The sequence below is a fragment of the Dermochelys coriacea genome, chromosome 5 (assembly GCF_009764565.3).
Source record: "Dermochelys coriacea isolate rDerCor1 chromosome 5, rDerCor1.pri.v4, whole genome shotgun sequence".
Classification (NCBI taxonomy): domain Eukaryota; kingdom Metazoa; phylum Chordata; order Testudines; family Dermochelyidae; genus Dermochelys; species Dermochelys coriacea.
Window position 1 is genome coordinate 82815221 of NC_050072.1, and position 133927 is coordinate 82949147.

General features: G+C 40.7%; 1 protein-coding gene and 2 long non-coding RNA genes across 4 annotated transcripts; 2 read left to right on the forward strand and 1 right to left on the reverse strand.

Moving 5' to 3' along the window:
• The first annotated feature begins 3200 nt into the window (after nucleotides 1–3200).
• On the forward strand, nucleotides 3201–6382 carry LOC119856045. The gene is made up of 3 exons (XR_006281678.1): nucleotides 3201–3340; nucleotides 5596–5807; nucleotides 6130–6382. It is a non-coding gene; the product is annotated as an uncharacterized LOC119856045 (long non-coding RNA).
• A 30456-nt stretch (nucleotides 6383–36838) lies between these two features.
• On the reverse strand, nucleotides 36839–50250 carry LOC122460321. The gene is made up of 3 exons (XR_006281566.1): nucleotides 50113–50250; nucleotides 45056–45125; nucleotides 36839–37537 (listed from the first exon to the last, which is right to left on the reverse strand). It is a non-coding gene; the product is annotated as an uncharacterized LOC122460321 (long non-coding RNA).
• On the forward strand, nucleotides 49903–109387 carry SLC27A6 (solute carrier family 27 member 6). Of its 2 annotated transcripts, XM_038403705.2 has the most exons (10): nucleotides 49903–51145; nucleotides 56900–57106; nucleotides 61391–61549; nucleotides 64054–64178; nucleotides 87126–87320; nucleotides 99272–99362; nucleotides 102445–102643; nucleotides 103446–103543; nucleotides 105389–105519; nucleotides 107452–109387. In XM_038403705.2, the coding sequence occupies exons 1-10, from the start codon at nucleotides 50665–50667 to the stop codon at nucleotides 107626–107628; spliced, it is 1863 nt and encodes a 620-aa protein (XP_038259633.1). In that variant the 5' UTR covers nucleotides 49903–50664; the 3' UTR covers nucleotides 107629–109387. The 2 variants fall into 2 exon arrangements, with proteins under 2 accessions (XP_038259633.1, XP_038259634.1); XM_038403706.2 differs by lacking the exon at nucleotides 87126–87320 and having other exon boundaries at nucleotides 107452–109010.
• Nucleotides 109388–133927: the final 24540 nt, after the last annotated feature.

A 133927-nucleotide genomic window follows, 5' to 3' on the forward strand; every position in this document is an offset into this window, starting at 1 on the left:
TACACTAGGCAGAGCAGACTTTTGGTCGGTGCACAAGTTTGGAAATCTGGAGTTCTAGGTCTAGAGCTACCTTATACACTGATTTGTTGTTTGACTTTTGATAAAATCACTTAATTATTTTGTGCCTTATTTCCCCCTGCTCCAAAGAAAATAACAACCACCACCAGACCCAGAAGGTTCTCAAACTCTTTGAGAAAAAAGAGAAAAATGTAAATCTCAAAATATTTTCCATATAGATCTCAAATACTAGGGTGCTGGTTGTCTTTTTCAAAGCAGTGCAGGGGATATAGCCACACATCTTCCATTAACAATAATGCATTGAAAAATCTCAACCACTATTCTTACTGGCATAAAGACTGATATGAAACATAAAACTAAAGTGTAATCAAATATTTCAAAAAATGTGATAGTAAAGAATCAGCTCCATTGATACCAAAACTAGATTAATGATTTCCAGGATGATGTGCTCTGTTTTTAATTTGGGATGCCATAAAAGCCTTCCCACCATCAGAATAATAGAATATATAATAGTTTGGCTCTTTAAGCAATTTTAACTTTGTGGGACCAAGGATGAAGACAGGAAAGCCTAAACCAGACAACTATGCCCAACTGATTTGCACTACTTTAGGGATATATGGTAATTTGAACTTATTCTGAGAATCTTAAATATTCAAGATTTGTGTTCCAGTAATGAATAGCACACCATTTAGAAATGGACAGCAAGTCTCTGTTTTCTTTTTGAAGCAGAATCAATATTCTTCCTCTAATCATAGCTTTAACAAATATTGTGAGTCAGAATACTCACAAACTCTGGATTTCTTTTCTTTGTTGTCTAGCTTTATCTTGAATGTTGTTTGCCAAGAATTGAAGACTTTCTTCATTATCTGACAGCAGTGAGGCTTTCCCTCACTAATATAATGATAATACATTGGGGTCCTGGTCAAATAACAATCTCAATAGGAGACTGTCCATTAACTTAAACAGGGTTTGGATGAGGCCTTTTGTTAAATTCCCTGAAATTGAACAGGTTTTTCTTGAAGTGATTTTTTAAAAATTAGTTTTTGCATTCTTTTGAATTGCTGAAATATGATGTCTGGAAACAGGAACCTGCGAAGGATGAACTTGGATGGTGTTTAAAAGTGCACACAGGTGAGGAGCAATAATTGTTTCCATCTCTGAATATATTCATTTCTATATTGCCTTATGAAAAGAAAACCCAGACACAGGAACAGTTCTGACACTATTTTGTGGGCAGATTTTGAGCATCTTTCTTCACACTTTGTAACACCTCATGTACAAATGCCTAGAGCTGTGTGAATAACTGCTATTTCAGGTCAGTGACAGAAACTTGGGGTCTCCTTATTGCTCTAGGTTTTTAGGAAAGAGGGAAGTAATGCTATGTTCCCCCCTTCCATTCACTTGCTTTAGTTGGAGGCTGAAGGTGATGGCTAGTGGCGTTCTGTTCTGAACCAACAAAGAAAATAACAGAACGCCACTAGCCGTCACCTTCAGCCCCCAACTAAAACCTCTCCAACGCATCATCAAGGATCTACAACCTATCCTGAAGGACGACCCATCACTCTCACAGATCTTGGGAGACAGGCCAGTCCTTGCTTACAAACAGCCCCCCAATCTGAAGCAAATACTCACCAGCAACCACACACCTCACAACAGAACCACTAACCCAGGAACCTATCCTTGCAACAAATCCCGTTGCCAACTCTGTCCACATATCTATTCAGGGGACACCATCATAGGGCCTAATCACATCAGCCACACTATCAGAGGCTCGTTCACCTGCGCATCTACCAATGTGATATATGCCATCATGTGCTAGCAATGCCCCTCTGCCATGTACATGGTCAAACTGGACAGTCTCTACATAAAAGAATAAATGGACACAAATCAGACGTCAAGAGTTATAACATTCAAAAACCAGTTGGAGAACACTTCAATCTCTCCGGTCACTCGATTACAGACCTGAGGGTAGCTATCCTTCAACAAAAAAAACTTCAAAAACAGACTCCAACGAGAGACTGCTGAATTGGAATTAATTTGCAAACTGGATACAATTAACTTAGGCTTGAATAGAGACTGGGAATGGATGAGTCATTACACAAAGTAAAACTATTTCCCCATGTTATTTCTCCCCCCTGCCCCACTCCCCACTGTTCCTCAGATGTTCTTGTTAACTGCTGGAAATAGCTTACCTTGCTTGTCACCATGAAAGGTTTTCCTCCTTCCCTCCCCCCCCCCCCCCGCTGGTGATGGCTTATCTTAAGTGATCACTTTCCTTACAGTGTGTATGATAAAACCCATTGTTTCATGTTCTCTGTGTGTGTATATCAATCTCCCCTCTGTATTTTCCACCAAATGCATCCGATGAAGTGAGCTGTAGCTCACGAAAGCTTATGCTCAAATAAATTTGTTAGTCTCTAAGGTGCCACAAGTACTCCTTTTCTTTTTGCGAATACAGACTAACACGGCTGCTACTCTGAAACATAACATATATAGTGGCCAGAAGATGTTTATATTTCCATGCAATGTGGTTTGTTTTTTTAGGCTGGGATATGACTGTTTTATTACAGTGGATTGGGCTTAGTGCTCAATCATGAGGTCATAATTAGCTCTAAGTTTTCCCCTATATTAAGTAATATTTGGGCATTCCCCTCCCACATCTGCCTCAGAAGGACTTCATCCACCTCTCCACATCTTCTCCTCAGGCAGCATTCTACTGTTTTTGAGCCACTCTGACCCTACCCCAAGGTTATATCATGTGAATTTCAAATAGACCCAGTTAACCAATGTATATATGTGATTTTCAGAGGTAGAAGAGAATTAAATAGGACCAGGAGAGGCCAAAACCTGATCATCTGTTGCATGGGCCCTGAGTCTTTTGAGGTGCAGTAAAATAGCAGCCTTAGGACAAAATTACAATCCCTAAACTTTTGAAGTGCAGGGGTAGCTCCCTGCCAGTGCTTCCCAAAGCACAAGTTCCCCCAAAGGAGCAAAAAGGCATGGATTAGGATGGGCATGGAAAGGAGTGTGTATGACAGGTCACTGTTAGTAGTACCCTGATCACTGATGTCACTGCAACATGAAGAAGCTATAAGCTTAGATATGATGAACAATTAAACACTTTCTGTTGGGGGATTATGAGCACCTGGGTGGTAATCACTGTGTTAATAATGTAAGGGGGGATATAAATGGAAGGAACAGGAAGCAAGAGGAACCTCAGAAGGAGAGAGTAGGCTGAGGACTGAAGGCTGTAGGGAAACTGCCTTTTGCTGTATGCTGTTATACCTTTTAAGAAAGGACTAAATACACATGTGGTGAAAAGGTAACAACCTGGTGTGTATTTGTAACTGTGAGGCCACATACACTGGCCAGGCAGTGCAGCACACTGAGTAGTGATGGGCAGAGCCATTTCTAGAGTATGGCAAATTGGGGCATCCGCGTTGGGCCCTGTGCTTTGGGCAGCCCTGTGGGACGGTGAGCGTGGTGAGGTGGCGACTGGGGGAGGAGGGCTGGAGAAGAGGAGCCCCCTCCCCCCAGCAGGCCCCACCGATCAACGCCTCCCTCTCAGTGCCTACTTCGGATCAGATGTTTCACCCACAGCATCAGGAGGTATTGGGGAGGGGAGAGGAGCGTGGGTGCAGCACGATTGTGGGAGGGGATGGAACTGGACAGGGAAGAGATTGGGTGGGACCTTGGGGGAAGGGGTGGAGTAGGGGCAGGGTCTGGGCAGAGCCAGGGGGTATTTAGAAACTCAGCATCTATGTCCCAGGGCCCGCACCCTTTCCCTGCTGAGATGGCCCTGGTGACAGGGGCCCTGTGCCAGCAAGTACACCATAGCCCATCAAGGGATGTAAGAGTCAGAATTCTGTCCCATGTGACATTGAGCTCTGCAAGGCTTTCTACAGTTCTGCACTGCCCCTAACAGGAATTGGGTTTTAAAGGCAGAAAGGATCCCCAAATTAAGATAGAGCAGGATGAGACCACAATACAGGGAGGGACTGGAGAAGGGAAAGATAGGGAGAAGACAAGCTGATCAGTTACAGGGGGAGGGGTAACATACTAAAAGGGAAGTAAAGAAGTTAGTGAAGGACTTAAGAATTGAGGAAAGCTTTTTCACTCACTGAAGGGAAGCATACCAGGTAAATCATCTTTTAAAAGCTGTTAGAGTAGCCTTGTGCTTAGAGTGATCAGATAGCGAGTGTGAAAAATCAGGATGGGAGTGGAGAGGATAAGAGGTGCCTATATAAGACAGCCCCTCAATAGTGGGACTTTTCCTATAAAATCAGGACAGCTGGTCACCCTACTTGTGCTACTTTGTAACATGAGTAGATGCGCTGGTCCAGTGAATCCTTTAGAACAGCAGTGCCCTCTACCGGGAGAAGTCTTTTAAACAGATATTTCTTTGAGGAAAAAGATGAGGTGCTCACATACTGAAGTATAAAAACCTAGATAAGACTAGATGAATAGTGTCTGTCTGCCATTGTAAAGTGAACTGATCTCATTTTTAAAAGTTTTGGAAATTAACATTTTAAAGGAAGGCAATTTAGTGCATGAGCATGAATTGAGTTTATTCTATATTTATTAAAGGGAATTCAGACTAGAGGGATAGTGAGAAGATTCATAACCACTAAATGTTTTAGAAATAAGGGTATTCCTTTAATTTTCTATCTTAAGTACCTCTGGCTTTTGAACAATGTTGAAGCTAGACCACAAATTACTTTGGGTAATCAGTTAGAATCAACCCCAGCTTGGTCGTGATTGAAAGCTGTTGTCTGGCAGCTTGTCAGTTGCCTGTGTGAAGTGATGTGGTTAGTCTCTGTGGTTCCTATAATAAAAACTGCGAGTGAACTAATTGGCAAACTTATTAACAGTCTCGGCAAAGAAGTCAAAGACTTAATGGGCATGGAGAAATAGGGGAGGGGAAGGAAAGGAGATGGAGTTAATCATTACAGATTAAAAGAGTTCAAGTTTTTCCTGAAAGTCTGTCTGAGAATGAAGACTAACAGAAAGCCTTGACTACATTTTAAAAAGCCACAAATCAAAGGCTTTCAAACTTTTCCCTTAGCGTAGACCACATCTTAGATTATTCCACCTCTCCCCTTCATTTGCTACTGTATACAGTCCTTCTCCAGGAATTTGTGATTACAACTGCCCTGCAGAATCTACCACAATTGTTTACATAGAAAAGTAACATTAGGAAAGTGTTTACTGTATTTGTAATGGTTTTTAATGAAACTTAGCAGATAGAAATAGGACTGCCAGTGCCATACACTCAGTCAGCTCTCTGCAGACTACCAGCAAGTACTCTATAACCCACAATTTGAACTTCTACATTGGAAACATATCAACTTGTCTGGATTTTTAAATAGAGAAGAAAGAAAGTTTACTTCTAAATATCTAATTCTTATACTCATTGCATTATTATTGTAATCATGCACACCAAGCAGGTAATCAGCTCTCCCCTTCAAATTGAAGCCATTTTATAACAGACATTCATTTTATTCAGTAATTACTCTTATTTACTTGTCTGTAATCTGAGTTGAATAATACGCCATATCTGAATTATGTTTTTTTTAGGAAGGCACGTAAAGTACTACAACTTTCAAGTACCAGAAAGGACATCTAGTGAATGAAGGATTCAATCCAGAAGTTAGATTTTTTTTTTTTAAATTTCTTTGATGGGATTGCAAAACTCTATATTGCTTTGAGAAAAGATCTGCAAAAAGGTGGCTTCTTGTCAAATATGACTGTAAGTGGTACATCCATGACATTCTGAATGTTGCAGAAAAGTATTGTATACTCTCTCATTCTTTACATAAAAAGAATATAAATTGTTTTTGAAGAGTCTCAAATCAAAGCCAGTATGGGCATAAAAACTAAATTACCCTCTTGCTGGTAGAGTTGGTCCCTGAAGAATAAGAATAAAAAATGGTTTGTGTGGAAGCTGCACTACTGCTATACATTGTAACTTTTAACTGTCCATATATGTTTTATATGGCATGAGAACTTTTTACCCATTTGAATACCTATTTTTGTATTATATTTGTATTTTGTATTAGTAATAGTGGATTTGGCCTTACTGAGCTGAGTCTTTTATTTCTTCCTTAGAAGGGCAGCTTCATGTTACTTCTAGAATTCAAGAGGGATAATTTCATATTGCCAGTGTTAAAACTCTACACAGCTAACATCAGAAAAGTATAAAAAGAATGATCTAAACATACTGAACTGGTGTTAAATAACGCAATTCTGGCTGAAGCCAGATATTATGCAAATGTAACTGGTATTTTATGTGATGACCAAGTTACTGTGCTTTCTATTAGAAACATTCTTTCAATGAAAAGAATCTTCATATTGCAAATCTGAGAGCACCTGAAATTGCAAGCCCATTAGCAAGAATTTTTAATGAATCTGTAAACTCAGGAGTAGTACCGAATGATTGGAGAATTGCTAATATAGTTCCTATTTTTAAGAAAGGAAAAACAAGTGATCCGGGTAACTACAGACCAGTTAGTTTGACATCTGTAGTATGCAAGGTCCTGGAAAAAATTTTGAAGGAGAAATTAGTTAAGGACATTGAAGTCAATGGTAAATGGGACAAAATACAACATGGTTTTACAAAAGGTAGATCATGCCAAACCAACCTAATCTCCTTTTTTGAAAAAGTAACAGATTTTTTAGATAAAGGAAATGCAGTGGATCTAATTTACCTAGATTTCAGTAAGGCATTTGATACCGTGCCACATGGGGAATTATTAGTTAAATTGGAGAAGATGGGGATCAATATGAACATCAAAAGGTGGATAAGGAATTGGTTAAAGGGGAGACTGCAATGGGTCCTACTGAAAGGCTAACTGTCAGGCTGGAGGGATGTTTCCAGTGGAGTTCCTCAGGGATCGGTTTTGGGACCAATCTTATTTAATCTTTTTATTACTGACCTTGGCACAAAAAGTGGGAGTGTGCTAATGAAGTTTGCAGATGATACAAAGCTGGGAGGTATTGCCAATTCAGAGAAGGATCGGGATATTATACAGGAGGATCTGGATGACCTTGTAAACTGGAGTAATAGTAATAGGATGAAATTGAATAGTGAGAAGTGTAAGGTTATGCATTTAGGGATTAATGACAAGAATTTTAGTTATAAGTTGGGGACGCATCAATTGGAAGTAACGGAGGAGGAGAAGGACCTTGGAGTATTGGTTGATCATAGGATGACTATGAGCTGCCAATGTGATATGGCTGTGAAAAAAGCTAATGCGGTTTTGGGATGCATCAGGAGAGGCATTTCCAGTAGGGATAAGGAGGTTTTAGTACCATTATACAAGGCACTGGTGAGACCTCACCTAGAATACTGTGTGCAGTTCTGGTCTCCCATGTTTAAAAAGGATGAATTCAAACTGGAGCAGGTACAGAGAAGGGCTACTAGGATGATCCGAGGAATGGAAAACTTGTCTTATGAAAAGAGGCTAAACAAGCCAAGCTCCTTAAGTCTAACTAGAAGAAGGTTGAGGGGAGATATGATTGCCCTCTATAAATATATCAGAGGGATAAACACCAGAGAGGGAGAGGAATTATTTCAGCTCAGCACCAACGTGGACACAAGAACAAATGGATATAAACTGGCCACCAGGAAGTTTAGACTTGAAATTAGATGAAGGTTTCTAACCATCAGAGGAGTGAAGTTTTGGAATAGCCTTCCAAGGGAAGCAGTGGGGGCAAAAGATCTATCTGGTTTTAAGATTCTACTTGATAAGTTTATGGAGGAGATGGTATGATGGGATAATGGGATTTTGGTAAGTAATTGATCTTTAAATATTCAGGGTAAATAGGACTAATCCCCTGAGATGGGATATTAGATGGATGGGATCTGAGTTACCCAGGAAAGAATTTTCTGTAGAATTATCTGGCTGGTGAATCTTGCCCATATGCTCAGGGTTTAGCTGATCGCCATATCCGGGGTCGGGAAGGAATTTTCCTCCAGGGCAGATTGGAGAGGCCCTGGAGGTTTTTCGCCTTCCTCTGTAGCATGGGGCATGGTTGACTTGAGGGAGGCTTCTCTGCTCCTTGAAGTCTTTAAACCATGATTTAAGGACTTCAATAGCTCAGACATAGGTGAGGTTTTTCATAGGAGTGGGTGGGTGAGATTCTGTGGCCTGCACTGTGCAGGAGGTCGGACTAGATGATCAGAATGGTCCCTTCTGACCTTAATATCTATGAATCTATGAAAAGTATGACTGGAAGACCTTGGTCAGGGAACAGAAGACAGATAATTAGAAAAGATGAACGAGAATGTGTTTCTTTAGGAATTGTCCCTATAAACATCAAATCAGTGATTAAATCTGATGTATTTCTCTGGCTGCTCGAGCTTTTGAGGTTAACTGACCCAGTTTAGTTGCCTTGGATTTTTCTTTAAAGGGGCACTGACATCTTAAAAGAATCTTGGCTGAATCTTTTTTTTAAACCTACTGTTATGACTAACAATTATAACTGAAAAATTAAAGTCTTTTCCAGTTGGTTTACTCTGTACAGTCAAAGTACCATAAAATGCACAAAGTCATGGCTTTCCCCAATTAGTCATTTTTCCCTGTTTGTCTCATAGAGCAGCAAGTTAAAGTGAAACCATGTACAGAAAACAAAAGACCCACAACAAAATTTACAAAAAGTGCATTTTCTTTTTCATGACTAGATTTTAGGTTCACATGTGGCTGGCAAGATGCTTGGGAGTTAATGGAACTGGGAAGACGTGCTGTCCTAGCCCTCTACCTACTCCCCAGGACCATGATGGGAATCAGAGTCCTTCACTCTTCTTGGCCTGTGTAGGAGCTCCTTGTTCTGCTCAACTTGGCTTCTCCTCTGTCTTCAGTCTTAAAAGACTTGTCACCTCTGACTCAGTGCGTACCCATCACCTTAAGAGGCAACTACTAAGCTTCCACAAGCCTTTAGCTTGTTGGAGGCACACAACCAGCTGTGGGTCTTGGGCTTTGCATTAGCGTGCCCAACCCCAAGTTGGTCACCGCATGTTCCTCTGAGATCGTCCCACAGATTTAGAAGTCTGTGTTGGCTCCCTTAGGACTCAGTCTCAAAAGTTCCACAGTGTGCTGGAGTAGACCTGTTGGGGACTAAAGACTATTAGGGATCACCCTTGAATCCCTACAATCCTGATGAGTCTTATGGGAGGAGGAGGTGGCTCTCAGCACTCAAAAGTGAAGGGAAGAGATGTGTGGAGGTAACGCCCAGTAAAACTAAGGATGGAGGCAATGAGCTTAAGGCTTGTAGGGGATTCTCACTTTCCATATACTTTATGGTGTCTTTGAAAAGTGGAGGAATGGTCCACTGATCTTCCTAACTCTTCCTTGTGTACCCTATTCCTGAGTCCTATAAAATTTGCAGCTGCAGGGCTATCTTTCTACAAATTTCAGGGGTAGACAGTATTCTTTTACAAAATCCTTGAGTTTCCAGGTCATGACATGGGGTTAGCAGAGCACTGAACTGGTTACACTATGTAAAATATTTGGCACTTTCCTGTAGTAAGTATCAAACCCCTAAATATACACAATGTTCACAAGTTTTATATACATGCCACACAAGTATAAGTCAGCACCACTAGGCACAGAAGTCAGTATTGACTAGATAGTTTGGGAGCTCCCCAAAGGCAAATGGTGAAAGCCTATGCCAAAATCTGATAAATTTACGTAATCTTCATTCACTAAATTATGAGGGTGAGGGTTGTATACAGGTTATCAGCAATGCGTGTCTATCTTCCTTCCCTCATTGGTTTTCTTTTCATCTTCTCTGCCTCTGTTAGACAAAGAAAAAAATAATCAAGACAATTCAATCCTGTATCAACCCAGCCCTGGACAGAAGCCAGATGGAATGGCTGTGGAAGACCATATTCCATCTACAAAAGCTATTCATTTATTCACTGTTCTGTTTATCATCCAGAAACAAATAGGTTTAAACTCACATATGTTTATTTTAATAAGTCACTGTGAACACTATTACAAGACAGAATGAACGTTACAAGACAAGAAGAGAATGTTTGAAAAGAAGTTACAGATTGTTTCATTACAATCAACTTTCAGGAGGAACAGTAAGATTTGGTACATTTCTAGTGTTGCCACCATGGTTTTCCAATTTCATGCAGATATATTTCAAGGCCTATGGACAAAAACCTCCACGTTTATAAGTTAGGCTACTGTAGTGTAATTTTTATATTTTGTAAGTGTGGCAAAAGCATCTGATGAAATGTTTGCAGGTACCATTTCAAATGTTGTTGTACTAGATGTTTTTATGCAGAATATTACATATTAAAACATGCAGAAGGAACTGGTAACAGAATTACAAGGCAATTAGCGAATTCAATAGAAGGACATCTTTTCTTATTTTACATAACTTTTAAACTTGGCGGTTTAAAATGTAAGTTACCCAAGGTTTAAAACAATTTACCATACAAAGAGTAAGCTTCCAATTTATGCTTTGGAGGTGTTTGATCATTTCAGACATAGTGCATGATCCTGCAACCACAAATGGGTATAGTGCTCAATGTCAGACATAGTCTCATTAAAGATTAAGAGCTATGGTGTGACAACAAGAAGAGCCAATGCCAAAGTCAATGGGAACAGAGACAGTAATAAGCGCTATGCCTAGTAACACCTGTTATCAAGTCCCTATTTTGGATCATCAAAAGCAGAATTTAGATGGTAAGCTCTTTGAGGTCCCTCTTTTTGTTCTGTTGTACAGTGCCTAATGCAGTAGAGTCCTGACTGATGCTAGGGTGCCTAGGCACTACAGTAATACAAAGAAATACTTACTACTGTAGAACCTCAGAATTATAAACACCAAAGTTACAAACTGACTGGTCAACCACACACCTCATTTGGAACCAGCAGCATGCAATCAGGCAATAGAGACCCAGAAAAGCCAATACTGTGCAATGCAGTGTTAAATGTAAACTACTAAAAAACTAAAGGGAAAGTTTTAAAAAATTTGACAAAGTAAGGAAACTGTTTCTGTGCTTATTGCATTTAAGATTAAGATGGTTAAAAGCAGCAGGTTTTTTTTTTGGCATAGTAAAGTTTCAAAGCTGCATGAAGTCAATATTCAGTTGTAAACTTAAAAAAAACACCATAATGTTTTGTTCAGAGTTATGAACATTCCAGAGTAAAACAACCTCCTTTCCTGGGATGTTCATAACTCCGAGGTTCTACTGTACTATTAATTATTAACTTATTGGAAAGAATTCACTGAATGGGAATTCAGAAAAAGAGTGACAAGGATATATAAGAGCTGCTTTGAAAAAATTTTTAAATATGCACACAAAATAAATTAGGCTAAGAAATTGTCCTTTAACAATGCTATCAATAGTTTAGATAACCTCAGTTAACATAAGGTGACCTAATGCAGAACGTTACTGTTATTCCTTTAACTAGCTAGTAAGCTTTAATACATGGAGTTTCACAAATGACATTCATATTTTAACTATTTTTATGTATTTATTATTTCTATTTAAAAATATATTTTAAAGGCTGAAGCACTAGGAGCATCACTCAGTATCATAATAAAAGTTAACATATCAGATAAGTACCAGCAGCAACGTATATCCCATCCTACTCCATCCAAAACTTTATTTCCTGAGGCCTCCCAAAAGGCCCTAGAAAGATAGAGCTCTTGCAGCATGCAAAAATCTAAGCTACTCCAGACCCAAGAGAAATGCCAATTCCAGAGGGCATGAGCCTCTTCACTTTCAGAGGGCAAGCAAGTATATTAATAGCTTGAGGTGAAAAACTACATGAGTACTTTTTAAATGAAAAGAAATTACTTCCTTTCAATTATCCACAGTCTCTAACATTTACTTACAAAAACCTTAATTTGTTTCAAGTTTTTGGGACTATCTTGGGCTCTAATCCCAACGGCAGGTGCCTAAATTTGGACACCTAAAACATGTGGAGGCACATTTTCAGAAAGGCTGAATACTTATATGTCCATTTAGCTTCCATATGGATTTGAATGCCTAATTTTAGGCATACACATTTGAAAATGTTAAATTAAGTGCTTTTAAAAATCATAATGCACACAACCCATAAAATACAATAAAAAAAACAAATGTTTGCCAGTAACTATCAAAATTATATTTATACACAAAACTATGTGAAATGACAGTTAAGATTGCACCCCCTCTACCCTGATACGAAGGTATTCAGCGAAGTATAAATGCTTAACATAAGAATGTCCATACTGGGTCAGACCAACGGTCCATCTTGCCCAATAGCCTGTCTGACATTGGCCGGTGCCAGATTGCCCTGTTCTGTTCATCCAAGGGAATTTCCTGAGATACAGCATGAATCTCTACATGATATTTTTTATTTGTGACTCAAAATGTGATTTTTTTTTTAAAAAAAATACATGCAAGTAAAAGATGCAGCCTCCTTTAGAAAGAGATGTGTTTCCACCTTGTGGACTTAGTTTTGTTTAACTCCACTTATGAAATCAAACTGGCTAAACAGTTTCATAAACTTGTTTATCTGCTCTTGATTAATCAGCATAATGCTGAATGGTCATCCATAACTTTAAATAAGCTATGTCCTACATAAATAAGTCTGGGGATCTCCAATAAATTCCAGCTTTCTTTTCATGCTCTGTGAAAAGGTAAGACATTTCCTTCCCAACCCCCAAACAAACCTCTGCCATAATGTGAAATGATGTTTTAATGCTTTTAGCTGTTTCTGCAACAGCTGATAGAAGTAAAACTTCACCCCTCTAAGTAAAAAGGCAATACATGTGGTGAGTTTCCCTGGGACTGAATACTTTAGTTTTTGTAAATTAGGTATGTTCTCTAACAGAATCCTCCTCCCCAACCCCCATGCTAGATTTACTGTTTGAGCATCTTAACCACTATCTTTTGGCCAAGACTGAGAAGAAGGGTTTAAAATAAGAAAACTCTTGGCATCTTGACTCTTCCCCAACAGTCCTTGAAACTTCCACCTCTAACACCAGCTAAAACTCAGTCTTCAGACCAATGGTAATAATTGGGCTACAAGTTTACCCTAATTATGAATTCCACTGTTAAAAGTGAGTGAAAGTTCATAAAATATCACAACCTATAACAAATGTTGATGGGAAAATGTACAATTTTGGATTGGTACAGACAAAGAAGCCTACTTATATAACTTAAGGATTGTGCTAAAATAATGTCTGGTGAACAAGATAAATGAGGGACCAGAAATCAATGGACCAAAATTGGTGTGTCAAAAATTAGGTCTAATTGGTGAACAAAATAATGAAGGGATGGGCTATTCAGCCCATCACTCCCCTTAACTTAGCTTGTCAGGACTGTATATTTTGCAAAATTGTTGTGAGCCTATGACCAGAAAGGCAGATAATAGTAGTGTCCAAAACAGCCCAGTGCGGGTACAAGTTTGCCAGGTCTTTGATTGGCTGATAAGAACATGTGCCATGCCTATGTTTCTTTAGCAGTGAGGCTGCAAATCAATAAAGACAGAAGTTGCTTTTCACCCCCCTTTTGTGCATGTTTGTCTTATTTTGTCTTTTAGGAAACAGGATCAGACTTTAACAGCAGCAGCAATTACAACAGCTCCAGCTCAGTTCAACTAACAACTTCCTTTTCCCCAAAAGGACAGTTACTACCAACTTTTATACCATCTGAAAGACTGTCAAATGGGGGTTCCTGCTAAAAGATCTCCAGCTAAAGGGGAAAGGGAACAAGGGATGTCATTAAAATAAAAGCCTTATTTAATATTTCACATTTCAAATGCTTTACCTCTTTTTCCTTCTTTTCTCTGTCTTTAATAAAAAGTTAAAAGGATTTGTAATGATGAGTTTGCCATGGTACTAAACAGGCTGATGTCTCTTTGTACCAAACCCTAACCTAAACCTTGTTTAACACTATTGAATGTTGGTCAGCAACAGGGTCATGTTAACATCTTTGACTCCCTGGGCCCATTTATTCCATCTAAATTAATAGAACAGCTTTCCCACCCCTTGCCCCAATAAAACCTGTTCCAAAGTAGGATTAAAGAAGCTTTTTTCAGAGATATTCAGCCAGGCATTTTGCCCCTCTTTAAATGAGATGCACATTATCAGAAGCAAAATAAAAAGTCACATATGGAACTATTTAAAAGAGGAGCCACTATCTGCCTGATGGCAAACTTGAGTTATTTGCCTACTCTAAACCACTTCAAATAATTTTCATCCATAAATTGGAAGCATGCAAGGTTTTACTTTCTTTCAGTAGATCTTGTCTATGAGAAGACTGCTTCCATATCTTTGCTTTAGGGTATGGTAAAAGAAGAACTTGGTTGAAAGAGACTAAGCATGTTGTGAAATGCCTTACAAGACGTGCCCTATCATGCTTATTGAGAATCATTGTAAAAAAGTTAGATGAAAACAATCATATTTACCTTTCAGTAATAAAAGGTGCTGTACTACGTATGCATGCAATAGTTTTTTCTGGTCTGTGAAGCACAGGCAAATTTTATAATTATAGTTTGTAGCATGCTAATGCTCTGCATAGATAGCTATTGAGTAAAATTTCCCAAAGTGCCTTAACTTATTTAGGTGCTTTTGAAATATTTACCCATTGTCTCAGGCAAATTTTTCCTTTAGAAATCTTGAAGCCATACAGAAATGAAGTGATAACATATGAAGTGGGCATATGGGCATTGGTATATGCTTAAAAGGATGGTCTTGATCCACAAAATTTGGATCCAGATTTTGAAAGTCCAAGAGTGCAAACCCAGGGATTTGGTTCATCCTATTATAGAGACAGAGACTAGCTGTGAAATTTGGATCCAGCTCCTGGTTTCATTTCTGATCTCTCCAAAGTTTGGGGCATTCACAGCTGACATGTTGGCCTGGGCTTATTTCTAACACTCAGTCATATTAAATGAGATCAAATGCAGGGTACTGTTATAATACAAGCCCAAACACTGTGTAATCTAACTGTTATTATATAATGCAGCTTTTTAAAATTTAAATTTTGAAAAAAAATGTGTTTTACTGCACTTTTTAAAGAAAGAGTTCAGAGTAGAAAGTGAATGAGAAACCAAAATTCCCTTTACCAACAATTTATAGGAATTTTCTTTAAGTACTTAGGGATGTTATATGATGTAGCCTGAAAGCCAATGCTGGATCTTAAAGCAATTGTTATGTTAGGTCTCTATTTACTTCTATCTTCACTGGCCCTTGTGATCATCCTATCCAGCATGTCACTTTCCAATAAGGTGCTGGTCATCAGTGACCATTTAAAAAGAAATATATTTTTGAGATATGATCCAAGAAAACCAATTATTCCTCTCCTGCCTGTTTATAAATCCTGCTTAAACCCACTATTCTGCCTGGAGGTGGATACAGCCTGTCAGAGACTGGGACTGGCTGGACAAGGAGATTGGGGGCACATCTACACTACAGCAACACTGCTATAGCTCTGTAGTATAGACACTACAGTGATTAAGGGGTTTTTCTATCACTGTAGTAACTCTAACTCTCAAAGAGGCAGTAGTTAGGTTGATAGAAGATTTATCCCATCGACATAGCTGTGTCCAGAGCGGGGATTAAGTTGACTTAACTACCTCACACAGAGTGTGACATTTTTCACAGCTGTGAGCAATGTAGCTAGAGGGAATGGGGCAGAAGAAATCAAGCTTGAGGAGAACAGGCAGACTCCTCTCAAGAGCCTAGAATGGAACACAAGATTTATGAATCTCAGTTTCTCTGCCATCAACAAGTATCTGTGAAACCCACTGCCAAAACATGTGGATCACCTTCCCCTTATTGCTGGTCAACATACAGGGTGACAATCTACTATTACTATCAGTTACTCAGCGAGCTCAAGCGCCAGAAGTGTGTGCAGTGGATATAAAGGTTCCAACACTGCTGATGACCCATGGGGATTCAATATAATACAACATGATGGAATTTGGGGTTTTTGTTTCCAGTTTGCTTTTTTAAAAACCTAGGAAGTTACACAGGAAAGCTATATTAAAAGAACATTAAGGTTTCAAAGTCAAGCACTCAAAAGTTAGGAAATGCTAGAATTAAGGTTGCCTGTGCAACTTTTATTCAAGCCTCTAATGTATATGCATGCATTATGATAACAGACTTTATTTCCATTATCACATACTATTTATTCTAGAAGATTCCTGCCTTATTCAGTGCACTGGCCTATTTGGTCTCCATATACCAGACAAATCCCCCAAAAGGGCACTGTCTACAAAAGCAAAAGGGCCACCCCTTCTACAGAGGGGGAGGGCCAGAAAAGAACATTGAAATCAACTGATTCTGGGGGACAACAAATTAAAAAAAATAGGAAGGAAGTGCACATCAAGAATTCAAAGACAGGATTCCAGAAGGGGATGCAGAGCAGAGAACCCCAGACAATGCCCACTACTCCTCAAAGGACTCCAAGGAGCCAGCAGATGCTGCCCAGAGGAGTTCTGTCTAGAGATGTGATGAAGGAATGGAAACAGGCTTCACAGTTACAGAGCACCTCCCTCACTGAGCTTCCTCCTCCTGGTCTGGTGGATAACCAGGTTGGGCGGTGCCAGGAGGAGATCTTGCAATTTTGTGGGGCCATGGATGGAGTGTGTGAGACTAAGCAAGTGAGGTGGTAGCGCAACCAGAACCTGAATAAGAGGCTGCAGCCTGGCGCACTCTGCATAGATATGCTCCAGGATCTCCATCTTGCCACAGAAGTGACAGGTGTCATGGGACTCCACAAATCACACTAGCCACACATGCATCAAAGAGCCACCAACTAATATCCCCAGTGTTCGATGGAATCAGAGTGGATTAGAGGTGATCCACCAAGGCTCCCCACCCTCCACGAGTGGCAGCAGGTCCTCCACTTAATATTGAGACAGGACATGAGGGCAAGGAAATGGATAGTACAGAGCAGGAGCATGTAGAGATGTTTTCTGGGTGCAGTTCAGCATTGGATGGCACTCAGCCGTCTGGGTTGTTTATGGGACTGATGGGGCAGGGGCCCAATGACAAGCACAAGAGGGTCTGGTGTGTGTGGTGGGCAGGGAGCACTCTTCTGCATGAAATGCTCAAGGAAAGCAAGAGAAACAGGGGGCAAGATTACCCTCACCTCCAGAAGCACACAACAGGAGACACACAGGGTGGGCAGCCTCATGCACTGGGTGAGCACCATGGGATCCACCCAGTCACTTGGATTGTAGTCCAGGTGGTATCAGAGTCTGGTCATACCAGACAGGATCATCCTCCAATGCACAAAAGGGGACTCCACCAGTGGACACATGAAGATGGCATTTGTGTAGCAGGGTTTCAAAGGGGAGATCTTCTTCCTCTGTGACTGATACAAATTTGGTCACTGAGACTAGCTTCCAGGTCCTCAGGAGGTCCTGGTAAAAGACTGGCAGCTGAGAGAGGTCTCTGTGAAGACGTCTCAGGTGGAGATAAAATAGCTGCTAGCTGTCTCAGAGAGAGGGGAGGAAGATGTTCACCATCACACTCCCTGCTGGGCTACCTGCACTGTAAAGCAGTCTCTACAGGGTCTGAAGCGGAAGGTGTGGACCCCTGGCTGCAGATGCAGACCAGGCTCTGTCCACCTTCCCACAATGGGAGGCTCAGGACACCCACAGAGATTGAGTGCAGCCTCCATTAGGAAAACCTCTGAGTTCTTTAACTAGAGATTGGCAAGGGGTCCAACTCAGGGTGTTGAACTGGTGCCAAGCCATAGACATGACCAGATGATTGAGCATCAATGCCCTCCCTCAGAGGGGAAGGCACCAGAGCAGCCCCATCCACCTCTGCAAGCAGTCAGCTACTCTGGCTTCTAAATCTCTCCAATTCTCCAGCAGGAAGGGAATCTGCTGCAGAAATGTATATGCACAGGTTGAACAGTGGACCTGCACCCTGCCACATGGCATGGAGGATAGGTGGTCAGGAACCCCCACCACCCATCCCTGACCATCATGCAAGAGCTCTTGGTCCAGTTGACCACAAGTGGAGGAGGATGCTTAATAGATGGCTTGGCAAGCCTCCATCTGTGTCTGTCTTGTCCTGGACCATGAGGAGCATGTCATAAGCATTACTGGCACAGGCAGGTCTAGGCCTACCCATATCTAAAGGCCCGCCCCACAGCTAAGGGAAAGTGTCCACTAAGTCCAGGCTACAATGGAGTTCTTGGGACAACAAATGGGGGGACAATAAACGAACAAAATACCTTAGGAATGGGAGTGAGGTCAAAGATGAGGGATTGGAGCAGGGGAGAGAAAGAGAGGAGGGAAAGAAAGAGAGAAAGACATCTAGCAGAGAACCCCAGACAACACCCACTGCTCCTCAAAAGGTGTCTAAGGAGTCAGTGAACACCACTCAAAGGAACCCTGCTCAAAGATGTAATAAAATGTGGGACCAGAAATAAGTCCCAGAGTCGCAGAGCATGTCCCTGTCTAGCTTCCTCTTTCAGGTATGACAGATGGACCTCGCCTCGCGAACCAGCTGAGCGGCAGCGAACCAGCGGAGCAGCGGGGACAGCAGAGCAGCTCACAGCAGGAGTTTGCCTGGGACTGGTAAGTATCCGAGTGTGTGTGTTTGCTTGCTGAGGAAGTATCCGAGCGTGTGTTTGCTGGGAGGGAGCCTGAGTGAGTGTCTGATTGGCTGCTAGCCTGCAGGGGGCGGGCATTAGGGTGTCTGTGTGTTTGCGTCAGGGAAGCCTGGCTGTTTAAAAATAGCCAGAGCCTCGCGAACCAGCTGAGCAGCGGGGACAGCAGAGCAGCTCACAGCAGGAGTTTGCCTGGGAGTTCGCCTGGAGTGAGCCCAGTGAGGCTTACATCTTGCCAACGTCTCTGAGGAAGCTCCGTAGTAGGTAGGTGATATGGAAGGGGGGGATTCAGCTGTTGTGACCTGCACTGGATGTGCCATGTTTGTCTTTCTTCCACAGGACAGAAGCGACTTTGTCTGTACAAAGTGCAAGTTGGTCTCCATATTGGAAGAGAAGATTGAAGGTCTGGAGCAACAGGTAACGACCCTGCGTTGTATACGAGAGACTGAGGATTTTCTGGACCAAAAACTCAGGATAGCCTTCTAGGGGCACAAAGCTCTAAAGATGTAGAGCAGGTTGCACAGAGGAGCCAAGAGGCCAGTGAAGAAGCTTGGCAACATGTGACCTCCAGAAGAGGTAAGCGGAATGTCCGGGTTCCAGTAACACAGACACAGGTAACTAACCGCTTTCATGTTCTCTCCACAGGTACCAATGCGGAGAGTGGACCAGATGATATGTCTGGGGGGAGAAAGCGGAAGGAGACTCCGCTGGTTGGGAGGCATGAGATGCGATGTCCTGAGGTTGGGGGTTCCACGACCACCACTCCCAAGAGGAGAAGGCGGGTGGTGGTGGTCGGGGACTCTCTCCTCCGGGGGACTGAGTCATCTATCTGCCGCCCTGACCGGGAAAACCGAGAAGTCTGCTGCTTGCCAGGGGCTAAGATTCGTGATGTGACGGAGAGACTGCCGAGACTCATCAAGCCCTCGGATCGCTACCCCTTCCTGCTTCTCCACGTGGGCACCAATGATACTGCCAAGAATGACCTTGAGCGGATCACTGCGGACTACGTGGCTCTGGGAAGAAGGATAAAGGAGTTGGAGGCGCAAGTGGTGTTCTCGTCCATCCTCCCCGTGGAAGGAAAAGGCCTGGGTAGGGACCGTCGAATCGTGGAGGTCAACGAATGGCTACGCAGGTGGTGTCGGAGAGAAGGCTTTGGATTCTTTGACCATGGGATGGTGTTCCATGAAGGAGGAGTGCTGGGCAGAGACGGGCTCCATCTTACGAAGAGAGGGAAGAACATCTTTGCCAGCAGGCTGGCTAACCTAGTGAGGAGGGCTTTAAACTAGGTTCACCGGGGGAAGGAGACCAAAGCCCTGAGGTAAGTGGGAAAGCGGGATACCGGGAGGAAGCACAGGCAGGAAGGTCTGTGAGGGGAGGGCTCCTGCCTCATACTGGGAATGAGGGGCGATCAACAGGTTATCTCAAGTGCTTATATACAAATGCACAAAGCCTTGGAAACAAGCAGGGAGAACTGGAGGTCCTGGTGATGTCAAGGAATTATGACGTGATTGGAATAACAGAGACTTGGTGGGATAACTCACATGACTGGAGTACAGTCATGGATGGTTATAAACTGTTCAGGAAGGACAGGCAGGGCAGAAAAGGTGGGGGAGTAGCACTGTATGTAAGGGAGCAGTATGACTGCTCAGAGCTCCAGTACGAAACTGTGGAAAAACCTGAGTGTCTCTGGATTAAGTTTAGAAGTGTGTGCAACAAGAGTGATGTCATGGTGGGAGTCTGCTATAGACCACCGGACCAGGGGGATGAGGTGGATGAGGCTTTCTTCCGGCAACTCACGGAAGCTACTAGATCGCATGCCCTGATTCTCATGGGTGACTTTAATTTTCCTGATATCTGCTGGGAGAGCAATACAGCGGTGCATAGACAATCCAGGAAGTTTTTGGAAAGCGTAGGGGACAATTTCCTGGTGCAAGTGCTAGGGGAGCCAACTAGGGGGAGCGCTTTTCTCGACCTGCTGCTCACAAACCGGGTAGAATTAGTGGGGGAAGCAAAAGTGGATGGGAATCTGGGAGGCAGTGACCATGAGTTGGTTGAGTTCAGGATCCTGACGCAGGGAAGAAAGGTAAGCAGCAGGATACGGACCCTGGACTTCAGGAAAGCAGACTTTGACTCCCTCAGGGAACAGATGGCCAGGATCCCCTGGGGGACTAACATGAAAGGGAAGGGAGTCCAGGAGAGCTGGCTGTATTTCAAGGAATCCCTGTTGAGGTTACAGGGACAAACCATCCCGATGAGTCGAAAGAATAGTAAATATGGCAGGCGACCAGCTTGGCTTAATGGTGAAATCCTAGCGGATCTTAAACATAAAAAAGAAGCTTACAAGAAGTGGAAGGTTGGACATATGACCAGGGAAGAGTATAAAAATATTGCTCGGGCATGTAGGAAAGATATCAGGAGGGCCAAATCGCACCTGGAGCTGCAGCTAGCAAGAGATGTCAAGAGTAACAAGAAGGGTTTCTTCAGGTATGTTGGCAACAAGAAGAAAGCCAAGGAAAGTGTGGGCCCCTTACTGAATGAGGGAGGCAAGCTAGTGACAGAGGATGTGGAAAAAGCTAATGTACTCAATGCTTTTTTTGCCTCTGTTTTCACTAACAAGGTCAGCTCCCAGACTGCTGTGCTGGGCAACACAAAACGGGGAAGAGATGGCCAGCCCTCTGTAGAGATAGAGGTGGTTAGGGACTATTTAGAAAAGCTGGACGTGCACAAGTCCATGGGGCCGGACGAATTGCATCCGAGAGTGCTGAAGGAATTGGCGGCTGTGATTGCAGAGCCCTTGGCCATTATCTTTGAAAACTCGTGGCGAACGGGGGAAGTCCCGGATGACTGGAAAAAGGCTAATGTAGTGCCCATCTTTAAAAAAGGGAAGAAGGAGGATCCTGGGAACTACAGGCCGGTCAGCCTCACCTCAGTCCCTGGAAAAATCATGGAGCAGGTCCTCAAAGAATCAATCCTGAAGCACTTAGAGGAGAGGAAAGTGATCAGGAACAGTCAGCATGGATTCACCAAGGGAAGGTCATGCCTGACTAATCTAATCGCCTTTTATGATGAGATTACTGGTTCTGTGGATGAAGGGAAAGCAGTGGATGTATTGTTTCTTGACTTTAGCAAAGCTTTTGACACGGTCTCCCACAGCATTCTTGTCAGCAAGTTAAGGAAGTATGGGCTGGATGAATGCACTATAAGGTGGGTAGAAAGCTGGCTAGATTGTCGGGCTCAACGGGTAGTGATCAATGGCTCCATGTCTAGTTGGCAGCCGGTGTCAAGTGGAGTGCCCCAGGGGTCGGTCCTGGGGCCCGTTTTGTTCAATATCTTCATAAATGATCTGGAGGATGGTGTGGATTGCACTCTCAGCAAATTTGCGGATGATACTAAACTGGGAGGAGTGGTAGATACGCTGGAGGGGAGGGATAGGATACAGAAGGACCTAGACAAATTGGAGGATTGGGCCAAAAGAAATCTAATGAGGTTCAATAAGGATAAATGCAGGGTCCTGCACTTAGGATGGAAGAATCCAATGCACCGCTACAGACTAGGGACCGAATGGCTTGGCAGCAGTTCTGCGGAAAAGGACCTAGGGGTGACAGTGGACGAGAAGCTGGATATGAGTCAGCAGTGTGCCCTTGTTGCCAAGAAGGCCAATGGCATTTTGGGATGTATAAGTAGGGGCATAGCGAGCAGATCGAGGGACGTGATCGTTCCCCTCTATTCGACACTGGTGAGGCCTCATCTGGAGTACTGTGTCCAGTTTTGGGCCCCACACTACAGGAAGGATGTGGATAAATTGGAAAGAGTACAACGAAGGGCAACAAAAATGATTAGGGGTCTAGAGCACATGACTTATGAGGAGAGGCTGAGGGAGCTGGGATTGTTTAGTCTGCAGAAGAGAAGAATGAGGGGGGATTTGATAGCTGCTTTCAACTACCTGAAAGGGGGTTTCAAAGAGGATGGCTCTAGACTGTTCTCAATGGTAGCAGATGACAGAACGAGGAGTAATGGTCTCAAGTTGCAATGGGGGAGGTTTAGATTGGATATTAGGAAAAACTTTTTCACTAAGAGGGTGGTGAAACACTGGAATGCGTTACCTAGGGAGGTGGTAGAATCTCCTTCCTTAGAGGTTTTTAAGGTCAGGCTTGACAAAGCCCTGGCTGGGATGATTTAACTGGGACTTGGTCCTGCTTTGAGCAGGGGGTTGGACTAGATGACCTTCTGGGGTCCCTTCCAACCCTGATATTCTATGATTCTATGATTCTATGATTCTTGGTCAATGTCAGGAAGAGGCTGACAAAGAGGTCCTGTGACTGTGGGGCTGTGGATGGGGTGTGTATAGATCAAGAGGTGCAGGGAGAAGCACAGTCAGAAACTCAGTTAGAGGGATATGCCTATGTATACTGACCAACAAAGGAGCCATCAGCTGATATCCCTGGAGGGCTATAGAACCACAGTGGAGTATAGAGTGGCCCACCAGGGTTCCTCACCCTCCTCAGGTGGCAGCAAGTCCTGCCGCTTGTGTTGGGGTGGGACACAAAGATGAGTAAATAAATGGTGTGAAGCACAAGTGCGTTCAGATGTTTCCTGAGAGCAGTTCAGAGGTGGGCTCACTGGATGTTGTTCAGCTGACTTAGGTTGCATGGCTGGGGAGGCTTGCTGGGCAGGGGACTGGTGGTGAGTTCTGGAGGGCCAGGGGTGAGCGACAGGCGGAGATCACCCTCCCACTAGGCCCACTCAAGGAAATCAAGAGAAGCAGGAGGCATAACTGCCTCTCCTCCTGGAGCACACAATGGGAAATGCATGGGCTGGACAAACCCATGCACTGGCCAAGCTCCACAGGGATCACCCAGTCCCTCCTGTCATAGGCCAGGAGGTTTCCCAGTCTGATGGTACCAGCCAAGACCAACCTCTTGTGCATCAAAGGGTACTCCACCACTTGCACACTAAGTTGTGGATTATGTAACGGGGGTTCTGCTAGCATGTCCTCCCCCTTGGTGTCCATTACGGACTGGTCACTGAGACTAACTTCCAGGTCCTGAGGAGGTTCTGATAAAAGAACAGCAGCTCAGAGAGGTCTTGTGGGAGGCCTGTTGGGTGGAGATAAAAGCTGCTGGTCATTTCAAAGCCCTTGGTGGTGGCATAGGAAGGCATGCCCCATGCTGGATTATCTGTAGTTTAGGAGAGCCTCTGTAGGCCCTGGAGGTGGAAGACATGGACCAGGCTGTGGATACAGAACAGACCATGTCTTCCCCCACCTAGGAGCCTCAGGAAACCTACAACCCTGGGTCTTCTTCTAAAACATTTCCTGATCTTTGCAGGAAAGATCCAGTTTTAGTGGAGAGATGCTACCACCTTTCAAAGTGGTGAAATAGTAAGAAAAAAAACACACCACCAGCATTTTCATACTTATAACAACTGAGGCAGGGAGGATAAGATCTACAAGGTGAGCAAAGTTCTTGTTTCTAGAGTTCAGTCCAGCAATCTAGAACTGAAAATGCAATCTCATACAATAGGAATAAAGTAACACGGACCTTGCAAGTTATAGCCAACTAAGCTAAAGACTGAGTGTTAGGATCAAATATATGGGTTTTTAAATGAGATCAGACCCCAAATTTCTGGGCAAGGTGAAGCCCAGATCCCACATAAAATATCCTAGAGAAGAGAGAGATTAATACCAGACAGACATAAGTATGTTTTGGAAAGTTCTCATTTTCAAATGCTGGTAATCTTTTATTGACTATTAAGTCTTATCCCATTCTTAAATTGTTTTATACTGTATATTCTACAGTGGTCTCCACTGAAGAGTCAACATTTACTACATTTTCAGTCCACCAAATGCATCCGATGAAGTGAGCTGTAACTCACGAAAGCTTATGCTCTAATAAATTTGTTAGTCTCTAAGGTGCCACAAGTACTCCTTTTCTTTTTACATTTTCAGAGAATCCAGAGTTAGAGCCCAATCCTGGAAGTTCTCTAGTTGACGTCAATGAGAGGTTCAATTGCTCAGCAGGACAAGGATTAATAAGAGCACCTCAAAGGATCAGGGTCTTATTTTTCTATAATCAAAATAGTACATAAATACTGTATCTCAAATACTACCGTGTAGTAGTATTTGTGTGGTATTGGTAAATTTATTTTAATGGAAACTTCTGTATACCCAAACCACATTTTAGAGAACATATTAAAGGAACTGTTATTTAAATTACAAGCCATTACATGCTGAATAACAGACTAGTAACTGAAGATATGGCCACAGCAGACCACTGTGGAATAAACTTGGGGGATGGTAGAAAGGGAAGAGTTTGCAGAGAGGCTGAGTGCCTTTCTTTATCTCCTTGAAGAAAATATGACCTTTTGCAGGATGAGGCCCTAGATGATTAAATAACGGAATTGCAAGCCCTACCTTTTGAGCTAATTAGAATCACCATTAATTGTTAGTGGTAGTAATAGTCAGCCAACAAGGCACCATACCTCTATAAATGGTATTTATTGTCATTGACATGGAGTTTCTTATCTCACTTTTCCTTGCTTCTTTACAGATTAAATTGGTTTACAGATGGCCTGAGACAGAAGAAACATGAAGGAACACTTATGGGAAAGATCCCAGACTGATCAACAGTGGGAAGGGGTTATCCACCTTGATGTCAGTAGAGTTGCAATCATCTGCTGACCTGTCAGAACTATGGATAATTTGTTGAATTCCCATTGCCTCCACTCTGATATAGTGTCAAGTATTCCAGGGTGTTAGAGGTCAGCGTATTTTGCAGATAAATTTGCTCAGATTAATATGGAGCTTTTGGCTTCAGTGGACACAGCACTAGGTATGGAAATAAAAAAACATAGGTCAGCTCATCTTGACTTTTGCTCATGAATAGTGAGGTTCTCTGGAAGTGGCGGGGGGAAGACTTTGAGCCCCTGCCTACAAGTTGAGGAAACTGGGAGCATCTGGGTGCTTAACACTTCTGAAAAAAAATCAGGCTCTTTATTTAAGTACCTAACTATGGACTTAGAAACATAACGAGGCACCCTTTTTAAAAAAAAAAACAACTTGGCTGCTGTACTTAGGTGTTTCCTTAAAAATTACACATCTTGGCATAAGTTACAGTATGCAACAAGATAACTTACATAGAGATATAATTAAATTTATTATAATAAACCCAACTGAAATTCTTTGGCAAGAAACTCATCTGTGAAATTGGCTGTCACAGATTGTAATATAATTCTGATTCTTCATAAATGTCTACTTGCCTTAGTATTAACAACTATTACCTACATTTCTTTATGACCAAGCTAGAACCTGAAGGTATTTAAATAAGATTTCCATCTTCCAATTCCCAAGTCTACCAGTTGACCAGACAGACATCACAGGCTGATGATCATATAGAAAAAGACTGTAAAACCAACCAAAAAAAATAGTTTGTGTGTAAATGTTCATGAAATGCAATTAGCAACACTTTGAACTTGTTTTTTGTGTGTAGGATATTGGAGACATCAACTAAACATACCACTTAATCCCACAATAAATTAGAAATATCACCTTGATGCTTCTATTTAACTACATGAGGTTTATCAATAAAGGTGGCTGCATGTGATGTATCAATACATACTTGTGATTGGGTATCTACCCTACACTGGCATGAAAAGGGTTAGCTGGAGCTAGAGAGCATGATTAAGGTTCCTGGCCGCACCTGGAAGGTGGGTCAACACCAGTTATTGATGAATCCGAGCTCGAGGAGGAACCAGGGTTAGTATAAAGAGAGGAAGTTTGTAGCAGATGAGGGTTGGGCTAGGCAATGGAAGATTCTCTGACCCCAAATGAAGTCACTCTGGAAAGTGAAGACTAGTAGAAAGAGCGAATGGATACAGGGGGGAAGAGCAGAAGCAGAATCTGATGATAATGCTAATTTAAGACCCCTAACCAAAGAAATAAGATTAGGTGATGTTAACCCTTGTGAAAGTGGTTGACTGGATTAAAAGAAAAATAGAGGATAAGAGCTAGAAGGCTGTGAGATAGTAATTCTTTAGTTCAGTGGTTCTTAACCTTTACTGCAGCCTGCCCCCCTCTTGGTTCTGAAAATATATTCTCCTACCCCTTATCAAAAATTGTTGGTTAGTTCTTTAAACTTGTCTGTATATTACAGTAATTGTTAAGTGTAATATTAATACATACATAGGTCTGATGAAACAAAGTAGTTGTACTTACATGCCTGTGCTTAATTTGTGTTTTCAATGATTTACCTGCTAAAAAAATCTGGCATGTGCACCCCTGGTTAAGAACCACTGCTTTAGTTGAATGTTAAAACTGATAAACTGCTAAAAAAAATGCTGGGGAAAGTTGCCAGCTCTAAAGTATTTAACTGAAATAAAAGGGGTAAGGTATGGTTTGCCATTAGAACTGAGCAATGATAAGATTATCTTCTCCTATAATTTTGGTTAAGTGTTAGTAAATCAGTAAAACAGAGGAGAAAGCAAGCCATCCTCAGCTGTATTGACAACACTTAAGGGAGGGACTCTGCCTGATAAAGTAACAATATAGAAGCCAAGCCATATATACCCCCTCCCTTAAGGTGTTACAAGTGCCAATGCCACATAGCAACAGTGTGTAAATGGAAAACAAGATGAGTGTGGGGAAGAGAATTTCTATGAAAATGTTATAGAAGGGACAGGTCAAATGTAGCAATTGTAGTGGTAATCACAGTCCAGCATATAGAAGATGTACTGTGGCAAGGAAAGCTAAAGAGATACAAAAGAAAAATTAACGTATCTTATACAGAAGCCATAAGAAGATTCTCCAAGCATCAGGTGGAGAAGGAAGAGAATCAGTGCAGGAAACGGAACTGCTGACAACCTCATTCTGCAAAGAATATGATAAACTGTGGAAGATGTAGGTGGTGAGATAGGTGTAATGAAGAAAAAAGTATTATTGCATTAATGATAGAAGTGATAAACTGTACATCACAAACTGGCGGAGGGAAAGAATCAAAAAAGGAAAATTATAGCAAAGGACAGTGGAAAAACACTTTTAATTAGCAACTTGTTAATGGAGCATATTCATGCAATTTTGAATGAAGTTGAATGACTAAATATGACTAGCATGGGGACCTCAGTCTTTTACTGGAATAGCACATGTTGAAAATCTATAAGAAAATCTCCTGGAAATGAAAGCTAAATCAAATAGCCTATGTATCCAGGAAACATGGCTTGCTGAAAAGCTTGCATGTCAAATTTCAGGGTATATTGCCATTAGGTAAGACTAAAAACTAGGAAGAGGAGGTGGTATTTGTACTTCCATAAGGTAAAGATTAAATTACCTAGTAGAGAATGAAGAGGTAATCCTAGACTACAATGCTGCTGCAATCCGAATGCAGAAAAGTTGTATTTCTTTAATGATGTACAAGATCTCTAACCCATGTGGGAAATTATAAAGTTCAGAGCTACAAGAAAGAGGGAAGAATGCTAGAAGGCCATATGCTGTGTGGTGACCCAAATAGTCATAAGTTGTGGGGAAGTAAGACAATTGATAGAACTGGTGCATGCTTAGCAAAGTTCATTGATCAAAACAATCCAATGGTTTTAAACAGGATACCCTGCCACAGGATATTCACTCACTGTGGGTAGCACTACCTCTTGGCTGCTCTGGGGATTAACTCTTCCAAGTCCAACACTTCCCCTGTTGTCTCTCCACAGGTTGTCCTCTTTCACTTTACAGCCCCTCTCTTGCTCCAAGAGCTACAGCTGCCTCTTTATCTTCCAACTAGGTCACTATGTAGTTTTCCCTTCTAGCACATAGTCTCATTGGGCAGGCAATGCCTCTGTCGATGGCTGGTAGGGGAACCTGGGCCCACCTGCTACTCAAGATTCTAGCCAGGGAACCTACAACGTTCAGCCGAGATCTGTTCAGTCCCCAACCTTGCTATTCACTCCCTGGGTTACTACCTACTCATCTCCCACAAGCTTTCTTCTCCCACCATTCTCTTTCCAGGGTAAACCTTTCCTTAGGGCCAGGATCCTACTCTTTTCCTAGATTCCCTCCCTAATGCACAATAAAGTGCTGGCTGGTGTGTGTGTGCGTGCACGCACGCACACCCCTGACCCTTTTGTTTTTTTAAAACCAGCTTCCTGATTTTATCCTAGCTCAGCCCATACCTACTCAGATGACCTTCATTCTTCAATCAGGGGTTGCACTACCAGCCTAATCCTCTCATGTGAGGCCTATCACACTAATTGGCCCTTTCTGTGCTTCCTTAACCCATTCAGGATTTAATGCAGCAGATGGTAGTTTTTTTTGCTTAGACCTGGGAATTATAATAGCAGATATTGCAAATAAATGCAACTGTGAAATATATAAGGAGGAAGCAATGTTTAATTTGTGCCAAGGCTGAGCCCCAGCATCTCTAGGCCTGGCAGTTTATAGCTCCAGCACCTCTGGGCTTGCTGCATCAATTATGAATGTAAAATTGCTTGATCCCCAGCACCTCTTTATTACAAAATTAAGCATTGGAAGAAGGAATGGGGAGTGAACATTTCCCTATACTTATTACTTTTCAAGATTGAAGATAATTAAAAATTACCTGCCTGGAATTTGAAGAAAGCTAATTGGGAGCTATTTACAAGTAAGTGTACTGAATTTGTGAATAGTCATTGTGTGAGCGACAACAGAGAATTTCAATGATAATGTAACAAAGGTATTAATAGCAGCAGCTGCTATAGCCATACCTAGGATATTGAAGTACTCCAAAACTATAAACTCACTTCCATGGTTGAATGAGAAGTATAAAATGGCAGTTAAAGAAAGGAACAAAGTCTATAAAAAAGAAGATAGTGAAGATCTAATGAAGTATAAAAGTAGTAAGGTATTAACACACAGAATTATAAAAAAAAAAATCAAAGAGTTGGAGGAAGTACTGTGGGTGGATAAACAAAGATACTAAGAATCAGAAATATATGGCCAAATTAGAAGAATGAAGGGAATTCAGAGCAAGAGCCACATCCCAGATCTTATTGGTACTGACAACAGAGTTAGAAATTTTGATAATGAGAAAGCAGAAATGTTAATAGAAACTTTCCAAAGGGTGAGAAATGAAAACCAAAGTGAAGTTTTCCACCAAATTAAAAGACAAGTCATTGAAGAGAATTATGATCTATTTTGTAGTTGGCATAAATATGAAGAAACTATAGTGAATGACAGGTTTCAGAGTAGCAGCCGTGTTAGTCTGTATTCGCAAAAAGAAAAGGAGTACTTGTGGCACCTTAGAGACTAACAAATTTATTTGAGCATAAGCGATGAAGTGAGCTGTAGCTCACGAAAGCTTATGCTCAAATAAATTTGTTAGTCTCTAAGGTGGCACAAGTACTCCTTTTCTTATAGTGAATGAATGGCTTTGTATGTGAGAACTTGAGAAAGCTACTGATATCAGCACGAATACATCCCAGGCAAAGATAATATAAACAAAATCACCGGCCACCGACAGTACCAGGAGGTGTGAGCCGGTACGACATCGTGCATCAACTATGGGAAAGGGAATGAGAGACTTTTTCCATTGGACCATATGAAATGGAACCATAAACTCACTGAACATTAAATCCTACCAGATGAGGGTAAATCCATCCTCATCATCATATCCACTCATTATACTCCACACCTGAACATAGCCATTATATGAACATACCCTCATATCTCAATGTCTGTACTTTGACCCGTTAAACTTTTACCCCCAATCGGGGAGATTGCAGATTATGTATTCCTTATGCCACCCGTTCCTAAACCGAATTTCATCCCCCTTGATACCTTATTCCCTGATAACCAGAAACTTCTATGCTTAAACTCTGTACCGTTTTCTTTTTACTTCAACATCATCTTAATAAAATTATTAAATGTCTAAAAGATTATCTGACTATGTAACTGTCATGACAGCCAAACTAGTAGCAAAAATGCTAGCACTAAATTGGATCTGGGCTGTATACCCAACAGTAGCAATTATTTTTTTGAATTCAGTCCCAGGCCTTATAGTAATAAAAAGGTGACTCAGTATGTAGAAGTGGATTTAATCAATGAAGTTATATTTTTAACAACAGAGTTAGTTTTTTCCACCAAATGCATCCGATGAAGTGAGCTGTAGCTCACGAAAGCTTATGCTCTAATAAATTTGTTAATCTCTAAGGTGCCACAAGTACTCCTTTTCTTTTTGCGAATACAGACTAACACGGCTGCTACTCTGAAACCAGAGTTAGTACAGATGCGGATACATATAGTATTAGCTTGGATCCCAGCACATACTGACATAACAGTAACAGAAAACAAAATAGACAAATTAGCTAAAAATGCTGTAAGTAATGGAAAGATTGACACAAATATCCATTGAGTAAACAGGAATTCAAAAGACTAGTTCAGAATAATTTAAAAGATGAATGACAAAAAATTTGGATTAATGGAAAAAGATTTTTTTGAATTGTGCCCTATATTTGAGGATTATGATATACTTCAGGGCCTGGAAAGGACTAATGAAGTGTTTTTGTTTAGACTGCTAAATGGCCATTGTGGCTTAAACAAAAATCTTTTTCAAATAAAAAGACACAAAGGTGGACTAAGTGCACAGTAATCACCTTTTATTGGTATAGAAAGGCTTTGATAAAGAAAGAGAAAAGCTTTTTGAGGAATTCAAACATCTTAAGGTAAACAAAATTATATTAAGTGATTTAGTAAAAACATTGGGGGAAATGAAGTATTATTAAAAAGGTGCTGATACATTACCTGAAAGACAAAGGGCTGAGTGAGAGGATATAAGGCTATAGACTATTCAGTCAAGTCTGCTTCACCATAAAAAAGAGAAAAAGAAAAGATGGGGCCTGTAGAGAGAGAGGTAGGAATTTTGCAAGTCACTCTCTGGGATCAGAGGGAGCCCTAGCCCTTCAAGAAGGGTGAACTTAGAGGCTGTAGGAGAATCCTGCTTACAGGCTTGATGGTAGAAAGGAGTCTAGGGAGGTGGGAGCAAGTCATTTGAGGCTTGAACCTTATCTTAAGGCCCCCTAGATCGGAATCCAATGTAGATAATGGCCCTGGGTTTGTCTACTAGGCAATAGTGAGGTGGTGTGAACCCCTCAGGAGGGGATGGGTGACTAGAAGCTCTGAGGAAAGAGCATATGAACCACTAGGCCTGGCATCAAGGCTGGTGGAGTGGACAGAGGGATTGGACATTTGTTACATGTTAGCCTCTGTTACCCCAAAAAGAGGTGTGAGTAAACTGTGACTAGGCTAAAAGGCTGCATTATAGAAAGAGAAACCACTGGAGCGACTGTTAGCAGGGAGCATCAGAGTGGGAAAGAGCTGCTATGCCATGCCCAGCCGTGAGGGGTTGTGCCAGTGGTGAGGAAACTCTTTAACAGTGTCTCATTTACGTTTCATACAAGAGGGTACAATATAATTCATTTTACCTTAAGCATCTGATTTTCAGAGGTGCTGAGCACGCGCAGTTCCAAATGGAGTCAATGGGAGTTGCAATAGCTCAAACGTCTGAAAATCAAGCGCTAAACAACTTTACTGTATGAATTATGGGCTATGCCATAATGTAAACTACTGCAAGAAGTGCAGCTGCAATAAAAATAAGTGGATTCGATTTAGGGGAATCTCAGAGGAAGGAGTGCAGGGTAGGGGAGGAGAGGTGAAGGGGCAACGTGACCCACATGCTGAGCATAATGTAACCAGGAGTTCCTATGCTCTAGCAGCTCCCATTAGTCTTCAAAAATGAAGATGCCTCAAAATACATAATTACACAATAAAAAGTTACTTTCCCAGAAGCCCAGACAGATTTTCAGCAGAATCTAGGGAGTTGCATATGTGGGGAAGGTGTAGCAGATGTCTGGAGAATGGGTTTTGCTACATCTTCCTTTTTCTGCTGTTCACAGTGTTACCACTGATAGAAACTATTGTATTGAGGTGACAGATGAAGTGGCCTAGGACATATGGGGTTCCACCCAAGGTAGCCACATTTGGCACACCTCTGTACCCCAGTACTACCCAAATCTCCATTTCCCTCTGGCTCTTTGATGGCTTCAGTGTAGCCCTCTTCCCTGTTACTTTCAGTGCAGCAACAAAGAAAAAGAGGAGGCAGCTGAAAAGTCAGGCATAATAGCCTAGGTCAGGGTAGGCAACCTATAGCATGCGTGCCAAAGGTGGCACACGAGCCGATTTTCACTCACACTCACACTGCCCGGGTCCTGGCCCCTGGTCCGGGGAGGTCCTGCATTTTAATTTAATTTTAAATGAAGCTGCTTAAACATTTTAAAAACCTTATTTACTTTACATACAACAATAGTTTAGTAATATTTTATAGACTTATAGAAAGAGACCTTCTAAAAACATTAAAATGTATTACTGGCATGCGAAACCTTAAATTAGCGTGAATAAATGAAGACTCGGCACACCACTTCTGAAAGGTTGCTGACCCAGGCCTAGGTCGTCTTCACCGAGGTCAATGGGAGTTTTGTCTGACTTCAATGAAGCCAAGATTTCACACAAAGTGTCTCATGCTGGGTACTCAAATGAATGCACACTTCTGAAAATTTGGCTGCATTCAAAATACAAAGAATATGCATGGACAAGCAGTTCTACATTTATGTGATTCCCCCCTCCTGCTTTGCTACATCTTCCAAACAAAAAGGAAAATCACTACCAAAACAACTAATTTAACTGTCATTCTGGATACCAACTTGAAAGAGTTGAAGGTAGAACTGAACTCCTTATAGAATATGTTCAAGGGCAATGAGGTGCTCAAATAGAAGGTCTGCTATCTTAAAGATTACGGAAAAACAAATAAGTGAAGCACAATATGACAGAAGTTCAATTTAAAGTTATGACATAAAAGCTTGCAGGCTGAGAACAGAGGCAAACTAAAAACCAGCTGGGATCTTAGGCCTGCCTGAGGGCATAGAAGACAAACACCATGTTCTAATCCTCTGAATGATAGCTCTAACAGCACTTTCACTTAGAAATTCAATATGGTGAAAAGATTCAGTGCCTGCTCATGAGATTGGTAACCACTCCAAGAACCCGAGATTATCAAAATTTTCTATAATTTATTTTTTTTGTGATCTCCAACAAGTTTCCAAAAAGCAAAGGGAAAAGAAGCTGCAAGTGCTAAGCACTGCAGGTAATTTCTTAGGGCTAGATTCTGTCACCCTTACCCATGTCATGGAGTAACTTATTCCTTTAGCAGTTGGTATGACTATGTGAGAAGCAAGACATGCTTCAGTTTGAGGAACAGTGGTAGAACCTGACCCCAAATCGGTAATGACTTGAGACAAACCACTTCAGACATCTCTCTGATATCTGCACTTTAGTTCATAGCAAGTTATGGACAAAAGGCAAGATCATGGCCCAACTTGTGCAGCTGTGCAGGGCAGTAAGTAGGCATATAGTGTGCCCTTGTTCCTTGGCATGGGCCACTTATATTGTGAACTGCTGATGCAGAACTGCTATGCTGTCCCGCTATGTATATGGGTGGGAGAGGGCAGAAAACGGGTCTGACCCTCCAATGTTCCAACCAGCATTACTGGGTTGAGGGACTGTGGAGGGGTGTACTGCCTCTAAGGAATAATCTGCAGCTTGTGGCAAAGATGGCCTGGGTAAAAACAAGAGCACTACTTCACTTGGAGTCTGGGCTATATAAAAATGAAGCTGAGCAAGAATGAGGGGGCCAGAAGTCATGCTGTTAGTTACAAGCCACAGGTAAGTAGTTTGACTTACCTGTGGCTAGAGGGTGTTTTTTTTTATTATTATTATTACAAGTCTGGTTGCTCTTTAGTAAGAGCCTTGTGAACTGGGTTAACTAGCTCCCCTTCCTGATGTGACACCTCTGGGAAAGAGAGAAAACCACCCTGCCTCCTTAGATCAACAGGAGAACTAGGAACTCTCCTAGCTGAGGTTGGTTTGGAGGCCCTTTTTAAGGGGGACACTTTGTTTGGGTTTGGCCTCCCCCTTCATGGATCCTGTACAGGGATAAATGCTGCATCAGGTATACAGCTAAGGGAATATGCCCCAACCTGTGCAGTAGGAGAAACTGAGAGGTAGAGGCTGCTCCCAGGACAGTGCAACAACATGCTGCCTCTTGGTTAAGGCTCCTGGAAATCTATGATTTAGTCCTGAAGACCAAATTCATCCCTGGTGTAAGTCAATACAAGTCCATAGACGTTTTAATCATACTGAGATTATTTATACCTTGCTTTAATAAAATCATTTCGGAAGTATTTAACCATCTTTATAAAGAAATTTGCTGCATTGAATAGCAATGTTTTGCTCTATTAATTTTGTCTTTGTAGTGTGGCTTTTAAAAGTTTATTGGTCTTAAAGCAATATAACAAAACTATGGACAAGCATTGTGAAATCAGACAAGTTCCTCCCTAGCAATCTCATGCAACTCCCATTTAACATCTGTCTTCCATTAGATGATACATTCTTCTCTAATGACAGTTCTTCAGTTTTGTTAATCTTATAAAACTAATTGTTCTCATAAGGTAATTTCTGCTATAAAAATGAGTGTTAATACAAGAGCTTTTTCACCATCTAATGTTCAGTTTCTGCACAGCCTGGAAGAATTTCAGTCCATTTTGTATAAAAGCCTGTAGTCCAATATAATGATTCGGACAGTACTTAGTCTGTATTCGCAAAAAGAAAAGGAGTACTTGTGGCACCTTAGAGACTAACAAATTTATTAGAGCATAAGCTTTCGCGAAAGCTTATGCTCAAATAAATTTGTTAGTCTCTAAGGTGCCACAAGTACTCCTTTTCTTTTTGCGAATACAGACTAACACGGCTGCTACTCTGAAACCTACAATTCTATACTAATTCTAACAGTACTATTCTAATTCTCTCAAGTTTGCAGAAGTCCAGTAACTCCTTAGATTTTTAAGTTGTTGCAATTCCATTTTAGACTAACCAGTAAACTATATTGTAATGTTAATATATTTGACTATTGTCTGATCAACTCATGTAATTCATGCTTCCATGCTTTTGAGAGACTGAAATGCACAAATAGGACAATGACAGGCCAAACAACAGCATAAAATTCTGCTACCAGATGATGATGCAGGCTGATTTTATTGTAAGGATTATTAAAAAATTCAGGTGTAGAGTAGGAATATGAATAACCTGAAATCACAGGAAAACTTGGTAGCTCACCAAGGTAAACCCATCTTGCAAGGATGCAGATATACCTAGCATGCTCTCCTGATACAAATCTATAGAAGAAACAATACTAACCATTCATCATTCCTCCAGCTAAAGGGCCTTGCTTATTGGCTTTTATTTTTAATTCTAGCACTGATCCAGATGGTTGTGTCAAGGATAAATTGTTACATTGTTCCACAATTTGTGCCCTGAGCCAAACATAACTGCTAAACTTCAATAATGGGTCAGCTTTCTCATTTGTGTTTCTAGGATGAATTGCAAACTTCATTTTTAGCACTTCTACATGTATTTTCAGTGTATAAGTGATTCAGTAGATCCAAGATAACAAGTCAAGTGTGCCAGTCACTTGCATTACAATCATGTTGACTGATTGCTTGGAAATGATCTGCCCCCTATCATGGTATTATCAGAACACCTCACAAATATTAATGAATTCTGTCTTGGAAGTCTAAGGTATCTTGTCTTACAAACTTCTAATCTTACTTGTCTTACTAGTAGACCTGTCAAACTTGGAATCTCTCTTCTGCAGGAAATTGACACTTCAATTTATTTTTGTCCTAAATCAGAATGAAGGATTGAATATATGGACCAATACCAGAAGGGGGGTGAAACACACACACACACACACACACACACACCCTTACCAGTGGATTTCACTGACATTTGCTACTACCAAATGAATTGTGAGACTCGGGAATCTTGGGTTCAATTTCAGGCTTTTGAGAAGTGTGCTCTAGTTAGCACAGACTCCTCTGTTCTTTCCCTCCTTCAACTGGTCCCTATCACCATCCCATCTCTTGCCCTTAGTCCATCCTGCCCCTAGTCTCCCATTATGGGGACCTATCTATCTGTCTCTGTCTTCCTTCCCCACCACATTGGGTAACCCTAAAAAAAAATACTATCTGCCTAATAAAATGCCTTTGTCCTACTACCTAATCCACAACTCAAGAAATGACCATTTTTTTTTACCTGCCTCTTTAGGGAGCTTTAAAATCAATATAAACCATTATGATAAAGGGAATTCCTGTTAAGCACTCTTGCCAAATTCAAAGGATTGCAACATTATTCCATTACACAAGGCTGCTGCATTTGGTCCCAAGTATAGTAATATGCTTAATGGTTAGTGAGTCTTCTTTCATCTGAACAGTAATCAGTATGAGGTGTATAGGAGAGTATGTTTAAACTTTTAGCTGCCCAAGAATTATTACCTCCAGAGTTACACAATAAGATTTACTGACAGCTAATCCAACAAATATCTAAATAATGTTAAGAAGTTTTATGCATACCTGAGTGTAACCAGCTATTTTTATTGATCACTTAATGGAAAGATTTAAAAGTTAAAAATTAACAGACAACATGGAAAGTTGCTCCGTTCACAAAGGAATGAAAATATCAGTAATTAGAAGTACTTACCCACAGTAGGATAGTTTGATAGGTCACAGTACATCAACAATTTCAGTATTAAGCTGGAAGTTTTAGCAGATGTGAAAAAGGATATGCACTTCACTTAATGGAACTACGATAAATCTATTTCACTACTAAATGCAGAGGTAAAGATCTAGTCTCATTGCTAGACTATAGATAGAAGCAGCCACAGTTATGTATCCTTGACTGGTGGGATTAATGAGAAGAAGCAAGTCAGCTTTTGGAAGGGGACTCCATACATTTAATGTGTGTGTTCATCATTCACCTCAACTGTGAATGTCAGTGTTTCTCAAGTCAGATCCCAGAGTCTCAAGTATGGCACCCTGAAAATAAGGAACATACAATTAGTGACCATCTGTGAAAAGTATGGTTGAAGTGACTTGCCTACCATCACATAGGAATATGTGGCAAAAGCAGGGACAGAATCAGTTCTCCAGGGCACCACTCAACTGCCTTCACATGAGATTATCCTTTCTCTTCCTCCAATCCCCTGCCTCACTTGCTACATACCTTCCAATTTCTGCAAAAAATGAAGTAAGGGTCCCACGGACAAATCTCTTTGGCTACATACCTTGGATTCATCTCCAGAAAAAGAAAATGAAAGATTTTTTTCCCTAAAAATTAGAGAATGAATACAGGAGTCTGTTTTGAAGATTACAGTACCACTCTTCTACCACCTTTAACAAAAATAATTTTTGAAAGTTTTTGGCTTTGAAATTTACAGAACTTTCCATTTGAAAGCTGCTCATCTTTTCCACCATTGTTAGATTGTTCTTCTTGCATTGGTCTGTAGTAACATTTGTATAAAAATACTGGGTAGAAGCTTGAACATATATCTCAAATTGTTCCTTTTTCAATTAAATTGGAAACATTACATTTGTCCAGAAGGGACCATTTTAGATTTTTTTACTTTTCTTTCTTTTTAAGAAGAAGAATGTTCCCACTCTTTTTAACTTTCATTCAGCTTTTCTGTCATTTCACAATCCCAACCTCATTACCAGAATTTTTACTTTCCCATTCAAAATTAAATTCCCATTGAAATTAAAGAAATCAAAAAGAAAATACAAAAGTAAAGTAACATGCTAAGCTCTCATGGAGTCTACTCTACAAGCAACTCTGAGAACAAAATAGCTGGTGAACTCTGCACGCAGCAAGAGTACTTAGAAATTTAAAGATGTACTACCACAAACAAAACTATTCCCATTGTTCATAACTGTACACATCGCACTGTATAGTTATTATAATTTTTTTCTAATGCACAATATTTCCCCAGATATGTCATGTCCTGTCCTCAACCTGACAAGTTTTTCTTCCCCAACCTTCCCCTCTTCCAACTTTTTCCATTTTTGACAACACTCTAATAGCCGCCATAACCAAGCACACAACCTCTGTGATTATTTTTTTTTTTGTGTGGACCCCTCTCTTGCCATCTCAGCCACATACAGAAAGTGGCCATAACAGTGTTGCCAACTCACTCAATTTAATGTGAGTAATGCAATTTTAGTCCCTACTGGAGCAGTTCTTTCTCCCTCCCCTCCAGACCCAAGAGGTGTTGATACTTTGGGGAGGAGGGAGGAGCCAACACCATTTTCACAAGAGGATGGAGGATGCATAAAAAACCCAGCACCTTGCAACACCAAGTCTAGGAAGTAGGAGAGGGGGGTGAAGAACCCAGGGAGCTCCCCTGCTGACAGCTGTGGTCAAGAAGAGAAAAGGACCTGGTTGCAGTTGCCCACTCAGGACAGAGAGAGGAATGAAGTATCCATGGAGCTGCAAAAGGAGCAGAGGTGCGCTGAGAGATAAGACAAAGAAGAGCTGGGAGGATAGACTGATGGACTTGCTGATGTTCCAAGTATTCTGTATTATCCAGGGTCTGAAGAACATGGCAGGGTCCTGGTTTACAGCATTTCAGTTTGGTTTGTATTGTGTCCATGGGTTGCCTCTGAATCTCCCTGTCTATTTTTCCAATACCTCTTTGGTCATGGAAATGCTTTCCTCAGAAATTGCCATGCTGTCCTTGGCCACTGCTACAATCTCCTGGGAGAGCTCCCTGACTTCTTCCCTCTCCACCCACAAATGCTGCCTCCCACCTCTTTGCCATTTTGTTTTTTCTTTGAGACACTGTCATAAGATTTGAACATTTTATCCTGAGTTTTCTGTTTTTTGCCTTCTCATATCGTCTAGCTGCTTGGCCACTGATCAGGCCCTATCCTTGAGGTACCCTGACTGTGGGAGTATGAAAAAACACAGTTGGCTGTTCATATTCCAGACTTGGAAATGCTTCTAGCTCACATCCACCTAAAATGGCAGCTGCCATGGGGTACCCATAACAGAAGCTAGCATGCCCATACAGCATGATGCAAATAAATTGTAAAGATAGGTTCTCACATGCTGAAGTTCCCTCCAGATGATTTGCCTCTTGGGTCCTGGTATGATGTTTGGCTGGGACTCAGGTTCTGTTGCTGCAAGGGAAGAATCAGGGTGGCTTTCTATATGGCTGGTATCAGGATCCTGAGTCCCAAAAAGATCCTGGCTGTCAGAGGGTAGCCTCCTCACTGGCCTTCTCATTCTCATCCTCTGAGTCTTGCTGATCATTCTCAGAGGCTGGGGGTATTGAGCGAAGAAAGGGGGCAGCAGGTACCACAACCTTTCTGGGTTCCATGGTTGTATAGTTATGCAAATTCTGTACAGTTCTTCAAGAAAAATGGACAGGTTACATGTCCCGTGCTGCATTTTTTTTCTTGCTATCCCTGATTTTAATGTAGATCCTCCTGAGCTACTTGCTCAATATTCGGTACTGGTTGGCATCCCAGTCATGACCCCTCACGGACATCTGCTTTGCAATGTCCAAAATCAGATCTTTATTTCAGTGACTGGTCACAACAGCTTCCTGCACCAATGCTTCACCCAAGATAGTGATGAGATCTAGGGCCTCAGCATGGCTTCAAGCAGCTACCTGAGGCGTGATGTGGGGCCTCTGTAGCAGTTTTCCAGCATTGCTGATATCCTGGAATCCAGGAGCAAAGAGGCAAAATCTGGCCTTGTGCCAGTTTGAAATAGAGAGGAGACATCCTGGCACCTTAATAGCAGAGCAGTGGAGGTCACACAGGTAAACAGACAGGTTGCCTGCAAAGCAGTATTAGATAGTTGTTGGATTGCCAAAGTGGTTCTCAGCAGCGTTGCTTACACATGAACAGTAGACCAAGCTAATTTGTTTCACAACAATCATAGTGCACTTGGCAAGAGGACTCCAGAGTTCATGATAAATGCAAAGTTAGTGCGCTCAGATGGACTTTTGTGTGTATGCAAGTGTTTTCAAACCAGATTAACTCAACTTAATCTGTTTTAAACCCCAAGGGTAAACAAGCCCTGAGTTAAGTAATTTATTCTGAATGTAACTTTCTGCAGTTCATTTTCCACATCTTTATAGCAGCACATTCAATATTTCTTTTAAAATTTTTTTTAAAGAGCTAAAATAATATTATATTTAGCATCATGTTTTATGAGAAGAAGCAGATATACAGTATGTCTGTTTGCAGAACAGTTAGCTATGCTAACTCTATTCTTTTGTGTGGCTTTTTAGATTCCTTATATAGAAAACTCTCTAACATAAATACAAAAAGCTGTGATGTTGGAAGAAGTCACTTTAACATGGGCTTTTGTTTATATTAAGACAGTAGTACATCAATTTATAATGCAGCTAAAAAAGGTAAGTTAAACATCCATGCCCAGGAAGAACCATCTTTGAGAGATGAAGGAATAAACAAGAGCTACAAAACTTTAACCAACATGACTACCTCTGTATTAGTGCAAGTGCATTATATAATAATGGCTTATGTTATTTATTATATTGGTCAGAATTTGTTTCTAAGCTTAGGTAGAAATGGATGTTCAGGTAGTCACAACTGCCAAAAGTTGCCATTCAGATCTGATAGGAATTGGGTGCCTACCACTTTATTTGTGTGTTTGAAAATCTCCCTCTCTTATTCTTTTAGCTAATAATAAAAATGCCTATTCTTAATGTATTTTCAGTGCATGTCCTACCATGAGGGGTAATATACACAGTTTTGGACAATTCCAGTTTTTGCAACAATGTTTGAATTTTCCTGCCAGTATTCAGATAACTTGGAACACAACCATGACATGTGAAGAACACATTTTATATTTACATGATGACTTTGACATTTAAATCTGCAATTTGATTGGTAAGTAGCTATTTTCTGGAAGGCTGTTTGTGTTAGAGGAGATTCATCTGTGGTTAATTTAAAAAAAAAAATTTGTCCCAGCTGCATTCCAATTCTTCTTCACAATTTATTTCCAAACCTGATATATCATTTGTAGCTGAGATTAATAAATCTGATGGTTTTCCCCCTTCATTATATTGATACCTAAGACACAGATTCTAGCTTACACGAATTCTTGAGTTCCCTTGCCCTCAGTTTCTGTGAGCATGGAAAGGAACCTCAGTAAAGCTGAGGCTGTGAAAGTGATCCATGCCCTTTTTATAACAGTCAAGTTTTCTCCCAATGAACAGTGAACAGTCTTCTCAGCAGAGCTAAGCAAATAACTGATTGTTTAGTTCACTGGCAATTCTGAAAAAATAAAAAAGTTGTATTTCAATTTTTTTCAAAAATGAATGTTTGAAATGTCTGGTTTTAAAGGCCTAGTTTGGCATGTTGTTATTAAAGAATAAAAAATGTTGAGATAAATTTAAAAGGTGTTTTAAATATAAGGGTAGGTTAAGAGCATTTAAAAAGGTTAAATAAAAGAGAAAAATATAAAGAGAGGTTAAAAAAGAACACATGGCAAAAAAGGGAATTTACTAACGCAGAGACTGTTTAGTAATTTCATGGTAAAATATATAAAGGGAGGTTAATAGAAAAGCATTTAAAATGTTAAATATAAGGGTAGGTTAAGAAAAGAGCATTTAAAAAGAATTAAATAAAAGAGAAACATATAAAGATAGGTTAAAAGTGAGAACAGGGCAAGAAAAGGGAAAAGAAAGCCCCTTTGCAAAGCAAAGATAGATGCACATAGTTAAGTCAGAGAGAGAGAGAGAGATCTTGCCCTATCAACTGTTCCTGGGGAAAGAGGGAGCTTCCAAGGTTCACAGCCCCCCAGGCTAGTTATCTCCACCTTTGGATCAGACCAATCAGATGCTGTTCTACAGCTGCGGCATAGAATACATTTTCCTGAGCCAATCCTATTTTCCTGAACCAGTCCCAAGATTTTTAAACAAGAGCCATCTCCCATCCCTCCCTATCTTTTTTAAATGCTCTTTTCTTAACCAACCTTTATATTTTTACCATGTGCTTACTAAACAGTTTCTGCTTTTAGTAAATTCCCTTTTTTGCCATGTGTGTTCTTTTTTAACCTCTTTATATTTTGCTCTTTTATTTAACTCTTTTAAATGCTCTTAACCTACCCTTATATTTAATACACCTTTTAAATTTATCTCAATTTTTTTTAATTCTTATTAACATGCCAAACTAGTCCTTTAAAATCACCTCTCCTTACTAAACCTAACCAAACAACCTTTCTTTCCTCTAAACCTTACCAAAGCATTTTTTTAATCTTTAAGCTCTCTCATTGTATCCTTTCTACCTTTTTCTCTAAACAAGCAACCCAATATATCCAAGCACAAGCACGCAACATACTCCCTATTCAAAAATAAAAAATAATCAAATTTTTTTTTCAAAATGGCCGATGGCACCAAACCTTGACACCAACCGAAACGGGGACGGAGGTCAGGACATAAGCCCTAAATGGGTATTGGAAACCTGTTAAAAAATACAGGGTGATGAATGCTGTTGAGGTATATACTACTCATGGATATGTATTAAAAAGTGACCTCCACTCCAGAGTTAAAGTTATAAACCAAAGAACTATTTTTAAAACTCACACAGTGGGTAAATAAATATTGTAACATTAACTATAGTGTTTTTCATACAAATATATTTTCTCCAACCACCGTATAACTGTGGAGTTCAGTTTTCAAACATGGACAGCGGAGAGCGCAAATTAGTAGTCACATTTTACGATACAAATGGGAATTCATACTGGCCGTTAATCACTGATTTTTCCACTGCCCCTGTATAGCCATTGACACCTGTGCAAAGTGGATATAAAATGCCATATTGAGAGAGAATTCTTAGAACCTGGAAAATGTATCCAATAGTCCAACAATTAGGTCCCGTCACTGGGGTGAATAATATTTGTGCAGCCACAACTCTTCAGGCCACATAGCCTCCCTACAATCAAATATTTAGGCTGTTACCTACAGATGAGCTCCACAAAAAGAATGATACCATTGTAAATGGTATTGGCCTAGAGAGCTTCTTTCTTAGAGAGAGAGAGAGAGATTGGTGAGGGGAGAAGGGGTGCAGGTGGGAGAGCAAAATTACAGAAGAGATTGTCTGTGTAAAGTTTGGTTTAAGTGACTTGCCCAACATCACAGAGGAACTAAGTGGGTGGCAGAGAGAAGGAAGAATTGAAGTCTCCAGGAAGGCATTCAACTGCCCTAACCACAAGACTATACCTTCTCTTCCTACAATCCCCTGCCTCACTCAGTATAAACCTTCCATAGCCCCTACCCCACAACCCCCTCTGAGTCAGCCTGAATTCCATCCAGTTGGTCCCTCTCTGAACTATGCCCCGCTAACATATTTACCCACACATACTCCATACCATCCACTTCCTCACTGTTTTGCATCCTCCCACCAACACCAGGTGGCAGGAACTGCTGCACTCAGCAGAGGATGGGGAGCCCCAATGGGCCAGCCAGTACTTCACCCTAACGTGCCATGAGCATAGGTGTGTGATTGGCATCATTTATGGAGTCCCCTGACACTTGTCCCTTCTGTGGCAAGAGGGAGACCCTGGCACACATCTATGTAAAGTTCCAGCCTGCAACCCTTCTTCTGGCTCCTCCAAAACCTCCTGCTGAGGTTCTGGGTGCATTATTCTGCATACCTCCTTATATTTGCACACCATATCCATGGCCCCACAAAGTCGTGAGATCTCTTTGTCAACCTCCTCCTGACACTGGCCAAAATGGCCATTCACAAGACCAGGAGGAAGAAGCATGATCGCATGGGGGTATGTGTGTGTTCTATCACTGTGGGGCCTATTTCCAGTCTTTTGCTGTATCACTTCTCCAGACAGAGTTCTTTTGAGCGGTGTCCACTGGGTCCTTAGACTCCTTTGGAGAGCAGTGGGTGCTGTTCAAGATTCTCTGCTCTGTGTCCCCATCCAGGACCCTGATTCTCAACCTGTGACCCATTCTCCTATTCCTTTTTTTGCATTTGTTGTCCCCTGACTTAAGTTGTGGCCTGGGTTCTGTTGTTCCTCCCCCTTGGTTGAGGGGGTGGGCCATTAGTTTTGGGTATGCCTGTCCCAGTACCTGCAATAGATACAAACCTTCCAACTTTTGCAATAAATGAGGTGTGAGTCCTACCCACAATAGACTGCTTCACTACACAACACCAATTCATCCTCAGAGCACATCTGTCCTACGCACTTGAATGAGGCAGGGGTCTTGTGGAAAATCAGTATGTGATCTGTATCTACCATGTAGCTGTATCATAATGTGTACATACACAAGGAGGCTGAATTAAGGTTGCATGGCAAACGTTCAGTCTGGCATTTCCTAACTTGAGAGTGCTTGACTATCCAACTTTTTAATCTTTAGCTTTGTATTCCTAATTTTTGTGGTTTAGTTTATTGATGAGAACAATCTTAATTAACATTAAATGAAGATTTTTGTTTTGAGAATTTCATTAGTTTTTTTAATAGAAAGAAAATCTTTTATATGTGCGCTATTTAAATAATAAAGCACTTACACATTTTAGGTCTTCAATGTATAGTCTGTTGCCTTCATCTTTGTAAAGCTCCACATTTCACCACTTAGTTCTGTGTTGACCAATATATTGAAAATAATTACATTTAACTATTCAAACATAACATGTTTGTGTTTAATGCGACTTCAGTTTACTGCAACTTCTAAATGTTTTCGGGGGGGGAGATTTGGTTTCATTTTGTTTTGTTTTTGTTTTGTTTAGTTTTTAATTGTGTAACAGAAAACTAAGTAGGGATGAAAATGTATAATGTCCTGCTTTTTAAAAAAAGGTAAATATTCAGAAAGCCCCCAATTCATGAGCAGCCTATATATATATATATAAACGATACACACCCACACAGGAAAAGCAGTTGTAATATGTTGTCTTATTTTAATGTAAACCTTTGTGAGGAAAGTTAACAATTAACCTTTAAAACCCTTACCACAGTACAACCCCAAAAGAGCATAGCAGGACCTTATCCAAATCCATGTGCTTTCATTATTGTTCCTCCCGGGACCCCTGCGTTGCACCAAAGTTATGGTGGTCTGAGGAAAACCAGTTAGCAAAGGCAGCTGTCACCATGACAACTAGTGCAGTAGTGACTCTTCCTAAGTATGTAGATGAACTGGAGGGAGGGAGTGATGAGTGGCTGGCTATTTCTGATGTTACTGATTAAGTAACAGCAGAGGGCAGCAAATCATGGGTGCTGTATGGAAAAAAATCAGGCTTTTCCAGTGTTCCTGAAAAACCAACACCTGTCAAACACAAAGTACACATTGGAGATCATTCCACACCCATTAGTGATGAATCTTTGGTTTAAATTCCTTGTGGCATGTTTATATAAAAAAGGGTTCCCCCCCCCCCAAAAAAGTGAGACAGAGATACAGACCCTGTAAAATAGAAAACTCTGATGCAAACTTAACTGTGGCCTTCCTACTGCGAGACCATAATAGAGTTTTGCATCTGTTTTGCCCCAACTTCATCCAGATCTATGTTGGCATGTCTACATAGCGACGGAAGACCTGTGGCATAGCTGCAGCTGGCCCAAGTCAGCTGAGTTGGGCTTGCAGGGCTCATGCTGCAGAGCTAAAAACCACTGTGTGGATATTGACTTGGGAGCCTGAGTCAGAGGATCTGGCCCAGCTGTAAGTTTTTTTATGCCTTGTAGACATACCCTGTGAATCCACAAGGTACAAGCCAAGCCAAGCCAATACATACTATTTTCCATACTCAAGTCTTAATGTAGCATTTGGGTGTGTTAATTAGGCACAACATTTGAAAATGGGTGTCAATTTATTTCTATGTTTGTTAATACAGTTTTCCTTATCTAAATCTGTATTAAGATGCAGTTGTAGGAAAAGTTTTATGCATAACTAAGCTCTCGGTAATTGCTGGAGCAGTCTATTAACTTCCTTCCCTGATGAGAAAGGAAGGGGGGGGGGGAAGGAGAGTAGCTGAATAGGCTGCAGGGAGGGAGAGAGAAAGAGAGAGAGACTGGCTGAGGGATAGATAGGAGGGAAGGAAGAGCATTTGGATTTCTGAGAGTGAGAATGAGTGCATCAGAGTTGCAGAGATGGAAGGGACAGTGGCTGAGTGAGATATGGCAGGTGGGGTGGGAGAGTGAGTGCCTGTATGTATGGCTGGCTGGCAGGGAGATAGGAATAGAGTGGCTATAATATTTTGATGTTTTCTGCCTTACAACAATTTCTGCAGATGCCTTGAAAAATGGGCTATATGCAGTACTACCACTGAAAAGAGAAGACTATGACTGCAGACCTACATATGCACTCAAAGCCTGCACAACCCTATATATATTTTTTTTAATTAAAAAGGGAAACTGGCAAAGCAGCTGTGGTTTTGGAAGAGAGTGGCTGCAGCCTCCATTTGAGAAGGTGAGGCTCTGGACTGCCGGCTGCTGACAGCCCAGGTTCTGGTTGTGTTGTGTAAAAGTTATGTAATGTTGAAATAAAACCAAGTATTCAATACAAGCTCTCTTCCATGCCTAGTGAGAAGAGCAGCACACCACTGGGTGGATTGCAGGCTGTGAGAGTAACTGGGATGCAGAGAGGGAGAAAAGAAGAGCAAGAAGGTTGGGAGAGGTGTTGCAGCGAGCAAGATAGGGTGGCTGAATGGACTTGTAGGCACTGTGGATGGGTTGTCGTTCAGAAAGAGAGACAGATCATGGCTGTAGTTACACACCAGTTGTAGGGGTTACAGAGTGGGAGAGAAACTATCTGGTTAAGACTTTCCAAGGAAGGCAGGATGAAGGGAAGGAGAGTGGCTGTCAGGAAACAGAAAGCTGGGCTCGTGAAGAAGCCGTTCTGCCAGTGAGCAGAAATTGCATATGCTCTGGGTTTCCATGGCCACATCTGCAGGGTGTTCTCCAGCATAGGAAACCCTACCCTTTTCAGGTATGTGGCTTCTGACCCTATTTATTTTATTTTATTTTTTTAATAGGCATCAGGTTTAATACAAACAAGGGGAAGTATTTTTTCCACACAATGGCACGTTAAACTGTGGAACTCATTGCCATGGGATGTTGATGGCCAAAAGTATAACTAGGTTCAGTGAAGAAAGACAAAGAATAGGTCCATCAATGGCTATTAGCCAAAATGGTCAGAGATGCAACCCCATGCCCAAGGTAACCCTAACCTTCTGACTGTCAGGAAGGGAAGACAGTGGATCACTCTAACTAGTGAACCAGTTCTGTTCACTCCCCCTGAAGCTCTGGTACTGGCCACTGTTGGAGACAGGATGCTGGGCTAGATGGACCATTGGTCTGACCCCATATGGTAGCCTATGTTTTTATGTTCTCAAGTTACATACAAATGGCAGGGAAGGGGGCGAACCACAGAATCCGCCGTGCAGCTTCTAGCCTGGCAGGAGGGAAGGAACAAAGCCTGCAGGCCCAATACCCTAAAAGGCAGAACTAGAGTCTGACATGATCAGTCTGCGGGCTATAAAGATCTTCATTGCCCAGAGAAGAAGGCAAAAACAGCAGCCGGCACATTTTCCCACCAGCAGCAGTTACCATTTAAGTATGGCCTTCTTTGCATACCCAGCAGAATTTGCTACCCATTTCAGCACTGACATGCAAGTACAATATTAATATTTAAATGTATTTAGTTTATTACATGGTAAAAATGAGAAATTAAGGAATTTATAAATATTTCAGTTGATTAATTTTATTATTACATGGCAAGAATGAGACTCCCATTCCTATTTTTCCAAACACAGCAGGTTGCTCATCCCCTTGGGATAACTGTTACCCCTTCTCTCCATCCCAGATGTTCTCCCTGTGCAGAGATTTTGGCTTCTGCCATGATCTACAGCATCTCACCCCGGGCTTATCCCCAGCTCCTACCCCTCCTCCCTGATTTTGCCCCTCAGTCCCTCTCCTGCCACTACCTACAACTGCTTGACCATCTGGCCAGTAAATTTCCACCCCCTCCTCAGACCCTGACCAGCCACCCCCTATTTGCCCCCCTTTTAAACCTTGTGAAGAGCAGGCAGAAGTCTGAGTCCAAGGAAGGGCAGAGTGAGGGCAGCGGCATCAGTAGATGTGACTGAGCCTGCTCAGTACAACCTAGCTAGGAAATTCTGCCAGGGGGCTGTTTGCCTCCTCCCCTTGATGGTCTCCCAAAGAGCAAGGATGAGGTAACAAGCCAACGGGCCACCCCCAAGAAGCCAATGGAGGGAGGGAAAGGCAACCACTCTGCTTCCCTGGGGAGTCTGAGACTAAATGAGTTTGGTTGAGAGGTGTGCCTCAGATCAGATGAAGGTTGGAGCAATCAGGGGTTGGGGGAGCCTCTGGGTTGAGAGGAGGCAGGTGACCGCAGTGACGTGTTTGAAGGAGGTAGAGGGGGAGCTGCCATGTTTGAAGAGACTTGGGTGAGGTACAGGGGAGCCACTGGATTTGTTGGGGGCTTAGTATTGAAAACCCCAAGTGTTCCAAAAAATCAGGTGACTGGCATCCAGATAATAACATTATTAAATAATACACGTTGGGGTTCTTCTTTATCTATCGTCTGGTTCTCTAAACTTCCGGGTGCACTAGGGTCACATTTTCAAGCTTCTCTCCACAACCAGGAGGACCAGAAACTTGATTGTCACGTACAAATTCCATTTCTGTTGGCTCCCAAGATCTGTTGGGTTTTTTTTGGCGGGGCAGGGGAGAAGGTTGCGAGATACCTTCCCCAGCAACCCAGTACCCTTTGTGATGTACAGTGTGCCTGGGGGATCACGGGTTCGGGGGTTGAGACATGTATGTGTAGCTGGGCTCCAGGGCTGTGGGCTTGGGAGAGGAAAGGGGGCACTGGGCTGAAGCAGAGGGGCCAGCACTATGACTGCATGTCCCAGGAAAGAGCTAAAGCCGGAAGGTTCCTGGACATCGCGTAACCCTAGTCACCTTTGCAAAAAGAAAAGGAGGACTTGTGGCACCTTAGAGACTAACAAATTTATTAGAGCATAAGCTATCGTGAGCTACAGCTCACTTCATCGGATGCATCCGATGAAGTGAGCTGTAGCTCACGAAAGCTTATGCTCAAATACATTTGTTAGTCTCTAAGGTGCCACAAGGACTCCTTTTTCTTTTTGCGAATACAGACTAACACGGCTGCTACTCTGAAACTAGTCACCTTTGTCTCACTCGAGTGGGAGCTATAGGCAGCCTATCCCCGCTGCTCCGCCCCGTCTGCTCTGCCAGGGCTCCCGACTCCCAGTTCTACTCACTAGCTCCAGCAATGGCTTTGGCCGGGGCCAAGTAGCGTGCCCGGCTAGCCAGCGAGCTCCTGAGCCAGGGGCGGAAGAGGGCGGCTCCCTTTCCTGTGTTATATACAAGAGCCGTCCCCCCGCGCCGCTCCCGGCGGGGGTAGCGCTTCGCCTTATGCAAAGAGCGCAGCAGCAATCGCAGTACCGAGGCTCTCCAGCGCCTTCTCCGCGAGTGCCTGTATGACCTTCGCCCCAGACAGGAGGTCGCGCTCGTCAGGGAGCCCCGGGGGAGCGTAGGGGAGAAGCTTGTTCTACTCAGTGGCTCTTGGGGAAGGGGGGCCCGCACTCACCTTGCTCTGCCTGCTGAACGCCGGGGGCCCTAGTCCCGCTCCACTCCCTGGGTGTCCACGGGCCGCGGGCTCGTTGTGCTCGCTGGGTGCCGTAGGCGCGGCCTGGCGCGTTCCCCTCCTTTTGCTGTGAGGACGGGGGGCTCTTGCCACCTCTGCTCGCCGAGCCTCTGGAGTGCAACGCGGGGAGCTTGCCTCGCTCTGCCTAGAGACTGACAGAGGGTGTTGGCTCGCTCCGCTTGGTGAGACGCGGGGGGCAGGAGCTCCTGGCTCGCGTTGGTCCGTGTGTCCTGCTGTGGGGATGCCCGTGGTCCACCTGTTGCCTTGTTCTGAGCTTCTTTGAGGCGCTCGTGGGCGTCTCTTCCCGCCCCGGGTTCCCCCAGCTTGCTCATTGGGGGAAAGCTGCCGGAGTTCCTGAGCCTCCTTTCGGACTCTCCCATCTGGACCCCAACCCGTCTCTCCAGACTCAGGGACCCCAGTAAAGCACCCCACCCCTGGGTGAGGCGCTTACAGCTGTTGCTTGTTGTCCACAGCTTGTTTGCTCCGGCTGTTCCGATGTTACCCTATTGGGTAACGGGCGCAGCAGCTGGGATTGTCTCCCTGCATCTCATCCAGAAACTCCTCTTCCCCTATTTCTGGCACGACCTTAAATACCTGCTGAAAGTGATAAAATATGGGCTGACCCTGGAGATCTACAGGCTGCGAGGGAAGATTTTCACGGTACTGGACAGGTTTGTGAAACAAGCTGAAAGGCAGCCCCACAAGCCATTCATCGTCTATGAAGGGGATGTTCACACCTACCAGGACGTGGACAGGAGGAGTAACAGGGTAGCTCAGGTCTTCCTGCAGCAGGGAGCGCTGAAAAAGGGGGATACCGTGGCCCTGCTGATGAGCAATGAACCTGACTTCATCCATGTGTGGTTTGGAATGGCCAAGCTGGGCTGTGTGGTGGCTTTCCTCAACTTCAACATCCGCTCCAGGTCCCTTCTGCATTGTATCAGTAACTGTGAGCCCAAGATACTCATTGTGGGAGCAGGTATGGTACATATATGTTTTGTATACTCATGCTTTAACCTCATACGCTGCATTTCTCCCCACCTCCTTTCTTTGGAGACCTGGTTTGGACAGATAATGTAATGTTTGTATTAAAGTAGCACCAAGAGGCCCACAAATCCATGAGTATGTCCCTTTTGTGCGGTAGGCTTATGGGGATATTGTTCCTATCCCAAGCAGCTAACAGTCTTAAAAAGTTTTGTGTTATTTGTGTGGTATAGAGGAGATGAGACCCCTACAAACTTACAATAGACAACTAACATTTAGGAGATGGGATGTAATAATCAGGGGTAGCTCACTTTGTGTTAGTTTCCAAATTATGGGTGGATTTTTGTTGAGTGTTCAGAGGAGATAGAACTCCTTTTTTGACCTGCGTGTATTGTACAATGTAATTAGTGTTTATGAGAGAGGGCCCCTAACCAAAACCACATATCTAAAACCAGAGCTTGATTGGTAAAGAGCTTCAGCATCCAAATCCAGGTGCTAATTTTTGTAAATCGCTCTTTATCTTTATTAAAAAACTAAGCAAAATCTCAGACTGGAACATTTCTGATCTTTGGGGATGGAGTGTGTGTGTTTCAAAATTTATGCTCTAAATATGCAGCTTTGTCCCATCTCTAAAATTATTACCTCTACCTGCACTCTGTGCCTTGTTTCTGGTTTTCTACGTATTGCTGTGCCTTTACTATGCTGAGAGAAGGATTTTGCACCCTTTTCACCTGATTGGTGGAATTTCCTTCTTCATGCTGTCTACAGTGGTGACTTTCTATTTTTAAAAGTAATCTTAAAACTTTCCCCCTGATTATTTTTAGTTTCACTGGATGTTTTGGACTACAGTTTGTATTACTGTTCGTATGGGTGTCTGAAAAATATGAGTGGAGAAGAGTGTTATTTACGCAAGCTACTGAAATGAGAACCAGCAATGCAAATTCAGCAGGATCACAAAGCACATAATGACTATAGTGGGTGGCAGATGGTTTTCCTACCCCCATTCAAAAATTTTCCTGTTCCTTCTGCTCACTTACGAGATCCTGCCACCCTTACCCATATTGAAACTATAAGGACAAAGTGAGTAGTAAGGTACTACTTAAGATGAGTAAGGACAGTGGAATCTGATCCTTAAAAGAGCCACATCATGCAGTCCTACCTAGGCTAAATGAGAGTTTTTGACAAAAACTGTAAATTGTATCCCTTACTGCAGGAAGTTGTACGGAAGCAGTAAGTGTTAACAGCATAGGTGTAGTGCCAGAGTCACCCCAACTAGCACAGGAAAGTGAACATTGAACTTCCTGGCACCTGTAATGGTAGCTGAACCCTTCCAAGGGTTTAACTGTTGACAGTACATGCAGTATTTCCAGCTCTGGAGTTGCTTGGGGCTTTCCACTGAGAGAGGGTTGCTTTGTCAGCGGCCCCTGACAACTCAGGCTGCTCAGGGGGATGTGCGGAATTGTATCCCCTAGTTGTTCTGATTATGGCTCCTCTTTGACCAGTGTTTCCCACTTTTTTCCCCCCTAGTTTCATTGACTGCCTAGGAGCCTCCTGGCAGAGGGGAAATTGCTGTTGCTTTCTGCCACTGCTGTGTGCCCTTGTGGAAATTTTGTCGCTATGGCTCCTGAACCCTGGTTTATGCTGATAGAAGTAAAGATAAACTAGGAATGAATTTAGATCATAGTCTATGAATGCCCTGGAGAAGGGGAATGAGTGAGATATTTTCAGGAGCTTGTGAATTCAGAACAGCTACTATGACATACAAGCAGCAGAATCCTTAATCAGCTTTTAAAGGGGAAATTTTCTTGATAAAATAAATGTGAATTATTATCTAAAATCTAACTTGATTATTTAAACGAAATTATAAAAATAAGTATTATGAGACATCCAGAGCAGCACAGAGTTAAAGACATGCAGTGTGGACTCTTATGGACTGTTCCAAGATGGGATTTGGCTCTCCATGTTGCTTGCTTGCTTTTCCCTTTCCCGGAAACTCACTGGGTCCCCTACCTGAGTAAGTGCCTCCTTCAGATACATCCCAGCGTTTGATCAGTAATATACACTAAGTATTTGTAGTTCCTATACACGTTCTAGAATCTTTTGCATGGTCTTCAGTGGCATTTCAAGGGAGGCATGGCAGCCAACATATATTCTTAGCTACATCTGATGACCCCTGCAAGCTTTTGCCATAGGTTCTGAAACCATTTTTATAGTGGGGGTGCTGAAAGCCATTGGAACCAAACCCTGTGCATAATGGAAGTTCCTTCAAACCAAGGATGCTGCCGTATCTCTAGCACCCCTAGTTCCAGCACCTATGGCTTTTGCTGAACACAATTTAGCAGGGACAGAGAGAGCCTTTTTGACAGGGAACTAAGTATATGGAGGGAATGCATCTAAAAATGGGGGGTTTGGGACTGGCTTTTTCTTGTTAAAAGGATCATTGATGGCTACCTGGATTGTCACAGCTTATTTAGCATATGCATCAGAGTGCCCTTCAAATGTTTTGTCAGCAATATTTCATAAAACTTTTTGAATTAACTGAGTAAGATTTTGCTCAGTACAAGTTGATCTCATAATCTGATTTCTGTCAGTTATTACTGTGGGTTCATATTTGCCTGCCAATAAAAAATTGCATTATTTCCTTGCTCGGAAAAATAGAGAAAACCTTTTTGTATGATAGCAATGCAGGATGGTAGTTTAGAACCAAAAGGTATTTTGTCTATGATTCTAACGTCACAATTAACAACAATTATTTATGTATTCAGGTTGTTCACATCATGTCAAAAACCTGCTCAATTGTTCGTAGGGAAATAGAAGGAAAAATAGAGAAAAGGGCATGGGGGAGATCTTCACCTTCAATAACGCATGACTTTTCCCAGGGAAGCCATGTAGTTTGTTCAGAATGTATTGTGTAAACAACATACAGGACTGCTATTTACTCTATTATCGTTAAAGATTAAGTATAATAATAACTCATTGCAATGCAAACCCTACAAGTTTCTTAGTATGTTACTAAGAAAAAATTAAACAAAATAGAGAGAGCTTAAGTTCACAACCTGTGGCTTGCTTTACTATCTGCTTATGTACATGTACCAGGAACCACCAGAAATGCTGTATTGCATTTCTTCCAAGAAAGCTGTTTATTCCGGACATATGGGTAATACAAGTGTAAAATGAGCATCAGGTTTTTAAAAAAAAATCTGGTGGAGAAAGTCAGTGTGCATTAAACAATACATCAACATTGGACAGAGTCTTGGACCTTTTTACATTTGTATAAGTGCTCTTTGGAAATATATTAGTGCAATGGAGAGTTTATCTTCAGCTCACATTGTTCATGCATTATGCAGAATTAATCTAAGGCTTCCGGCTCAGGAAAATATTTAGCTATTTCTGATTGCCTTCTTTTCCTTCAGGAAATTGCTTATGGTTTTCTTGCTGTGCTCTCCTATCTAACCTGGAATCTCTTTCAGGATAACAAATGACTACAAACAGGCAGATACTGTTCCAAAGTTTTAATACCAGAGTGCAACTGAAAAGCCTTTTATAGAATCAACTCACAGTATTAATATTCAATACTAGGAGAAAAAAAACAAAAAAAACCCGTACACAGAAACAGAAACTTTAGGTAACTGAGTAATTTTAGAAGTGGAAACAGTAACTCAAGGATATTTTCAGTCTGGGGCTTGATCTTAATTAATTGGAATAACATAAAGAAGATGCGCTTCAGTCTAGGAAGTGGGAACCACTGCCTTTCTGCCATTTTTGAATCCTAAATGACAGTTTAAATTGGACTGTAACTATATTTTTCCCCTTAGAAAGGATTGCCTGATTAGACCATAGGGTAGTCTTATGACCACAGCCTCCTTCTTGCTTGACTTGTCTGCAGTTTAAATATAATTGATATTTCTCAAATACATTAAGAACTCAGTGTAAATTTATTTCTAAGACTATTGCACTGAAAAATAAAAAATCAGAATTATACCTGAAATTCTGAATGACCATAAAATCAGTGACCAATTTCTTAGTGTTCTTTATGTTCAGTAAGAACATCAGAATGGCCATAGTGAGTCAGATCAAAGGTCTATCCAGCCCAGTATTCTACCGACAGTGGCCAATGCCAGGTGCCCCAGAAGGAGGGAACCTAACAGGTAATGATCTAGTGATCTCTCTCCTGCCATCCATCTCCACCCTCTGACAAACAGAGGCTAGGGATAGCATTCCTTGCCCATTCTGGCTAATAGCCACTAATGGACTTAACCTCCATGAATTTATCCAGTTCTCTTTTAAACCCTGTTATAGTCATAGTCTTCACAACCTCCTCAGGCAAGGAGTTCCACATGTTGACAGTGCGCTGAGTGAAGAAGAGCTTCCTTTTTTTTGTTTAAAACCTGCTACCCATTAATTTCATTTGGTGGCCCCTAGTTCATATATTGTGGGAACAAGTAAATAACTTTACCTTATTCATTTTCTCCACACCACTCATGATTTTATATACTTCTGTCATATCCCCCCTTAGTCTCCTCTTTTCCAAGCTGAAAAGTCCTAGCCTCTTTAATCTCCCCTCATATGGAACCTGTTCCAAACCCCTAATCATTTTAGTTGCCCCTTTCTGAACCTTAATGCCAGTATATCTTTTTTGAGATGAGGGGACCACATCTGTATGCAGTATTCAAGATGTAGATGTATCATGGATTTATACAAGGGCAATAAGATATTCTCCGTCTTATTCTCTATCTCTTTTTTTAATGATTCCTAACATCCCGTTTGCTTTTTTGACTGCCGCTGCACACTGCATGGATGTCTTCAGAGAACTATCCACGATGATGCCAAGATCTTTCTCCTGGTTAATTGTAGCTAAATTAGTAGTCATAAACACAGGAAAATAGTTTTCTGTAAATAAGCCAATGCTGCTTTGGCACCAATTCCATAAAATTGCAAACATTTCTAGAGATGGGAAACACAAGAGACAATAAATCATGGTAGCAGCTCATTTTTTACTTGTAGTCTGTGTATGTTTAGAGAATGGTGACATCTGTTGCTGTTTTCTACCATGCCATTTGCAAGGGGATAATTTTGGGTTAAGCAGACCACTAGAAACACTGCAATTGTGTCACTAGTGTCGACATTTACTTCAGCGACGGAAGGGGTTCTTCTGTTGCTGTAGTAAATCCACCTCTCCGAGACAGTAGCTAAGTCAATGGAAGATTCTTTCACAGACCTTGTTATGTCTATACCAGAGCTTAGGTCTACATAAGTACATTGCACAGGACATGAAATTTTTCAGTCTTGAGCAATATAGTTAAACTGACCTAGCTTTGCAATGTAGACCAGCCCAAGTGTCCATAACTAAACTGCAATGCATGAAGGCAGATTATCTTGCCAGATGAAATCTGGAGAGAAACATTAACTGCACTTCTCATCTGAAACGTGACTGTAAACTACCCAAGACTGGGTGTGGCAAAGAGATGGTAATCATTGCTAGTGGGTTTTCATGGAGTGCTGGCTGAAATTTAAAGCATGGAAGTGACAGCAACTGTATTTACCATTGTTTGTCCTTTTCTACATGAAGTCCACCCCACCCCCAGGGCACCAGCACCTGATTATATTCTCTTACTCTCTCAGAGGTGAATCTGGCTCCTTGTATTTTGCTAACATAACTCTAAAACATTGAAACACTTGCTATAAGTTTAGCTTTCTGTAAATACATTTATAAAATAGGTAACACAATGTTGTTGTTGTTGTTTTTAAGATATGCTTGGGACATTAGAGGAAATTCTTCCTAGCCTCCAAAAAGATATTGGTGTTTGGGTAATGACAAAAGACTGCACTCTGCCAAGTGTTAATACCCTTTTAGACAAACTGGAAGCTGCATCTGAAGACTGTGTACCAGTTAACCTCTGCTCTGCAAACAACCTCAAGTCCTCTGTACTCTACATTTTTACCTCAGGAACTACAGGTACAGCTCTTTTCCATGTTTCCATCATTTCCTGAAACTGTTTATGAAACCATCAGTTAATGTGTCTGTATCAAACTCTCTAAAAAGTCTCACCTCAGTCTACAGGAGAAAGTATTAGGAGCTCAAGAAAGGCATTCATCATTTCCAAGGCTGTTGGCATAGGGGATCCCACAAAGGTAGCACCTTTTTCCCTGCCCAGCTGAATTGTTTAAATCTTGGGGCAGGGCATTATGCCCTTTTATTAAATATCTACTATTACTGGTGCCTGCTAATTAACACTGCAAACATAATACTAATATTTTGTGATTCTGTAACACGGCTGTAGAGCTAATGTGTACATCTAGAACTTTACAACATCCTTTTAAAACAAGTTACTATGCACTTATTATGGAAGTGGGTCTTCATTAAGCTGTATTTGAATGCAGGTCACCAAAGAGGCAGAAAATAGGATTAGTTACCTAGCCTTTTTAGTTTAGAACAGATGGCTGGGTTCATTACCATTGCTCCAGTGGCTCAGAAGTTAAAGACTTTTAAAAAAACATCTAATCAGTGGCATAACTCGCAGCATCATGATGTTAGGTTAAACAGATTGGTGTTCTTATTCAACTGAACAACTAACTTGTGGTTTCAGTCAGGAGATGTTTTAAAAATAACTTGCATCTTACACTGTTTCCCCTGCCCAAACATATTATTGTATGATTTTTATTTTCCTCCATAGAACCATACGTTAGAATTAGTTTCTAAATAACTATTTGTTTTTAAAGTAATTAAAAAAAAAAAACAGAACTGTTGCAAATATTATTCAGAGATTAACTATGTTTGAAATAGCAGTGAAAAAATATAGCAGAGCTTGCTACTGTGGATAGAAATTTTGTTCTGAATACTCTTAGTTAAATCATGTTATAGACTTCCCTAGGTAGTCTGTAACGTATTTCATTTAAGGCCTCCATATGAAGCTGAGGTGGAAAGATGCAATGCACAGAATTAATCTAATATAGTTTAGTTACTTACAGAGGTAAGAAAATTTGAGTGATTGTATGTAGCCCATGCACACTGAAACTTTATCTCTTTTAAGTACAGTGTGATTGCAAAAAGAGCAGTTATTTAGCATGGATAAAAGTTTAGAGGGAATTGAATCATTATGTTTAAAATCTTGTCTCATGCAATCTGATCCATCTAGTACAAACAAATCCATCCATCCTTTTTCATGCTTTCCTATAATACAAGAACACATGATTGCTGATATAATTAGTAGTCTAGATTTTCTGGCCAAGTTAAAAGGAAATAAAATGTTGTGCAGCTTTTAATCATCTTATGGAATCTAGAGTTGGGGGAAATCAAAAGCAAAAATCTGTGGATGGATTTTTCAAAGTGCAAGATTATTTTGTTCAATAAAATTTGTGATTATGCATGCTAAAGTAAGAGTGAAGGCTGATTTCTAAAGGAAGGAATCTTTCCCTTACATAAAGCACTGCACAACGAGCTATTGGTAGGTACCATATGGTGGGACCTGAATGACCAGGTTTGCGTGCCTCTGGAATGTCAAGTAGAGGCCACAGTCAGAGCCAGACAGGAGGAAATACTCAATGAACCATTGATCTGATCAGTATGGAACGTCTCTTTTGTCCTGCGGTGTATAATTTATCTGTCATCCTTGGAAATGATATGTACTTGTGAGTGGCTCTCGCCCCAAATACAGCTGTATAAACGTGCTTAGATTATTTAATATAAACTCCTAATTGGTTTTTAATTTTGTATATTTAAGATTATCAACTTTGCAGTCCTTGCTTGTCTTTCTGAGTTTGGAACACCATCAGCTGTCGCTGTTTAATGTGAGAACAGCATTCATCCAGGAGCATAAGAAAGAGAAAAAAGTTCTTTTAGAACTCTCTCTTTCAGAAGGCAAATATCTTGCTGCTTCCCACGTCTTCTAAGGAGCTAGCATTTGGGATTGGGGGTGGCAAGCAGAGACAGGGAAGCCCTTGAATCTTACTGGAGAGAGATGCCATTAAATCAGTGTCAGGTGATGATAGTAAAATATCCAAGAAAGAGCTGATTTCTTCTAACACTGAACAAGGATTAGAAATAAGGAAAATGATATTGGTTTTTAAAACTTCTGCTTCAGCTTCACTGTAGTGCTTGTGTCTAGAACCTTCCCTAGTCTACCTCTAACCAGGACCCCTTGTACAGTTTCAAAGACTCTGTACATGTCCACACGTGGATTGCTATGTGTGAAAAACCAAAATGGAGAAAAGACATGACAGCTGTGATTTCATGGATTTCCACCACAACTTCAACAACCATCCATCCATCCATGAAACTCTCTCTAGAGTACTACCACACCAGCATCAAATTCCTGGACACCACTATCAGCTTCAGCAATGAAACCCTAGACAACTATACATAGGAAAGCCATGGATCACCACACTTATCTTCACACATCTAGTAACCATCCCCAAACACACCAAGAAATCTGTTATCTACCAGGCACTCAGATATCATAGAATGTGCACTGAGGACAGAGTCCAGGTACAAACCTTAGCACGCTTAAAATCACCTTCACCACACAAGGAAACTCCACCAGAAAAGTAGATCACATTATGGAATGGGCTACCTAAATACTCTGACAGAACCTGCTTTAATATGGGGAGGGGAAACAAACCTCCCACTGTACAACCCTAGTCACCTAATACCCTGCACTAAAAACCATACAGGGAATCATGCAACTTGCACCCCAGACTTGATGGGGCCCATATCCTCAAATAAATCTTTCCCAAACTCCCTCTTCTGGCCTTCAAAGAGCCCCCTAACCTTGCCAAGCTTGTCATCAGAAGCAAGCTCCCCATACACACGGACATACCAGCTCAAAGCAGTACCATCCCCCACTATAACACCAGATGTGAAACCTGCAGATATGTCTTCACTATTATGATGATCAATACCCCCCACAACACACCTTTCAAGCAGTGGCATAGCCAGGTGGAGAAAACAGAGGGAGCGTAGATTAAAAAAGGTGCCACCCTCTAGTGCTCGCCCACCACTGCTGAAGGACCCTCCTCCCTGCCCCCCTCGCCACTGGAGCGAGTGAAGTGCTGCTGAAGACCCGGAGCACTGCCTGACCTGCTGCCGAAGACCCGGAGCACTGCCAGGTGAGTAAAAATTAAAAAGGCGCCAAAGAATTAAAAAGGCTCTACTTCCGCTCAGTGGGGGAGTGGCCGCTGCCCTGCTCCCTGCCTAGCTATGCAACTGCTTTCAAGATCCATGGTTTCTACATATGCCTATGATGCCAATGTGGTGAACCTCATCCAGTGCACCAACTGCCCTAATAACTATGTGGGGAAAAACCAGACAATCACTACACTCTCAAAGGAACTCGTATAGACAAATGATAAAAGACAAAAACATGGATGAACACTATTCACAAAATAATCACTGCATATCTGACCTCTGAATCCTCGTCCTCTAAGGAAAGGGAACTTAAAGTCTTAAGTCTGCTAGACACCAAAAATCATGGACTTAAAAAAGACACTGGATCTGTTCTACCCTTGTACTTAGCTGTGACGCTCTGGGCATGTCTACCCTTAAAACGCTGCATTGCACTGTACTGCTTTAATGAAGATGCTCTTAGTCAATGAAAGAGAGCTCTCCTCTTCAGCTTTGTTAGCTACTGCCTCTCGGGGCAGTGTATTGTGTTGATCGGAGAAGTTTTCCCACCAACCTAGTGCTGTCTACACAGGGGGCTAGGTTGGTGTAACATCACTCGGGTGTGGATTTTTCACACTGCTGAGCAACATAGTTCTATGGATATAGGACCAGAACTCTGGTTACCTGTCCCAGATCTGAAGCAGAGCTCTGCATAAGCTCGAAAACTTGTCTCTGTCACCAACAGAAGTTGGTCCAATAAAAGATATTACCTCACCTACCTTGTCTATTTTAACTGTACATCAGGCCTGGAGCTCCTTCATATTTCTTCACGTCCTGGTCCATCTGTTGTTGTTGAATCAGATGACCCAGTGTGCAGTGAGTTTATGCAGCTATGACCTGCTTGCATACCCCTTACTTCTGATAGGACCAACAGATCTAGTGCCACATTAAATTTGCAAACAAGTTCTTAGATGTCTGTTTAGCTAAGTGGCTAGCAGAAAAATTGGCTCTAGAATATAGAAAGGTAGGTAATATTAGTGTTGTTGAAGTTCTTAAGACTGGATACTCATGTACTCAACAAAAGCGAATTTTGACCTCTGTAATGTACAGTTTCTTTTTTTTTCTTCCCCCACATTACAGGTCTGCCAAAAGCTGCAGTTATTAGTCATCTGCAGATGCTAAAAGGAGCTGCTGGATTATGGGCATTTGGTGCTACTGCAGATGATACTGTTTATATAACTCTCCCTCTTTACCACAGTGCAGCTTCTGTCCTTGGCATTGGTGGATGTATTAAATTGGGTAGGCTCACTTTATTTTATAGCATTGTTGATTGAAGAGGGGATTAATTTAGAACTGCATTAAAACACAGTGCAGAATCATTGCTATCAGTGGAGTTAATTAAACTTGTCTTGTCGTCTTTTCTAAATCAAAAAACAAATGAATCTGGAAATAATTGTAACCAGTTTTGTGCTTCTGTTGACTAGGTCTTTTTTTTTTTTTTTTTTTTTTTTTTTTTTTAAAGAAACTGCAGTAAGGTCCATATTATCCATTTTTTATTTTAGAAAATTAGGTAAAATTCTGTTCATCCACGTTTTTGGTATTAGGGTAACAGGCCCTTTAAATGAAATTGGGCTCAGTGCCCCTGTTGCAGTCCAGGTGTGCCTGTGCTGGTGTAATGAGGAGGGTGGGGCTGCCCTGGGAGTTAAAAATGAGAGTTCAGAGGCTTGAGAAGGGAATTCAGAACTCAAACCCTGAGGGGAAGCTTAGAAGGAGAGTTCAGAGCCCAGAATTTAAAAGGGGAGAGTGTCTAGAGTCCTGAGAGTAAAGAGCTCAGAGAGGAAGAACAGGGTTGGGCTGGGCTGAGAGCTTCAAGGAGGAGATGCCCGTGAAGGATGAAATGGTGTGAGTTCCCGGTTTAAGCCGTGAACCCAGAATAACAGGCTGGTGAAAGTAGAAGGCAGTTGGGGTCACCTGCAAACTTCTCCAGGCTAGAGAGCCATAACCAGAGAGGGCTGAAGGCTGCGAGCAGTAGGGGGAGATGCTGAGCCAGACAGCTGAAGCCAGAGGGCCAGAGAGGGCTGAAGGCTGGGGAACAAGGGAGTGGCAACCTTGCCGATATCTCCAGGCAAGAGCTGGAACCCTATCTGGGAAGAAAATAGGGTAGATAAACATCTGGGCTGAGGTGAGGTGCAGGGTGAGATGCCAGAGCTGTACCTGGGAGCTGGGCTGAAGCAAGATGAGAGATGTCTGAGCTACACTTAGTGTTGGACTGTTGGATCTAATCTACTGTTTGGACTGTACTGAGGAATTCTAGTTTATGGTAGTAGGATTTTTGGTAATTAATTAATGCCCCTTGCCCTCCCCCCACAGGGGTATTTACATTTCAAAGGCTGTATTGAGTTTATTTGAGGAATCAAGAGGGGAAAGTGAGCCACTTGCAGGCTTCCTTGGGGCCAAGAGGAGGAGACCACACATTTATAGGCTAACAACCCCCAACACAAGCTGTTCTTTTTAAAGTCTTAAAAGTGCTATAGGCTTAGAGATGAGCAGACCCATAACTTTGTAGAATTGGACTATTCTCATGTGTAAAGTTATGCACATGTTTAACTGTCTGCAGGCTGTGTAAACACACCAGCATGAATATTGCTGGAGCGCTGTGACTGGTATAAATTAAACTTTTTTTTTTCAGATTTAAAATATTTTTGAAAATACATTTAAAGCATTGAAAATTGTTGGACTTTATGCACTTAAATTGCATGGTCTCTTAGCATTGACTATAGAATATACATTTTATTGTGACTGTTTGACCTGGATGATTACTTTAACACAAATTAATGTGGAAGGTCAGGGCAAAGGTTTGCCATACTGTGAAGTGTCAAGTGTAATTTAGAGGTAGACAGCAGATTATATTCAGTGGACTATGGATCTGATTCAGTATGGGGAAATCCTTTGTTCTTGCTGTGTATAATTATTCTACATGCATCTCAGTAATGAGATATCTTTTCCTGTTGTTTACTGAGCTTCATGTTGGAAATGTTTACCTAAAATTTCTGAATTTTGTCTTGCCTTGTGCAAAATACTGCAAAGGTAGTGGATCTGTTTTAGAAAACCTATAGCTAACTTCATGAATTTGGAATGAATAATATTTAGCATTTGTGTGATACTATATAGTAGATATTATGCCTTCCTCAACCTTATTTCTCAGTTTCCCCATCTGTTAGTTAAAGTGCACAGAGGGGATCAATGCTGAATCAGGATTAAAACTGAAGCTGGGTCACTGGTGATACTTGTGCTTTTGTTCTTATGTTTGGGGAGAGAGTGGTGATAACATCTTACGAGTTTTGGAGCAATTTAGGACTTCAGTGCTCGTCCAGGGGCATTACTGTGATGTGTAACTAAAAGGCAAAATGTAGTTTTTCCATAAAGCATTTTTCCCAAAAAAATATTAAACAATCTATGTACACAAAATTGTATTCCTCTGCCTCAGAGGAAAGAGATGCATCCTTTTGTTCTGGGCTTTTGTGTTCCTTAATTTTGTATTGCACTTTAAAAACCAAGTGATAGGTACTAGTTTAAAAAAAAAAAAAAAAAAAAAAAAAAAACCCACCCACCCCGAACACTGACACATTTCACTGTAATGGATAAGGTCTGTGAATTTAGACCCATCCGTAAAACAAACACATGAGTGGCTCATTTTGTATTTGAATCAAAGTTCTTACCTTTACATGACTCTGTGGTACCTGAAGCAGCATTCTTGTCAAGTTCACACAATCCGTATTTCCTGTTTTTATTTTCTTAATAAGGTGCAACTTGTGTCTTAAGAAAGAAATTCTCAGCTAGTCAATTCTGGAGTGACTGCAAAAAGTACAATGTGACTGTTATCCAGTATATTGGAGAGCTTTGTCGTTATCTTTGCAACCAACCTGTGGTAAGTGGAATTAAAATGATGGTTATCCTATCATTTGGTTATTCACTAAACTTTACTTGCATGCTAACAGGTGTAGCTGTATTTACATTAAAAGGGAAATGTGAAAAGTAATTTTAAAAGAAAAAAATCTGTCCTCTCCACCCCACTTTCTGTACAAGGTTGCTGCTGCATTTGTGACTGCCAATAGATTGGTTCTGGGCAAACTGAACTGGCACCAAGGAGTTGATACCATATTTAAAGATGTAAGGGAAAAAATTGAATCAGTTTTATTTTATTTGGAAAAGAAAATATTCATGCTCAAACTTTAGCCAAGGGTAAGTCTAGAGTACCTACGTTAACATTAATGTATTTTCAAAATCTTGGTTCTTGTGATCAACTTAAATAGACACGGTCAAGTTTTGTAGGCCTACGTTTGGCCTTACTAGCTTTATTTTGGCTTGTGGAATATGCATGCACAGAGGCCATCCCTTTGCTCTGTTCTTGAAGTTTTATGGGGTCAATATAGTTCAAAGGCTCGAGAAAATTGTTTCAAGTTCCTATTAGTTTGCCCTTTGGTCTGCACAGTTAAGGCTGAAAAGTCTAATGTGTCTACCCCTTGTGTCAACAAGTACACATGGAGGGAAGAGGGAGCCTCTCCCTCCTCCTGTCCTTATGCAGCAGTTGGGCAAAATGGGAGTTCCTGATTTCTGTGGCTGCAGGTCCCTACAGGGAGGTGTCACCATCTGCGCTAACCTCCACAAAGGGGAAGAACCATGAACTAGCAGAGTGAACACACTACTCCCAGGTCTGGAAGACCTCATATCTGACCTCCAACTGGGGCAGACTAGTGACTATCCACAATCCAGCCCTGTATCTTTAGCACATTGGTCACTAACCAAAACTTCCAGCTATGTAGACACCGAAAAACTTGGTATAGTTAAGTATTCAGCTGTGTCTTAGCTATAAGGAATATATAGATATTCTGTCCAAAAATTCAAGTACACTTGACATAATATAGGAAACAATTTGTTACCATCCACTAGAGATAGTAGGTTTGTACTCTGTGTACATAACTCTTATTAGCTCTCATAAATTACATACGTAGGTTAAAAGTGATATAGCATTTTAGCTGGAAGCTGCATTCAGTGGTTGTATTAAAACCAGGGCATTAAATTATGCATGTCTTAAAAGAACTTTCTGATTTGCTTAAACAGGAAGATCCAAATATTTAAAATAAAAATGCATGTTCAACTCAGGGATTTTGACTGAGCTGTACACAAAAGTGCATGTATACTCCTGAGAATATTCTTTAATTCAGTGTGTAAAAGCAATTTGAGCAAAATTGAAAAGTTTTGCTACATTAGGGAAGTTGGGTAAACTCTGGTGTAAGTAGTCACAAGCATTTAGTGGGATTGCACTGGTTGTAAAGCAGCCCAGAATCTGACCCTTTACACTAAAGAACGGAATCTGTTTTAGGTTTTTATAAAATTGTATCTAGCATATGACATAGTAAAGAGTTCTGTAAATACACCTCTATATAATAGATCTGACTTCATTATTTGATGTATGGATAATAAAGTTGGGGATGGATTCTTCCTTACTTGTACCTGTAAAGTGCTATCAAAGCACAACTGCAGTATTTTATATCCTTTTTCCACAGGTGTAAATGAATATATAAGGTGCCTGGCAATGGAGAATCAGACACTTAAGGCTCTTCTATATTCAGAATAATTTGTATAAATTAATTCTTCTTAAGTCCTTCAGGGTAGGTCTAGACTGTGTCTGGGAGCAACCCTCCCAACCCAGGCCCACAGATGTGTTTTATTGGGGATAAAAATAGCTGTGTAAAGATGGTGTTTTGATGATGTGGCTTGGGCTCACAAGCCACACCTCCAAGGCTTGAGACCCTGAGCTTCAATCCAAACTGGAATGCCTACACAGCTATTTTTAGCCTGCAGGCGTGAACCCTGCCAACTCAAGTCTATGGACTTGGGTTGGGAGGCTCACTCAGATGCACTGTAGACATATCCTTGTAGTGTGGAGACCAGGTGCTTAGATTGTGGTACAGAAATAGCGTACCTGTGGCATGTAGATCTGTCACATTTTATCTTCAGAGCAAATAACTGAAAGTGTCTCACAGCTAAGACTTTATCATGACTACATGTCTGTGGATTTTGATTTTTTTCTTTAGACATACAAACTTTCTTTGACTAGAGCAGCTATCAAACTAGTGTCAAACTATCACTTCTGCCTGAATCACAATCTACTTTAGTCCTAACTTTAGGATGCTTGCTTTGATGCAACATCACTGTCTAAGGCGTCATCTGCAGTGGACTAACAACAAAATTTGCAGAACTAATTATAAACACCATTTATAACTGGTTCAGATTAATTGTATTTAATCATAGTTTGGATGGGGAAAAACAGAATGAATCTAGGCTATAAAATTTCTAAAATAAATTTATAACATTATTTGGTTTCTGTCCTTAACTATGCAGGCAAACTGTGTCAAACTGAGTTTAAAATAAATATAACAATCCTAGTTCTTGGTCTTTGTAGATGGAGCCTAAAATTGTTTCTGCTGATATTGTCAACTGCCACCTTTATAATTCTTCTGAGCTGCAGATAATCCCATTGTGACAGTTGTTAATAACTCCTAATGATCAAAACATACACAATTTTAAGTTGAGGTGTTTTTTTTTTTAAATGACCATTGTTTACCATAGTAGTGGCTTGTTACCATGAACAGTTTTTATTTATTAACAGTGTTTCAGTATTCTGTTATCTAAATAGATAAATACTCTCTTTACTTAATGGAACAAAGACACTTGCAATCAGTGGTTTTGCTTTATTTAACAGGATTTTCAAAACAACCCAGGGGAGTTTGGCACCCAACACCCAGGAAAATGTAGTGGGAGCTGAATGCATGACTGCCTTCTGTGCCTTTGAAAATCTCCTCCTTGTCATGCAAGAATTATTTTAAATTGTTCTCGGGACTCCAAAAATGTATACAATTAGTAAATTTCCCAGTCATTTTGTGGATTTGGTTTAGCAACTTAGATTTTAAGAAAATATGGTGAGATATTTATTAATAGTAATGCCTCCAAATTAACATGAAAACTCCTTTCTAATCCAATCCTCTGTCAGTGCGCTTTCAAAATAATCAGCACTGACTTTAGCAGTGGTTTCTGTTAACAGGAGATGAATATGAGCCAAGATTATTTTTCAGCACTATTAACAATTTACTTTTAGAGCCCAATCCAGCGACCACTGAAGTTACTGGAAAGACTCTCTCTCATTAACTTCAATGGGCATTTGATCAGACATTTTACTTTTCACTTAGCTTTGCTACAATCCATAGCAAAGGCTATAGTCACTCAAAATAGTAACCTTTGGGGGTTTATTGTAACCTCTGAATAGTACAGGAGTGTTGGCCTATAAATTGACTCTGTTTCACTTCTAATGAAGACATTTAAGTCACGGCAGTCAAAATCTGAAGAAATGTCTACACTGTGTTTGAAAACCCATGGTAGCAAGTCTGAGAGCCTGGGTCTATGGACTCAGGTTTGTGCTATGGTGCTAAGAACAGCTGTGCAGACATTCAGGCTTGGGCTCTAAAGCCCAGGGAGGGGGCTGGTCTTCAGAGCTCAAGCTCCAGCCTGAGCCATAATGTCTGCACTGCTGTTTTTAGCACCTGTAGACCTGGGCTCTGACACTTGTGGCCTCAGGTTTTAAAATGAAGTGTGCACATGTTAAAAGAACCAGATTTTGGTTCATGCTTTGACTGCACTTCACTGGTGCAAAGCAGCCCTAAAGCTAGTGGAGCCAACCTCTTAAAGATTCCTCCTTACACATGTGAATCTTTGAGTGGCATAGATTATATTGGAATTGGAAAAGGTTCAGAAAAGGGCAACAAAAATTATTAGGGGTATGGAATGGCTGTCATATGAGGAGAGATTAATAAGAGTGGGATTTTTCAGCTTGGAAAAGAGACCACTATGTGGGATATGATAGAGGTCTATAAAATCATGATTGGTGTGGAGAAAGTAAATAAGGAAACGTTGTTTACTCCTTCTCATAACACAAGAACTACAGGTCACCAAATGAAATTAATAGGCTAGTAGATTTAAAACAAAAGAACATATTTTTTCACACAATGCACAGTCAACCTGTGGAAACCTTGCTAGAGGATGTGAAGGCCAAGACTATAACGGGGTTAAAAAAAGAACTAGATAAGTTCATGGAGGATCAGTCCATCAGTGGCTATTATCCAGGATGGGCAGGGATGGTGTTCCTAGCCTCTGTTGGATCACTTGATTATCTGCCCTGTTCATGCCCCCTGGGGCACCTGGCTTGGCCACTGTTGGAAGACCGCATACTGGGCTAGATGGACCTTTGGTCTGACCCAGTACGGCCGTTATTTTCGTATGCTAGAACCACTGTTCTAGCTCCTACCCCACTCCTCCCTCTTGTATGCCAGCACAGAGGATGTTCCTGGGGAAAAGGAGGCATGGTCTGAGAGTCCTCTGGCCAGTGCTTCCCAGCTGCCGGAATGGATAGAAATGGTAGTTTTATATCCACTTCACACAAATGCAAATTATTACACAGGATGCAGTACACTGAAGAATTGGGCCCAAGACTATACTGGAAGCCAAACATACCAAGAAGCATGACCATGTATAAGCTGGTTCCTCTTTACTGCATGCTTTTCTGTTTCTCCCTCACCCCCCTCCTTACTTGGTTTACAAGTTCAGCAACTGTTCTCTCAGCCAGTTAAGTTTCCCCTCTCTCCATCCCTCAGTTACTTGACTTTGCTGAAAAGCACTGCTTGATTTTATTTCATTCTCCTTTACACCTCCTGTGTAATAGTAGATTTATTTTCATAGCCTAAAACAGGCACAGCCAAGTCTTTTCTTATGATCATGGATAATTTAAGGAATTACAAGCTCTATGGAGCCTTAGTTTTTTTTAAATTAATTTTAGTTACAAAGTTTCTTTCTTCCTGTGGACTTGACACCTCCATAATAACTACACTGAGGAGAGATTACACCTTCTAGGACTGAGTTTCCCCTCTCTGTACCAACATGAATTCAACTTCCATTAAATAGCTCCTACTACCATGGGCATACATGTCTAATTCCTTGGCACAGGCACATCCTAAACTCTTCCTACCAATGTACCATTTACTTAATTTGAAGGTCAGATAAAGAAAATCCTAACACTTATCTTCAAAGAGTTAACCTTCTAAACTGAATCAGTTCTAAAGTTTATTAGATTGTAGTTGGAAGAAAATCTGTTAGTTTGCCATGTTAGAACTGGAGGAGAAACATGTTCATACAAATAAATAGTGTGAGTAAAAACCTGTTACTCCATGTAGAGATACATTCATTAATATTTTCCAAGTGAGTGAAATTGTTTACTGTGTAATCTCCAGTTTCACTAACAAGTACTTTAATAAAAAAAAAAATCTTAGCACCAATAGAAATCTGGCTTGCACAAGGAAAAAAAATCTGTGCTGGTATCATGTGGGTTAAAAGGACAAGGTTGTCATTGCTGTACATGAAAGACCTCCTAATTAACATCTATCACATCTGGTAGTACAACATTCTTTAACACCAATACTAAATTAAAAATAACCATAGCTGGGTGAAAAGCTTTGAAATTTGCAGTTACAGGAGATGGCCTATAGGCACCAATGGGACCTATAGTAAATGAGCTTTTCCTCTTCACTTGCTCATAGGTATAACCTGGAAGCCCAAGAATCCAATCTTGGGGACTCACTGTCTTTCCTGGCATCTGAGGCTGCTGAAAGCAAGTTGGTTTGAGTACTAGTAGGGACCCCTGTGACTGAGATGTGTACAGGCAGGACTCATCATTGATCTCCATCCCATGAAGCTGTTGTCATGCTGTTTTGCACAAATATTTGAAGATTTCAGTGGTGGCAGATGACAGAACAAGAAGCAATGGTCTCAAGTTACAGTGGGGAGGTCTATGTTGGATATTGGGAAACACTATTTCACTAGGAGGGTGGTGAAGCATTGGAATGGGTTACCTAGGGAGGTGGTGGAATATCCATCCTTAGAGGTTTTTAAGGCCTGGCTTGACAAAGTGTTGGCTGGGACGACTTAGTTGGTGTTGGTCCTGCTTTGAGCAGGGGGTTGGACTAGATGACCTCCTGAAGTCTCTTCCAACTCTAGTATTCTATGATTTGTTTTTTCTTGGTGTCTTTTCTCTAGCATTGACTCTTGTGAACAAATCTTTTCTCAGCTCCAGCCTTTTGACTTGCTGCCTTCTTCTCACACATCTGCAACAACTTTTGCAATGAGAGCTTTCCTGTGCCCTATTCTGCATGCAGTGCTTTAGCAACCTGCATACCTGTGAAAGGCCACCTGTTACAAGAATGCCTCAGTCACCAGATCTCCCTTCTCCACTCAAGGGAGCCTGAAATGTGCAACTTTTGCTAGAGTTCCTAATCAATTGTTGTCTACCCAGCTTTGTTGTTCCAAGCTCCTCTCTCAGCCTCTTTATCTCCTCAATAGAAGTGTACTTTAGCAAATGCAGCAGAGAGCTAGAGAGTGGTATCTGTATTAATGTACTAATATAGATACTTTAATGAAAAAGGTTAGTCATAAAACTAATAAGTGTTCTTGCTGTCAGGCTCCGTTGAAAGGGCTAAGTGCTTTGACAAATCTTAGAATGGAGTATGATATCGGTCAGCTACTGCCTCCCATTTCTCCTGTAGGCTCTGAAATTACTTTTACAGACCATGTTGATATTCCTTCCCTAGACAGTTCTCCCCATGTCCAAAGCTTAAAGAGTATGCAAAGCCTATATAATGAATTTTCAGGTTTTTCTCAGCCTTGATGTTGTTTAAATGATATTCTGACTTGTGGAACTCTTGTACTGATGGGGCATTTGTTGCTAGGTAAAATAGGTCATTCCATTAACTTCTGGCACTTTCTCCTGGGTTAAATCCCTACAAGAAATCTAAATTTAAAAAAATGTTGGGGTTTGAAGTATTTTCAGTATTTAAAAATGAGACCTATAGATATTGGCTAAGTTTTCATCTAGATCTCTACTTCACAACAGTCTAATTAGAAGAAATGTATGGCTAATGACCCTGGATGCTGACAGTATATCTACATGGCCCCGCAAAAAATCCTAGCAGCAGTGAGTGTCAGAACCTGTATCTATAGAGATGGGCTTGCACTACGGTGCTAAAAATAGCTGTGCAGATGTTCAGTCTCTGGCTGAAACTTGGGCTCTGAAGCTTGTGGAGTGTTTCAGAGTTTGAGCCCATGCCCAAATGTCTACACAGTGATTTTTAGCATTGTAGTAAAGTCTGAGTTGTAGACCCAGCCTCTGAGATTCAGTGCTCCAGGTGCCTTTTTTTTTTTTCCTCTCTGTGTAGTCCTATCTGGGCTGGACTTTTAGATCCATTTTGACCCAGGCTCCTTTCAATGGCATTAAATTCTTTCTAATCTTTTTAGAAAAGATGCTCAAGGATTCATTTAATAAGGATTAAAATTATTCTATCTTCAGAACAATCAGTCAGAAGGGAAAGGCAAGTAAGTTTAATGCTGATAGGATCAGCATTCATTTCCCTGCTGAAAATTCAAATGTTAAAGTGGAAAACATACAGTGGACAGACATCTTTGAGCTAACACTCCTTGCCACAGTATGGCAAGATCCCTGTAAAAGAGGGGAGCTTCACAGACTCAGAAGAAGAGGGAAAGAATGGGTGGACAGCACTTCCTCATTCTGTGCAACTCTACTTGCTATGAAGGTATGACATGGTCCTATGTTAGACTAGGTCATAACATAAGAACAGGAATGAATGCATCACTTTTGTCCAGTAGTGCTGCAACAGTTTTTATAGTGGGGGGTGCTGATGGTGGAAACCAAGTATTTGGGTTGTTATTACTTTAAGGGAAGGAGTGCGATGGCACCCCTAGTTCCAGCACCTATGCTTTCATCTGCAAGTTTAGTAGAGGTTTGGTAAGTATCTTGCAGTTTAAAGTTTTGAGGGTTGGGTTTTTATATATAAAATGTGTGTGATTACAACATAGCAGGGCCTTGAGAATAGGTGAGTATCACAGTTACAGGGCTTGTTGCACCGCTGTCACTTTTCTGGTCTCGGTGTACGCTCCCTTAGATCTTGGTCAAAGGCAGGAGACCTATCTCAGGGGAGTTTTACAAAGTGTTTTCAACAGTCAAGATGCTTTTCCTTTTTTATCCCCCTCTCTCTCTCTCTCTCTCAATACAAAACCCTTTTCCTAATTGTACTTTATGGTGAAGTGGGACAACCCTTGCAGATTATCTCCTTGTGGCTCCCTGGCTCTGTTCTCTTCCCCACCTGGCACCCAGCAGAAGAGCTGGGAATGGGAGTGGTTGGTACTCCATCTATTAGTCTTTGCTGATGTAATGGCCCATAGAGGATTGTTACAGCCCTGAGACTGCTTAGTTGCACCAGGACCAGAATTCACAAGACAGCTTAAAGTAATCTTTGCTTCCCTCCCATTCCATCATTTCCTGAACCCAAAGTAGGAAAGGTAGAACAGAAAATCCAGTCTCTTGGGGTTTTTAATGCAGATGTTAAGTAAGATTTTATATTACTACAGTCATGTAGTTCCTTCCACACTCATTTAATATCCTGTTGATTATAGATGACAGTCTCCATTTATCAGTGACCTATCGGCTTAAAAAGGACATTTATGAAAGAATGGCTGAGGAAGATTCCAACTGTCTGGGTATCTAGCAATAATAAAGCAGATCTGGACTTGTTAGCTAATTACTACAAAAATGTAACAAACATTCATAAAGGAGAAACATGTTTCCAGAATTTCAGTTACACTAAATACCAGTAAATATCGTATGATTAAAGGAACTTGGCCAAAGGCTCTCGAGATATCCAGCTATTTGGTATTCATACATGCTTTCTTTTGTATTATTACTTTTTAAAAAATTAATACATTAAGGCCAGAATGGACCATTATGATGATCTGTTCTGCCCTCCTGTATAACATAGGCCATAGAACTTCCCCCAAAATAATTCGTAGAGCATATCTTTTTAGAAAAAACCCTTTTTGATTTAAAAATTGTCAGTGATGGAGAATCCATCACAACCCTTGCTAAATTATTCTAATGGTTAATTACTCTGTGTTTTTTATATATGTATATGTATATATACCTTATTTCCATTCATCTCTCTCTGTTTTTAGGCTGCATTTAAAACAGAACTTGTAACTTTACTTTTAAATAAAATATAAAGTTCAAATCCATATTTCTCTCAAATCACTGTTCAGGGAAATAAATAGTAAATAAATTGAATTGACCATTTTGGATTTAAAATATTCTGATGTTTGATCAGTTCACAAATACCATCTTTATAACCCTCAGGGAACCATTAATCACAGTTGTAATTAACCAAAGCTAATCTTTGATTATATCTGAATATCAGAATCATGAATACTTTACTGTTTTAGAACCCTATGAGGATCTTTAAGCCTTTAAAAATGTTTCTATTGTTATCTAGTTTATTCAGAATTTTAAAACAGTTCCATACGTCTCTGAACTATGTGACAATACGGTCCTATCACCGCACTTTTCCTCCTCCTCTCCTATTGTTTGTTTGTTTTTTCACTCATTTGTTGCATTTTTTCCTTGAATTATATTGTAGGCTTTCTGCTGCAGGGACCACATTTATTTGTGTCTTTATTTAGATCCAGACTGCGGCCTTTAGGTGCTGCCCATAATACCAGTAATTAATAACTTTAGGAATGTTAATCTATTCAGCCTCTCACAATACCCTATGAGATGGAGTAATATTACCACATTTTATACGTGAATAAATAGAGGTACAGAATACCTTGCCCTGTGGTCAGAAGTCAATGGCTGGACCAGGAACAGAACCCAGAACGCTCAACTTCTAGTTCTGTACTTTTTGCCTCTAGAGTATATTCCCTCTCTAACAATTTAATTTGAACAGAATATCATAAGAACCAGGTACTTGTGTACTAACAGGAAAAGTATCGTCTAATTGTAGTTCTGTATCTTTGATCTATAATCATTTACTCTTAATATGATACAAAATCTTTAGAAGGAATACCGATATTAAGAGTAATTTTACAGTATGCTGGGAGATAATTTTCCAAATCATGGGCCCATTTCTACAAGCCTTACTCAGCAGAAGAGTCCTACTGAAGCCAGGCTTGGGACCGAGTTTTAAGTTACTATTGAAAAATATCATTAGATTTAAGAGCACAGTTAGAGAATGAAATCTTTTAAGGCAATAGCTCTATACATCAAGAATATACTCAGCAGACAGTAACATCTGATGGTGTAGCACACAATTTAAAACATTAATGGATATAGTGTGGATATACATGATTTCTATAAAGCTACCTTGTAAATACAAGAATGTAAATCTCATGTGACCTCTCCTTCATTTTAGGATTCACAGACATGTATTTTTTTTTTTTAAGCAAGTACAAGGGATGATGATTATTAGCATTGCTAATAGGGTCAGGAATTAACATTAATAAATTGGTAATTTTACAATGTTTTTGACATGGCATGAAAGCAAAAGTAAACAACTTGCATTAACACTTCTTTAATTCTACGAACATAAGACTTTCTGATATTTTAATTGGAAACATTGGGATGAAATTGAAGAGGCCAGATGCACTGATTTATAGCATTTGAGGATCCAGACTGACTTCAGTCTAGATTTTTGGAACTATGCTGGTTTACATCAGTTGAAGATTTGTCCCAAGGAGTTGTGTGTGTATGTTTGTATGTGGTGGAATTCTGGAAACTCCAAAAAATTCTGGAATTCTGTACAAAGGTTCAGGGCCAGATTTAGGGTCAGGCAACCCAGGTCACTGCCTGGGGTAATGGGTTTGGGGGGCACCAGGCTCAGGATGCTGTAAGTTATTCAGAAATTTAACAAATGGAGGTGGCTCCATTTGGTCTAGGGCTGGCCCTGCATGGGTTGGGGAAAGAGAGGGTGAAAACAAAAACGCCCCTGCGCTGGAGCATATTGTGGGATTGTAGCATAAACCTTCTGTGACCAGCTATTTCCTTCTGTGAACAGGAATAGCACCTTTGGCCCTTCACCCTCTCTGATCAGGAGCTCTCACCCATTGGATCTGTTAGTGGGGATCCAATGGCCTTTGCCTACCCCAATCCAACACTTCCTGCTACACTGGCCAATTCAGAGCTGACATGAAGTCAATTTCATTAGCATGCAGGAGTTCTCCAGTTGCTCCACCTGCACTCCTTGTCCACAGAATGTCTCCAGGAAGCTTTTAGAGGGTCCTCCCTTAATTGGTTAATGTCACCATCATGCACTTGACTAAATTACAAGCCTTGTAACTTCAACAATTAAATCTAATTGAATCATTAAGTGTGTGAAGCTGGACTGCAGGGATGGTTGAAAGGTCACTCTCCAGCATTGGGCTTTGGTACCTCCATGTGATTCCTTTGTGCTTTTGCAGGAATTGCTAGATACTTCAGAAAAACATTTCCTGAAATCTAGCAGCCCTGTCTTTTACTGTTGATGGCATTAAAGTTGCAGCCAAAAAGGGCTGGTCTACACCACCATGGTAAATTGATTTAACTTACGCAACTTCAGTTACATGAATAACGTAACTGAAGTTAACGTAGTTAGAGCCACTTATCGCGGTGGCTACGCTGTGCTGTCAATGGGAGAGTGTCTCTCGTCAACTTCCCTTATGCTTCTCGGGGAGGTGGAGTACACAAATGGATGGGAGAGTGCTCGCCCAGTGATTTTAGCGCGTCAGACCCACTAAATCAACTCTCGCTGCATCAATTGCAGCAGTGCCAATCTACTGGTAAGTGTAGACATGCCCAGAGAGTGTATGTGTAGGGGCTTTGTTCTGGGAGAGCAGCTGAGCCCTGATTGGGGGTGGGGCTTTGTGCTGGGAGAGCAGCTGAGCCCTGCTTAGGGGGTGGGGCTTCTGACTAGAGGTCCTATAAAGGCAGCGGCACAGGAGCTAGCAAACAGAGCTCTAAACAGGGGAGTTTGAGTGGGAGTTTGCAAGGGGAGTTCGTATTGTGGTGCTTGTTTGGGGTTTGCTTTTGCTGGGGGTGGTTCTTTTTGGTGTGGCTTGTGTTTCCCAGATTAACAGGATTAAGGTGGGAAGGCGATGACAGATACAGAGGCAGCTGTGGGAGTGACTCCTGTAGTAGAAGACACATTGAGGATGACTGGATGTGGAAGCTGTGGTATGTACATGATCCTGGAGGGGGGAACCGGTAAGAGTTTTTTCTGCATGAAATGCCGTCTGATAGAGCTGATGGAGGAAAAGATCCGAGGTGTGGAGATGCAGGTGGAAAGTCTCGTTGAGTTTAGGAAGGGGTTTGAGCAGATGATGGAGCAAAGATATGAGGCATCTGAAGGGAAAAGCTCAGACTCACGGATGGAAGCAGGGCTGGGAATTTTGAGGGGAGACTGGGTGAGGAAAGTGGTCAGTGGAAGCATGTGACTACAAGCCTTGTAAGAGGAAAAGACGGGCTAGTGAAGGAGAAATAGAGCTTAGGAATAGGTTTGCAGAGTTGGAAAAGGAAGAAGAGGCTCAGCAGGTACTTGTTGAAGGTGGAAGGGTAAGGAAGAAGAGAAGAGAGGCTAGTCCTATAGGAAAAGCGGAAGAGTCAAGGGAGACTACACCAAATATGAGCCCCAGGAGGATACAGGATGGGTTGAAGAGGATTATAAGGGAAAATAGGAATGGAAAGAACTTGCAGCCAGAGGGAACAGGGGAGAGACTGGAGCATAGCACCGTCACCAGGAAAAGGCAGGTCTATGTGATCGGGGACTCTTTATTGAGAAGAATAGACAGGCCTGTAACTAGAGCTGATCCAGAGAATAGAAGGGTGTGCTGTCTTCCGGGTGCTAAGATACAGGATGTAGACCTGAGGTTGAAAAGGATCCTAAAGGGAGCGGAAAAGAATCCCCTAATTATCCTTCATGTGGGAACAAATGATACGGCTAGATTCTCACTGGAAAGTATTAAGGGAGACTATGCTAGACTGGGAAAGACGCTTAACGAAATTGAGGCTCAGGTGATCTTTAGCGGGATCCTTCCTGTTCCTAGAAAAGGGCAACAAAGGTGTGACAAGATTATGACTGTCAACAGATGGCTTAGGCAGTGGTGCTATAAGGAGGGCTTTGGGATGTATGGCCACTGGGAGGCATTCACGGACAGAGGACAGTTCTCTCGGGATGGACTTCATCTGAGTAGGGAAGGAAATAGACTTCTAGGATGGAGGCTGGCACAACTGATAGAGAGCTTTAAACGAGGAATTAGGGGGAGATGGTTGGGAGATGTCCAGGTAATCTCCACGCCAGATTTTAGCATTGAGAGGGAAGAAGACGAAGTAAGAAAGGATACAGCTGTGGGTAGGAGAATGTATATAAGGAGCGAGGGCGGTGTGGATACTAGTCTAATAGGTTATACTGGCTGTAGAATGACTGTGTCTAATGGGGTACAAAATGTGAGCGAGGCCAAACAGCAAAAATTAAGATGTTTGTACACCAATGCGAGGAGCCTAGGTAACAAAATGGAGGAACTAGAGCTACTGGTGCAGGAAGCGAAACCAGATATTATAGGGATAACAGAAACATGGTGGAATAGTAGTCATGACTGGACTACAGGTATTGAAGGGTATGTGCTGTTTAGGAAAGACAGAAACAAAGATAAAGGTGGTGGAGTAGCACTGTATATCAATGATGAGGTAGAATGTAAAGAAATAAGAAGCGATGCAATGGATAAGACAGAGTCCGTCTGGGCAAAAATTACATTGGGGAAGAAAACTAGTAAAGCCTCTCCTACGATAGTGCTTGGGGTGTGCTATAGACCTCCGGGATCTAATTTGGATATGGATAGAGCCCTTTTTAACGTCTTTAATAAAGTAAATACTAATGGAAACTGCGTGATCGTGGGAGACTTTAACTTCCCAGATATAGACTGGAAGACCAGTGCTAGTAATAATAATAGGGCTCAGATTTTCCTAGATGCGATAGCTAATGGATTCCTTCATCAAGTAGTTGCTCAACCGACTAGAGGGGATGCCATTTTAGATTTAATTTTGGTGAGTAGCGAGGACCTCATAGAAGAAATGGTTGTAGGGGACAATCTTGGCTCAAGTGATCATGAGCTAATTCAGTTCAAACTAAATGGAAGGATTAACAAAAATAAATCTGCAACTAGGGTTTTTGATTTCAAAAGGGCTGACTTTGAAAAATTAAGGAAATTAGTTAGGGAAATGGATTGGACTGAAGAACTTATGGATCTAAAGGTAGAGGAGGCCTGGGATGACTTTAAATCAAAGCTGCAGAAGCTATCGGAAGCCTGTATCCCAAGAAAGGGGAAAAAATTCATAGGAAGGAGTTGTAGACCAAGCTGGATGAGCAAACAACTTAGAGAGGTGATTAAGAAGAAGCAGAAAGCATACAGGGAGTGGAAGATGGGAGGGATCAGCAAGGAAAGCTATCTAATTGAGGTCAGAACATGTAGGGATAAAGTGAGACAGGCTAAAAGTCGAGTAGAGTTGGACCTTGCAAAGGGAATTAAAACCAATAGTAAAAGGTTTTATAGCCATATAAATAAGAAGAAAACTAAGAAAGAAGTGGGGCCGCTTAACACTGAGGATGGAGTGGAGGTTAAAGATAATCTAGGCATGGCCCAATATCTAAACAAATACTTTGCCTCAGTCTTTAATAAGGCTAAAGAGGATCTTAGGGATAATGATAGCATGATAAATGGGAATGAGGATATGGAGGTAGATATTACCATATCTGAGGTAGAAGCGAAACTCAAACAGCTTAATGGGACTAAATCGGGGGGCCCAGATAATCTTCATCCAAGAATATTAAAAGAATTGGCACCTGAAATTGCAAGCCCATTAGCAAGAATTTTTAATGAATCTGTAAACTCAGGAGTAGTACCAAATGATTGGAGAATTGCTAATATAGTTCCTATTTTTAAGAAAGGAAAAAAAAATGATCCGAGTAACTACAGGCCAGTTAGTTTGACATCTGTAGTATGCAAGGTCCTGGAAAAAATTTTGAAGGAGAAATTAGTTAAGGACAGAAGTCAATGGTAAATGGGACAAAATACAACATGGTTTTACAAAAGGTAAATCGTGCCAAACCAACCTGATCTCCTTTTTTGAAAAAGTAACAGATTTTTTAGATAAAGGAAATGCAGTGGATCTAATTTACCTAGATTTCAGTAAGGCATTTGATACCGTGCCACATGGGGAATTATTAGTTAAATTGGAGAAGATGGGGATCAATATGAACATCAAAAGGTGGATAAGGAATTGGTTAAAGGGAAGACTGCAACGGGTCCTACTGAAAGGCTAACTGTCAGGCTGGAGGGATGTTTCCAGTGGAGTTCCTCAGGGATCGGTTTTGGGACCAATCTTATTTAATCCTTTTTATTACTGACCTTGGCACAAAAAGTGGGAGTGTGCTAATGAAGTTTGCAGATGATACAAAGCTGGGAGATATTGCCAATTCAGAGAAGGATCGGGATATTATACAGGAGGATCTGGATGACCTTGTAAACTGGAGTAATAGTAATAGGATGAAATTGAATAGTGAGAAGTGTAAGGTTATGCATTTAGGGATTAATGACAAGAATTTTAGTTATAAGTTGGGGACGCATCAATTAGAAGTAACGGAAGAGGAGAAGGACCTTGGAGTATTGGTTGATCATAGGATGACTATGAGCTGCCAATGTGATATGGCTGTAAAAAAAAAAAAAAAGCTAATGCGGTTTTGGGATGCATCAGGAGAGGCATTTCCAGTAGGGATAAGGAGGTTTTAGTACCATTATACAAGGCACTGGTGAGACCTCACCTGGAGTACTGTGTGCAGTTCTGGTCTCCCATGTTTAAAAAGGATGAATTCCAACTGGAGCAGGTACAGAGAAGGGCTACTAGGATGATCCGAGGAATGGAAAACTTGTCTTATGAAAAGAGACTTAAGGAGCTTGGCTTGTTTAGCCTAACTAAAAGAAGGTTGAGGGGAGATATGATTGCCCTCTATAAATATATCAGAGGGATAAATACAGGAGAGGGAGAGGAATTATTTCAGCTCAGCACCAATGTGGACACAAGAACAAATGGGTATAAACTGGCCACCAGGAAGTTTAGACTTGAAATTAGACAAAGGTTTCTAACCATCAGAGGAGTGAAGTTTTGGAATAGCCTTCCAAGGGAAGCAGTGGGGGCAAAAGATCTATCTGGTTTTAAGATTCTACTTGATAAGTTTAGGAGGAGATGGTATGATGGGTTAATGGGATTTTGGTAAGTAATTGATCTTTAAATATTATGGGTAAATAGGACTAATTCCCTGAGATGGGATATTAGATGGGTGGGATCTGAGTTACCCAGGAAAGAATTTTCTGTACTATCTGGCTGGTGAATCTTGCCCATATGCTCAGAGTTCAGCTGATCGCCATATTTGGGGTCGGGAAGGAATTTTCCTCCAGGGCAGATTGGAGAGGCCCTGGAGGTTTTTCGCCTTCCTCTGTAGCATGGGGCATGATTGACTTGAGGTAGGCTTCTCTGCTCCTTGAAGTCTTTAAACCATCATTTAAGGACTTCAATAGCTCAGACATAGGTGAGGTTTTTCATAGGAGTGGGTGGGTGAGATTCTGTGGCCTGCGCTGTGCAGGAGGTCGGACTAGATGATCAGAATGGTCCCTTCTGACCTTAGTATCTATGAATTGCAGCAGTGCCAATCTACTAGTAAGTGTAGACATGCCCAGAGAGACATTGGGCCAGATCCCCAGCAGTATCTGTATTTCTTCTCCTCCTGAGAAAGTGCCTGTGCAGGAAAGATCCTCTGGGGCCTAGGTGCACTGAGTTTAGGGCCATAAGGCAGCAGTGCAAAGCAGCCATAATGAGGCTGAGGATTGAGACCACTGATTCCACTATTGATTCTGGATTTGCACTGGTGGAAATAAGAACAGAGCCTGGTCCCTTGTGTGGAATTGTTCTTCAGCATATCATCAACAACTTTGTCTTTGTTCCTGAAAAGAATAAATGGAAACAGTTACCTATATCTTAACTTGATCTCTAAAGAGCTTCAATTTCCCTTGGTTTATGAATAAGCCATTCAATCTATGTATACTTTTTTTACACTCTCTTCTGTTCATTGTTGAAGAAATTATCTCAGTGAAAGAAGTTCTTTGTTTTGTTTTCAGTGGGGTGTTACCAGAAGTCTTTACTTTTGAATAACTGAGAAATCAATGACCTCAGCCAGGGGTAACTGTAGTTCAGCAACTGACACATTAATTTCAGTGTAGCAATGAAATTGAAAGAAAAATAACTAATTGTAAAATAGTTGCTACTTTAAATCAAATTGACTTATCTATTTCAATTTTATAGCACTCGGAGGGTGAATAGTTTTCTAGAAGCAAAATGAATCACAAAGCTACTGAAATTCAAGATGGCATTTAAACACACTTTTTCAAAGTATAGTGGTAGTCGCAAGCTCTTCAATATTTGGTAAATTTAAAATACATGTAAAACCTCATTGCATCTCTCAGATGTATGAAGATCTACATTATGATATGACATCCAAATTTTACAAAGTCAGGCACTTATTGCATCACTGCTGTATTTGGACACTATTGTTGCTGGTAACACCCTCCATCAGGTCCATCATGCTGAATAATGAATCACATGTTGAAACAAGATCACAGAGCTGCTGGGGTAGGAAAAGAGCAAAGTTGTATGTGACTTTATAGAATCGGGTGGTTACATAATTCTTACTGCAAAATGAGGTCACAGAGCAGTAGGGGAAGGTAAAAACAGGAATGCGGTAAAAGCCAGCTGAATGGAACAGTGATTGTAACAGGATGATGGATGCTTTAGATACTTGCATGATAAGAGATGCCAAAATGTACGAAATATGGATTTATTTCTGGTTCACTGAAGTGGGGTTCTTTGCTCTTCCCTCATAGTGAGTTATCCATTCTTAAAGCGAATTGGGGGGGAGGGGAAGGGGAAGAAAAATGTGCACTTTTGACACATACACAGTGTAATACAAGTTCCACAGTTCAAAAAGGAAATTCAGAGTTCACTTGAAATGTGTACTTAAATACTCATTTTCTCCACCATAGTGTTCTAAGGTCTAACAATGGAGCTCCAAATAACATGCATGGCAAGAGCTTGAAATTGCCTCCCTGTTTTCTAAAGCAGCCACTGTTAGTAGTGTTGTCTGACCTTAGTTCATCACTTATCAAGAATGCAGCAATGCATTAGATTTTGGTTTATTTGTCTAGAAATAGTATTTAAGGTGAGGCTGGTAAGATTAAGGTGGTCTTGCAATTCCCATGATTGAAATCTTATTTTTAATTGCTTAAACATTGCCAAGCTTCAACAGTCTGGGCTGAAATTTTACATGCTATATATCTGCCTCAGCCTGACTTTAATTTCAGCCAAAACACTTCAGCCATTTCCAAGATCAAAGCTGGGGAGGGAATACATTGTTTGACCCATGATTTAAAAAAAAAAAATTCTGGTGACCTTTTGTTTGAACAGTGGTAGGGCTCCCATGCTTTGAAGCAGTGAGTTGAAATTTAGTTGGAATGTGACCTTTTGTTGTGCCCATGAAAATGTGCCCAAATTTGACGAGTTTACAAGTTTTTGGAAAAAATTGCAGTTTGCACATGCTTAGAGGAGTTAAAATCTAAGAAGACTCTGTTCTCACTGAAGATGCTCGAGCCTCTCACAGCTCCTAGTGCTGACCAGACTCCACAGGTATCATCCCAACAGAGCAACTGAGCATGCTCCAGCTCAGGGCCATGAGGCAAAGCTGGATTTTCCCTGAACTGGATGCTCCAAACCATGGTCGGGCTTGCACTGAAACTGAGGGCCTGGAGCTTGATCTCTCCTGTGCTCACAATTACTCTTCTGCTGGCACCCAGCAGTGTGGATGAGGGATTTACTGTTTCCAAAAAAACCCCAGTTTACTAGATTCACTGGATCACTGCTCCGTGTAACATACAGCACTTAGATATGTTTATAGTGAAATCAAGTAAAAGTTTATTTAATGATAAACAAATAAAGGGGGGAGGGTCCCAGAGCACAAGCTCCAGCCCAAGTCTGAATGTTTACGCAGCAGGGTTTATCTCTGCAGCCCGAGTCCCACAAGCCCGAGTCAGCTGACCTAGGCCAGTCACAGCCACACCACAGATCTTTTATTCCAGTGCAGACATACCCCAAGTCTCCAATACATTCTTTGTATGTCTTTCATTGTTGCAGTTTCACTCTAGACTTATTAGCAGATAGACAGTACTATGTAGTTGATAGTTGTCTCTCATAAAATCCTCTATTTAATTCATGCACTCAGCTCACTTGCAGGGATTCAATATTGCCAAACTCACACATTCAGAAAATGAGTTCAGCTTTAAAATCATGAGATTTTTAAAAATAAATAATGTTAGAATCATAGAATATCAGGGTTGGAAGGGACCCCAGAAGGTCATCTAGTCCAACCCCCTGCTCAAAGCAGGACCAAGTCCCAGTTAACTCATCCCAGCCAGGGCTTTGTCAAGCCTGACCTTAAAAACCTCTAAGGAAGGAGATTCTACCACCTCCCTAGGTAACGCATTCCAGTGTTTCACCACCCTCTTAGTGAAAAAGTTTTTCCTAATATCCAATCTAAACCTCCCCCATTGCAACTTGAGACCATTACTCCTCGTTCTGTCATCTGCTACCATTGAGAACAGTCTAGAGCCATCCTCTTTGAAACCCCCTTTCAGGTAGTTGAAAGCAGCTATCAAATCCCCCCTCATTCTTCTCTTCTGCAGACTAAACAATCCCAGCTCCCTCAGCCTCTCCTCATAAGTCATGTGCTCTAGACCCCTAATCATTTTTGTTGCCCTTCGTTGTACTCCTTCCAATTTATCCACATCCTTCCTGTAGTGTGGGGCCCAAAACTGGACACAGTACTCCAGATGAGGCCTCACCAGTGTCGAATAGAGGGGAACGATCACGTCCCTCGATCTGCTCGCTATGCCCCTACTTATACATCCCAAAATGCCATTGGCCTTCTTGGCAACAAGGGCACACTGCTGACTCATATCCAGCTTCTCGTCCACTGTCACCCCTAGGTCCTTTTCCGCAGAACTGCTGCCGAGCCATTCGGTCCCTAGTCTGTAGCGGTGCATTGGATTCTTCCATCCTAAGTGCAGGACCCTGCACTTATCCTTATTGAACCTCATTAGATTTCTTTTGGCCCAATCCTCCAATTTGTCTAGGTCCTTCTGTATCCTATCCCTCCCCTCCAGCGTATCTACCACTCCTCCCAGTTTAGTATCATCCGCAAATTTGCTGAGAGTGCAATCCACACCATCCTCCAGATCATTTATGAAGATATTGAACAAAACGGGCCCCAGGACCGACCCCTGGGGCACTCCACTTGATGTTGGGTTCTTTTTATTTGCCTTCTAGTGTTTGCGCCTTTGGAATATACTTAGATCACATTTCCAAGCTTTTCCCTGCAACCATAATCACTAGAATTTTTTTCTAAATGAAAGCTGAGATTCTCATGTAATCAACTGAATCCAGGATCTGGTGCTTTAAGAGAAATGCCTAATATTGTGATTCTCCTGATAAAATTATGAGAGCTAGCAATACTAGAGATTGCCGTGAATAAGGAGGCTAAAATAGTCCAAGAAACATTGAACAAAATTTTGAGTTTTAAAAAAAAAAAAGGTTGCAAGTAGGGCTATCAAGCGATTAAAAAATTAATCGTGATTAATGGTGTGATTAAACAATAATAGAATACCATTTATTTAAATATTTTTGGATGTCTTCTATATTTTCAAATATATTGATTTCAATTATAACACAATACAAAGTATATAGTGCTCTATTTATATTTGTTTTGATTACAAGTACTTGCACTGTAAAAACCCCCAAAAGAAATAGTATTTATCAATTCACCTAAGACAGGTAATGTAGTGCAATGTTTTTATCATGAAAGTTGAACTTACAAATGTAGAATGATGTACAAAAATCCTTGCATTCAAAAATAAAACAATCTACAATTTTAGAGTCTGCAAGTCCACTCTGTCCTACTTCTTGTTCAGCGAATTGCTCAGACAAACAAATTTCTTTACATTTGCAGTAGATAATGCTGCCCGCTTCTTGTTTACAATGTCACCTGCAAGTAAGAACAGGCATTCTTATGACGCTGTTGTAGCCAGAGTCCCAAGATATTTACGTGCCAGATGCACTAAAGATTCATGTGTCTCTTCATCTTCAACCACCATTCCAGAGGACATGCGTCCATGCTGATGATGGGTTCTGCTTGATAACAATCCAAAGCAGTGTGGATTGACGCATGTTCATTTTTATTATCTGGGTCAGATGCCACCAGCAGAAGGTTGATTTTTCTCTTTTGGGGTTTGGATTCTGTAGTTTCTGCATTGGAGTGTTGCTCTTTTAAGACTTCTGACAGCATTCGCCACACCTCGTCCCTCTCAAATTTTGGAAGGCACTTCAGATTCTTAAACTTTGGGTCAAGTGCTGTAGCTATCTTTAGAAAACTCACATTGGTATCTTCTTTGCGTTTTGTGAAATCTGCAGTGAAAGTGTTCTTAAAATGAACAACATGTGCTGGGTCATCATCCGAGACTGCTATAATATGAAATATATGGCAGAATGCGGGTAAAACAGAGCAGGGGACAATTCTCCTCCTAGGAGTTCAGTCACAGATTTGATTAACGCATTATTTTTTTAACAAGCGTCATCAGCATGGAGGCATGTCCTCTGGAATGGTGGCCGAAGCATGCAGGGGCATACGGATGTTTAGCATATCTTCCAACAGTGGCCAATGCCAGGTGTCTCGGAGGGAATGAACAGAACAGGTAATCAAGTGATCCGTTCCAAGTCGCCCATTCCCAGCTTCTGGAAAAGAGAGTCTAGGAACACCATCCCTGCCCATCCTGGCTAATAGCCTAGGCTCTGAAGTTTTAAATTTGTTTTTTGTTTTTGAGTGTAGTTATGTAACAAAATAAAATCTACATTTGTAAGGTGCATGTTCATGACAAAGATTGCACTATAGTACTTGTATGAGGTGAATTAAAAATATTTCTTTTGTTTATCATTTTTACAGTGTGAATATTTGAATCAAATAATATATACTGATTTCAGTTACAACACAGAATACAATATATATGAAAGTATAGAAAAACATTCAATATATTTAATAAATTTCAATTGGTATTCTATTGTTTAACAGTGCGATTGAACTGCGATTAATCATGATTAATTTTTTTGAGTTAATTGCGTGAGTTAACTGCAATTAATCAACAGCCCAAGTTGCAAGTCTTAATATTGAAGATGCTATAGGAGATGGATTAGATGCTCTAATCAGGACAGGAATGCTCATAATTTGTAATCGTTTGAGAATCAACCAAGATTTCATGAAAGTTATAATGCATTTGAAAGGACAAGGAAGTAACTGATAACCTCTCCTGATGTAAATCTGTTACAGAAGCAATTCCTGCTTTTCCCTATTCATTTTACTAACCTCTCCCCAACATCAATTTTTAATGTAAAGTTGTTCTAGAGAGAAGAATGATAGGTTAATTTTTTTAAAAACCTGCATATATTTATATTCTCTAATCCAAGCATCCTTTTTTAAATATTCATCTAAGCAACATTTTAACTGTTGGAGTCAATTTACATGCATATATTTATGACACTGGTTCAGTGTTTGGTGAACTACAGCTGTATCTTAGATATAGTTCACAACATTAGAAATGCACTGTAATTTAACTTGTTGTTAGTTTCTCTTTTTGATTTCTGTTGGATGTCTGAAAGTTTGTACATTTTTTTTGTAATATCTGCTACAATCAAACACATGCATTACAATATTTTATTCTTTAAAATCTTCTTTAATTTCTCTCTTAATAGAAAGAAGGAGAAAAAGATCACAAAGTTCGCTTGGCAGTTGGAAATGGAGTAAGGAGTGATGTATGGAGAGAGTTTTTAGGCCGATTTGGTGACATCAAAATGTGTGAGTTTTATGGGGCTACTGAAGGAAACATTTCTTTCATGAACCACACTGGGAAAATAGGATCTGTAGGACGTACTAATTTCTTTTATAAGGTAACTATTTAATATTTTATTTTAGAAGGAGGGTTGGGGATAAATGTAATTCTTAATTCAGTAACTAGATTGGAAGAAGTGAGGCTAAAGTCAGTGGGAGTGGAGGATGCAAAATCAAGTCCTAAGTCTTTTGATCTTGTTACTGCAGGTTTAACTGACACTGTTCAATGCTCCCAAAATCATGTGTATATAGTGCTCCCACCTGTGCTAATGGCAGCACCAGTGGGATTTTTTTTCCCTTAAAATTTCCTAGCATAGACAGGGTCTAAATGAGTGAAACTCCATCATCCTGAAAGTTTCAAGAAAGTTCTGTTCAGTTCTGCATTCTAAATCTTTGTTACTAGGCACGAGACTAGATTACAATTATTTAATGCATCACAGATTTATAACCAGCGAAATATATGTACAAGATTGAAGACTGGGAGGTATACCTGCATGTTCTCTCTGCTCATCAGGAGTCTGTAGATGCTTGTATGTCTCAAGTCCATCTATTTTCCAGTCTTCAAACTTTTTTTTATTTTCTGGGGCAGAGCCTGGTGTGGAATTGGAGATCAAGTACTCTCCACTCCATGTTATCCTATCTAGACCCAGGGATATTTTGCCAAGAGCTCTTTTCTGCTGTATTTTGCTCTGTGACTTCAACTACTCAATTGTGGAAGAACAATATCTATGGGCATGGCTTCCTGGGGGTGCCTGCAGTACTGCCAACCCCAACCTTTTGAAAGTAATGAGATTGGATTAAAAATCCAGAGATTATTTTTTAAAACAATACATTTCTATTTTCTGACATTTTAAGGTGCACTTGCTTCATGTTTTGAAGCTTTCCACAACCATGAGGACTCAACTTTTTTTGTAATGAAAGCTGGAATTTTCATGCAATCTGATTCCAACATCTGGGGCACGACGAAAAACATCAAAGATCATGAGACTTGATAAAATCATGAGAGATAGTAACACTGGGATAGGCCATAGGAACAGGCCCTTGGTTTAGAGACTGCACGATTAAGAATACAGTTCTCCATGGAATTAGTAGGATAGTAATATTCAGGGCTAGGATTTCAAAGAATACACCTATCATACACTAATGTGCAAATATTCAGCTTAAAATAATAAATCTGAGTAATAATAATAATAAAGATAAACTACTATATCATCTCTAATATCTTGATTATGGGAAACGTGACTAGTGCAATGAAATTTACAGTAATCCATGACTAACTCAGTGTGGCCATTTTACGTCAAGTTTGTTTTCCATACTTCTAAATTTAAAAGATATAAAGGACACTAATATATTAGCTTGACTGGAAGAAAAGTATGATATACAGAAATGCTAAGAAATATTTCCTGTCCACACTCACGTTACCAAGTCAGAGTTACAAAAAGTTCATACCCTGTAACATGGCAAAAATCAAAATCCACAGAGTCTGTAACATTTATTTTGTTACTTTAGATTAAAACTGGAAAGATAAATCAAATTTACTTTTCACCATTTATTGCATGGTGCATGTGTTGGCATTTCACTCAGCTTAGACAATAAAATATGTGGTTGTGAAGAGGGAGGGTCGCTCACATCACCTGTATCATCCCTTCCCTGCAAAATAGGAGGTGAGGAGGAGTTCTGGAAGTAGGTGGAGAGTGCCTTTACAGTAGTATGCTGAGGTCAGTGTAGAACTTGATCATCCAAACCCACACGGGGCTCCCCAAATCCATTTTAAAAGGATCCTGAAAAGTTCAATTTGGGTGGATCTCTTGAACTCTACACTATGTTCACAGGCCTAGTGGCACACAGCCATTCTATACTAAGCCTCTTAATATTGTTAAAACCAGTGGAACTTAACCAGGGTTGGTGATGGTGGGATATTTTGATTAAAAACATCTTTAGTATAGACAGGCCTGGAGGGTGAATTCCTGGGTGACTTTTATAGAAGAACCTAAAACTGCTTCTACAGAAGGATATTGCAACAAAGGTGAGATGCCAGAATTCATTAGGCTTTAAATATCTGTTAAAATCCATGGGCCATATTGTAATGGCCCAGTGCAACAAGTTTTCTACACACTGTATGTAATCAGTTGCTATAGTATATGGAGAGAAACTGCAAAAAAAAGTTATCCATGTAAATAGTTCAGATTTTTTTTTTTAAAAGAGTTAATCTAAGGGTATGTCTTCACTACCCGCTGGATCGGCGGGCAGCAATCGATCTAGTGGGGATCGATTTATCGCATTTAGTCTAGATGTGATAAATTGACCCTCCTGTACTCCAGTGCCGTGAGAGGCGCAGGTTGAGTTGACGGGGGAGCAGCAGCAGCAGCAGTCGACTCACCGCAGTGAAGACACCATGGTAAATCGATCTAAGTACGTCAACTTCAGCTATGTTATTCATGTAGCATAAGTTGCGTAACTTAGATCGATATTCCCCCTCCCCCAGTGCAGACCAGGGCTAAGTGAATGGATGAAACTGTTATGAATTGGTTTGGACCCTAAGTGTAGCTCCTGATCAACAGCAGCCGCCTGTCTCATGTTGGTAGCACTTTTAAAGTTTTGGCTGCCCTAGCCTCCTGGAGTACTATCAGCGTGACTCTTACACATCTTTTTCACTGGAATCTGGATCTGTTCCCATTTATTGGGTGTTTTTGTGTGGTGACAAGCTGTGAAATTATAAAGGAGTATAGTCATCTCATAATTTGCAAGTTGTGAGCAAACAGCTTAACAAGTGTTGTTTTTTTGTGAAGCTAAGTGACATTTGAGAGAGCTTCTGAATCTGAACAGACATGTTTATTGCTATCACTACCTCTTTAAAGTCTGAATAAATTCATTTGAAGCTAAGGTCAACTGAGTATAGCTGTATCAATTACATGACAGATTGCTGTAATGTTAATATTTAACTTTTTGATGGTTAAAGTCAATGCATTGTAAAGCAGACTTGAGTAATGAAAACAAGTAAAAACTGCAAGATGGGTACTGAAGGTTGTCTTTGTTTCCCTTTATTAACTGTTAGGACTTTTGTATAGAAACCTATAGGATTTTATACAATTTACTCTAAAACCCTACAGGATTGAATAGAAAATGAGATCTTTGTATCTAGTTTTTTTAACCATCCTGGATAGATATTCTATAGCAGGGATAAAATTTTCTATTAAATTCCATTGCTAAATAACTCTACAGAAAGATTGTCCTTTTTATAATAAATTCTGTTAGACTTTCCCATACAGTTCAGTAGGGGAAAAGGTGGAGGGGTTCTTTCTTTATATTGTGTGAGGGATTCTTCCACTCTCATTGGGTTCTTGTTTTTAATTTTATTTTTTGTAAACCCCTTCCTTCACCCTCCCTCAAGACCTAGCGTCACAACAACCATCTCCCAGTTAGAAAACTACAGTAGATGGATCTTCCTGTGGATCCTGTTAACATCATTCCTTTAAATGGCTGGAGAGGTTTGTCTCTAAGAAACTTGCATCCAAGGGTTTAGATAATTAAGTGATAGGTATCTTCTTCAGAATTTCTACTCACTAGGCAGCCAATTTAACCTTGTACTATTACTGAGGCCCAGTCCTGCTCTTCTTGAAATCAAAAGCAGCACACCCATAGTATGGAATTTTAAAAAGCAACTAAATATTTAGCAGCATAAATCCCATTGATTTTAGAATGAGACTTGTGTTCCTAAGTCACTTTGGCACATTTGAAAATTCCATCTATAATCTTTGGTTGGTTCAAGATCAGGCTCAGAGTTGTTATATCTCCCTCTGTGCCCTTCCATCCTCCAAATACCCCATGTCTTTAAACCATGTAAGGTGTGGAATGTTGTTTTATATTTGTTTCATACATTGATAAAATGGTACTTTTTATATACCCAGAAAGGAAGATTGATACTTTTTCTTGAATATATAGTAAAGGTGCTATTTGTTGCCCTCTGTGGTTTAGTCATACGACTTGAATTAGCCACTATACACTAGAAATAAGGATACTGCTGCAATCCACATTTTAAAAATTCTGTTAATTTTATTTATTTATTTTTGTAACTGGAAAGTGAATGTCTACAGACATTTCTGCTGTAAATTCTAACCAGTTGGCATTACTGTGCCCTATCAAAGTATCTATTTAATTTGATAAAATAACTGTGAAATCATCTTCCCTCACCCTTTCTCAAAAATGAAAATGTAAAGAATGTAAGACCTCTCATGAACAGGAAATGGCTGCTCTACAATTAGTCTGCCTTCAAAATTAGTTATTGTCTTTATTTAAAATACTGCTCAAACTCTTTCTTCTCCAGAAAATAAACCTGCATTAAGGGCTAGATTCACAAAGAAAATTAGGTGTCCTGATATGAATGTCGATGGATAAATAATTAAAAAAAATTCAGAGTACAACAGCTTCAACAGGAGAAACCGAGGGAACCCCACATCAGAATATCCCATAGCCTGGTGACTAGGGCATTCACCTGAAAGGTGGCAGGTCCCTGTTCAACCCTTTTTCAACCTCAGATGGAGGGGGGTCTTGAACCAGAGATATCCCAGATGACTACCCTAACCACTGGGCTAAAAGTTGTGACGGACTTTCTCTCCCCCACCTCCCTCATTTTGTATGAGATTGCCTATTAGGGGCCTGATCTAGTAGCTGAGGTTGGAGCTCGCTTTCTAAATCAGGCCCCGCTAGTGAATTAGGTGGAGGAACACTATCTACCTACTCCTAGTTTGTGAATTTATGAGGACTTAGGCATTTGGATGCCTGCTGTGGAGTTGCAGTGCTTATGCTCAGAGGTAGAAATGTCAGTTACCAGGAAACTTTACTGCAAAAATTTAGGTGCTGAGCAATTTTTAGGTTCAGGCCTACAGGATTCAGGGACCGCTGAGAGGGGTTTTGTGAATACCTGTGGGAACTGATTCTGGGATTTAGGTTCCTACAGTGACAGGCGCCTAAGTCCTTTTGTGAATCTAGTCACTAGTGCAGAGGCAGAGGATCTTTGATTTAATTACACTGGCTACACTTGAATCCTTCAGTATTTTCCAGGTGTTTTGTTGGGTCCCATATGGAAAACAAACCTATCTGACACCTCAAGAGAATGACTGGGGAGGAATTCTGAAGGGATATTCTTGCACATGCTTCCTCTTCCAGAACTCTCTCCCCTGGATTTTTCTACAGTGGGACGATCCAGTCCAAAATATGTACACTTGTCTCCACCCCCTCACCTCCCAAGCCTCTCTAAAATGATGCTCCCTTTCTCTTTGAAGGGAATATGTCTTGTGGTGCCACATCGCATGTTAGTATTTTATACATCACATGGAAAAATCAAAGACAAAGCAAGAATCTACAAACTAAGGGCCTGACCCTACATCCCTTACCCACATAAGCAGGCCTACTGAAGTCATCTTAAAATGGTCATTCCCTCACTTCTTTCTGCAATGTTCCTGTTCATAACAGCAGGTAGCACCCCACTCTGTTATGGCATTAGTACTATTCACCTGAGTAAGAGTCTTTGGTTAGACTTCTCTCAGCAATGGATTGAAAAAAAGCAAAGGGTAGGAAAGGGCAAGAGTGAATGAATGTTACAAAAGTAAAAGGTCACTACATGTGGTTTTTGTTACTTTCCACTCTTTCCTCTGGATTTAAAAAAAAGTATGGGGGCGGTGTCTGAACTGCAGGGGAAACGAACATTCACACTGCTCCTTTGTTTTGGTGTTTCTGATTGCATTGCAGTTGAATACTTATTGATACAAATAGTTTCTGAATCATAATACCCTGGTCCCGTCCTTGTATACTGAGGGGTTTCCTAAAAGCAAACAAACAAAACCCTTACAAATCACTGACTGGCAAACACTATATTTCAGAAGCTTAGATGATGCCATGGTTTTATTACACTTTGAGCGTCGCTGGTTGGACATCTCAAAGCATGACAATGAGAGCGGCTATGATTTTGAAAAGTGTCAGATGTGACAAATTGGAAGGTAGCTGAAAATGGTTTGAGAAAAAACATGTTTGTGGTATATACAAGAGGCCTCATTGAGTCCTAATGGTTATTATACACTTTTCTGCTAATATGGTTGTGCAGGTGGGAGCAGACAGACATAACTTTAAATAACATTAAGTGATGCATAAAATCCAAGAAGGGTAACTGAATACACACATGCTACTTCTCACTCCCATGAATGGGGAGAAGAGAGCTTCTCAAATACTCTGAGATCTCATTTCCTAAATTGGAATTAGGACAAGGAGAGAGAAGTTGAGGATGGGAAAAGAAAACTGTGTGAGTACGTTTGCAATGGGCCTCCTGTCTTACCCCCACCACACCCAGGAATTTCTCTTTCTGACTTCTACCTATTGGAGGCTCTAGTGTCTTTTCTCACTTTGTTGCCTTTCCATTCACACTGAATCAGGTGCAAAACAATATTCATAGAGAATAGGTAGGGATTTTTAGGAAACCCCTCAATATTAAAGGCTCTTCCCTTTTAAGGTTCTTCCTTCCAGATTGGTATGCCTTACAGGTATGGTGGGGTAAGAATGCCTGAGCTCAAAGCAGCTCTTTAACCCCTTCTTGCCTTGTATGTGGTTTGCACACCCCATCAGAATAGGATATAAAACCTCATGGTTGCAAGCATAAACCAGCCACTTCGTGGGGATAGAGGGAGAAATAGGAAAACACATCCCCTATGGACATGTTATCTCATAGTTGTCCACTGTAGGTTTTCCTGCATCTTCTTCTGATGCAGCTGGTACTGGCCATTGTCAGGCAGTATACAGAACTATATGGTTCACCAGTCTGATTTAGTATTGCAGTTCCTATATTTGTATGTTGCGGTGATGAGTGTGAAACAGTATCTAAAGATTAAATACAGACAGAGGAGACAGCAGATGCTAAAGCTGGCAAAACTGGTACAGACTCCCAAGATTATGAAAGCAAATTTTCTGTCACTAACTGCCTTCTTCTAAAGCAAGGAGGCAAAGACTGTGTGATTGATGTTCCACTTGCCAAATTAGAGATGACGTGAAAGATATAATGCCAGCAACCAGAAAAGCTAGTGAGAAGACAGAAGTAAATGAATTAATATTGATAGTGATGATCTTCTGTCAGCCAAATCATATTTTATTATATTTTCAGTTGTGTGAAGAAAAGGGTGAATGCTGTAGCAGTGTTTCATGTATCCAAAGAGCCACTGGATGTGAGATGGAAAGTGGTGTTCTTGTCTAGGAATAATTTAGTTTATTTGTACTGTGTAATCTCTAGGTACAATGGGTCCTGTTGATATGTTTGAACGCAGAGTTACTCAGTCCATCTGTATAAACAGATTTTTCAAAAACAAGGATGTCTATATGTCTCATGTGAATAGAATTAATGCAATAGAAAATGGGAGCCTATATCTGCTAAGGAAACAAAATTTGCAGAAGCCTCTGAACAGGAATGCACACAGCAGCTTCAGACCTTTTATGCATATATGATTTGTGTGATGCATAAGGAGTTAGGCATGAGACTCCCATTAATACCGATCAAAGATGCATGGAAAAGACACTCCACATTACCCTTAAAATGTACCACAGGCTTCAAGAGAGAAAATGCAACAGGAGTGATGGGAAAGAACTCGTACATCATATAGTGGTAACAGGGAGTACAAATACTATCTACCTAAAAATCAGCTTCTAAAAATTTCTATTCAGAACTTTACATGTAACATTTTTTGTTTTTGCCAGTGTTTTAGTTAAAGGCCTGAATCTTTCTCCAGGACTCATTCTTGTTTGCTGTTCTCCTAGAAATCAGTAGGACTGCTTGCATGATAAGGCACTACTCTACATGAGAATGGATGACAGAATCAGGTGCTAAATGAATAATTTAACCTTTTTATCTGATGGAAAGCTTGACTGTGGCAATCAATCAAAAAACATTGTAGCATTTTGTTGAGGCTTATTGCCTTTCTTTCACAGAACAAATTATTTCAGAACTGACCCAATTCTAGTGGAAAAAGAAAAGGAGTACTTGTGGCACCTTAGAGACTAACAAATTTATTAGAGCATAAGCTTTCGTGAGCTACAGCTCACTTCATCGGATGCATTTGATGGAAAAAATTCTAGTGGAGTTTGTTTTTTTGTTTGTAATCTTAAAATTTAAAATTACAGAACAGGTACTTTTTAACATGACAAGAAAACTTCATGTCAGGTTTTAGCTGAAGCAGATATTATAATCCTCTGGAAATCAATATTAACAGCACAAATGCTTAATGCATTTATCAGCAGTGTTACTAGAAGCTCCTATTATCTTTGCCTGTTCAGCAAAGATTAAAACATGTCTGAAAATTAGTACCACTGCTGCTCTTTTAACAGTGAGGTTATTCACATAGCTTTTGACAAGCATGGTCTAATACAGCCATTATATTCCAAAATATCTTACTGTACCAGTATTTTCTTGGTTAGTACCAAATATGTTCTTTGCAAGGTTTTGTTTTTTGTTGTGTTTTTTTTTTTTTAAATAGTTGGTCCTGTCGCTGGCTAGCCAAATCACAAAGAGAAACAATTTAGCCCAAACAGGGTTAAATAGTGTTCAAACTGTTTCATACATGGTTCAGAGTTCATCATAGATATAACCTTGTAGTTATGAAACATAGTTTATGTATGAACCTATTGTGCTACGGAAGGAAATTATTCAAGTCTTTGAATTTGTTTGGATGGTGGATCCTGAATCTTAAGGCTTGTATACAAAGGAAAGCTCTTGCAAAATTAAATTAGGGTGTGAACTAAAAATACAATAGCTGTTCTGCACTAGTTCCCCATGTGGACACACTTACTCCACACAAAGTGGATTAACCTAAACCAAATGAAAGCACAGTTTAGGCTGTCTACACTGAGAGATAGAAGTGTGATTCTCAACGCATGTACACACATTATTCAAGCTAGCATGAATATAAATAATAGTAAAGGAGTACTTGTGGCACCTTAGAGACTAACAAATTTATTAGAGCATAAGCTTTCGTGAGCTACAGCTCACTTCATCGGATGCATTTGGTGGAAAAAACAGAGGAGAGATTTATATACACACACACAGAGAACATGAAACAATGGGTTTATCATACACACTGTAAGGAGAGTGATCACTTAAGATAAGCCATCACCAACAGCAGGGGGGGGAAGGAGGAAAACCTTTCATGGTGACAAGCAGGTAGGCTAATTCCAGCAGTTAACAAGAATATCAGAGGAACAGTGGGGGGTGGGGTGGGAGGGAGAAAGACCATGGGGAAATAGTTTTACTTTGTGTAATGACTCATCCATTCCCAGTCTCTATTCAAGCCTAAGTTAATTGTATCCAGTTTGCAAATTAATTCCAATTCAGCAGTCTCTCGTTGGAGTCTGTTTTTGAAGCTTTTTTGTTGAAGTATAGCCACTCTTAGGTCTGTGATCGAGTGACCAGAGAGATTGAAGTGTTCTCCAACTGGTTTTTGAATGTTATAATTCTTGACGTCTGATTTGTGTCCATTCATTCTTTTACGTAGAGACTGTCCAGTTTGGCCAATGTACATGGCAGAGGGGCATTGCTGGCACATGATGGCATATATCACATTGGTAGATGCGCAGGTGAACGAGCCTCTGATAGTGTGGCTGATGTGATTAGGCCCTATGATGGTATCCCCTGAATAGATATGTGGACAGAGTTGGCAACGGGCTTTGTTGCAAGGATAGGTTCCTGGGTTAGTGGTTCTGTTGTGTGGTGTGTGGTTGCTGGTGAGTATTTGCTTCAGATTGGGGGGCTGTCTGTAAGCAAGGACTGGTCTGTCTCCCAAGATCTGAGAGAGCGATGGCTCGTCCTTCAGGATAGGTTGTAGATCCTTGATGATGCGTTGGAGGGGTTTTAGTTGGGGGCTGAAGGTGATGGCTAGTGGCGTTCTGTTTTCTTTGTTGGGCCTGTCCTGTAGTAGGTGACTTCTGGGTACTCTTCTGGCTCTGTCAATCTGTTTCTTCACTTCAGCAGGTGAGTACTGTAGTTGTAGGAATGCATGATAGAGATCTTGTAGGTGTTTGTCTCTGTCTGAGGGGTTGGAGCAAATGCGGTTATATCGTAGCGCTTGGCTGTAGACAATGGATCGAGTGGTATGATCTGGATGAAAGCTAGAGGCATGTAGGTAGGAATAGCGGTCAGTAGGTTTCCGATATAGGGTGGTGTTTATGTGACCATCGCTTATTAGCACCGTAGTGTCCAGGAAGTGGATCTCTTGTGTGGACTGGTCCAGGCTGAGGTTGATGGTGGGATGGAAATTGTTGAAATCATGGTGGAATTCCTCAAGAGCTTCTTTTCCATGGGTCCAGATGATGAAGATGTCATCAATGTAGCGCAAGTAGAGTAGGGGCATTAGGGAACGAGAGCTGAGGAAGCGTTGTTCTAAGTCAGCCATAAAAATGTTGGCATACTGTGGGGCCATACGGGTACCCATCGCAGTGCCGCTGATTTGAAGGTATACATTGTCACCAAATGTGAAATAGTTATGGGTCAGGACAAAGTCACAAAGTTCTGCCACCAGGTTAGCCGTGACAGTATCGGGGATACTGTTCCTGACGGCTTGTAGTCCATCTTTGTGTGGAATGTTGGTGTAGAGGGCTTCTACATCCATAGTGGCTAGGATGGTGTTTTTAGGAAGATCACCAATGGACTGTAGTTTCCTCAGGAAATCGGTGGTGTCTCGAAGATAGCTGGGAGTGCTGGTAACGAAGGGCCTGAGGAGGGAGTCTACATAGCCAGACAATCCTGCTGTCAGGGTGCCAATGCCTGAGATGATGGGGCGTCCAGGATTTCCAGGTTTATGGATCTTGGGTAGCAGATAGAATACCCCAGGTCGGGGCTCCAGTGGTGTGTCTGTGCGGATTTGTTCTTGTGCTTTTTCAGCGAGTTTCTTGAGCAAATGCTGTAGTTTCTTTTGGTAACTCTCAGTGGGATCAGAGGGTAATGGCTTGTAGAAAGTGGTGTTGGAGAGCTGCCTAGTAGCCTCTTGTTCATACTCTGACCTATTCATGATGACGACAGCACCTCCTTTGTCAGCCTTTTTGATTATGATGTCAGAGTTGTTTCTGAGGCTGTGGATGGCACTGTGTTCTGCATGGCTGAGGTTATGGGGTAAGCGATGCTGCTTTTCCACAATTTCAGCTCGTGCACGTCGGCGGAAGCAGTCTAGCCTCAAAAACAACTCTGACATCATAATCAAAAAGGCTGACAAAGGAGGTGCTGTCGTCATCATGAATAGGTCAGAGTATGAACAAGAGGCTACTAGGCAGCTCTCCAACACCACTTTCTACAAGCCATTACCAAGTGGTGTGATTATGATTATAAGAGCCATACTGTAGTGCTGAGTGAGCGTGAAAGTTTTTAGGGTCCTAATGAGTGCTGTTTTTGGTTCATCTACAGTCCTTTTCTGACACTTTAATCTGCTCTTGACAATACTTCCACAATCTACAACTTCAAGCATTCTCACGAGCAAGCAATGCTAAAAACTGTGGGCCAGATCCTCATCTGGAATAAATTGGCATAACTCCGGTAAAATAAATGGAGCTACAGTCATTTATACCAGCTAAGGATCTGGTTCCAGAAGTAGTTTTTGTAGCAGGCACCACTATCAAATACGATAGCTAAAGTTGCAGATCTGATTCTATTATTATGACATCCTGGTGCTGATTCTGGTACACTGCTTCAATGGTATATAGGGGCCACAGTTGTACCACAAGATGCTGTATGAAAATAAGTGAAATTACATATGTGTTCTAGAGATATTTTTAATGTTACAGAGTTATTAAAATCAGATGTTGCTTTTCTTCAGTGAATATTATAAGTTTATCTTGTGCATTTTGAATTTACATAAAACTGGATTCTACATTTAGGTAAAAAAGATTTGAATGCTATACATAAAATTGTTTCATTGCTTACTTCTGCTGCCACCAGATGTCGCTGTGTTTATAAATAAGTGATGGTCCATCTGTTCTCTTCTCTTTTCAGCTTTTTTTCCCTTTTGACTTAATCAAGTATGATTTTAAAAAAGATGAACCAATTAGAAATAGACATGGTTGGTGTGAGAAGGTTAAGAAAGGTAAGCATTCATTATAAATGGATATGTCCAGCCTATAAATAATTTGCAGGCGTTTTTTTTTTTTAAATGAACTGTGGTGTTGTGTTACAAGTGATAAAGCACCAACATCAGCTAATAATAACCTATAACAATCTGCCTACAAAATCAGTAGGTTTAATGACCGGAGGTGGTACATTTTTAAACATGTGAGGCTTTAGAAGCACAATCTGTTTAATGGTAGACTGCCTAAGGAGAAAAGCACGAATAGGGAAAAGATAGACTTTTCTTTCTGCTTGAAATTTCAAAATTTATCAGAATGAAAACCTTTTTAAGTGTCAGAATTTTCCAGACAATGAACTTCTGAGTTTTGACGAGTTCTAACTGTATCCTGGAAAACAATGGCTCTGAAAAGATATTAGGATTCACAGTGGACAAGCAACTCCATGTGAGCTCTCAGTGCAATGCTATGGCAAAAACGGCTAATGCAATCCTTGGCTATATAAGTAGGAGAGCAGTGAGTAGGTTTAGGGAGATGATTTTTACCTCTGTATAAGTGATTAATGAGACAGATACTGTATACAGTTCAGGTTTCCATTATTTTAAAAAGCATATTGTAAAACTGGAGAAGATACAAAAAATAATTAGAGGGCTGAAAAAAATGCCTTACTGTGAAAGACTAAAAGAGTTCATTCTGTTTAGCTTATCAGAAAGATTGAGAGACTACTTGATACATGTATAAGGAGAGTACCTTTCTGGAAGTTATGCGTTAACCAAACAAAAATTATAGGACTCAATACAGGGGAAACTGGGTAAAATTAATGGTCTATGATATAAAAGAGGTTAGAGTAGATGCTCTAGTAGTACCTTCTGGCCTTAAACTTTATGAATCTAAGAAAAGCAGGGCAAAACCCTGTTATGTTGTCTCTTTATGCTTTCTCCAGAATTTAATCCTAAACTCCTTGTAATGTTTTCCATCCCTTTTGGGACATTTTTTATTGGACTACTTTTCTCTGCTAGAACAATGTAACCCTCTGGTTTTACTGTTCAGGAAATGCTTTAATGTGAGACCCTACAATTAAAACTTGTGTGTATGGGTAACCCTAGAATGTTCAGAGACACAACCAACCATTCCAGGAATGCGCTATATACTTTGTGTTTCGAACTAGTAGTCCATAGAAGTATTCTACCCATGTATTCTATGTGCAACAAGCAGACTTATTTCCTCCTCTCCTAACTTGTCTGGTATTTTGTGGAAATAGATTTGGTTAACTTTTATAAGTTAACCGGCAAAGAAAGAGAATTGATTCTGTATAAATATAATTCACTTCTCTGGCTTCAATGGAAACTGCTGCGGAGCTCAGTACTCTTGAAAATCAGGCTATTTAAATATGGATTTAATACCTAGCTTTAGACGCACATTTTTGCAAATCTTGGGTACTTTATTTTGAGTATTAAAAGGAAACTAATGCTGACAATTAGAATTCACTAAGAAATGTGAGATCTAATCTTTCTTGGCAGGTGCACTTTAGTAAGTGATATCTCTAAAACAGAGTAGGGCCTGATCCTCCATTGCCTTGCATCTTGTGTAGTGGTATTTATCCTGTAAACAATTAATGGGGATAATAGGGAAGGTCCTCTCCTGGATCAGTAAGTGGTTAAAATATACAAAACAAAGGGTAGGATTGGTCAATTTTCAGAATGGACAGAGGTAAATAGTGGTGTCCACCAGGGGTCTGGCTGGTGCCAGTGCTGTTCACTATATTCATAAATGACCTGGAAAAGGGGGCAAACAGTGAGGTGGCAAAACTTGCAGATGATAGAAAACTGCTCAAGATAGTTAAGTCCCAAGCAGACTGCGAAGAGTTTCAAACAGATCTCACAAAAACTGGGTGACTGGGCAACAAAATGGCAGATTAAATTCAGTGTTGATAAATGCAAAGTAATTCGCATTGGAAAACATAATCCCAACTATAGATATACAATGATGGGGTCTAAATTAACTGTTACCACTCAAGAAAGAGATCTTGGAGTCATTGTGCATAATTCTCTGAAAACATCCACTCAATGTCCAGCAGTAGTCAAAAAAGCAAACAGAATGTTGGGAATCATTAGGAAAGGGGTTGATGATAACACAGAAAATACCATATTGCCTCTATATAAATCTATACTATGCCCACATCTTGAATTCTGCGTGCAGATCTGGTCGCCCCATCTCAAAAAAGATATATTGGAATTGGAAAAGTAAACAAAAATGATTAGGGGGTGTGGAAAAGCTTCCATATGAGGAGAGATTAAGCAGACTGGGACTTTTCAGCTTGGAAAAGAGATGACTAAGGGGGGGGAATATGATAGAGGTCTATAAAATCATGACTGGTGTGGAGAAAGTAAATAAGCAAGTGTAAATAATAATAATAAGTGTTTACTCTTCCTCATAACACAAGAACTAGGGGGCCACCAAATTAAATTAACAGGCAGGAGGTTTAAAACAAACAAAAGGAAGTATTTCTTCTACAGGTTGACTGTGCATTGTGTGAACTCTTCGCCAGAGGATGTTGTGAAAGCCAAGACTATAACAGGGTTCAAAAAAGAACTAGATACATTCATGGAGGATAAGTCTATCAATGGCTATTAGCCAGGACAGGAGTGCAAAATCATGCTCAGAAGTGTCCCTAGCCTCTGTTTTCCAGAAGCTGAGAATGGGCAACGGGACAGATCACCTGATTAACTGTTCTGTTCATTCCCTTTGAAGCACCTGGCATTGGCACTGTTGGAAGACAGGATACTGGGCTAGATGACCATTGTTCTGATCCAGTATGGCCATTCTTATGATCTTATGTAATGTAAACCACTATCTTTCCTATTTGGCAGCAGTTTATACACACCTTGGACAACTGCAAAGGACTATAGAAGGTGCAAGGCAGTAGAGCAGAAGACACACTATTGTTTGTTGGTCTCGTAGGCTAATTCCACTACGTCGAGTTGGGTATCTAGTATCTTAATATTGTAAATGTAGGATATGTAGTCAATTAACATTAATGTAAACATTAACATGAACTATCCTGTGATATCTTACATCACTATTCACCTTAACTTTTCTCTGTAGGTGAGGCTGGTCTTCTCATTTCCAAAGTGAATGCAAAGAATCCCTTCTTCGGTTATGCTGGGAGTAAGAAACATACAGAAAAGAAATTACTCTGTGAGGTGTTTAAGAAGGGAGACATTTATTTTAATACAGGGGATCTGATGGTTCAAAACCAAGAGAATTTTCTTTACTTTTTGGACAGGATCGGGGATACCTACAGGTACAATCACTGTCTTTATTAAAAAGCATTGATGCATGGGATAGGATAATATTGCTTGACTTGTTTTGCTCCTCTCCTGTCTCCCAAGAGACTCTGGTTCATATCCATTCTTGAAGTATATAACAGTGCTAGTGTTTAATTTTGTGAGCAGCACACAATCATACCTAACTTCATTTTGTGGCAGGTTTTCATTCAACATTCTCATGAGCATTCAAGCAAATGGTGTCTTTGTTGCTGGAGACTTGGCACACTGAAGTAGAGAAGTGGGGAAATGTATCAAACAAAATAGATGTCTACATTTGGTAGATTTAGCTGAATATAAATATAGAAAATTTATTTCAGATTAGTATAGGATTTACTTGTTTTCATTTATTATTTATTTATTTTTAAATGCAGCTGTTTTAGCAAAGCTTACTCTTATGTTGATCAGAGCATCACATTAACTGGACATGCTAGAACAAATGTAGGGTATACTTAGTCCAATGTACTCATAATTTCTATTAAAGGTAATATTACTATTAATTTGTATTATTATAGTGCCTAGGAGCCTCAGTCTTGGATCATGACCCCACTGTGCTAGGTCCTGTACAAACACAATGGAGTCAAGGCCCATGACTGTGGGTACTAGGCACAATATTATTATTATTATTATTTATTATTAAAATTATTATTATTTTATTAGTAATAATAATATTAATGTTACCTTCCCTCAAAGAGCTCATACCATCCATCAGGAGTACAATATGCCCATATGTTTTCATGAGGGTACAGTGTTTTGTTCTCCACTCCTGACTCCATTTAGATGGAAAGGAGAGAATGTTGCAACAACTGAAGTTTCTGATGTCATTGGTATGTTGGACTTCATACAGGAAGCCAATGTATATGGTGTTCCTGTGCCAGGTAAGAACCTTTTATTTCTAGAGGTTTTTCATTAAATTCATGCTTCTATTCTTCATAACTTTTATGTTTTGCTTTACAAAGTTATACAATCACTTTTAATTAACTTGGCTATTTAATATTCAGCTCTGTAAAAAGCTCTTAACAGTAGCTCAGATAACAAAAGACTGTGGATCAGCCATCATGTACTTTGATGTATGTGGAATATAAGAGAGACAACTTGATGTTGTTGTATTGTTATACAGGTTATTTTGCCATGAATTTGAGACTACTGCATAACTTGAATTAATCCTCTGAGCATCATTAATATGGCATCTGGGAAACCCAAACATTTGTATGGAAAAATAGAAACATTTCAACAGAGTGAGGAAGCAAGAAACTTTTAACCACTTAAATTAAAAAAAAAAATCACATTAAACTAAGCATTTGAGCTAGTTTGCGTTCATCTTTTAACACAGTCCAGTAAACTAGCTCTGAGGGAGAATTTCCCTGGAACCTAAAAAGAAATGAATGAAATATGTAAAACAGTATGATGAAAAACAAGTTTGCCGAAAATAGTCTGGGCCTGATTTCCATTCATGCCACTGCCTCTTTACACCCCACTGGGAGGTTAAAGAGGTTTGAAAGTAGGTGCAAGTTTAATTTACTTGCACTTTAAAGCCCCTTTAACCTGAAAGAGCAATGTAAAGGAGCCTTACTGTAACTGAGAATCGGGACTACTCTGTCTACAGTGGTCTCCATTGTATATTCAACATTGGCCGACAAATAGTATAATTTTTACCTAAATTTTAAAAAAAGGAATAATTGCAATATCTCACATGCCACTGTGGGACAACTTTTGGCAAATACTGAATTTTTAATGGCAGCCGCCCTTTGCAATTATGTAGTCTCTTACTTTTAATACACAAGGTGATATAAAAAGGTTTATTGTTATGAGTTTAGGGTGGCTGCTTTACTCCAGAATGGCAGAGGCACTCATCTGGAATAGCCTGCATAACCTGTGAGTGGATAATAAGGCTAAGATTTTATCACAGATATTTTTAGTAAGTTACGGATAGGTCACGGCCAAAAGAAAAATTCACGGAAGCTTTGACATATCCCTGACTTTTACTAAAAATATCTGGGACAAAATGGGGAGCTGCAGGTCCCAGCACTGCTTGAAATGGGGCAGCTGTGCAGGGGGTAAGAGCTGCTTGCAGCAGGTAGGGGGCGTAGGGTATTCCTTCTGCCTGCAGCTCTGGGGGTCCCCCTATTGCCCATGGTGGCCAGGAGCTGTGGGGTACCCTGCCACCATTTGAGGCAGCAGGGGTACCCTACAGCTCCCTGCCCCCCACAGGCGGTGGACTGAAGTCACAGAGGTCACTGGAAGTTATGGATTCCATGACCTCCATGACTAAATCGTAGCCTTACTAATAAGTAATGCAGTCATCCAAAACAGAAAAACTATTACAGAAAGTTCTAGAAACCTAAGCTATCTAGTTATAACTTTTCTTTTCTGCCAGTACTTAAGTTATTCCCAGACATTCCTATAATAATTTCCCCTATAAAATTTGTGACAAAATATGATATGGTGATGAAGTATAAGGAATTCATATGAGACTGCCTACATAACTCATTTATGGTTCTGGTCCATAAGAATAATGTAGCCATTCCACATTTATTCCAGTAAAGCTTTTGTCGTTTTGTGTGTTCACTTGTATATTTTATCGTTTGATTGAAACATAAATACTACATTCTTAATCAAATTTTCAGTATATTAATATATGGTTTTTAAAGTCAGGTTACACTAAGATTGAAAATTTCCAGATTATGTAGCATGTAACCAATTTTAAATTTTTTTTCCCACAGATCATGAAGGAAAAGGGGGAATGGTCTCTGTTACTTTGAAGCCCAATAAGTCCTTAGATTTAGAACAAATGTATGAACAAGTTGTGACACATCTACCAGGTTATGCTTGCCCACTATTTTTAAGACTCCAGGTAATTTACATTTATTGTGCAGGACACACAAATATCACATGTGAACAGAACACTGACAAAGATCATAAAAGGCAGTATGGTAGGTTGAAGGGAAGGTATCTGATGGTGTATTGCAGTACAGATTGACAGTACGACCAGTCCTATTTACCATCTTCATTTATGATCTAAAAGGGGAAATTACACAGCATCGTAATGGAATTTGCACATTCTGTTAAACTGGGAAGAGTCATGTACAGCTGTGAGGATGGAGATAATACAAAGAGATTTACAGAGATTAGAAACATGGACAGAGAATAACAAATTATATTCAGATTAATAAATGGTACCTAATGCATCTGGGGAAAATAACCTGAAACCTATATAGTTAATGGGAGGGATAGAGCTGGGAAGAAATAATGCTGAAAGAGAAGGGGTGATAGTAGACAGCAAACTAGACATGCATTTGCAATGTGACATAGCCACAAAAATGCCAAGGTATCCTATATTGGAGCAGAGTTAGCAAACCTTCTCTATATGGCTCTGATTCTCTTGCACCTGGAATAGTATATTTAATTCTGAGCACATATTACCAGAGAGATTTTGACAAATCGAAGGGAGTTGAAAGGAACATAAATATTATCCGGAGGCTGGAGGAAAGGTTAAGAGCAAACTGTGTATTGTTTGTGTAAGCAACAGTAAAGGTGAAAGAGGTAATGCTACAAATTTCTGAAGGGTGAAGGGGAGAGAGGAATGATGCATTTGTTATAAATGGGAGTAGCTGGATGAAACTGAGAAAAGCAAACCAGGCTAAATAGCGAGGAAAAAATTTCCTGACTGACAGATATGAGGTTCTGACTAACCTACCATCCCCTTTTCCCTCCCCCTTCTCCCCACCTTCCTCCACCAGGAAGGAGTGACTTTAAAAATTAGACTAGGTAGAACATTACAAAGTATTTATTAGAGAGCAATCCTGCATAGCAAGTGGATGGACTGGATCAGGGTTTCTCAAACTGGGGGTTGGGACCCCTCAGGGGGTCATGAGGTTATTACATGGGGGGTCGCGAGCTGTCAGCCTCTACCCCAAACCCTGTTTTGCCTCCAGCATTTATAATCGTGTTAAATATGTAAAGTGTTTTTAATTTATAAGGGGGGGTCGCATACAGAGGCTTGCTATGTGAAAGGGGTCACCAGTACAAAAGTTTGAGAACCACTGGACTGGATGATCCAATATGGCTCTTCCATCTTCTGTTTCTGGATATTAGTAAGGGAACTTATTTGGGGAATTCAGAGATGCTCATATACATTATAAATAGAGGCTCTTGATTGTGACAATCTGTACTTTGTGAACATCTTCCTAAATTTTGTCTTTATAAATGTTCACAAACGCAGAGTAGTTAACAAGCTGGGCTATTTCAGTCAAATGTGGGCTCTCCTATAAAGCCTTTTATTTGATAATACAGTTGCAAGGTCCAAAATACAGTTTGCAACATTCTTCCCTCTTGTTTCAAACTCTTACCCCATGCCAGCATGGGGGTTCTGTGGCTCAGTCTCTGAAGAGGGAGAGTAAGAGAATATCTCTCTAATTTATATACATTTGTGTGTAGAAGAATATTTAATAGAGGGACAAGGAAACTTGAAATGTGGCCCAGCCTAGGCAACAATAAAAGGGCTAAGACCCAAATTGAATAGGAGGGAGGGTTAACAGTTGTCACCATGGAGCTGTCAGTCAGCAAGAAACGATTCTGCTCTGCTCCTTGTGGTTTTGGAACATAAGCAGGACATTTCACGCTAGTCTTGATTGGGCTTCAGTTACTTAAGGGATGGACTGCAAATTTGTCATCACTGAGTAAACCAACCTTACACTTAGGTCAGGTAAGTAGGTGTCCATGCAGACAAGAGAAAAAGCATTTAAATATTTCCACTTAACCTTAAATAATTTTCTTATTCCCCTAGGAAACAATGGAAATGACAGGAACTTTCAAACAACAAAAATTTCAGTTGGTGAGGGAAGGGTTTAATCCATCTGCAATCACTGATCCACTTTATTTTTTATACAGTTCTAAAAAATCTTATGTTCCATTAACCAAAGAACTTCATGACAAGATCTTATCTGGAAAACTGAAACTTTAATTAGTGTTAAATTAACAGATTTGATAATTACTTTGTAAGAAGCAACAAAGGCACTAAGTAATTTTTCTATGTAGTTTGTATTCTTGATATTTAGCAGCCATATCTTTTTGGATTCAGAAGTTTCACTACACCTTTCATTTTTGACCGTCACTGAACACTAAATTTTCTACCTCCTGAAATACCAAATATAGTTATATTACTTATAAAATACATTTAAAATATATCTTCTTTGTGATTTGGGGTATGAACGTCTTGAACTTATTTTCTATATCGGACATGAATGAGTGATAGTTACAGAAAAATAATATACATAGAAATAAATTTTATTGGAAAAATATACTACTATTAGTATTGTTGCTTGAGACTAACATCTATATTACTGTAGTTAATAGTTTTCCTGTAAATTTCATAAAGCCTAATGATTATTTATAAAATGTTAAAATTAAAAAGGAACCTGAAGAAAGGTAGAGAAAAAAACACAACAAACTATAATTTTCCTGCTCTATGAAAACATTGACTTAAACTGCTTAGTTTCAATACATGGAAGGCACACAGCATACATTGTTTTTATCTTCTTCCCTCATGGCATCTGGATCTTGGTTCTGTCCTCATCTGATTCCTAATCCACTTATCTTCTGCAGCATATTTAAATTCCTTGTCCACATGCGAGATGCAAGTTTACTACTCTAAGGGCCCAGTTCAAAGCCGTTGAAGGCAATGGTGATCTCTCTGGCTTTTTCCTTTCACTTCCATACATGGGGGAACCATCCCTCTTCCTGACCTTGTTTTCCATAATCCAATTTTAAATGCACACATTCCTAAAGCCTACAAATCATATCGCTCCCTCAAAGCAACATCAACAATATAAATAAGAAGAGAGCTGGACACCAAAAAATCCTCTTAATAAAACATGGAACTAACAAAATGTGTGGTAGCTTCACTGCTTAGCAGCATGTCTTTTTGTTGCAATCTATTCCCTTCCTTCATTTGTACCTTGTCTCTTTAGATTGTAAACTCCTGAGGGAAGGGTATACTGTCTTGTAAAGCAACTAGCACACTTTTGACACTGGATAAAAAATATCTATGCATTGATGTGCATAGTCCTGGTCTGTTGGGTAGTGTCACTCAGATGTAGTTAGGACAAATGGATTGGCAGTCATTGCCAGCTGAAGGCAAAAATTGTTCTTAAGACATAAAAAAAAAAAAAGTGTAAAGAATATTAGTTCTTCAAAAGATTCATCTTAATTAACCAGTGGGTGCCTTGTTTTCTTAATGACTGATTCAGATTATTATTTGTAGATATTTTAAAATTCTAGACATGCATGCTAAAACACTGTTCTTAAGACTTTTTTAAAATAAAGTGTAAAAATTAAAATAAACTGTATTTGTGTCAGTCTGATTTAGGATTAATGACAAAGTTTTGTTTTGGGATTGGTTACATTACGCGCCTCACAGAGGACAGATGGAGGATTTTAAAAATATATTACGTTAGATCGCCTCCTCTCCTGAACCTTCCTGTTATGCCAAATTTCTCCAATTAGTCTGTCAATCAGATGTGATATTTACAGACTTTTACAGAAATTGAGTCTTCTACTCTCATAGTTCAAAATATAGTGATGCTACTGCTGCTATTCAGCATTGGACACACCATCTCTTTATCCAGTATGATTGCAGCACAAAGACCACCTGAAAGTAAAGTAAAGAAAATGGATTACTTACAATTTACATCTTCTACTTTTATTTTTAAAACTTGACTTCAGAAGTTTGTTGAAGTCGTATTATTAATGATTATACTAGAATATACAGTACAAATACAAGTACAAACTATCAGAGTCAGAGGCTCATTCACCTGCGCATCTACCAATGTGATATATGCCATCATGTGCCAGCAATGCCCCTCTGCTATGTACATTGGTCAAACTGGACAGTCTCTGTGTAAAAGAATAAATGGACACAAATCAGACATCAAGAATTATAACATTCAAAAACCAGTTGGAGAACACTTCAATCTCTCTGGTCACTCGATTACAGACCTAAGAGTGGCTATCCTTCAACAAAAAAGCTTCAAAAACAGACTCCAACGAGAGACTGCTGAATTGGAATTAATTTGCAAACTGGATACAATTAACTTAGGCTTGAATAGAGACTGGGAGTGGATGGGTCATTACACAAAGTGAAACTATTTCCCCATGTTATTTCCCCCCCCCCCACCCACCACTGTTCCTCAGATGTTCTTGTCAACTGCTGGAAGGTGGCCCACCTTGATTATCACCACAAAAGCTTTTCTTCCTTCCCCCCCCCCCCCCCCCGCCGCTGGTAATAGCTCATCTTAAGTGATCACTCTCCTTACAGTGTGTATGATAAAACCCATTGTTTCATGTTCTCTGTGTGTGTATATAAATCTCCCCCCTGTATTTTCCACTGAATGCATCCAATGAAGTGAGCCGTAGCTCACAAAAGCTTATGCTCAAATAAATTTGTTAGTCTGTAAGGTGCCACAAGTACTCCTTTTCTGTGTGAGATCAGAATGTTCACTGCTATTGGCCTTTAACTAAATATTGGTCTAATCTTTGTCCTTTTGCAGTCCTTTTTCAGATTACAAATTTGATTTGGACCTTAAAAAAAAATAAAAGGGTCCTACCATTGCGCTATTTGAATGTACACTACCTTGCATGCTCCAACAACTCTCAGGGCTGATTTACGCTTGACATAAAGAAGGCTGCTTTAACTTAGGCTGGCTAGCAACAGCCTTCCAGGGGCTGTTAGCTGTGATCACCAGAGAACAACAGAATTCCAGCAAAAATCATGCCATTACATGAACCAATTTGCCTTATTGGCTCAATAAAGGTCTAGATTGTGATTCTGGCTACTCAGCCAGGCAGAGGAGTGGCTGAATTAACAGTGCCCAGAGAGTGACTCCAGGCAGAGATGGTAGGACATGTTCTGGGTGCACTATATTACCCTTTGCCCCCCAACAAACAAAGGGGCAGGGATTGGGCACAGCCATGGTGCAGCTGGCTGGGTACAAGAAAGGAGGGCTATAGCAAAGTACTCCTGACCCTACCCTACAGCAAGAGGCCTCTCTGAGATGCAAAACCACCCCAAGTTTCTCCAAGGATGGTGCAATTTACACATCCCCCTTATTCTGGAGAGATTTACACAAGAAACTTTTACCAGGATAATAATATCGGTTAGAGGCCTGATTCTTAACAACATTTTTGTAACAGCAAGTGCTTTAAAGTAAATGCATTTATCCTGTCAAAAATGTCCTTTTGCCAGTTTAGTTTATTTTGTTTGGGGAACTGCGTTATTTTGCCACAATGAACTACGTCTCCACAGGGGAGTGGGGGTGCTGGTATAGCTGTCCCAGTGTAACTATATTGGGAAAATCGTTCTAGTGTAGACCTGCTGTCTAGAATCAGCCTAATGACTCAATCTAAGCCAAAAGGAAAAAAAATCTTAAATTCAGTGTTGAGGACAGATAATATTTTAAGCACATTTTGCAATAGGGTGATTGACTGCCTTGGTGCATGTTATCTGAATTCTAATATTGAAAGAGTTCTGATTAATTATGCTCTTTAATTCAAAATGACTTGCTGTGTGCAGATAGCCACAATTTTCAAAAGGGTGAGTGATCCTTCAAACACAACTCTCAGTGTTTACTATATGCAAGGAAACACGTTTGTTTTTAAAGTGTTTAAAGAAAATGGCTTAGGTAAGTTTTCCATTTGATATATGGCCAGATAATAGATTTTGATATACAGCTCTATTTCATAATGGAACTTGTGCATTTGTGACCAAAGCCAATGAGATTACTGTGTGTGTATTAGAAACTTAAGTGGCCAAACTATTTGTATTGGTTTCCAGATCAGACCTCCTGCATCAGTGAAATAGGGTATGTTTATAATCAATTGCAAACTCTCACTATAGTGACTTTTTTTTTATGTTTACATCAGTCAAGTCAACAGTTTACACAAAGTATACATTCAAAACACAGATCTGAGTTTTGAAAGTGAAGCATTTTTTGTCCTATTCAATGAACAGATGACGGATGTTTAAGAAAAATACATTTTTTTCTGATTGCAGTTACTCAGCCTAAGTAAACGTATTTGTTAGCGAGGATGAGGATGTTTTTGTATAGTTTTGGGTTTTCGTTCCAGCTGATGGGTGATGGATAGTTGAGGCTACAACTGGCCATTTTTTGAGTTGGCTACAAGATTCTACTTTTGCATTAAAAGGCCTTTTACCCTTTTATTCACAGTGGTGAGCATTTATTCAGGTGAGTATTCCCACTGAAACCAATGGGGCTACTTGTGTGAATGACTGCTTACCAGTGTGAGTAAATGGGTCATTGTTTTACCTTTAAGCAAGAGATTGCACCCATTTGGACCTATGCACAAGACAAATTCTAGCTAACTACACAGGCCTTGACCTGATCCCTGAAGATTAAAAAAAAATCATAACAGGGTCACAAGACCTGCAAAATTCCAAAATTGAGAACCTTCCACCAAAATTGCTTTTCCACAAGGTTTCCAACACTCATTCCAACATTAATTTGAGCTCTGTGGCTGACCTCAATCATCATGAAGATATAGTGGAGGAGAGGTTGTCTATAATGTACTCTGGACTGAGGCCAGATAGAGATTTATACAATTATATTAAAAACAGTACATGCAACAATGAAGAAACTAGTGCAGTGTAATATGTTTGGGGTATTTAGCGCTACTGAGCACTGTATTGAAGTCATCAAGAAAAGTCACAAGGTGGAACACATTACGATAATCCAACTGTCATAACCATAAGGGTAGCTTAAAATTCCTCTTTACCTGTAAGGGGTTAAGAAGCTCAAATAACCTGGTTGGCACCTAATCAAAAGAACCATTGGGGACAAAGATACTTTCAAATCTGGGTCAGGGGAGAGGCTTTGTTTTGGGTTCTTTGTTTCTGTGTTCATTCGCTCTTGGGACTAAGAGGGACTGGACATCAATCCATCTCCTCCAAACATTCTGAACCAGTCTCTCATATTACAGAAATTGTAAGTACAGCCAGGCAAGGCATATTTATCTTTGTTTTCTCAACTTGTGAATTTTTCCTTTGCTGGAGGGAGGTTTATCCCTGTTTTGTTGTAATTTTGAAACTAAGGCTAGAGGGGGTTCCTCTGTGTTTTGTACATCTTTTGTTACCCTGTAAAGTTATCTTCCAACCTGATTTGACAGAGGGGATTTTTATTTTTTTTTAAATAAAATTCTTCTTTCAAGAACTGATTCTTTGATTGGATATTGGGGGGGGGGGGGAAAAAAAAAAAAAGATCCAGGGATTGGGGTCTGTGTTCACTTTGTAACCAATTGCTTCGGATATTATTCTCAAGCCTCCCCAGGAAAGGGGGTGTAAGGGCTTGGGGGGGATATTTTGGGGGAACAGAACTCCAAGTGGTCCTTTCCCTGATTCTTGGGCTAAATCACTTGGTGCTGGCAGCATACTGTTCAAGTACAAAGTGGAATTTGTGCCTTGGGAAAGCTTTTAACCTAAGCTGCTAAAAATAAGCTTAGGGGGTCTTGCAAGCCGGTCCCCACATCTGTACCTCAGAGTGAGGAAGGAACCCTGACACCAACCTTGAAGATACAAAGCCATGCACCATCACTGTGAGGTCCACATCTGAAAGAAAAGGTCATACACAGTATATAACAGAGCAGGAAATGGTTTTCCCAACCTGCACAAATTTGAGATTTTGAAAAATTTTCCCATCCCAACTTGGGAAGAAAGAAAAATTTCAAAAATTTTCATGAACTGAAAATGCATGGAATAAAAAAGAGCTAACTATACATTCAATTAAATTTCTAAATAAAAAAATCATTTTGGCCCAGAAGATAACTCTCTGGTTTTGTAAGTGTAAAAAGTCTCATGACAATTTTAAAAAAATGTTGAACAGGAAATTAACCAAAATCACTCCTTTCCCACAAATGGCTACCTTTTGTGCCCCCCCCACCCCAACAAAACCAAAAACAAACCCCTCTTCCTTATCCCAAAAAACCCACACACAATTTTAATAGAATCATAGAAATATAGGGCTGGAAGCAACCTTGAAACCTTGTGAAGTCCAGCCTCCTATGTTGAGGATGGAACGAGTAAATCTAGACCATCTCTGACAAGTGATTGTACAACCTGTGCTTGAAAAGCCTTCAATGCTGGGGATTCCACCGCCTCTCTGGGTAACTACTGCAGTGCTTAACTAACCTTAGAGTAGAAAGTTTTTCCTAATATCTAACCTAAAGCTCCCTTACAGCAGATTAAGCCCATTACTTCTTAGTCTACCTTCAGTGGGCCTGGAGAACAATTGATCACCATCTTCTTTATAACACTCCTTAACATACTTGAAAACTTATCAGGCCCCCCTCTGTTTTCTTTTTCTCAAAACTAAACATGCCCTTTAACCTTTCCTCCTAGATTAGATTGTCTAAATTTATCATTTTTGTTGCTTTCCTCCAGACTCTTTCCAGTTTGTCCACATCTTTCCTAAAGTGCCCAGAATTGGACACGATACTTCAGCTGAGGCCTCACCACTGCCAAAGAGAGATGGACAATTACCTCCTATATCTGACATACAACACTTCTCTGAATACACACATAATGATATTAGTCAATTTTGCAACTGTATCACATTGATGACTCTCATTCAATTTGTGATCTACTATAGTCCTCAGATCCTTTTCAGTAGTACTACCACTTAGTCCCCATTTAGTAGCTGTGCATTTAATTTTTCCTTCTTAAATACTTTGTACTTGTCTTTATAGAATTTCATCGTATTGGTTTCAGACCAATTCTCTAATTTGTTATGGTCATTTTATATTCTAATCCTGTCCTCCAAAGTGCTTACAACCCCTCCTAGCTGCTTGTCATCTCCAAATTTTACAAGCATACTCTCCACTCTATTATTCAAGTCATTAATGAAAATGTTGAATGGTATTGCATTCTGGACTGACCCCTGTGTGTCCTCACTAGATACACCCTGCCAGTTTGATGGCAAACTCATTGAGTTTTTTCCACCAAATGCATCCGATGAAGTGAGCTGTAGCTCACGAAAGCTTTATGCTCTAATAAATTTGTTAGTCTCTAAGGTGCCACAAGGACTCCTTTTCTTTTTGCGAATACAGACTAACACGGCTGCTACTCTGAAACCTCTCACTGAGTACAGTTTTTCAAACAATTGTTCCCCTACCTTATAGTAATTTCATCTAGACCCTATTTTCATAGTTTGCTTATGTGAATGTTGTAAGGGATTGTCTAAAAAGCCTTATAAAAATCAAGGTATATCATGTCTACTGTTTCTGCTCTATCTACTATGCTGGTAACCAGGTCAAAGAAGGAAATTAACGTGATTTGGCATGATTTGTTCTTGATAAATCCATGCTGGCTATTCCTTATAACCTTATTATTTTCTAGGTGGCGTCCAGAACTGGGGACGGTACTCCAGCTGAGGTCTTACCTGTGCCAAATAGAACAGGACAATTATGTCCCACATCGTACATACCACACTCCTGTTAAATTACCCCCAAAAGACATTAGCCTTTTTTGCAACTGCATCACATTGCATCTGTGATTCACTATAAGCCCCAGATCCTTTTCAGCACTACTACTGCCTAGCCCCATTTTTGTAGTTGTGCATTTAATTTTTCCTTCCTAGGTGTAGTATTTCATACTTGTTACTAAATTTCATCTGGTTGATTTCAGACCAATTCACCGATTGGTCAAGGTCATTTGGTCTAATCCTGTCTTCCAAAGTGCTTGCCACCCCTCCCCCTCCCAGCTTGGTGTCATCCACAGTTTTTATAAGTATATTCTCCACTCAGTTATCCATGTCATTAATCAAAATATTGACTAGTACCAGCCACAGAACAGGACCCCTGCAGAACCTCACTAAATACTACATCTCCATTTAACAGCAAACCATTGATAACTGGTTGAGAGACCACTCTCAAAAAGTGGTTATTACCCATTTCATCATAATTTCATCTAGACCACATTTTTCTTGTTTGCTTATGATGGTAGATTGTGTGTGACATCTTTAATCTGAAGATAAATGGAAAGATAGTATTGCTTTATAAAAATATTTGTAATCCTACATTTTGCTAGCAACAAGGCCAGTAGTATAAATTTAGCTTATTCTTTTTCCATTAGAGGAGTAATCAAGGCTAGGAGATAATCTGAGAGATGTCCTGTTAGTACATTAAAGCATGGTGGTAATGTTTTGTTTCTGAGATCATGTACATCTAGAAAGTCATCTCATCATAAAATGAAAAACCCCCACTCTTTTTTAATGTGCTGCCTATGCCCCTATTTCCATTGTGAAGGGCATATCCAATTTGTCTGAGAAGAAGTTTTCACATGTCAGATGAAAATATCTGTAATCTGTCATTAATGGAATGTTTTTGTTGGGATATTCATGTTCAAGATAATAGGGCTGACTCACCACTGCTTCACTGCCATTTTACATCAGCACAACTGCATTAGAGTGGAGAATCAGGCCCTGTTACGCTATTCTGGTACAAACTTGAAAGAGTCTGAGTCTGGAGATTGCGGCCATTCCAGTTCATGTGTATTTGTTATTTCAAAAACCTTTCTGCTTCTTGTATGATATTTAAAAATGAAACTTATTTAGCAAAATGTTAATCTTTCTGGTTTTATCATTTGTATGTAAGTCAAAGTATTACAGAAATAAGCATGCAACAGTATTAGGATACACCATAACATTAAATGAAAGCTTGGTCTTAAGTCATTGATCACAAGTTTTAATTTTCCTGATTATTTTAGAACAATCAGAAAAGCATTAATTGTAAGGAACATAATAAAACACCGAATGTATTCATGTGACTATCATGTTGTGGGGTTTTGCTTTCTTTTCTAAATTCAAAAAAAAATGTATTTTACTATTCCGCTTGAACTAATTTCTGGGGATTATTGGACACGAGAAGGATTTTAGCCAGTCATCACCCAGAAAAGTCAAATGCTATTATCTCATGAACAGTATTAAATTTTTTATTGACACTGCTGTTCTCACTCAGTTGAATTCAATGGAATTATACCAGGAGTGGTTTTGGCCCTACATATCCAGTCATATCTCTCCATATTCACAAAAATTCAATTCAATTATTTACTTTTTAGACCTGGCCTTGTTTTATAACCTATCCTTGAACAATTAGTCATACAAGCCTTGCCCCCCAACAGTGACATCACTGAAAAGGCCAAGAAAGCTGCAGCACAAAACTTTCAGAAAGGCAAGAAACAATTTTATTTTTATTTCTTGAGGTATGTTGATTCTTCTTTTGCCCTGAATAAGAAATAGTGTTCATTGCATTGGAGCATACTCACAATAAATAACTTTTGTAGTTTATCAAATGTTTCAGTTACACTTGGGTGCTTAATTGCAAAAGGAGATGGCTGCCACTCAGACCTCGCTACCATGAACATAATCTGTTACTTACACTGGTGTTCCAGACCTGCACGGAATATAAAGCTACAGAGTCTGTTCTCTCAGGGTGATCTACTCCTACAGTTTCAAATTTTCTCTGTGCTAGGCATCTTAATTCCTTTGCATTCTGTTTCTCCATTAAAAATAAAAGTAAATCCTGTGGAAGAATCGGGCATGGAGTAAATCTTAATTTAATGCACACTCACTTATGGATCAAGGATTTCAGGAATTAAATAGATCAGTCTCAGGAGTAATAAAAACCTCATTCTTTGAATAGCTGATAATGCAGACGTTTGTCAGGCCGATGTAAGAGGAATCAAGTTAAAAAACCTTTAAAGGAGCATTTGAGTTTGTAAATTTCATCTGCAGGATAAAATATTTAGAACTGGCAAATTAAGAAATATAGAGTAATTGTCTTTAATTTTAAAAATAGATACAAATGAGAGTGGTCCCTGACAGTGAAGGAGCAGAAAGGAGAAATCTCTTTTCTTCTGAGCTCCATTTTTAATTTCCATAGTTTCTACAAAGTTAATATTTGTTGATATTCATCATTCGCCATGACACATCAATTATAGCTGGAACCACTCTTTTTGATTTAGTTACTGTATGCCAAAAGGCAAAACAAAGGGACAAATTCTGATACTACTCTGATGGCCATGGTATACAAACAACAGCCTAAAGCAAACTTCCAATGGGAGTTTTGATTGATTGAGGGCTACAAAATTTGGTTCAAAGTGGCTTTTTATTATCAAAGTCTAAAAGCTAACTTGTTGGGCTTTATCAAATCTGCCATGCCAGGCTGCCCCCTGTAGTTCCAGACAAGTCTGCTTTTTTGAAGTCCATTATTCTTCTGCTCTCACTCCTACCTTTCCTTAGGATCATGAAGTCTATCTCACTTCGTGATCACTTTCACCCAAATTGCCTTCCACTTTCAGATTAGCAACCAAATCCTCCCTGTTGGCTAGAATCAAATCTAAAATGGCTGTTCCCTGGGTTACTTCCTCCACTTTCTGAAACAGAAAGTTGTCCCTAGTACATTCCAAGAATTTGTTGGAAATGTTGTGTTTTGCTGTATTACTTTTCCAACAGATGTCTGTGTAGCTAAAGTCCCCAATTGCTACAGGGTGTGGTGTTTTGAATATTTCTGTTATTTGTTCTAGAAATGCCTCCTCCTCCTTCTCTTCCTGATTTGATGGCTATAGTAGACCCCTATCCTGTCACCCATATTTTCCAACTTTTATCTTTCCCCAGAGACTTTCAACTGGTCTTTCTCTCACCTTCTTCTGGACCTGAGAACAAGTTATATATTCTTGATGTATAATGCAACAGCTCCTCCCTTTCTTCCCTGCCTATTCTTTCTCAACAAGTTATATCTCTCTATACCAATATTTTAGTCATGAGATTTATCCCCCAAGTCTCTGTGATGCCAATTAAATCATAATTCAACTTATGTACTAATACATCCAGTTCATTTCCTATACTCCTTGCATTTGTGCGTAGGCATCTAAGATGCAGAACAGATTCCCCCACTGATTTTCCTACTGTTGTTCGTAATTTCCCATGCATCCCCCCGCCACCCCAAAACATCTAACCCTCTGTTAAGGTTGCTTTTTTTATGCTTACCTGGTGGCATTTGTCACTGCCTCTTTTAAAGCTAGTTTAAAGCTCTACTCACCCGGTTGGCAGGTTGATGCACAATTTATGTTCTTCCTCTTCTTGGTCAGGTGGACCCATCTCCTCCCTGCAGTCCTCCTTCTCAGAACAGTGTGTTCAGGTCCTAGGGTGAGCAGGGATAATCTGAAGGTACAGATTAGAGACCGAGGACACTGTTCTTCCTTCCTACACTGGGACAGGAATGGAAGAAGATTGGATGGAAGTGGTGTTCTTAGCCACTGCTCCCTACATTCTGGCACAGTCAGGAGCCTGCCCAGCCCCTGATGTAAGTAGCTCTCAGTCTCAGTACAATGTCTCTGGCTAAGCCCAGACCCTTCCCTGGCCTACCCCTTTCCTCACAATATGGAGGGACTTTGAGCATGGTTAGCCTTAGAGTCCTTTTGCTATCTCTACATCAATGGGCAAGGCCTCATGCTGAGAGAATATTCTCAGGGAGCCACTCCTGCCCCCTTAATACCCATTTGTACTGCCAGAGTGACACAAAGGGGCTTTAGTGTAACCATAAATTGGGCTCCAGGAGTGGATAAGATAGGCCTATGACACAAGTTAGGGTCTAATTTGGGCATAATTCTCTCTTTCTCTGCATGGTAGAGGCACTGAAAGTGATCTCATTGGCAATCAACTATCAAACATTTCAGATAGACAAACCTTCCACTAGAAGATCACATTGCTATATATCAGATTTACTCATTTCCACCCAGTCCTTTAACTGTCCTCAAACATTATATTTGTAAGCTCATCATATGACAAATGCTTTTAAAAGACAATAGTCTCCAAGTACTTTCTGCCAGTATATTGTATAATCACAGCAATATGCATCTCATGATAGTTTTTAATGAATATCTAGATTCCTGTACTATCAGAATACCCACATTTTGGGGGGGGGGGGGGAAATCCCTGTTCTCCCGGACCTGACTCTGAACAGAGGGTCAGATGGCCCCATTAACAAGGAGGGATTTCACTGAGGGTTCTGCACAGGGATCTGCCACATGAGGTTCATTGAAGGGTCAGGACCTTCTTTTTCCACAGCAGAACTGCACTTGTTCATCCGATTTACAGCCCACAGGAAGAAGCAATATTTGGTTCTCACACCTTAAAGAACTATAATGTAAATACACGACTCACAGCACTAGGAGAGACAAGGTGATGCTGGGAAGATGGAAGGATATGAAAATCCCACTTTTCACATGCAGTTAAGTATTCAGTATCTGAATAAGAAGTCAGCACCAGTTGAGAATTCGGAGACATAAAATTATAAACCTTTTTATAATCAATTGATAAGCAATAAATAATCAATTTAATAGAAATGACTACTTTCTATATAATAAATATCCACTTCTGGATTCTAGCTTTAGGGCTGGAATATAATGAGCACCTCAATTTAAGGCTGGCAGCAGTATATTTCCTGCTCATTGTATTTTATTTATTTATTTCAATTTCTTTGACCTGTCTAGCAATGGCTCTAGGCACTTTATATAGTTAAAACATAAAACATCAGACGAAATCTACAAAATACATGATGCACACTGCATAATATTATGCCAATACCCATGCTGGAAGAAATAATTATAACAAAAATAATCCCACACAAATACTTTATTACTTTAGTGATTTCCTCCCATGTCTTAAAGGTTAAGAAATTCTGGTTCTGAAGGTCCAGAGTGGGGATCTTCCACAATCAAGGAAAGGTCACATTAGTCTCACCAAGCAGAGATTAATTTTTTTTCTCTTTGCCACAGTCACTACCTAATCATCTAGCAATAATCCCAGATCTAATGACTCCCCCTCTTTACACAACATAGGTAACATGAAGGAACCACAAGGGAAGGGTGGTATCTGCATAATTATGTTTATTAAACATATATATATAACAACCAGGCCTAGCTACATGCACTCCTGCTCTGATAGGGTTCAGGTGGCTTCTTTATCAATTTGACCTTTAGTACATTCTACAGAGGTAAAAGATCTAGGAGCAAAGGCAACAGCCTTTCAGGTTGTTGACTTAAAGGCTTGGCCACTGAAATGTACCCTCTCTCTAGACAAAAGGTGGCTCCCAACCAAGAGAACTGGTTTGTCAGAGGAGAGGTCACCTATCAATGAAGTTACTTGGTAGGATTCTGTGGTCTCCAGTTGAGGCTAACCAAGGACTCACCTTACAAAGAAGATTGGAAGGCTATAAAGGGCAGAAGCTGCTCTGTTTGATCTTTCTCTTCAGCCATGTCACACCAGCTTAAAATGAGGGAAGTTACTGCAGGAGCTGGATGAAGTCAGGGGAAGGAGGGGACCTGGACTGCCTGAGTACAGATGATTCTCTAAGGACAACCAATGGAAAGATGAACTAGAATAAGAGGAAATGCATGCAGGGTTCATAATTTTTAATACATCTGTGTAATTCTCATGTGATCAAAGAAGTAGCAATAATGATTTAGAATTCTGTGGAAAGTGTCTATATGTTATTGGCTATACCTACCATGTAGCCCCTTGTACAAGGCTTACATCTTCAGTGGGATTCTAGGAGTGGGTGTATTTAAGCTACAGGAGTCTGAGGATTCCCTATTGACTCCAAGGTCTTGGCAGGGGACAGTGAGGTCTCGGCTCCCAGGTAGGAGTGTTAGGTAGAGGTCCGCATTCCAAGAGTGTCCCTGGGGGCCCTAGGACTTGGATGGTGCCTGGGCTTTGTTCCGACTCCAGAGGCTTAAAACACCCAGGGATCCAGAGACTGGATTCCCACAAAGTGATCTGGTAGGCTGTCACCAAGGGTTGTCACACTGGATCTGTGACCACCTCCACTGCCCTCTTATTTTAATTTTCTAACAACCACCTTCATGCTTTTTCACATGCTGCCCTTCATGCTTGGAAGGTGCTCCCCATAAACACCCACAAAACCATCTCATTATGATCCTTCAAAACCCTCCTTAAAACTCTCCATTGCCGTGAAGCCTACAAAAAACTTGACAAGGGCTAGGTTGCTGGTGTGCAGCAGAGACCATTGCATATCATGCTGACCGATATTGTCTCATTATTTCCTTGTACTTCCCCATCACTCTATCTGTATCCATCTGTTGTCTCTTGTCTTATACATAGTCTTTGCCCCAAAGAGCTTACAGTCTATCTTTTTGTTCTGTGTTTCCTCTCATAATGGAGTCCTGCTCCATGACAGGGGCTCTTAAGCACTACAATAAAAGAAATAAATAATAATAATGTAGGTATTCTGTTGCGGTCTCTTATTTCTTTCTTAGGGCTTATTCAACAACAGCCAGTTCCCTCCCCTGATACTGAGAATCCATTCAGCAAATTGATGGTTTTCAAATACATAATATGAAAATTAAATTCCCACAGAAAATTAGAAGCTTCTAAGGTAAATATGGGCAGACACAGCTCTCACCTTTATATATGAATCAGGGAGTGATGGATAAGTAAAGATGTTCACTTTAGATACTGAATACTGGAACTGGAAACAATTAAAGTAAAGTGTGGAGAACAAGCTGCTATAACTTTTAGAAATGGCACATCACATTTTAAGATCAACAAAAACTGATTAATGCAAATAGGATTCACACAGATTATTGAACTTGTCACCTTTTTCATTTGGAGAACTGGAATTGATTCAAGCTAACTGACTGACCCATAAAATTGTTCAGTTCAAATGCTTCACTATGAAGTGACTGAGTGTAGTCATTAACTGTATCAGCAGAACAGTAAGCCTAGATGAGTAATTAAAAAATAAGTCCTGAACAACTGGCTAGTTGGCAGGCATAACTACATGTTCTTCACAGACTTTGAAAGTCATCTCAAAATGTGTATTTCTAATAACAAAAATAATAACTTGTAATTAACTTCAAAACATCCCAGTAAGGAACATACTATTATGTTTACTGTACAGCAATGTAACCTGAGAATGGAGAGGTTAAGTCACTTGGCAAATGTCAGATAGTAGATCAGTGACAGAACCAGAAATCAAAATCAAAGTCAAGGGTGCCTGCTTCCAAGTCTCTTGCTCTAAGAAAATATTTGCAGATGACATTAGTTCTAAAGGGTTGATCTTAAGTATGCTAAATGATTGATATGTTGGCTTTATGTTTCTCTTAACATAGCAGAATTGTGTTCATACTTTTGCATTGAACCTTAAATGTATGCTAGGAGAAAATCCTTATCTAAATTAAGCCATGTAGATCAACATAACATAACTCAACGTAAGTAAGGATGGCAGAAATGGGCCGTTACTAGTCATATTGTGGTCTAAGTTCTTACCTCATTAGTGTCTGTGCAAACTTGTTGAATTTAGTGGGAGAAAATTAGGACAGAGTCAATGTATGTTTTGGACCTGTATCTTGATACACTTTAAAGACTCATTTGGTATAACTTCTGCTTACAGACAATCAGAACCTCAGTTTGAATGTCTGCTCCTGTAACATGTAGAATTTTCACTAAAAACAGCTGCTGAATGGGGTCTTCATTAATCAGTTAAGGCTGTTTTAGTGTCTGCCAAATGTGACAATTTAGCATCAGCAGGGAAAAATACAAAATTGAAGGACTAGCAACTGTATTTGCTAGCAACTGTATTTTTTTAATCAAAGCATAAAATTTATTCTCTGCTAAATTTGCAGTCAAGTTAGTTCTTGAGCATTATGATAATTGTATATAACCCAGTCATAGATTTCCAACATGTGTATTTTAGATAGGTGGACATTCAGTGAAGTCTGTGTTCAAAGTAGTAGCTGTGTTAGTCTGTATTCGCAAAAAGAAAAGGAGTACTTGTGGCACCTTAGAGACTAACAAATTTATTAGAGCATAAGCTTTCGTGAGCTACATCCGATGAAGTGAGCTGTAGCTCACGAAAGCTTATGCTCTAATAAATTTGTTAGTCTCTAAGGTGCCACAAGTCCTCCTTTTCTTTTAGTGAAGTCTGTGAACTCTTTTGAACTGGATGACCATGGGAAACTTATCAGGCTGTATTTTGCATTAAAATTTATTAACCTATCATATATGTCCATCATGACAGGATGAAAAACTGTCCTGAATCTAAATCGAAGTCAAAGCTCAGGCTGCAAATCTTTAAAAAAAAAAAAAATTAAAACACAGGCAGTCTTCAGGCCATATCAATGGCATATTTATTATATATGCACACATAATATTACAGTCTCCATACTGTTAAAGACTTAAACATGCAGCAAATCCTCTCTGAAGCACACACTGCAGATAAAGGACAATTTTTGTTTAAGTATCAGATTGTTTCATACTTTCCATTTCACTATGTAATGATAAATCTTATCTTTACTGGCTGGTAATCAGATCTAATGCCAGCAGCACTCCATAGGATGTACCTTAGAGACTAACAAATTTATTAGAGCATAAGCTTTCGTGAGCTACAGCTCACTTCATCGGATGCTGTAGCTCACGAAAGCTTATGCTCTAATAAATTTGTTAGTCTCTAAGGTGCCACAAGTACTCCTTTTCTTTTTGAGAATACAGACTAACACGGCTGCTACTCTGAAATCCATAGGATGTGTTCACTCCATGAAATACCTTTATCCATTTGAGGTAATTACCAAATAGGAACAGTCTCAAAGACTTATACGGTTTTATAAAGGATTATAAAGTTATAAAACTGACTTTTAGGCACTACCAACAAGTGCTAGACACAGGCCAACACGAGCTCAGGGCAGCCAGCGCTGGCAGCAATCCCATATTAGGACACAAGCAGCTTCCCCCCCCCTACTTTGGGTGCACTGAGCATGCTCACCCGAACTGAGCATGCTCAGTAACCTTCGCTGTTGCCACTGCCCTCTCTCTGCCCTCACGATTTGCCGCCTCCTCTTTGGAGGGGTTAAAAAGGATCAAGGGGGGGGGCAGTCAGGATCTGAGCAGGGGCCAGAAATTTACTGGCCGTGTGGCTCAAGTTACTGTAGGTAGCGGCAGGAGAGGGGCTGAAGGGGGAAATCGGGGAGGGAGCCGGTTAAGACGGGGGGGGGGACGCTGCCAGACCCTGTGGAGGGACAAAACCCCCCATTTAGGGAGGGGAGCAGTGACCCCGTGGGATTGAGCCGCGTGCTGTGCTCGCAAATCTAGGGGTGTGGGGGGTGCAGAGGCGTTTTTCGTTCTCCACCCAGGACGCGGCATGAGGGCGGGCTCCTGGGGCCGGGTCCTTAAAGGCCCAGGCCTCCCAATTCCTAGACTCAGGTTTCAGAGTAGCAGCCGTGTTAGTCTGTATTCGCAAAAAGAAAAGGAGGACTTGTGGCACCTTAGAGACTAACAAATTTATTAGAGCATAAGCTTTCGCATCCGATGAAGTGAGCTGTAGCTCACGAAAGCTTATGCTCTAATAAATTTGTTAGTCTCTAAGGTGCCACAAGTACTCCTTTTCTTTTTGCGAATTCCTAGACTGTCAATGCTCAGACACCGCAGCTCCGCCGTGTCTTATCCAAGTGCTGCAGGGCTACGTTACTGCTACAGCCCGGAGACGGAGTGCTGTGAAATATTGCACATGCACCCCCTCCCTCAAACTCTGCACCTCACCTTGTGAATATGTAAAAGAGTCTTCTGTCAGTTTCTATGTCTATATGAAATCACTGCAGCTCCTTTCTCTTGTATAACTCTCTTGCTAACTCCCTGCCAGAGCCCACATCTGCACCCACTCCTGTACCCCAATCCCCGGCCCCAGGTCAGAGCCTGCAACCTTCCTGCACCCAACTTCATCCCAGAGCCTGCACCCCAAAAAGGGCCGGATTAACCTTTTGTGGGCCCGGTGCTAAACATATTTGTGGGCCCCCATGGGGGCACGGGGACAGAGTCCTCAGAGCGAGGGGCTGGCTGGGGGCAATGGGAGATGGGTCATGGCACAGCAGGGACAGCCCTGCTCCCCACAGCCCAGTACAAGGGCACTGTTTACAAACTGGGAGCTGCCAGATGGACACTGGCCAGCCTGGCCCTGTGCTGCCATCATGCTTCTTTCCCTTGGGGGCGGGCCCATGCTGCACCATGCTACCATCCTGCCCAGCACCCCTCTGACTCCCTATGCCCAGTGCCACACCACCCAGAGACCCCCACAAACCCCCATCCCCAGTGCCCTCCCACAGACCACTATTGCCCAGAACAGCCCCCTCACCCAGAACTCCCCCTCAGCGCCTCTCACTGCCCAGTGCCCCCTTAGCTGAACACCCCCTACAACTGCACAGCACCCTGCACCTCCCTGCCCAGAGCCCCCCCAAAGATCTCACTGCCCAGTGTCCTCCACTGCCACAACTGCACAGTGTCCCGCACAGACCCCCCCCACTTCCCAGCACCCCAACACATATAGATCTCCCTCCCTATACAGACACCCAGATCTCCCCACTAGCCAGCACCCCCTCCCAGAATCACTAGAGACCTACTCTCCCACACCCTGACCCCCCCAGCCACAATAGCTGGCCCTGATGGGAGGTGACTGTGTCTGCCAGGCTGAGCCAGCAGCGCAGCCAGAGCTGGTCCTGGGGCAGGATAACTCCGGCCCCTTGGGAGTGGTACAATCAGCCAGGCTGCAGCAGGAGCAGAGCCTACCTGGGCCAGGCTCCCTCAGGACCCATATGCCTAGCAGGACCCACCCAGCTGAGCCCTATCGCACTGTCCCCTGTGACTGGCTGAGACTGGCCCAGCCTCTGCACCAGTCCCAGGTGGCTCTTCCCCTGGGGAGGCAGGTGGGGCCCCACAGGACCCAGGCAGCAGAGACAGCTCAGAGCTGGAACAGTGCTGTGGAGCGGGGCAGATCCCCGAGACGTGACTCCTGAGATCCCACCCACACCCATTGGCCCTGTGACCAGCAGCCCTGCGGAGCCCGCATAGTGGTCCCCAGCGGCTGGGTGATGAGCCCCCTACAGGTGAAAGGAAACTGCTGGCTGAGCTACTCACACAGCAAGGCTTGTGTGCTGGACCGCCCCAGGTGAGGGGCCAGACCCGACTATGTGGATGGGCTAGAGGGGTCAGTAATGGGCCCCTTCCCAGGGTGGGCCTGGTGCCATTGGCACCTTTGTAAACCCAGTACTGACCCCAAACCCTCTCCCACAGCAAAGCTCCCTTGGACCTTTTCTGGACGCCACCAAAAAATATAAAAATCTGCTGCCCTGGTGCTACTTTACTGCTACAGGAGACTTGATGCAGTGAAATAATTTCCCTACATTCCATCAAACTCTGCATCACACATTTTGAGTATTTAAAAGAGTCTCTTATCACTAGTTGTCTACGTGAAGTCTCATAACAGTTCACAAATTTTAGGATTGCCTTTTGCTGCATTTATCTTGCAAGTGACCCCAGCCCTTGTTTGTGTGTAGAAGCTGATTCACAAATATTCAGTAACTGTATTATATGGTGTCATCTTACATCCTTCCCAAGGGCATACATCTTTTGCTACAATGAAGGCTTGGGCTCATGAGCAGCGGCTGCAGAAGTTTTGGATGCGCAAGTCCACATTTCTGCATCTGTGTGCAAAACTCACCAAAATAAAAGCTGTACTTACACTGGAGAAGAAAAAAAATAATTGCACTATGGGGATCTGCAACACCAGATTCTTATTGGTCAATGAGTGGTCTCTCTCCTAAACCAACGTGGAATGGATTTCTTTAATGTAAGTAGTCACAACATATTGTTAAAGATCATTTCATGCTCAATGCCCTGTTAAGACCTCTGCAGTCACAGATAATACCTGTCTTCTTGGGGAACCAGGGCACAGTATCCAGTCTGTCTGACTCATGAAAGGACTCCCTCCCCCCCCCGCAAACTTGCATAGAGCAGTGAATGGCGGTGTGAGGCACACCTAGATCTCTGGTGACAAGTTCAGGCAACTCCCCTATCCTCCCCTGCATTAAAGATGTGACAGACACATCTCAATTAGCATACAGAATGGAGAACAGAGGCCACTCCCCTATCCTCATCTGCATGAAAGATGGAACAACCAGACATCGTATTAGCATATAGAATGGGAAAAAAGAGAAGCGCACAGAACTCGGACCAAAAAAGCAGGGAACAACGGCATCATGGGAGATCTGTGCTCCTGCTGTTAATGAATCTATGCTGCACACACCCAGCTCAGCAGTTAGACCAATTCTAGTAGTGAAACTTTGATTGATATCCAAAATACTGAAGCAGCCTAATTTCATTGTCAGCCCCCTGAAGGAACACGAGCCATAGTTAGAAGTGATCAGCTCCTATTGTCTAGCCTAAAGAAATTCCTTGAGTCATCAGTGTACCCATAAACAAATCTAGTGTCCTCCCTTGAACCATTGTATTTTCTCTACAAAACCATCTACTCACCCTCCAGTAAGTTTTCTGATGCATGCATAGACCCAAATTCTGCCTCATTTCCACTGGGGTTTCATCTACTCCTGCCTGATCCAAGACTCTGAACTATCACCATTGCCTGGGAAGCCTCCCGAGTTCAAGCTTCTGGAGTGGGTGAGTTCCCTCATTTTCCCTCTCTGTTTCCTTTTCTACCTCAGGTATTAACCTTTAATAATGTAACTTATTTTGTTTAGGCTCTCCTTGAGTAGTTATCACTATTAGTCCATAAATAACTTTACTCTTGTGTTTGCATCTTCCACATTTATTCTGCAGCAATGCTTCTTTTATCTAAGCTACGGATCCTTCTTTTAATAACCTTTTATCTACTTGAAAACTGTTATAATGACCCCTTTAATCTTCTCTTCTCCAAACTAAACAAACCCAATTTTTTCCAATCTTTCCTCATAGGTCGTGTTTTCTAGACCTTTAATCATTTTTGTTGCTCTTCTCTGGACTTTCTCCAATTTGTCCACATCTTTCCTGAAATGTGGCACCAGAACGGAACACAATACTCCAGCTGAGGCCTAATCATCATGGTGTAGAGCGGAAGAATTACATCCCCTGTCTTACTTGCAACACTCCTCCCAATACATCTCAGAATTCTGTTTGCTTTTTTTTTTTAAACAATCTTACACTGTTGACTCCTATTTAGCTTGTGATCTACTATAACACCCAGATCCCTTTCCACAGTTCTCCTTCCTAGGCAGCCATTTTCCATTTTTGTATGTGTGCAACTGATTGTTCCTTCCTAAGTGGAGTACTTTGCATTTGCCCTTATTGAATTTCATCCCATTTACGTCAGACCATTTCTCCAATTTGTCCTGATAATTTTGAATTTCAATCCTATCCTCCCAGCTTGGTATACTTCCATTTCATTCTTAATCCCCTGCATACCTGTTATGGGTACATTCTACTCCATCTATTTACTGTAATAGTCCTAAATACAGGAATTTAGGAGCAAAACATTGAAAATAAAAACATCTCTGCCTTTTAATTTTCAAATCTGATTCCTCATATACCATTAAATATCCCTTTTATTGGGCCTTTCCTGACATTTCGTAGGAATACCTGCAACATTTTACCACTACTACAGTTGTCTCAACAACATAAGTCAGTGCATCCACAACAACTATCCCAACATCTGTTTGCACAAAGAGCCTTATGCAGTTAAATCCTCAAGCTAGATTGCTATGAAGGCTGCACATATAATTGGTGATCTCATTAGTGGTGTTTGGATTTTAATGATAATATCTTGAGATTAGTAGCAATTACTTCCTAGTAATGTAACAAGATGATATACCTTTTTGTATCTTTTAAATACCTTTATGTCTATATAAACCTTTATGTTTAAGTAAACATGCATTCTGCTTTCTTTATCCTGTTAACTCTTTCTTCATGACAGTCTAACTAGCGAGGCACTTATATTACACTCATCAGTATGGTAGCAGAGCATGCTCCTTGTCAAAATTTGCAGTTCAGTGCTTTATAGCAGCATACATGTCTACAGACTTCAGGAAATTGTATCTAATGCGCCAAACTGGAGTCTGGTTCTCCACAGTCTTGCATATTTTGTAGTCTAGATCAGAACTGTAGCATTTTGCATCGACTTTGCACAAGTGTAAGGTCCAGATCCACAAAGGAACTTAGATGCCTAGACCAAAGATTTAGCAGCTACTCCAGAAAACACCATCCTAGCCATCACGGACGTAGACGCTCTCTATACAAACATCCCACACACAGATGGAATACAAGCTATCAGGAATAGTATCCCTGATGATGTCACAGCACAACTGGTTGCTGAGCTCTGTGACTTTATCCTCACGCACAATTATTTCAAATTTGGTGACAATATATACCTCCAGACCAGTAGCACTGCTGTGGGTACCGGCATGGCCCCACAATATGCCAACATTTTTATGGCTGACCTGGAACAACACTTCCTCAGCTCTCGTCCACTCATACCCCTTCTCTGCCTATGCTACATTGATGACATCTTCATCATCTGGATCCACGGGAAGAAAACCCTGGAAGAATTCCACCACGATTTCAATAGCTCCCACCGCACCATCAACCTCAGCCTGGACCAATCTACACGGGAGGTCCACTTCCTAGACACCATGGTGCAAATAAGTGACGGTCACGTTACCACCGCCCTATACCGAAAACCCATTGACCGCTATGCCTCCCTTCATGCCTCCAGCTTCCATCCCGGAGACACCACACGATCCATTGTCTACAGCCAAGTGCTGAGGTACAACTGCATTTTGCTCCAACCCCTCAGACAGAGACCAACACCTACAAGATCTTCACCAAGCATTCTCAAAACTACGATACCCACACGAGGAAATAAGGAAACAGATCAACAGAGCCAGACGTGTACCCAGAAGCCTCTTACTGCAAGATAAGCCCAAGAAAGAAACCAACAGAACTCTACTAGCCATCACATATAGTCCTCAGCTAAAACCTCTCCCATGCATCATCAGTGATCTATAACCCATCCTGGACAACGATCCGTCACTTTCACAGGCCTTGGGAGGCAGGCCAGTCCTTGCCCACAGATAACCCGCCAACATGAAGCATATTCTCAACAGCAACTACACACCGCACCATAGTAACTCTAACTCAGGAACCAATCCATGCAACAAACCTCGATGCCAACTCTTCCCACATATCTACACCAGCAACACCATCACAGGACGTAACCAGATCAGCCACACCATCACCGATTCATTCACCTGCACATCCACCAATGTAATATACGCCATCATATGCTAGCAATGCCCCTCTGTTATGTACATCGGCCAAACTGGACAGTCCCTACGTAAAAGGATAAATGGACACAAATCAGATATTAGGAATGGCAATATACAAAAACTTGTAGGAGAACACTTCAACCTCCCTGGACACACAATAGCAGATTTAAAGGTAGCCATCCTGCAGCAAAAAAACTTCAGGACCATACTTCAACGAGAAATTGCTGAGCTTCAGTTCATTTGCAAGTTTGACACTATCAGCTCAGAATTAAACAAAGACTGTGAATGGCTAGCCAACTAGAAAAGGAGTTTCTCTTCCCTTGGTGTTCACACCTCAACTGCTAGAAGAGGGCCTCATCCTCCCCAATTGAACTAACCTCGTTATCCCTAGCCTGATTCTTGCTTGTATATTTATACCTGCCTCTGGGAATTTCCACTACATGCATCTGATGAAGTGGGAGGCAAAATGGTAGGGAGCCTAGGTGGAACATGGCTGAGATCCTGGGGAAGAGGACAAAAGGGATAGGGCCATAGGTGGTGCAGCCAGCTGACAGGGTGGGTAGGGGCCCAATAATTGCTCTGGCTCAGGGCCCTGAGAAACCTTAATCATCCTCCGTGCTCCATCTTCTATGATCAACAGAAGGGACATTGTTCCATTCTGCAAAAGAAAGAAAGGTTGTCGTTGTGCATACCATGAAAGAAGCCCTTCAACTCTTTGAAAGGTATCATGACAGTCTATTGGGTGGACATCTAGGAATATTCCAAACGAGGAATATGCTGACATCAAAATACTATTGGACAGGGATGACAAAAGACATTGCCAATTGGGTATGTAAGTAATGGAACTAAATCCTGAAGAACGCTATTTACAATTGAAATAGAAGTTCAAAATGTATAAAAGAAATATAAAAATATACTTGGTGTGCAAATGTGAACTCTGTTCCCTCGCAATACTATTTCCATAACAAAATGTTAATATCATATTGTTCCATCAAAACCAGGTTGCACGATGTCTGACTTGCCAGAAAGAGAGAAAGGAATTAAATGTGGATACCACCTTGAAAAGCATAAAGGTGAATTTTGGAATCAGACACATTATTGTTTATCATTATTAATTGTTATTTCTGCGATACAATGAGGCTTTGATTTTGAAACGAGTCCAATGCATACAAGTGGCACATCATAGTGCAGCAATTACTTCTATTGTGTCTTTGCACTGAGGATATTTCTTCAGCTTTACTCTTGTATTGTTTTCCTTAACCCATTCCTGTACTTCTTTTTGTTGTTTTGTTTGTTTTTTCTTTTTCTCTCTTTCTTTTTCTTCTGTATTTAAAAGTGGGCTTTACATTCTCTGCTTATGACATATGGGTGGAAGCCTTTCCACTTAGAAGTAAGTCAGCATCTGAGGTGGCAAAGGGCGTGTACAAAATGATTGTTCGACGTGGATGCCCAAAGCGGATACTGACAGATCTTGGTCCAGAATTCAATAAGGTAATGAATGTTTTTTTTCTGGTTATTTGTACTATGTAGTCAAACTCACTCTCAGGTCACCCATTGATCTCAAACAATCACCGTACTTGGTTGTTGTTTTTTTTTTTTTTTATAAACTGCTGTTGGTCACCGTCAATGTTGCTATAAAATTATTTTTCGGTGTCTTCATCTCTAACAAAGAAATGCCTAACTATTTGTTTCCAAAACAAATATTAAAAGATGGGCTATTCCTGTTGCTAATTACATATAAAAGTACAGCAAATACGCAAAGGAACATTCCTTAACACAAGTCTATATGTAAGTTTATGGTGCAACTTATTTTCTTTCAGTTTAACCTGTATATTTGTGAAAGATTGAGAATAGAACGTAGCTTCACCAGCACGTACCATGCACAAACCAATGGCTTGGCTGAAAACGTTAATAAATCCATAAAAAGGTAAGTGAATGGGTGGGAATATTACAGTACTAATGGCAAGTACAGTGTGCTATGCAAGAAGATGCAACTCACAAAAAAATCTTCAAAAGCAATGTATTACATGGAAAGTTTTTTCATTATGTATTACACCTTTTTGATTGAGTATGATCTGTTTCAGTCAAGACCGTACATGTGACTTTCTTTTTTTAAATAGAAAAGGAGTACTTTGTGACACCTTAGAGACTAACAAATTTATTAGAGCATAAGCTTTCGTGAGCTACAGCTCACTTCATCGGATGCATTTTTCCACCAAATGCATCCGATGAAGTGAGCTGTAGCTCACGAAAGCTTATGCTCTAATAAATTTGTTAGTCTCTAAGGTGCCACAAGTACTCCTTTTCTTTTTGCGAATACAGACTAACACGGCTGCTACTCTAAAACCTGTCTTTTTTTAAACAAACCAATCAATGAGCATTTATTACAGAGCATTGCGGAAGATGGTTGATGACAATGGGAGTAACTGGGATGAATTACTTGACCCCATTTTGTTTTCTTTGCACACTAACGTACACGCAACAACAAAAATTTCACCCTTTCAACTAATTTTTGTGCTGACCCAGTGTTTTCAGAAGAAGTCTCAGAGAATTACACGGTAAGTGTATGTTATTACCAGCACCTTTCATGTATACATGGCATTCAGTGTCTCTTCATTTTACAAATACAATCCCTTCTCCATTTGTTTACAAAGATCCCAGCTATGAATATATTTGGGGAAGATTTCTGCAAAGAGTACAGCATAAATATGAAATCGAGACATGATGCTGACATTGCACTGGCCCTAAATAACATTTCTAAAGCACAAGAAAAACAACAAAGACATTATACTAAAAGAAAGAATTCTAAATATGGGGAAATAACATTTAATGTTGGGGACTCTGTTCTGTTACTGAATGCTAGAAAGAGAACAAGAAAAGGAGGAGTACTGGAACCTAGGTATATTGGACCATACAAAATTACAGCTGTTGAGGGTAAGAGAGTGAAATTACAAAACCATCTCAGGGAAACGCTTAGGGACCATGTACAGTATAGCACACTTAAAACCATTTAAAGAGCCACCAACATTAGCTGCTGAAAGCACATCAGAGGGAAAAATCGGAACTCTGAAATTGCAGTTGGTGACACTGAACCAGA

What these genes read in the sequence shown, in the direction of transcription:
- SLC27A6 (XM_038403705.2), top strand. Translation starts at nt 50,665, where the DNA reads ATGTTACCCTATTGGGTAACGGGCGCAGCAGCTGGGATTGTCTCCCTG. An exon ending in GATACTCATTGTGGGAGCAG is followed by an intron (nt 51,146 to 56,899) that starts GTATGGTACATA and finishes GTTGTTTTTAAG; the next exon opens with ATATGCTTGGGACATTAGAG. An exon ending in GTGTGAGAAGGTTAAGAAAG is followed by an intron (nt 99,363 to 102,444) that starts GTAAGCATTCAT and finishes TTTTCTCTGTAG; the next exon opens with GTGAGGCTGGTCTTCTCATT.